This window comes from Pungitius pungitius, chromosome 2 (genome assembly GCF_949316345.1).
Source record: "Pungitius pungitius chromosome 2, fPunPun2.1, whole genome shotgun sequence".
In the NCBI taxonomy this organism is placed as follows: domain Eukaryota; kingdom Metazoa; phylum Chordata; class Actinopteri; order Perciformes; family Gasterosteidae; genus Pungitius; species Pungitius pungitius.
This window is the reverse complement of record NC_084901.1, coordinates 32,469,812-32,613,990: the sequence shown is the minus strand read 5'-3', so window position 1 is coordinate 32,613,990 and position 144,179 is coordinate 32,469,812. Positions and strand designations below refer to the sequence as shown.

Below are 144,179 nucleotides of genomic sequence, written 5' to 3'. Positions count from 1 at the left end.
AAATGATTAAACTGTGTGTGAATATTGAATTAAAGAGGCTGCCTGCGTAAAATCAGCGAGTGTGCAGAGGTGCACTCTAAAGTCAGCCGGAATAGGAACACAGACAGGGCAGACCTTTATAAGGTTTGTGAAAAAAAGCATTAAAGGACATCAAAGGAGAAGAGTATGTCAATTATTTATCAAAGTGAGGAAAAAATCGCAAAGGCAGAAGTATAAAGAAAGGTAAGCTTCGAACAGGATGGTGCTGGAAACACTGCGTAGGTTCCAGTGTTCTTTGTGACCCCGGAAAGTCTCTGCAGCATCTGTAGCCTTGTTTATCCAATGGAAAAGGTCAGCATCTGCACATTTACAATGTTTATGGTATTTATCTCAATTTGCAAACATGTAAGCACATGTGCACAAGCGGCCTACTTTGATTGCATCTACTGTAAAGTGTTACAAACACACACACACACACAGCCTCGTGTTTGCATACCTAAAATGCAAATTTGCATGTGATTCACCTGCTGATGAGGCGCTCGTTGATGTGGTCCCATGTGAGAGACGTGATCCAGCCCGTCCAGATGTGTACGAAAAACGAGAAACAAAGTGACCGAACAATTGAACCCGGGGACTTTTAGGGTTAGGGACACATTACCGGTTCCATTTTTCACCTTCAACGCGGTGACGGTAGGACCCCCGCAGGGTCTCTGCATCAGCAGCAGACGCACAGCTCCTCCTCTCGCTGCTCCTCCTGAACGACAGAAGCCCGATTCTCCCACCTGCAAAGGCTCCATCTGCTCAACAACACAACAACAAGAAGCTTCACAACCCAATACGCCGTCAACCCAACCTTGACCGTAACACTTTGTGACGGTCTGTGTTTGACGCGGGCATATCCGCTTAATGCTTTGCAGATTTCTTCCGCGGATACAATTGTCTGCAGAATAAATGCATTCGACGGTGCTCTGAGATATATTTTTTCTGTCTTTTCGAATCATATTCTTTTTGTGTTGTTGTTTTTTTTTGTATTCTACTCTTCAAACCGGAGGTCTGCACTGTATCAGTGAGAAACCGTGCCGCACACAGAGAGATGCAGAGGAGAGATGTGGGTTTTGGTTTGGTTTTAGTTATTCATGTGTGACTCCCCGACAGAGCAAAAAAAACAAAAAATATACAACAACAATACAGATGCGTAGTAGAAAACAGCAACACGGAGCCCAATAACCTCAAAAGAGGAGTTTTATTGGACCTCCATGAAGTGAAAATTCCATATAGAAAGGTGATGGAGCAATGAGGGCCCTTTAATTCCCATAGCCATGTGATCAAACGTCAAATCTCACTCTAGATTACCCAGAGGAGGCACAGTGGGATCCTGCAAAGACAGACCTGCAATGCTGAGGGACCTGAGGGATCCGGTATTGGCGGGCAACAATGGTGAGAGCGTGAGGGGCACACATTTCTCTTCATTAAGTGGTAAATAATGCAGGGGGAATCATATGAATAATTTTCTCCCTAATGGATATTGCATGCCGAGAAAGGATTTCCAGTTCCAGTTTTTAAAAATTTAGCATGTGAAATGATGCGTCGCTATGTGACAAAGTGATTTTTCGGGGCAAGAAGAGAGCAGCGCAAATGCATCAGAAAGCTTTAGGGGGGAAAAAAAGTGAGACGGAGAAAGAAGAGATGCTGGGACTTTCCCCATCACATTTTCTTTTTTTGTTATCCTGCCAGGCATCGCCCTTGGATGTGCTGCTAAACATCAATATGTGTGATCTAACTGTTAAAAAGTTGGGATGCTATAAAGGATTTCTATACTGCTCTACTTTACTCTGGGGAATCTGGAGCTGTGCACAACTGAAACTCATTCAAACACCTTTATTCAGCCTTTAGAGCATTTCACTTATTGTAAATATTTGGGGTCTGCTTATGTTTTTTTTTTTATTTGTTCTTCATCTATGATTACATGCAAGCAGCCAACGCCTGGTGACCATTCTGAATTCTGCCAAACCATCCCGCGAATGATGCAACCAGGACCAGAATAAAATCCTGTTGTGGTCTATTTTTTGATTGTCTGCATATAGATTTTCTCATGTTGTTATTCTCTTCATCGCAACTCTTGAGACGGTCCATCACAGATTGCACATACATGGAAAACGCCGCCCGTCCTCACCTGACGGGACGGGAAGCGCGACAAAGCAAGGAAATCCTATACCGCGCTGTGGCTCCTTCATTGCGGTTGAATGGTCGGATGGATGAGTTTTAACTTCACAATGAGATGTGTCTTCTCGCTGTCAAAACGTGTCACGAGGCCTCCGTTAAGATAGGAAGGGAGCGGGAGACTCCTATGACAGTTTGCAAAGCCCGGGGATAAAGCACTTCTTTCAGACCCCTGTGATCCTACCTGCATTCAGCAGCACGACATACAATATGCACATGTTATCAAAGTCAAAAATCGGGCATGAAACTTTAATGAACAGTGCAACAGAGGGAGCAGTACGAGAGAGAAGAGGATTCGCTGAAGGCAGTGTGGGATTGTTTTAGTGAAGCGTAACGGACAAGACGCAGGGGACCTGAGAGGGGGGGGGGGGGGGGGGGGGCAGCGTCTACGGGAATCAGCATTTCACACGTGAATGTAAGAGCCACATCGGTAGTTATACATGCTACCGAGTTAGGAACATGGCTGCAATCCACAGAGCAAACGTCCGTGTTTTGAGCCCACCCGGAGGACTTGGCCGCTCAGGGGGCACTACATGGTTCATTTCCCCACTGGGGAGGGACTCGGCAGCTAAACGTTGCTTTCCCACCGCTATACTTGCTCGATCCCATTTGTTGTCCTTGGGATGTAGTCTCTTCATCTTACTTGATTTGCAAAACATTCCCTCCAGTGAGCTCCAAAAACTAAACGGGCACATTCACGCACCAAATTGGGAGAACTGTCCGAGGGCATCAGCAAAGTTTGACCCCCCGCCTACATGCAACCTATTTTGAAATCAGATTGCCCCCCGATTTACCTCCACACACCAGACAGCATTAGTCCGCAACGGCGCTGGGGTTGCTAGGCAACTGAAGACACTTGCTGCAGACTGAAATGATTCTTTGATTCAAGGAAAGATCTTATATAATGCCTTACAAGGGCAGGATTTTATTTAATTGTACAAACGTTTTCTTTGTCACTTGAATGAATGGAATATTATGTTCATTGGCGCACTGGAAAATAGTGGTCATTAAGGAACACGTCGTCACTGGAGTTTACGTAAAGTAGTTCTGCTGTTATGCATATGAATTGGCCCACACCTAGACTTCATGCATAATGATTTACTGAATAGTATTTCAAACATGAGTTATTGCATGGCAGCGATTCCATGTGTGCTTTTGTCTCGGGTCAAAAAAAACGTCAAAGCCTTACGAGGAGAAGCCACCAAAGTGCTGCAATTAAAACAGGCTTTCTGTAATCATCCCAAAACTCTCCACTAAATATTTACATTCCTATTCAGTTACAAAATGATCGGATACACTAGCCGTCAATCTCTCACAAAAATACTGCAATGCTGCACTACACCAGCTAGCACATGCGACTATTTCTGTAATATGTTAATTAGGGTTTGTCTAGTTAACATATCGTGTGTGGTCTGTACCAGCAGTAATCACCATTTTCTATACGCTTCTCCGTGCCGCGGAGACCCCTGGGAAATTACCAGGGTTAAAGGTCGAATGGTGGGAGCTCCGTGCTGTGGGTGACCTAGAGAAGCTTCCTGGAAATGAAGGCAAACGGACTGCAGGGAAATGCAGAACTTGCATGTGCTCGGATTATCTAAATCATGGGCGAGGAAGCTCATAAATATGGATATTCTTTATCCAGTGCTGCATCCTTCTTAGTGGATCCCTCATGAAGATTAACCAATATTATTTAGTCGTTCAAGACTCATTGTAAGCATCAGTTTCAAACGTGAGTAGACAGCACCCCCTATTGGCTACAAGCAGAAGTGGACAGCAGCTGCCTCCTCATTGGAAGGATGTCACATTTTACTTTAATGGCATTGCTCACTTTAATAGTTGTAAGCCCAGTTTAAGCTGCCAGTCCTTTATATTTCATCAGCTGCATATCCTCAACGTAATAAAGTCTGTTTTGATAAGAGGCTGAACGTGGCTGCATGTTAGGTTTGTCTTGGAGCACCTGCTGTAGCTTTAGGAAATAATATGTGAAAAAATAGTAAATATTCTTCTAAAAATTGTTTAAATTCAGCGCTTAGCGTCACACACTTGTGAGAATGCAAATGGGATGGCTCTTGGAAAAATCTAATCCTGTTAACTTGGCCCCAAAACATGTTATCTACAATTATGGGGTTTTATTTTTTGTTCTTTTATTGGCCAATTTCAACGTCTTTCAGGCTCTTGTCTCTCGAGACGAGAGGCAATTGTAAAATAATCTGTTTACCGGTATTTGTCAACAGCTTTAATAAGCATAACTGAATTGCTGGATGAATAAACCTAGTGTGTAATAAAGGCTCTGCTTGTATTCCTCGGATTTCCCTTGTTTTATGTATCTTAAATCCTTAATGTGTTGTTTCTGTGTAAATGTAATTCGCCAGGCTTAGCGAGTGTACTGACCTCTTTGTTTACCTATTTTCTTTCACCGTTATGCTTTCCCTTGTTTAACGGCACTACACAATGAATTCCAATAACTTCCCTTGGGCAGCGTTTGCAGAAAGGACGTGCAAGTACGCCACAGTGAGACCGTGGGACGCGTGGAACATTCTCACAGTCTTTGTAGCCTCAAAGCGGTCAAAAGGCCCCAAAAAATGACCTCCCAAGATGTTTACCTAACCACTTTTCCTTGACCTATATGGAAAATGTCATGAGGTGAGGAAAGATGTGTTTGGACAGTTTGTGAGGAGTTATTAAAATAGAAGCGTGGTGTTTAGAGAATCTGACTGCACTACACCGATGAAGTATTACAAAAAGCGCAATTGAAACACTTATACACACAAATGTACAGGTGAAACTCGAAAAATTTGAATATTGTGCAAAAGTTAATTTATTTTCCAGCAGAACTTGGCACCTGCCCACACTACAATTTAGATTTAGTATTTGGGGTTTTCATCAAATTGTATGCCACAATCATCCAAAATGATAACAAATAAATGCTTGAAATATCTTACTTTGCTTGTAATGAGTCTATATAATATATTAGTTTCACCTTTTAAGTTGAATTACTGAAATAAATTAACCTTTGCACGACATTCTAATTTTTCACATGTATATTTAGTTTTTTTTGTGAGCAGATCAACATCCTATTAGTTTAGGAAAATAATTATAAAATCCGTGTAAGGAAAACATATTTTCATGGACAGTCACTTTAAATGTTTCAGGCGCAAGGAATTTTGTGTCAAAATGCTATATTTTCTTTTCATAGGGGAATGTTAAGTGTTTACTTTGAAAGTAACTAATAAAAGGTACTTTCTTTAGCTTCCAGCGACTGGGACTCTTCTGGGTCATTTCACTCCATCAGGAACCTTCCTAAAAAGAAAGGAAGTCCGACTAATCCGCATCCTTTTGTCCATGAGCATAGACGCTGAAAACACAGTATTTATGATCAAACATGTGCAGTGAATACGGTCTAGTGCACCACCACTAGATGCCACTGCATAACCATCAGTCAGCCATGAGCAGAGCTCCGGCTGAATGTACCCCAAGGCCGACGGACGGGTGCAATCAGGGCTGGACTGGGACAAAAAAAGGGCCCTGGCATTTTTGCTCAGACCGGCCCCCCACAATCGGTCGGACACAACCACCAACCAGTACACTATCCTAGCGTTCCCTGTAGATATGCATATCTACTGTTCCGTTCCCAAAAACCCATACAAAGCTGAGAACTACTGTAAGTGCCATGGACAGTAATGTCGGTAATCAGACAGTTGATGCACCCCATTGACTTCCATAGTAGAAAAAAAAATACTATGGAAGTCAATGGGGTGCATCAACTGTCTGATTACCGACATTCTTCAAAATATATATTTTTGTTTAGCAGAATAAAGAAATTCATACAGGTTTGAAACAACTTGGGGGTGAGTAAATGATGAAACAATTTTTGGGTGAACTATCCCTTTAAAGAGCACAAAACCCTCTTTAATATGACACCAAACAACATTTACCTCTAATTGTTGAGATACTTCCCATAAAAAACCTACACAAACAAATTACTCACACAAAACGTCCTGATAATATATATATATATATATATATATATATATATATACAATTTAGAGTATTCACTTGCCGTAATATTGCATATTGATGATATTGGAAATTCAAATGAAACATTATAAAATCTCGTTGGTTGAATATACAGCTTTCAAAATGCAAAGTGGGTTTTTAACCCCCAAATAACATACGTTAGTGACCTCTTCTAACGTGTAACTCGTTGTGGGCGAGTAATAATTAAAATAATCAAATGGCATCATTTCAGAAGAAGGGCCTTCGACGTCATGAGTTTTAAATGTTTACATTAGAATATCCCAAGTTGCAATTGAATAAGTGAACTCTCAACTCTGCTAGCTACAATAACAGTGCAAAATAGCTTATGCTGTGTTATTTGACTTTAGCTAACTGAGTGGCCATTGCAGTCACTTTTAAGTGACAATTTGACAAATGACAACCTGACACTCAGACTTTATAATAGCAACAACCGACAATGATAATGTTTGTTGCCTTATTATAATATTCATTAATTGAGGTAACTGTTAAATGGTCATCATCTTGGTTGTAGCCAGGCCCACACACACTGTCCTCATGCACCCGCCCTGATTAACACCCCCTCCCTGTTCATGTAGCTACCTGCTTGCTTACCGTTTCAATGACACTCTCCTGCTCACTCTGCCCCTCCTGGACTTCACTGTCACACTGACACCTGCTGCACCTTCTCCTCTGCTGCCTGCGAGCTAGGTTTGCCAACCGTCCCGTATTACCCGGGACATCCCGAATTATGGGCAATTTTGATTTGTCCCGGCCGGGACAGCTCCAGTACCGATTTCCATTCACAGCCTGCTAAGTTAATGACGCGCGTAAAACTCCCGGTTGTTGTGACGTTGTGGCGCATCAGAGCAGTGTGCGCGCAGGGGCCGGGTGGCCAGAGCGGAGCATGTGAGGTTGTGCCAACCCGGCCGGAGACCGCTAACGTCCCCCCCAGCCCGCGAAAGTGTCCCTGATTTGGGGGTGGGAGAGTAGGCAACCCTACTGCGAGCCGCAAGCACCGCTATCGCTGTGGCTAGTCACCTCTCCTCCTCCATGTGCTGTGTTCACCTGCTGTTTCTGCAACATGTCGTCAGGTTCTGTAGTAGTTTTGGAAACTGAAGCTACAGCACTAAACACGTCGGTTATTTTTGAACATGTGGAGGCATCAACCTCTAGATTTTTTTTTGGCCCGCAATTTCTCCGCAGCCCCTTGCTCTTACGTTTTTGTTTCTCCATCTTAATCCACACATTTCTTTCTAGCTCGGAGTCACTGAATGCATCTGACTGACACACGGAGAGGGAGGGGTGGAGCCTGCTAAGAGATGATTGGGCCAGCCCAGTGTCAGTATGGAAAATGAACCAATGGGCCGCTGTCCCTGCTTTATGGGCCGGTCGAAAGCAAAACTTTTTTTTTTTAAATAAAATGTTTTTAACGGCCTATCGACCGGCCCCCAAGTGCGTCGGCCCACCGGGCATTTGCCCGGTATGCCCGATTACCAGTCCAGCCCTGGGTGCAATCATGACATTTAATGAACAACACATCAGACATATTGATAGGTGACATGTGGGAAGTCATGTCGGTCTTATTGAGCATTTGAAGGAGTCTGACGTACAATCAGCAATCACGTACATACATGAAACAAAGCACAAAACTAATTGTTGTGTTTAAATGTATTTTGATACATTTCTTCACTTCTTGTATGTATTTTCTACTTCAACATTTAGTACATCTTAAAAGGAAAACTGGTATTCGATTCGTCATAAATAGTTTGACTTCATACATTTATAAAGTGTCATTTTAACAGGTGTCAGTTTCTCCTGTAGTCAGGTCCTTGTGCTGCTGGTCAGTTTTGCAGGGAGGGTTTGTCTTCTCCATAAAGCGGTCGGTGGGTTTGCGCTGCAGCAGAACCAGACACTGGCCCCTCAGCTCCTTGTTCATGCAGAGCAGGATTATGGGGCAGGACAGTAGAGGCAGGTCCAGCAGGAAGTCTCGGACCATTTCCTGACACACAGACAGGTGGTCCATCAGTGCAAACACAGCGCCTAAAGTACAGAGTGTATAACAACAGTTACTTATCTCATCGTCGTTAAATATCTGTATTTGTGAGGAATACGCTGTTTTTTGCAACATTGTATTATCTTTTAATATTATTATTATTATTATATATTAATACCCGACCTTCCCTCATAGATTGTGGTTAATGAAGTCTGGCTATGACAAAAAAAGACTATATTGATTAATGTGTTTTAGTTTAGCTTCATCCAGCGATGGGTATAGAACATTTTTTAACTTAAAATGATGAAAACATCACGACAACCTCGAAGTAAAACAAATGTTTGTCTTATGCAAAGAGCAATTCTGACCTAAGTGGTATTAATAAAGTCTTTGTTATTCCAATGCCAAAGAAAAGCTTTTTTGTGTCTTTAACTGTTCTAGGCTTTATGTAAGAAATTGACTTTATTTTCATTACAAACTTACAATATTTAAGCTAAAGTTGAACAAATAATTTATAGAAATGTGTCTTTTGTCTTTGAGATTCTTCTCTGAAGTCACTTCAGTGTTAATGGGGGAATTACTAAAGCAAATATGAGGTTTGATCAGTGTAAGACACTCAGATTAGGACATTATCAAAGTATTACTTTAAAGTGAGTCTTTAATCTTTTAACATACAAGTGAATACTGTTTGAGTAAAGTCCAACTTTAAAATGTGTCAAAGTAGCGATTCAAACCCACATTTACTTACCGGGAACATGTGCCGTGAAGGTGATGAGCGATATGAAGCTGAACACTTTGGCCAAGTGCACGTTGACCTTCTGGCTCCTGTGCATCACTTTGGCGCTCTGGGTGATGGTGTGCAGAATGTGAATGTAGAAGTACAGGCTCAACAGCAGAAACACGACCGTGTTCAGCACCAACATGACCCTCACGACCACATCGTTGATAAAGGAGAAGCACGTGAGGTTGACCGAATCCAGGTGCTCCACCCGGCTGTCCAGGAGCCACACGGTCATCTCCTTCAGCCCACCGGGAATCAACGGGAACAGAAGCTGCAGGGCCAGGAAAGCCCTGCTGTTGACCAGGTGCCTGCAGCCGCACACCACCGTCAGGTAGAGGGAGAAGGTGATGAGGGAGACGTAGCAGAAGGACGCAGAGCTCGTCAGTTGTTTGACGCTCACCATGACCTCGCACAGGTGGGAGCCCAGCAGCCACAGGCCGTGCTCCTTCCAGTGGATGATCATGGGCCACAGGCTCAGGTTGACCAGGTTGCAGCAGGTGCTTCCCAGGATGAACATGGCCACGTTGCCTTTTATCTTGCTTTTCCGGCTGAGCAGACAGGACGCCAGGGCGACCAGGATGAAGATGTTCAGGAAGAAGCCGGGTACCAGGAGCAGGATTTTGGAAGAGGCGCAGAGGTTCAGGTAGCTCGAGATGTGGCACGCGGAGGAAGACGAGGTCTCGTTCATGGCGGGACGGCGGTGAAGGCGGCAGCGCTTGCGAAGTCAGAGGGGACGAGTGACTTCCCTCCGCACTACGAAATACTATAAAAGGTGGGGCGGTAATGCTCTTTGGTAACAGTTTGTACAACATGTGAAGTGCAGGCTCTCTCTCTCCTCTATCATGTAAACATGTTTTGTCCAATCAACATGACTTTGGCTTCCTCTGAAGCTTTTTGCTTCTAAGACTTTCCCCCAGTGGGCCCAATTACAATGGATTCAGTTCTTAATCCCCTTCCTTCATTAAAAGGCTTTCATAAAACCAAAAATGGTGACCACCAACTTGACAAATGGCTGCGACGTAATCTAATATTCCCCTTCTTGAATCCTAGCGCTGTTACACTGCTTTGTTCTGCTTGGAAGACAGCGTTTACGTTTTTTTTTCTATTAACTATTCCTCTTTTATCCATTGCCCTTTTTTTAAGACTCTTAATGTGCATTCCTGAAAACAAACAAGGGGATTTTGTTCAAATACCCCAATTAACCTGGGATGTGCATTCACACTTCAGTTACTATTATCTGTCCAGGAAATATCGCTGTCTGTTCATTTTATCTGTTGGGTTTTATTCATCACCTAGCGCTGCACACATCATTAACCAGCAGCATCCCTCCGCTCTACCAGCGCGGAAATAGTACTAATGAGAGTGGAAGCGTATTTGTTTACTTCTCTGGGGCTTTATTAATGTGACACAAATTCTGGTTGATTAAGAAGCTAACTACTCTGACTTTATCTAAAAGCAACATTAAAAAAATGACCTATATTGTCAGGGCACAGAGATGAATGTGTGATTCCGTGTTGGATTGAATGCATTTCCTCTGCATCATGTTTGATGTTCATCTCTGTGCAAGCGCTTGCTGACTCTAGCACAAGTAGAGAGGGGAACCGGTGATACAAATCGCAGCATTCTGCTCAAATTCGGTTTAAAATCTTTGTTATCTAGACAGACTAATCCAATATCAGAATGTTTTATCTGATCTATGATTTTTGTCCAGGCTAAAAAAAAAGAAAATAGTCTCTCAACTATTGGATGCTTGTTCAAAGAGACGTTCCTAGTCATCACAAGACAAATGCCACTGACTTTGCTTATTACCACCAGCACGTGAAAATTCATTTATTCCAGTACTCATTGCTAAAAAGACTTTTTATGGACCAGCCGTACAAGCCGTAATCGTAAGAACGGTAAAGTAATGCGGTGAAAATCATCACAATTGTGAGCATTGCCAGATAGGGTTAGCATTGAGCTCAGAGCATGTAAGTGTCACACACTTAAACCAGACATACTTGTGATCAGCGCAGGGTTCGAGGGCGCTGTGGGAGTGAACCAGTTGATTATCAGTTACGTGATTGGCCACCACAGCATGATGCCTTTTTTTCCACAGGTGGATTCCGTTTCACGCTTTTATTCTTCAGCATCCTCAGCGTTCTCCACTACGGCGGCCTAAACACACCACCAGCATTGAAGTGAACAGGCTCTTCTGCTGCAAAGCCTCACTCAGTGTGAATGCAGCCTTGGTCTCTTTATGATATAAAAGGTTTTGTCAAAGTGAGAAAAAAAAAAATCTAAATATAAGCTAAATTCACAAAGATCATTTCTGAGAACTGATTCTTTGTACACTTATCATTAATACATACGGGTACAATTTATGAACCTTTTTTTCTTTTCTTTTTTTTTTAATTCTGAATGCTTGTCAGGTCTCACAAGGGTTTGTTTGTTTATTCGCTTTTGGCATCGCTGCCCGAGTGACTCCAGCACCGGATTCAAGCAGGTGATCTGGTATAATTTGCTCAGCATGAACAGGCCTGTCTGATGCATCAATTTAATCAGTGCTGCAAGAGAGATGCGATCACTGAGCAGGCAGAGCTGGACACTGCTGCAAATGTATGTCACAAGCAGTGATTCATGAATACGCTTTGCTATTTACCTCCTGCTTTTTTTCCGGCCTAATTGGAAAAACAGTGCACTTAAAATAGGACTGAGGGGGAGGAAGGATGGCAGTGGTCCTGGAGGTTTGTGATTCAGATCCGTATGTAAGTGGTGAATGCTATCGGTTTGTGTCCCTGATGGATTCAACTTCCACTCCAGGGTGCTCTGAAGACTGACAGACAGGCAGACAACAGTGAGAGGCGACGTTTGCTGAAATTGATTGAAAATCAGAGATGCTTGCAGGAGTGGTTTGATCTAAACCGACTGCAGAAACAGGGGTTGGAGCGATAGAAACGGGGCAGATGGAGGAATAGAGACTGGGGGAGAGAGAGGGAGCGCTGTCAGTCAGTCAGTCGTGAGCACAGATCGGCCTCAAGGTGACAACTCCTTCCACGAGATAGCTTTCCACCGAGGGTAATGGAGCTTGGGTCTTGTCTCGCAAAAAGCAATTTATAGCTAAGCCAACTGAGCTCTGGGAGAAAAAGTGTCTCGCCCGGTGTCAAATATTTTCGGCAACAAATTGTGCTGTGTCAGGCTTGGAGATGTCTACCTTGGGCCCGTGACACTCTGCCGAGGAAGATGCTGCTTGCGGAAAGAAGTCGAGGTTCCAAGAAGCTCAGATGCTCAAAGGCTCAAAGCAGTGAATACATTCTTGGAGACAATTTGCAGCCAATATACCCACAAGCTCTATTAATCACTCCTCTCCAGGAAAATGATTTCAAAAGAGCACAAGTTAATTAATCACAAGCAGAGACGCTGCTATCGCACAGCGTTGCTTGCTGTGCTCTACAGTTGAAGTAAACTTCACAGGGATGTTTATATAACCAGAGTGCTGTTAACTAGGCATCTCTCATTGTGAATCCTCTCTCTAAATCAGCCCAAAAGACACCTTAAGGCAAGATTGACTGTAGGGGGAGAAAAAAAAGAAAAAGCGCCATGCATCTCTAATGGTGCCATCTGTGGTGGGTGGATCGATAGATCCAACTTTCCAGGAGAAGATTATCATCTTGCACCTTGGAAATGACTGGCTGTGAGCCCATAAATCCGGATTAGGGTTACAACTGGGCTCGTTCAAAACTCTCATTTGGACGCAAAATCCCCAAAATATGGCTTGCCTGGCTGAATAGGATTTAATGTTGCTTCTAGGGAAATGAAGAGACTTCTGTGGAAGTCTCTCAAGCATAGACACCCCTCCCCAAATCACAGACTTCCTTCTCTTGATCTCTCTGCCAATATTCCTGAGCTTTTGTTTTGCACAGAGAATATGATGTAGTAAAACTCGAGTGGGAGATGGTACCAAACTCCATATAAAACAAAGTTAACTGCATCACACGGATGTCTTCGGTGAGTGGACTAAATGAAAAGGCCCCCACAGTGAAGCCAAGGGGAAGACATAGCTACTGCCTTCATGGCCATGGTGGATTCCAACAACTAAGAAATATTCAAAACTTAAATATACATTGTTATAATCCAGGAGGTTTTTTCCCCACGTGCATTGGAGCCATATACACTATTCCCCCATATTTCCCGTCCTTCTGGAAATACCAACTTCCAGACTAACCAATGTGTGTTGCAAACGGTATGTTTAACTTGGTTGAAATGTTTGTAACTTTGCCGCAACTCTGCCGGGACATCAGAGTCACTGCAGCTCTGATTTGACCTTCAGTCCCTCTACTTCAGTGGCTTCATAGCCGCCTAAGCTTAGCGTGTAATTTCTCATGGATTCAAGCTCGGTTGTGTCTGTGTGGACTTTCCTGTGGAGGAAATTCAAGGACAAAGGCCGGTATAGGAAACCGAGACCTCTCACACCTTTTTATAATCATCTCTCAAGAGTGCCCGAGAGCGTTCTGGAAAATTTGTATGGCATGACAAACGGGGAGCAGCAGGCTAAACTCTCCTCTGATGAAACCATCATCTGTGATTTGTGACGGGCCCCCGAGCAGTTGTTATGGTTACAGTAGACATTGAGAGTAGAAAGCTGCGTGGTTAATGGCACTTAATGCAGCTTTAACTATCACACAGGGGTTGTCAGTGATGTTGAGCCTCCTTTCAAAGCATCAGTGGGGATCAATAGTCCGGCCGCCTCTGTATTTATACGTGCATTATGTCTTCTTCCAGTTGTGCGCCTTACAGGATATAATGAGTCAGGACTGAATTGGTTTTGAAGTAATAATTGAAGGTTGGGTCCTGTTGCCTCTATGATAGATGTCAATACCATCACAAACCTAAAGTATACAGTCTAACAAAACTCCGTGAAACAAACCATCAACACTGACCTTCTCCGTGACAGCAATTACTTCGTTAACATAAACAACAACAACAACTATGTGACAACGCGGCCTTGACGTACGTATTTAACACAAATTATACTCCAGTTAACCAAAAATCTCCCGGCCCGCATCAATCATTTCAAGCCGTGGTTTTGGTTCCAAGGCAGGCTCTGTTTAGCATTGACCCATCTGGAGCTTAAGCTCCTCTCCACTGTGTTAATCATGAGGTTAGTTTGTGTGTACGTGTGTGTGTGTGTGTGTGTGTTTGTTTGTGAACCTGAACGGGGTCTTTGGCTGCTTTTCCATTTCACTGATTAATGCTGCTTTGCAGGATGGGAGTGGCAAGGTGACATGCACTGTCTGGAGAGGTTGTCCTCGCCGGGGGCCCAGGGACGAAGACTGCATGTCAGTGATCCACAGATGCTGGTTTCTGAGTGAGGTAACTCCCCGGAAATTTACGAAATGGTGGTTTTAAGCTTTTTAATGGTGTCCTGATGACTTTGTATTTGCTGACCCTTTGTTCTCGCTGAATGGGTGTACAGGTGTACTCCGGGACCACATTACATCACTTTTGAAGATTCATGTACACAGTAGGTCTTGTTTTGCTTCCTCTTTCCTTCTTAGCTTGGGTCCTTCCGGTCAAAATGAATGAGGTACAAGGTAATGAGGTTTTAAGGTAACAGTGACCTTTGACCACCAAATTATAATCAATCGCAACCGTGTGCTAGTGGAATTCCCTCCGGGGCCTTGCTAAGATATGAACGTGTCCGTCTTTTACTTCAGAACCTCTGAGAATGTGTGGTTGGTTGGTTGGTGAAGACCACACACACACACACACACACACACACACACACACACACACACACTTTTGGCCTGGGCCAGTGTAAACATATTTCAACCGGTCTCACGTTAAGCCAAACATTGAAACTTCGGATTGTCTTTTACCACAGGGTGTGTGGCCGCTCAAGGTTGGAACGTGATGAGAATGAGATCCTTCAGAAGGGGGGGTGAATCACGCTTCCAAGATTTTCTATGTAGGTTAGCCTTAATATGTAATGATTATTATTTTTTTCATTTTATTAGTTGCAATAACAAAAGCCAAACCTTTACCACTGTGTCACTGTGCCCATCAAACAAAATAGTTATCATTTTTTCTCATTGTCAGGCCAGAGAAACAAAATTATGCAACTTGTAAATGATGAAAAATGTAAAGGATTTGCTTTGTTTTGCATTGTATTTACATTTCAATGGATATAGAAAAAATGTGCTAACACATCTGTCTCATACTCGTTTGCATCTGTGTCCATGTTGAGCTAAATCCAATTCCACCTGGCCAACGCGTACGGATGCCATGCAGTCGTCTGCCTGGACTTGTGTTCCTCACATTGGAGACGATAACGTGTGCAGAACTTATGCATTGAACTATAGCGCTGAGTGTGAGCAGAACACACACCAGACCTCCGGGTAATTCTACTCGGTAGTGATAATTGACATTTTAAATTAGTCTTGACTGCCATCTGACATATTTGTTTTTCAGTAAATATAACATGGCAATGATAAATTGTAACTATAACAAAGCAATTTTTCAAGTTGATCCAGCAGCCATGATGTGCGTCTCGTGTAAACAGCTTTGATGAATGCACTCCGCTGTGTTTGTCATCCTTTTGCTCAATCATTTTCATGCTCAAATGAAGCAATTTGTTCCTCAGCGTAATCTGTTGGAGTTGATTATCCAAGATGGTGATGTCCACCTTGATAAAAATAGAAGACGTGTCTAGCAACCCACTTGCAACGCCAAGATAACTACAGCATGGCTTCGCTTCTGTTGAGAGTCTGGAATAATTGCGAGGGAAAGTACGTGAGAAAACAGAACTTTAATTACTGTAATGAATCTTTCTAGAGAGGTATTGAAAGTGTGGCATTCGTGTGGTCTCAGCTCAAGTTTATTCTGGCTTCCAGCGCCATGGTCATTCATCATCCGCCCAACAATACAGTGGGCAGTGGAGGGTTTGATAAGAAACATGGCAAACGAGAGGGACCCGAGGACAAGGGGGCACCAGGAGTCTCTGTTCAGCGGCGGAATCTCAGTTGTTTACGACAATCGGTCGTAATCCTGTTGCTGAAATCAGTCAAACGACTACACTAAGTACTCTCTCGAGTCTCAAATATCACCGTGACTCTCCAAAAAGGTAAGGCACAGTCAGAGAGGGTGTAAAATTGGATCTTTAAACAACTTTTTGCCACTAAAAAAAAACAAACACAATTCAGTTGTTCATGTGTTCAAAAATGCTGATGATTGATTCAATTAGCACGTAATTCAATTGTGTAGCTGCGCTGCTTTGAATTCTGCCAGGCTACTTATATCTTCAAGCTTTTGTAATATATATGCAAATCTGTTTTCTGACACCTTTCTACAGGCAAATTACGGGGCTGGATTCTCATAATGGCTAATCAATTCCTCATTTAAAAGATTCATTTCAATAAGCATAAGCCCTGGAACTCTCTAGCACACTAGAAAACTCTTCCGCCGAGTGATGCTTTTGCACCTTTAATTTTTTTTTCAATAAGAGATCAAATGCGCACCAGTTTGGGTTTTAAATTCGCTGCTTCTGTTTATTAAGCTTTTTGCTGACAAATGGTTCATGTGCTATGGAGCAGATGCACTTTCCTGAGCAATGTTCAATAGTCGGAAATTAAATCATCAGATTTCGGGACAGTTTGTCGTTGAGCGCTGAAGTCTTTTTTCCACCAGTCAGTGAACCAACTCATTGCTAGTGTACCTTCTGAAGTGTCAACAGAGTAGTTAAAATTAAAAAGCAAATAACCTGTCATGTATAATTTATGAGGCATGTCTCTGCAAAGTCGTATTACTTCTAGTTCTTTTTGAGGGCCTGTGTGTGACTTTTGTGGGCAAAACAAAACACAATTACTCTGATGAACACTGGATGGCTGAGTGGTTTTCTGAGTTCACATATCTGTAGAATCCTAAGCGCACACCAAGGCCATTTATTTCCCGTGGAGTTGAGGGCAGAAGGGGTGAGATACTTGAAGCAGCTGACCCAAGGCAATATTGCTCACATGGCACTGTACGCTGCTATAACAACTATCCTGTCTTTTATCATGAAATGGTCATATCGTTGCAGTACAAAGGCATTGATCTGCAGTAGATAGGCATAACAATATTTGTTTAAGGGTTTTGGCATTGTAGTATCAAAAACACAGCATTTTAAATGACTTGCATATTACACTACTGCGCTACAATGTATATATAGTGCTATACTAATGCACAACATTGTTTTAGATCTAAATTCATAATGTGATAATGATGCATGAACTGGGTTTTATTCAATCATACCACTAGTAGGAATTTGTTTGCTCCAAATGACTCCACTAGGTGGCACTGGTCTTCTAATCTGGACTGTGTGTCGCTACTGGAGAGGGCGGATAAGCATAACCACCTACCTGCAATTCACATTTACATGTCTAATAGCGCAGGGGTGCCTTCTCTCAGAGTGAAACTGCTTGAAAGCAGAGAAGAGCTTTTCCACCCACATACTGGTGCTGGAATACCCGAGCTTGGGCCTGGTATACAGTGACAATCAAACATAATCTCTCTCTCCGAAATGATGGAATATAGGTTTAGCATTTCCAAAGCTGAAGTCTAAATGTACAATACAATGTCGTATTCCTGCACATCTGATGGAATCATTATGGTGCTTCCATATGGGAGGAATATTGGAATTTCAAATGCTGGAACCGTAAAAAGCCAAAGCTCCTGACACACAAGAAAGGTTACGAGCCGGTGGTGAAAGATATTTCTGTTTGGTTCATGTCAGCTGGCAATTCATTGTCATTTCAATGCCCATGTCCTTGATTCAGAAGGGAGCTATACTTGAATGATAATGCACTGATGGGTTTGAGCCTCAGTCTGCCATGAAACAAGCATGACAGAGTGATGGGAATGGAAACGTGCATGAAGCTGCCCCGCACCTTCTCCATTTCACACCTACCAATCTGTCCTCTTTAGACCTTAATGAAAATAACCGAGCCCTTTCTGAAATGGATGACTCTTTTGTCAGTCACTTTAGTCCCAGAGACCATTTTTACAATTTCAACATTTTTGACTTTTTCGTCTTTCATTTTCTCCTTGATAGAGTGCTTTGCTTTCATTGGATTACAAAGAAAAGTCATTGAGATTGTCACATCTCTGCATTTCTAGCGTATGCTAGTCACCCATTGTATCTTCACCGTGGGTCACACACACCCTGAAGGTCCACCGTTTGACCAGGAGCTGGAGAATAAAGATTAGAGCCTCAGTTTGTCCTTCTGCATGATCAAGAACAAAGCTATTTGACACGGTCGTCGTGACAACTGCCTTCATCACCACAGGATGTACACTGTATTAAATCAGCTGCATTAAAAGGGGTCATGTTCATTTGACCAGTGATGGTTAGTGCTGTAAAAACACGTGAGGACAGATATGTGGAGATGTGGACATAACTGAGAATTTTAGCTCACTGGGAATCTTTAAAAACATGTCTGTCACGCTTGCTCCTCTCCTCTCACCTCTGTGTTTCACCGAAGGAGGAATTTTGCACACACACACACACACACACAGACACACACACTCACTGTGTGCGCAGAGCAGCAACGGATTGTCAGACACAGGGGGCGGTCCACTAACTTTTTGATGTCACTTCAAAACAGGCGGAAAAACAAAGTGCACGCATGCTGGAGTGTGATGACTTAAACCAAGTGTGATTAGAAGAGCTTTGGGTGGAGAAGTCCAATATAGCAGCTTGGCTAATTTGTGTGGTGTAAAATCGCAAAGGCAGGAATTGACGGTCGATTACAACACCCGTATGAATCACTACAGGATGATTCATGTTTTGGTAATGGCTATGTACTGATGTGGCTGAAAAGGTGCAACTTTTTATATTACTGACTGAAAAAATAAAATGATATGACATTTTGAAGCAGTTTGCTTTGGCTTGTACGTATTATTGAAAAAGCAACCATGTGCAGTTGTATAGAGTTGCATTGAAGATGCAATAATGCGCGAGGCAACAAGAACAATGGTGCGGCCAGTCAAGATTCACCTCTAGAGGACAGTAGTGTAATGTGATCTGTGGCTCCGGAGGTCATCGTAGTGGTCATCATAGTGATGTCATCATTGATTTTGGGACCTCAGATCCAAGCTGGGGAAGCAGATTTTGAAAGATGTGGGTATTTATCAAGCAGGGAGGATCTAATGAAAAACATTCTATCATGTCTCCTTATGGAAAGTGCGGTGTTTTCGACCTCTGGTGTCACTAAAGTCCCCCCGACTTTAGCTCGATACAAACTGCTGGATTACTCATGTGACTTCACTTGACGTGAGCTGGTGTTATGTAGTGAAAGCATTGTTTCAAATCAAACCTTCCATTTTTTTGTCACCGGTTGTTTACAGCCGCTTGTTTCATGTGACAAAACCTATGAGGGCATTGATTTTTCAAACCGGTGACGTTATTGAATACAAGCTCCTTGCTTGGCTTGTTGTTGTGAATCTCAGCGGGGGGGCCTCCAATCGGCTCAGTGTGCATGTGCTGCAGATGTGTGATTGATTCACGGAACGGATTGATGAGCCGACAGGGGGCAGGACACCAGGTCTCCCCGAGGAAAGGAATACGTAGGAAGATTACAGCTTATTAATGCAACATGGCTGTTTGCGATGTGTCGTTCAGGAGCGTAGTCGAGCCCAACCGAAAGCAAGCCGGATATGACAGGCCACAGTGGCTGGGTTAAGGAGAGTCTCCAATATCCTTTGGAAAGTACTTGACCCGAGCTGTGGAATACATGAATCCAGGGAAAATGTTGTGGCAAGTCTATAATACACTAAAAGAGATTCAGATCCTATGTTTTGTAATGAATCCCAGGTTTGACGCAGTACAGTATGATAGTAATTACAATGTCCTTGAATGAAAAATGGAAACAGAGAGAGCGCCGACTGATTTACATGCAGCAACAATGAAAGCAATCACACGGACTTAATTGGACTTCAAGAAGAGCACGGCAAGGTTAGGCTTGTCATTACTGACAGATCCTCGCTGACAAATAAGTGCTAACCTTAGCCTATGCAACGATCAACTGCCAGTTGTTTTTCAATAGACTTTCTTAATTACATTTCCAGATGTATTGTGTTAATGATATTCTTCATTATTGAGTCACTAGTTTTCATCATCATGCGAACTGACCTCGCCAACGAGACATTTTCCATCGTGCTCCCTCACCTTACTGTAATCTATTATTAGTGTTAGATAATATCCACACACGTAGATGGTTCACAGAGAGGCATTCTACTACGATTGTACATCTCCCTTTCGCTTGGCTCAGCATCACGACCGACGCTGCGACTTCCATACGAAGGAATAGTTTGCCGTTAGAAAGCAGCAGTTTGGCTCCAACATAAACAACGGTGCGCCCTGTGACTCTACATGATGTCATGTGAAACACGGCCAGAATTTACTGGGCCAAACTTGGATTGGGGCAAAGGTAGTTCAAGGTCTTTAGCTGGCACAGATCCACTAAGGGGCTCTAAAGAAAAACCAAAACATTTACAAAGTAAAGAAAGTAATGTACCGCAAAATTTGGAAAAAATGTTTCAAAAATGCATAGGTACTCAAATGAGGAAAAAACACGACTGATATTTGAATATAAAAAAAGATTGTGTTTAAAATGTGAAAAACAGAAGTGAAACAGACTCCCTTTCCCTGGTTGAAAATGGAACGTAACTTTGTTTCTGGGAATAAGCACTTGGAGTGTGACGCCTAATCATCCTGACATCCAATCATCTCCGCCGTCTGTTAACAGCAGTCCGCGGGCAGCTGAGTGGACATCGGATGGCAGTGAAATGAGGAGATTCCTAATTTCAACTCATCAGTCAGCCATTACGGAGCTTCGAAAAGACAGAGAAGAATAATCAGAAACAGGGCGTCCCGGCACGCAGCGCTGCACTGCTCGTGGACAGTTAGGACACACATAGGTATAAACTATGTGTTCTTTTGAGAATCAATATTGAAATGTAATTCTTGGCCCAATTTGAGCAATGATGGAAGCCCTTGGCTCCAGCAAGCCCCCTTCATCTGGAGTTTAATGGCCCACATGGTAATTTCAACCTACTGTTGTATGGAATATATTGCCGTGTCTGATTGAAAAGTGATGTATTGTTTACTTTTATGTCAGTTCTGATGCAAACCGGCCGAAAACATTATTAACAACATGTTTTTTTTTCTAATCTTTGGCTTCACAATACGCACACCAAATAGCGCTAATCTAATGCAGCATTATGGAAATGCAGAAACCCCATATGTATGCATTTAATAAAATACAAATTCCGAATCACATTACCAATCATTTTGTGATTGAACTAGATATGCCTCATTCAACCATAACAAATCTGCAAAGAAGTTGGTCGACACTTGAATATCACTCCATGAATTATCCGTTTTATGTCCAATGATAAGCAAAAGGCCATGCGGTAATGGAAGTGACATCCAATCAATTGCTGTCTAATGAAAGAATTTCCCTACAAAGCACAACAGACATTTACACAACACACATGTTATGGTCAGTAAATAGACTTTGTAAGAAGTTGACAGAGGGTGACATTTGGTGTGTTGTTGTGCACATCCAGCAAAGACAGCGGATGATATTTGCTGCATATTAGAACTCGGTTGGGATGAAGGTTGGAAGGTTTCACTAATGTATGGTGAGACATTTGAAAGATGCTTAAAGCCTTTACATAGACTGACCTCGATGTGCTTTTGGCTAAATGTAGAGAAGTTGTGTGGGTGTTGGCAGGTGAGATGCAAACAGGGCGCTCCGATCTCAGCCTGCGTCCGGGGGCACGGGGGGAGGCGGGGGAGTTAAATCTGCTCCGTTTGAAGAAAGGCCTGCAGGGTAAAAGTGATTAATTTTTTTCCTCCTCTCTTACTTTCTGCTTTTGTCTCTCTGCCAGTTTGCAGTTATTCCCCCTGTGAATCCAATCTATGCTTTGACCAGATTTTCTTTACAATAATTAGACCACTTTTCAACAGTTGCCTGACTTCAAGAGAGTTCGGTTTAGTTTAATAGGTAAAAAGTGGATGGTGGCTCCAAAAGGGATTGGATCCAAACACTTTCAGCAGGTAATCAGTTATCCGTAAAATGAAAAGCAAACATTTATTTACCCAGTTTTTCAAGTTGGTGTTGTGGGTAAATATGTGGCCTGTAAATATTTTAATCACTTATAGCATGGCTGCATCAGTAATGTTGGAAATGCATGTGGAGCTTTGCCTTTGGCCACTTGTGGCATATAGTAACACATAACAGATGTAAGGACATTATATTCACAACACAAAACAGATGATAATCACAGGGGTGTCCGGTCAATCACTGTAGAAAAATACCAATAAACAAAAAAAAAAGAGTTCCAAATTAAAAGTGCAGACTGTAGGATCATTTAAAAACTGCATTTTGGACAAAGGCCTTGATTTCCTTAGTGGCTCCTGACACTCTTCTACCTGCCAGAGGGGATCTTTACAAACTGAGAAAAAAAGGGAATATGTCATCACTTTATTTCCTGCTTCACATCGGATGTGGAATGCAAAAAAAAAAAAATGTGTGAAGTAGGAGGTGATTAAATGGGAGGTCTTACTAGACGTTGTTGGGACATACATCTCACAACGTCCATATTCTAAGAGATACTGTACGTACCGGACCACCAGTCCCACTGATGATATTTGGGCTGCAAAATTCATGGATTTATAAAATATGCGCTAAAATTACACAGCAATATTTCTCGTAACATGTCACACTGTGTTATCCCTCCATTGTATGTATGTTGATGGTCCTCGTGTAATTCTCAAGAGAAGACGAAAGCCCTGCAGCCTGCGCTGGTGCCCCCTTCGGGTCTAAACACAGGCTTCATGGCTGAATGCCCCATTACCTTTTGCCGGCCACGTCAACCGAGTGGATGGTTGCAAATGGGCCGTAGGTTGGTGGGAGCGCTCAGGATTGGGGGGGGGTGGGGGTGGAGGATGTCCCTTGAAACTACTTATAGGTCTCTGACAAAGCACCTCGGGGAGATATCACACGCTCCGCTGGCCTCCTGCACAGGGGAGCGTCTGAGTGTCTCTCAGGAGACGGGCTCTCCCTCCTTTAGGACACACAGGAAACACAAGCCAGAGGAAGGGCATCATGTGTTGTTGGAGGAGAGTGGAGTGCGTCTGTTGTGTGTGAGAGATGACTTTGTAAAAATGCAATCCAAGCACATAGCTATCGACTGTACTAGCTGAAGAGCTGCAGTGATTTTGAGAGTTTGCATGTAGACACACAGGGCTTTTCGAGAGCAAAATGCTATCAGCATGCTAACACGTTCATATTGACGGCGCTAATATCCTGATGTTCAGGAAAAACGGTAACCGTGTTAAAGACTCCTCCTGGGGGGGAATTAGTCTCGCAGTAAGTAGGCCATGAATCTTGATTCTTTAAGTACTATTCATAGATTGATGGAGAGATGTTTCCAATGTCATTGCCACCTAATAATAAGAAATGCCAGGTCACTGTAAACCAATAATGTCACCATCATTCTTGTTTAAGAGGAAACGTCAGATGAACAATTAAGTTCTTACAATTACACATCATCAGGGGAACGTAAAAACATGTACAATTATAACCCAATTTCATGCCATTCCATCCAAACCACAGATTAACATTGGCAGACATGGAACTACACACTTAGGAAAGCAAAAAGGCTGATTACTGAGTTGAAAGTGGGAAAATGTAGAAAAAAAAAGTAGCTTTGCATTGACAAGAAAGGTACCAAACTCCTCTTAAATGACATTAGGACTGTTAACCTAACGAGATGTGAGTGAGTCAAGGACACAGTCATTAGCATTCAGATCCCCCTTCATCAATGTAGGACGTGTTGATGAGTTTGACCCGGGGCTGGTAGATGCCAATGATTTCTTTAATTTCTCAACGAAAGCTGTCTCATGTCTCTGGAGCCTGGAAAGAGAGTTGCTGTATGGCTCCTCCATTATTTATACATCTGAGAGGAAAACTCTGTTTTCAAGCAAGGTGAAGTTTGCCAAATTATGCCCACTTGAAATTCAATGAATAACTTACAGCTCCATCAAATAACAGTTATTAAAAAAATATATTATCTTTATTTAAAACATTTGATGTTTTGGTATAGAGAGGAATTGCTGTTCATATATATACTGTATATATCTATATATATATATATATATATATATATATATATACTGTACATACGCATACACACCCATACAGTATAGGCATATGCACATGCATATGTATATTAAATGGGAATGATAATGCAAAGTCAACAGAGGACTCAACCTCTGACTGCTCTTTAATGAACTGGTTTTAACTTGAACTCTGTCATGATCCCCACTTAATACAGTCATAAATTAGATTTAATTAAATCTTATTCCCATCATGACCAATTAGTGAAGTTTACAACATATGACAGGAGACCACTTAAACAGCTAACCTTGACACTATGTGTGTATATACATGTGTATGTGTAATATATATATATATATATATATATATAAAGGCTTGTGTTTGGAGTATCGATTGGAATCGGGGACTAGCTTTGCGATTTACCCGGAAACGTTCAAAAGTTTAAAATTCGATTCCTAGTTTCGATTCTCAGTCCGCCGGCGCCGACCGGAAAAAGGAACCCGCTGAACACCAACGATAAGAAGCATCCACCGGAAGTGTTGTTATAACAGAGCGATGGAACGTGGATAGCGTGCGTCGGCGGTCTAACGTGTGGTTGCACTTACCCAAACGAACCGAAAACTCGGCAAAATGCAACATCTGCAGCAAAATTGTTTCACGCATAAGAGGCTGCACGTCAAATGTGATGAAGCACCTCCGAGTGGGAGCAAGGTAACGTTTAAGTGCTCATGTGTAAATGTTTTTGTGAGGTTTCAGAAATAAAGCTCTCTTGAATACACTAGGGAGGTGCAGATGATGGATGGACACAGGTCAGACAATCACAGGACAAGGGGCGGGAGGGTGATTTGTCTGATTTCCATGGTTCTGCTCCCCTTTAGGGCCGTCCCTGGGTCCCTGGGTTAGCTTCACTTCCTGCCTTGTCCTGTGATTGTCTGATTGTTTCCACCTGTGTCCAATCACCTGCACCTCCCTAGTGCATGTAAGCCCTGTGTGCCCGTTGCCCCCTGTCGCGTCGTTGTTTCCCGTTGCGTGGTTCAGGTCGGTTCTGTTGAGAATATTAAAGAGCACTTTGTTTGAGAAGCCTGCGTTTGAGTCCTCCCTCCGCGCCAGCAGCACCCCCTGACAGGTACGCTGTTTTTACCAAATACTGGTGCAAAGAAACATTGTTTTTGTGAGTATGTCCCCATTTAGTTTCAGCCCGAAATGTAGCAATGCGTCAACTAACCCAGTGAAGAAGAGGGTGGCCGCAGAATGGTGTACAAAACAAACAAATGTGTCTGATGCCATCTTGGTGCCTGTAACAAAAAGGCTGATCAATGAAAAACTCATCAGTTTTACAAGATCATATAAGAAAATCATTTTTGATGAAGGACGGGACTTTTTATAATGTCATTCAAGCGTTTGGGACATTCATTTGATGCAACATAGACAGCTTCTAATAAATCATCAGTTTTGGTATCATTGTGCAGTGGCTGTGGACGTGGCCTTGTAAACTCTGAGTCCTAATTCGGGACCATCTGGCCCAAGTCTCCTGCCCGTCAACTCTGCAGAAACCTGGGGATAACCAGGAGTGATCAAAGGGCACAGAGCCACGGACTGCCACTGCGGCTTACACCATACATGTGACTTTTAGCTGGACAGGTGAACACAAGCTAGCAGGCAGCAGGTGGTGATCATGGAAATTGTTCACTGTGATAGTAGAGGGACGCTAATGGCCCGGATTCTACATCTTCTTCCAGTGCCATCACCAGTCACGATCTGTTACTCTGCATGATGTCCGTTGCTTCCGAGGTATCGGCAGTACTTTTTGTTGTGGCGGCATGAACATAAACATAAAGGAACATTGTGAACAAATAAGTGATGATGATGATGATGATTCGTAGAGAATCAATTGCAAACCGGGGGTTGTTGGAATCACAACAGAGGAGCATTGCAATCAGCCAGGCTCTCACATATATTTGTTTTTGCATAAACTACAGATCTTGAAGGAGAACTGCGCCTCACTTTTATTAAATCCGGTTTTCTGACAAATGCTGACATCTGTTGTTTCCTTTGATGTTTGGACCAAGTCATTTCTTTGCCCCCAAAACACTTGACATTGAACATATGCTTTGAGTGGATGGCTCGCTGCACAACAAATATATATTACAGTAAAGCTGTTTTAAGCCAAAATAAGGTCTAAGCCAAGCAAGTCATTTTAGATCAGCTGTATGGTGCATCATCACAATACAAAAATATTATTTAGGCCACCCTAATGAATAATAAAGTGAAGGGAAGTTATTTGTTCATTTTTATTTCCCATTCCCATTTTTATTAAATGCACTAGAAGACACTGACTAAAAAGGGAAGGTGGACACGCTTTCTGCTTGCATGACCTAAAGTTTAAAAATTCAAAGTAGTAGTAAAAATACAGTTGTTAGACTTGTAAACACGCCTTTTGTCAGTTTTCTACATGTATAAATGTCTCTCTTATCAAAGTGGATCCCATGGCATGTGAATGCGGCACTTATTGTTACCTACAGTAATGAAATCATGACCTTATTTTACGTGTCTCCTGAAGTTTCCGAGGTAATCGGTTCTTGGAGATGTTGTGATCTTGTAAAAAGACAAGGTCCGCTCTCTATCAGTCCGCCCCCCCCCCCACCCCCCCAAAACCAAAAGCACTCATGCTGTGCTGAGCATCTCTGGTGCCGTGAGCCAGAGCTCTCCAGACACAACATAGACAGAATGATTCAAACAAGGCCACCCTGCATGGCAGCTGCCACTCACTCTCTGAAATCCCAGTGTGTGTGTGTGAAGTCCAAACTGGTGGATTTAATAATCCCACAGGCAGGATGTCCCTGAGGAAAAGCATGCATCGAATAAGTGGCATTTCTGCTCATCTATGAATATATATTATAGACTGAGACGCAGCTCAGCAGTCAGTGTAAAGTGTTTCCAATCATGGCAAATAATGATAAATTCACTCATTCATTAAGATGCATTGTAACGGTGTATCAGGGCTTGGAACTTTAGGACTGAAGTTTACGATGGCCAGATTCAGGCTCACTCGCGTCTCTACTGCAGCAATGTTTTGAGTTGATACCATTTGTGACACAGATTAAGTGCTGAATTTGATAATAATTTACAACCAGAGGAGACATTTTTGATGAATTGAGATTTATTTCAATTGGATGTAACCACCTTTATTGTTATTATAATTAGGAATGTCACATATTCACGAATCATGAAACGAGAGCTCAATGGTCCCTTTGGAAAATCACTGAGCCGTCTCCAACTTTTGATCCTTAAATATCCTCTTTCACGACAAGCTAGCATGAAATTGTTTCATCCAATAGACTCATTAGTGAGTTTTTATGCTAGTGTCTTCTCTCTAGCTTTAATAATGAGCACACCACAGATTCTTTAAGACATTAATGTCCAATAATATTTTTAATGGTGCATAATTTCTCTAATCTGAATTTAGAGTTGATGCCAACCAGTGCAAATGCATCCCTTTATTTCCAAGACTTTCCAATGCCCATCACTTCATATGGGTTCGTTCATGCAATGCTCTTGATGGCAAACTTGCATGTGCAGCGCTTTCAGTTGACTGTTTACATTTCACAAACGTTTATTCTTTAGGTTTTAAATGAAGTCACGTCCTGAGGTAGTCAAGTCCCATCTAAATCAAGTGTTGCGCTCAACGTTCTGAGCAACCGCTAAGTCAGAGTCTCAAATATCCAGACGTCTTTACTATATCATGTGAACAAAAAACAAAACCACAGTCTATAAATCCATGAAAAGATGGAATTATAATCATGGATGCATTTCTATTCAAGTCCTGGTTCTTGCTGTCTGGCTCTTATCACAGAACTTATTCAGGGGTGTCTTACCATCGTAGGACCTGTAAGTCTTGAAGTATCATGGCAATAAAGCAATTAAAATGTAAAATAGTGAAATTCAATCATAGATGTGTGAGGCAATATTCAGCAATGTCAGAAGTAATGTGTGGAGATTAAGCTTGTGACAGTCCTCAGGTCACACATCAAAATCAGACTCCCTTTCCGTCAGCTCCTTGCCCTCCTCTCACTCCATTTTTAGTAACCGGTTGAAACATAGTGAATTGACAAGGATCTTCAAGCCAAGGGGCTCCAAAGATTATTCTTCCTTACTCCTGGTGAATACCTAGTTAATCCAGCATGAAATTATATTTTGTTCAAAATGGTAAAAAAAAAAAAAGAGCGCTTGTCATCATTTGGGATCACATGTTTGTACCATTAAAATGTAAGGCTTTATAGATGAATACTTGCTCGCAGCAGGGTTAGGTTTACTTCATTTCATACCTGTCACATGGCATTATGGACAATCCCATCACCGTTGCAGATATGCAAACATAAAGGGCTCAACACTATTATTATTATTATTATATTTTACATCATCCATTAGGTGTTTCTTTGCTGCCATGTGCATTCTATCGGCCCATGCAGTCATGAGGTCAACACACTCCAGGTAATCACATTCGCCATTACGGATGCTACCCAGTAGGTTACGCAACACCGTTAATGTAATAACTCGCGTTAACCCTGCACTAACGTTATTATTTCCAGAATATTTGATGCCGGCCAAGTAAATTAAAGCAGCGACGTTGGTCTCTTTTCCGGGTTGTTTTTAACATTTCTGCCGTTTGCTCATCCGATAAACCTCTGTAAGCAAACGTCCTTCTGTCCACCGCCACAAACACACCGAGCTAACTGGCCAGAGATAGGAGAACCAGAAGTGGCTTTCCGGTTCCCACTGTAACCCCTTTTAATAACCAACAACCAAACTCCTTCCAGTCTTCTAGCAATCTAACTGGTGACAAGGCACAGTAGTGCGGTGCCAAGTGATGAATGGCCGGACCTTGCTGAGCCCTATATGTTATTGTCATATAGCCAGCGCACCGAGTGAAGCGTCCCACCAGAAGTGCTGGAGGTTCTTTGTATGCTTCAGGGGGTTGAAATGGATGTTAATAGCCTCACCTGAGCTAAATCCTGTTTGGCATTGCAGAGATTAGGCATGCTCAGCAGGTAAAGCCTAATCCTCGGAGTTGTAATCCTTAATGTATTTCAACATATCAAACATTTTAATTTCCCACACAGTGAAAGATGCTTTAGTGCAGCCACTGAATGTGCACCGGAAATTCCATCTGCTGATGTTGGCACATTAGTCAGTAGTCTTTTTCCTCTCTAAAATCAATAGCAGCAAGATTTACAAACTCTAAAAGCTGTAATTCTATAAATGGACTAAAATCATATTACTTTTTTTTTTTAAAGGGCCAATGTAAAAACAACAAAGGCCGCATCAATAAGTAATTACGGTGAATCTTCATCTCCACTAAAGGGTCCCAAAAGCACAATGAACAAGAGGAAACATTTTCAGTAAATGGCTGTGGATATTTTAAGAAGATTTGGGCCGAAAACCATCCAACGTCCTTTCAATCAAGTGTAAGAAAACTGCACAAACTGCTGCCTGGCTTGAGAGAACGTGTTCAAACCAGAACTCACCGCACCTGCTGCGAACCACGGCGACTCCACCTCTAAGGAGCTGTGGTTGTAGTCAGTCCGCAGGGTTGTGATTTAAAAAAAAATTCCAAACGCAATGTAGCCAAATAGGCAACAAAAACGGGTGCTCCTGCTGCTTTTTGACTCCCCGTACAGCCAAAAAAACAACAAGACCAAGCGATCGCGGTTTAATGGGTCGACCTTCCCTCCTGGCTTGAACTCAAAGCTTCAGAAACAACGCTTTTACTGCCAATCACACGTTGCCGGGGCAGATGGCCCGTTCTGAAATAAAATGGCGATGCAAGAGTTCAGGAAACTGAATTAACTGAAGCTGGGGGAATATTTAGCATGACGTGACCTGCTAAAAGTCAGTAGAAAACGATTGCATCATGAGAGGTTTACATTAGACTGATTAAACTGTGCTGCTTTCAGAAAAACTTGCAAGTATTGGTACTTGTGGGGATTATTTACCGTAGGAATTTAGGCCTGCATTATTCCAAAAATCACAACCTTTCATTTAAACATCTTTGTGGGCACTTCTTCTCCCTTCCACCATTTTGGCTGCTTAGCTTGGGAAATTGCTCTGGCAAAAGCGTACTGTTTCCTCCACTGTATTGAAATGACAGCCAATTCCTGTTTTTTGTTTGTGTGTGGATGCTCCTTTGTTCCTCTCTGGTTTACTTTTGCCAAGACCAAGACCCACATGAGTTTGCACTGTATGCCCTTTGATACGCCATTTCACAGTGCCAAATTGTGCGATCTTCTTATCGGTTCTTTTTCCTACTGAGTTAAGACAATAGCTGCTATTTTTAGGAGCCTTTCGCGCTGCGTGTAACCGCAGAGAAGATGTTTTTCTGCACATCTGTTTCTAAAATGCGTCCTTTTTATTTGTCCTTTCACGGAGGAAAGTCAATCCAATAAAACAAGCCGCAACGGCTGAGCTCTCATTAATCAGTCTTGGAAATGTATTTAAAAAGTACGTGCCAACAGACATGTCAGATAATATTACCGATCTTTTTTGTCAAAGGAGATTAGTTCTAGTCACGTCCCGCGCTATCTAGGGAGGCCATCTTTCATTGTCTTTGATTCTGCAATCTGAGCTTTGAAGATAGACATCAGTAATAGACCAACAGGCAGGAATCATACACCACGCTCTTGAACTCCTATCAGACGAACAGTGCTTCATAATAAATCTGAAATTAATTTGAAGGAAATTACATCCCTCAGTATTACCTGAAATTAAGTCATGCTAAGTGAGGGTGGATATCACCAAAATGTAGCCAACCTTGGTTTAAATTTATCCTCAATTCATAGGGATGAATATTAAGTCAGAACTGACTTTTGTGTCCAGAGACCACCGGCTGCTTCAGAGAAAGGGGAAAGTAAAGCGGCTTACAGAGACACAGGGACGGATCCTTAGGGAGCAGCTCTCCACTGGCCGAAGCCAAATGAAGCATCTTCAACATCTGAACCCAGAGACGTGAGGCATACTGCAGCAGGGTCTGCAAACAACGGATTGAAATCTGCATGTTGTCGTTGTTGCGAATGGGCCAAATGTTACAGCTAAGCTGTTAACAATTGTGTCAATTTGAGATGAGGACAATGTTAAGCATTACAAATCAAAGCTATCAAAAGTATGTCGATTTTGATTGGCGGTATTGCAATGAAGGAATGAAGTTGAAACAAATAAAATCTTAAAAAACCAATGTGATGTGCAACACTTAAACCCTTATAACTTAAACATGCTAACAGTTCAATCGCATGCATTCAGAGATGTGGAACTGCTTTCATTTGATTCAAAGGACATTTTTTTGAATGTTATTTTTTTTTACAAATCATCAAGTCAAGAAAAATCTTTTATGGTATGAATAAATAAATGGTAAAAGTGTTTAATCAGCAGTGCTGGTTACAACACTGCAAAGCTGTATGTGAGGAATCCAAAACATCTACAGCAAAAAGTCCCAATCGCAAAGCATGTTAAATGAGATGGGGGGCTGTGTATATATATAAATATAATTACATATTTATACAATTATATATTAAAAACATCAGAGCCTGGGCTACAAGGATATCAAAGCGATTTGTATATGCTCCAAACACAACTCGAGCAATGAATCGATTATCACATATTTGATGCAAAAAATTACTGCCAAATTGTATATTTCATCCACCATTGATCAAAGCAACACGCTAAGAACAGAGATAGACAAAAGCAAGACAATAACTCACAGATTACAGAGATGTCTGTATCGTATCTGTAAGTCAAACCTTCCCTTGTTTTTGTATTACTTTCTCCGATGTTTGCACAGATAATGTCCACAACCTGGACTTTGACTAGGATGAGTTTTTAGCCTGGTCTCCATGTTTTATGGTAATGGATAACTTGCAAGTGATTTTTTTCAGGCAGATTCAGGAAATTAAAAAAAAACTCAATTTTAGAAAAATCAATACTCGACACCGGTGTAAAATCATCTAAACGGGGTATTTGATCTGTGCAAACAGGACAGATTGACACACACACACAAGTCATGTGCCGAGCCGACTCAAAGGTCTTCCTTCCGGAGTCACCGTTGATACTTGAGATGTGGCATCATAAACACGGGGAGGGTTTCACCTGACCATCACGAGGCGCAGAGCGCCGTCCTCGACTCCGGGAATCTCATCTCAGCTGACACGTCATCAATATCGAACAATACAGGCGTGACTCCCTTTTGATCATGACATGACATTATTTTACAGCCACCTTCATTTATTTTACAACCGGTAACATGTGCTGATTTTTCACATCCTGGAGCTCACAAGGGTTCCCCTTTAGCCTCCAGAAATCTACGGAAAAGACATTGTCCAAATAGACAAAGTAGCAGCAGAGTTATTACACTTTTTTTTTAACGGGTATGGCATTTTGGGAGCAGAAGCCCAAAACAGCCGCAAGCTGCTCTGCAGGCGGCCTCCGCCATCAGTGTGTGAATGAGAACATGCACCGTGCAGCGCTTTCAGTGCTCGGATTACTAAAGAGCCTCCATGCAAATGCAAGTCCATTTAAACTTTACAAGAAGACGGCACTGTGAGGGGGGGGGGGGACGACAAGCTGTCGTCCCTGCAGCTTTGCTCACGGATAAGTTTGTTTGTATCATCTGGCTGCTGCAGAGAAGAGAGAGTGACCGGGTCCGGCTCGTACCGCTGTGTGTGTGTGTGTGTGTGTGTGTGTGTGTGTGTGTGTGGATAGTTCAAATAAAATCATCAGTTAAGTTCACGAGTAACCAAGCTGCTTGAGTCCCTGTCTGCTCCAAAGGGGTCGTGAATAAATATAGTCTGGACCCTTGTATTCTAACGTCTTGTTTGATAATGTAGTATCAACAGCTGGTAATTGGTGTTTTTGCAGGTGATGAGATTAGCCGGGAACAAGAGAGCAGTCAAGAACCAGTGCAGCCACAGTGGGACATTTTGTCACTTTAGATGATGTGAGGGCCCGAGCCAGCTGTTGATGACGCAACAGCAACTGGGCCACCCACAGACGGTGCCCCCGCGGATTCACAACAAATTTCCGAAAGTGAAATCACATCTCAAAGTTTAGCGCTTATCCCAAATCCTTTTGTTGAGGAAGCGGCCGTTGTGATGAAGGGTGCCAAGTCTTTTAAGTAGAACGTTTCATTCAGCAAAATGCCGTTAAAATAAACCTTCCTCCATCCGGGTCCAGAGAAACACTTTCATCACCCGTCTTTATGTTTTTGATCATTATACTGTAACTCCGTCACCACCTGCCCATTTCCAGGCACGAAACAGGCACACACACACACACACACGCACACACAAACACACACACACTCTCTCAGCAAGATTGTTGCCTGTTGATTCGCAGACGGTGTGATTTCCAGCCTGTGCCCTCCACGGGTTTCTGAGATTCGGCTACCAAACCTGTGAGCTCTGCTCGTCTCCCTTAGCATGTTCATGCCTCACAACTAACATATACGGTTTTTAACTTTAGATTCAATCTAAATTTACAAAGCGTTTTCGGATTTCAAAACCAGGGAATTAGGAGTTGCTGTTGGATATTTTCCTCTGATTAATGCATTGGGCTTTTATTCGTATTAACCCCTAAAAATAAAAAAATGGACCACTGTTCCCTTATTTATTTATTTTTTTTGCAAAAGGAGCCTGCCACTGGGCGGCACGCAAGGGCTTGCGGCTGAACATTCCCCCCCCCACCCCCCCCACTGCCAGTCCTCCACCGCGCTACGGCTTAATACTCATTCTTACAGGAACACTGCGGCTCTTAGTGCCCGACCAGCCAGGCCGGAGAGGGGGGGCACTGCAGCACAGAAAGAAAGCTCCGTTCAACAATGGTGACTCGGATTATCTTTGGAGGAAGGACGACAAACTTGGTTCAGGCTTTTTCTTTGCCATTAAAATGTGTATGAAATGATGTAGCATCGAACATATTCAATTTGACAGCTGAATAAATATACATCTCTATTTAATGCATCTTGGAATATCGATTTTTTTTTATTTCTTTTTTTTTTGAATCGCTTTTTAGAATTACCCATTACGCTGCTATGTCTGTATGCTTGTGCATTTGTGCATGTCCGCTTGTATCTGTGGATTCCGGTCACTCCGTCCGCCTAGTATCAAAAACAACGTCATGCTGGGTCTCCTTGGAGACATAAAGTTTCCTAGAAGATGCCGTGCGCTGTTGAGAAAGGTCTCCCGGCCTGGAGGTTAAACTGGGATTCCAGCGGCTGCACGAATCAGCATTAAAGCCCCCCCCCCCGACATTGACACAATAGCGAGGTTGCTTTCTCGGACACGGTTCAACAGAGTAATGGAGATCTCATTGCTGATGTCCGTGAAGCCAGTCTGGTGGGGGCCAGGTTGCTGCTATCTGCCGGGGCTGCTGGAGCTGACCCCCCCCATCCGATATCACCCGGACCTGCATCTCTGTCCCTCTACCGTCACCTCATCGATGGGGAGAGGAGAGGAGCTTACCTCTCCGTAAAAGACAAATTAGAAAAATATATACCATCGATTTTTAGGTTTTAACACTAATGCCATGTTATTTTCTCAAAAGACAGACAAAAATTGTGAAGTACTTTCCCCTGTTTTTACTATCTCTATTACTGTTATGATGAAAGCACAAGAACCATGTGCTTGATCATCTGTGTATTTGGAAGAATCTCCACTTGAAATGATCGGTTGAAATTCCTTTCTTGCTGGTGGAGCTCAAACTGGAGGTGGTTCTGTGGGGTGATGCTACTGTATGTAGGCGGTGCAGCCATTTTCATTTACAGAATCCATTCAGTCAGCAGCATGGAGAGATCACGAACACGTGGACAATTATCCAGCTGAAGAAGAGTCCAATCACGGCCCTGTAATGATACTCTGTTTTCATTCTCTTTGAAAAGCGTCAAAATAAAAGCTATAATCACTCTCACGCATTTGCGGCCCAGCACTTAATTTTCCTGACTGGTTTACTGTGGAGGTTAAACTGGACCTCCACCCTCTTGTGTTTTTTTTTGTTTCATTCCTATGAATGGGAACATGGATCTTTTCTAGAAATAGAATGCATTAACAAGCTTGAATCAAACTCGGTATTCATCAGGATGCAACACACGAAAGCCTGAAAAAACAACTGGAAAGTGCAAGGAGAGAAAAAACACCACCAAAATTACCATGACAATAACGTTAGAACAATATAACAACTAAAATGAAATAGTATTTTTCAGTTGAAAAAGAAGCCGTGCCTGCATTCACATTTTTGTGAGCACATTTGGAAAATGGCCTTAGAAAAACAGTATTGATCAAACCCTTTTAAGCTTCCCTGAGGTGGTTTTTAGCATCCATCAGAAAATAATTACAACAATTACGCGACATAATTAAAAGAACACCCAGCATTGACTGGATAAATGTTACCTTATTCACTTCAGATCTGTTGCAATCACCAAAAAACCCCTCTTCCCCAAGTGTTGCATCCCGAGGAGACAGTCAATTAGAATGAATGAGAGTTGTCAAAAAAAACAAACGGAATGAGTCAATTCAGACGATTTCGTAGCAACGGTGGACATCCACTCTGAGGTTTGAGAGATTTGATAAACCGATGCCCCTAGCTTTAATTAGCTCACAACACTGGGCATGAACATTACACCAATTATCTTTCTTCAGCCATCCACAGGGAGGACACGCTACCCATGGAAGGCTCTCTATAGGGGGGCACGCTTGGGCAGCTGCACATCTAATTACACCTATGGGGAGAATCTCTTGGATAGCAGAACGCTCCAATCCATGCTCATGGTGGGCAATTAACAGCCCCTGTATGCCGATGGCAATGACCGAGCATTTAGTTTTATTTTAAAAATATACAGTGTACATGTGTCCTGCTTAGAAATGGGCTCTGTGGTGAGTGACTGACGCATATGAGCCTTAACCCTCCTCTCAACGGCACCCTATGTGTAGATTTTAATTGCGTGAATATTTAGCAGTCCTTGCACATGTTGTATCGGCAAGATTGCAGGTTTCCCATGTGCATTCGTTATTATAATAATTCTAACACACCCCTTTTGAGCATCCTCTGTTTTCGTCAGTTTGGATGTTTTCGTCAGTTTGGATGTTGGATGTCGTCAGATTGCACATTTCACCAAACAAAACAACTTGGGGAGCGAAAACACGATATTTTTTCACATTTCCATACATCACATCTAAAGTTGGAGCGGTTGCAACGTGAGCTGCGGATTAGCCCTATAACACTTATTTAAATGTTTTTTTTTTTTTTTACTTTTCAAAGTAATCAGAGATCACATTTTCAAAAGGTCAGTTGGAATAACAGAGCCCACGGCGAACCGGAGTCACACCGTTTCAGGAGGGTCCGCGTTCAATAATGTATGAACGCATGCTGTTTCATTCGCATCCGTCCCGATTCAGCCATGTCTTTGATGCATATCCCATTACTGAGATAACCCTTTTATGCAGATAAAATGCCGGTGTTTTGACCAGTTTTTGGCCAGAATTCAGAGTAAAACGGAGCCCATTTCTTTGTTCAGCGGGGAGGCTTTGAGACCGACCGCACCGCCGCAGTCTGCCTGCTCCTGGTGATGCAAGGACGGCCCTCTGCAGCTGCTTCAGCATTACGGGATTGTTCCGGGCTTCTCTCGAGCACTTGCGTTCAAGATAGGGACGGCCACTAATTCGTGATAAAGCTCATACATAATATATGTCTGTTTTTCTTTGATGTAAGATGACTTACCGCCGATACTGCAAATCAGCAACTGATCATTTTAGTGGATTGCCTGCTTTGACTTTTTCACTAGGGCGTGTTGTGTGACGCGTATGTTGCTTTAGGTCCAGCGGCGTGGCAGTTTATCCATATGGATGAGCCGAATTTTGTATTTTGCATTTCAACTGCAATGCATGGAGGAATTTGAAGAGTTCCGGTGAGAATGAAAATGAGAAGGCATCAACATATGGTGTCCCAATTAATAGCTCCTGGGGGTATCCCCATAGTCTGACCTATGGCCCTTTGCTGCATGTCGTCGCCTCTGCCCCAAACCTCCAATTTTCTGACTCTCAATTGTGAGGAACACATTTAATTTGTATATTCCCGTCACACCCTCGATTACCGACTGGCTTCTTTTTATTTTCAGATTTTGAGGAAGGGCAGGTTCAGAAGGCCTCACCTAGCAGACGTCCAGAGGGCTTCGCTTTGACAGAAGGGGTCGTGGTCTCCACTGCCTCGTCCTGCTGAAACTTGGCAGCTTGCCTCTTTCAGGCAGCTTCTTTTTTTTTTTCTTTTTTTTTAACACCTCTTGAGCACATGGCAGCTGACACCGAAGCCACCGGCCCTTACTTGTTTGTTTTGAGAGCCGTTGCCAGAGTTTACTGAACTCTAACCACTGAATAAACAGAAGTAGATGCAAATGCTGTAAATATTAGAGGCAATATGGACATAAAGCTAATGCAGTGGTTGCACTTTAAACTCAACTTTTCATAAAATACTGTCTTTACTTTCAACTTTAAAAGATTACTGCGTGTTTAATAATGAGCCACATGTGAACCAAGTGACTTTCGTGATTGGTCAACAAGCGAGTGGGAAAATGCAAGCAATACAATACACCTGATTGCACCATGGTCAATTTAGGCTTAGGGGCAAGCAGATGAAATCGATGATGTTTTTCCCGCAGGATTTAATGGAGAATTGAGAAATGTTAGGAAAACGTCCAACATCACCCACCATTAAAAACTTTAAGGCTCATGCAGGACTTTGCGTGTAAATAAAAGACGGCAATAATAAGCTCCCGAGTCCTGATAATTGCAGTCAATTTAGCCATGAGTCGATGTGAGAGTGAATGGAGCTGGTGTTATCTACATGGGGCCAGCCTGTGATAGCAACACACAGTCCCAGGGTCCTGGGAGACTAATAACACAGTAGGATTACTGAGCGCTCACTCTGCTCGCACCAAGGACATTTGCCAATAACAACTTTATCTGCCTCCTCCACGCGCCTCGGGTTCTGGCATTTGTAACTGCTGGAAATTAAGAATCGCTTTGTTTCGTCTCCAAGCTGGGGATTGTTGACTGTGGCTGTAATCAAGACAACAACAACAACAAAAAAAATAATCTTTCAAGAACCTTTTTGATAAAACCTTGAGCAATTTCCTCATGTCACTGTCATTCCGCCGTGTACTTATCAGTTGATTAATCGGGGAGAGAGTTGTCTGCTGAGGACGGGCCAATTGAGGTCCGGAAGGATTTTGCGTGTGTCGTCATCCTTGCTTCACTGCAATGTCGTTATCACACAACCTGCTAACGTGTTAGTATTAATGGGCTGAGAATGGCCTGCAAATTTTGATTTGCATAGATTTGGCAATTCAAATTGCCATTTTCAAAATCTCTCATTATAATCTATTGTATGTGGTTATAATGTGATGTCAATACGTTTTATTCTCTCGATAATCAAAATAACATCCAATTTGAGCTTGAACAATGAATTACTCTATAAAGTAATATAACTTGACGTAACAGAAACTCAGCTGCTATTAGTAAGTGGTGAATTATCATTTTCCAAACAAAGATCTCAAATATTTTGTACTTCTTGCTGTATAACAGTAAATTGATCATGCACATAATATATATTTGGGGTTATTGGAATTTGCGGCTGTTTTTCTGAAAATGAGACAAAATTATGAATTATAAAATTTAAATCAGGAATAATAAAATGAGCCGATCAAACATTTTTTCCATCATGCTGCCTTAACACTCCAAATCAATACGTCTAATAGCTACGTGTCAGCGCACAGAGAACACAACTTTAACAAACGACAAAAGCATGATCACATTTCCTGTGAAATAAATGCAACGATCCTGGCTCCCGTCGCCAAGTGTGTCTTCTTTCCACTTCCTGCTTCTCAGCATCCATAATTCATCCCAGTGCCAGATAACCAGTGCCATTGTCACTGCCTCTCATGATCAAAATGCAGATGTTCCGCCTTTTAGTTTTTTTGCCGTTTGCGCCGCACCGCTCCCTAAGACGAACGTTGCCCCCCCCCCCTTTCCCTGAAATGAGCCAGATGCTCCTGACTTGATGCACCGTGGGGGAACACCTGGCATTGACACAGCGTTCTTCCGGGCCGTGTTTAATATGTAGAGGAGCCCATTTCTCTTTCAGCAGACGGTGCGCCTTCCTTGGTGCCTCAGTCTCAGTCTCACTCGCCTGATGAGATGAATCCAAAAGCCCCCCCCCCCACCCCCCCGCGGACAGAAATGTTTTGGAAATGCTGTCCCTTGCGTGTATTCATTATGTATATCATTATGTATATGTCATCTCTCACATGTCAATTGCTGGCGTACAATTCCAGTTTTGTACTGGGTTCCTCTCAGAGTCAGCTGACTTTAACAACTTAATCATCCTTTCTTGCTGAAAGGTATCACGACCAGAGGAGTCTTTGATAATTTTGCCAGCAGATTCCAAAGTCTCTCTGTGTTATAGAGAGAGTGGGTGTTTCCCCCCCCCCCTCATCTAATCTGTGTTTGGACTCGTCAAACATGTATCAAAGAGTAAAGCAGCTCCTAGAGCATGAAAACACACACACACACACACAGAGCAGACCTCATGCTATTTCACTACTTGTATTTGGTCAAACTATTTTGCTCCCTCGGAATTCCAGCAAAACCGAATGAGTTATCCAAACGCAGTATGTATTCTACCACAATACCTTTGTCTTTGTCGTTAGAAAATATGTTGCAAGGAGATGTTTGAGTATGATTTAATTAGACTGCATCCATTAAAGTTTTCCCAGAAGACGTTTTGAGTAAAAAAAAAGAAAAAGATAGAAAGTCAAACCTGCCATAATTGATTATAAAGCTACGCTAATGTGAGCTTAAGTGTGTGTGTGTTTAGGCTTGCTTATCTGGCTGAATAAGTTCCTTCAATAATAGTGTCATAAAATGTCAGGTTCACAGTAACGTGTGAAACCTTCTTTGTCTCAGACTGAGCAGTGAAAAAACGCAGCTTTTCGTCATGCTTGGTATAAACATGGACAGATTTCATAGCATCTATTCTACCACAGACCTGAATAGAATGAAGAGTAGTACATCTACTGGGAGAACGTAATAATGGTGAATGGAGCATGCACATTAAGAATGTTTTTACCTACTTCAAACTAAATCTGTGACCTCGTGACTCAAGTCTGGTCTGCTCCACTGTCCAGAAGCTTTTACTCACCGCAACCTGCTCACCTGTTCAAACACTAGCAATTATAAACAGAAAGCATGTGGGTAGGAGAATAAATGAGGTGAGCAAAGGGAAACGGGGCTGTTTAACAGAGAGGATCTGCTGTAGCGTGCTTAGCGTTGTACAGATGTTTTCCATAACAACCGGAGAAGAGACATCGTATGATGCCGTGAGATGAAGATGACGTTTTTTGTCCAGTCTTATAGCTGATGGAGACCGGAGTGGCTGCTTCAGTGCTTGTTCTCATCGGGGAAGGGTCTCAGGAACATGCCACAGGACGTTATTTAATGCTTCCTTGAGCTGCCGTGAAGCTGATTGCAGCCAGTTCTGATCATTTTTTGGGGAGCTTTTTACAGAACCGTTTTTTTTCTCCATATTTTATTTGAGATGCTTTGTCGTCAATCCGTGTAAACCCCAGTGCACCTCTTCCAACCCTGTTGGCAAATGAATAGAAGTTTACGAACTTACATTGGAGATTCTTGTTTTTCATTTTTGGATCAGAAAAACAATTTGTAGTAAAAGCACAGCGCTTTCTAGACCAAACAAAAGAAAATGCGAATTAGCATTTGCGAGTCCTGTCATTAGAGTGTGAACGCCGTTTTATTTTAATTCCGGAAAACAATGGACCTCAAAAACCACGGCCTCAATAGAGCCACACATAAAACTATGTTGAGACCTGTATTTTATGGGTTTTAATTGTATGTTGTCGGGTCCAGTCTCCACACATCCATAGGAGTTTGCATGAAACGTGATGGGGATCTTTCGCTGTTCCAAAACACAGAATAATTACCTCGTTTTATATGCAGTGAGCTGTGTTCACTACAGTAATGTCACAGTGTTGGTTGTGTGTGTGTTCTGCTAGTGTGCAGCCATCACTGCAACCTCTCAATATGGTTGTAAAAACCAACACTGCGAAAACCCAGCGTGGGATCACACTTCAAAAATGTAGCTCCGGTTTCCTTTATTCAAACATAACCAACGTGTGGACAAGGGTCCGGACCCAAATCCGCCGCTTTCTTAACCAACGCGTGAACAATTTCTGATGATGTATTGAGATTAAGTGATACACTCATTTGTTACTTAAGACGCACATTGTGTAGATCAACTTACAGCTGTGGGTAAACTTTCTCTAATAAGAACAAGTCTCTCTTACCAATTAGCAGTGACAGAGAATATTTAGTCTGTGTAATTAATTGCAAATTCCAAATATTATTCTTTTACTTTTTCATAGTCATTTATACCGATTTGTTGTAAACAATGAAGCAATGGTATGATTTTGGCCTGAGGACTTGCATATCCCATCCTCTTTTTTTCCATGTCTACAGTGTCCCCTGTCAACAAAAGAAAAATGCTAAATCAAATGAAAACAAATGTATAAGTACCAAAGTACCAAATCCTTCCAGAGAAGAAAAGTCTTTCTCCAGAAAGCTTTCAATAAAAGGGCTCTGTGAGAAAATAATCATCACTTCTCAGACAAGTCTCTTTTTTTTCTGTTTTCAAGACCACAAAGTACATTCTAATACTTGAAAATGCTACGGTAAAGATGAGCCTTTTTTTAGACACAGCATATTTTCGAGCCGTGTTCTTGGACACGTACCAGCGCAGGCTTTGCTCCAGGTAATCAAACATTGCTTGCATGTAATTGGGTTTCATAGCAGAAACATGCAGTCAGACAAACTCCACAATAATTCATTACAAAGAGAAATAGAAGCAGCCTCTTGTGCTCTATTGTGATGCAACTATTGCCCTGTGGAACACAGTGTTTCCTTTAAACGTTAATCATGGAGCCGACATAATTAGCGGCTGGTCCGGAGCGACTCCCCCGCATCAAATGAAGTGCCGGACTTTCCGGCGGAGAGTGATTGCATTTGAAAGTCTAGAAGATTACCGAAAAACATGCATAGCCTCAGACCAAATGTCTCGCTTTGCGAACTTTATATTTTCTATCCCATTGCCTTGAAGGGTTTTGAAGATTTAGCAGAGAAAGTTATGATTGTTGGACCGAACGCCTCCCCTCACGTACCGAGGCCGTATTTGAATTCATGGCGTGCACTCAGAGCTGTGCTGTGTGCATGGCCAATGCTCTGGGGGAAAGAGTGAGTAGATGAAGTATTGATGCCGTTACTTGTTTTGTCATTTAGCGGAGCGGAGACATTGTCAGATAATGACATTAAAATAAAACAAGACTGTCCCCATACATGTCCTCGTCGTTTTCTTCACTGCAGACATTTGTTCAGACCCTTGAGCTTCCGAATCTCTCGAGGCCGTGTACATTAAATGAATTGTTAGCCTGGTCTTGTTCACGATAAAGGGAATTAGACTGTCAAATGGCAATAGCCATTTGCGGTGTCTCCCCGTATTGACTCTTTTTTTTCATGTCATGTCTTTTTTGAGTCATGTCGGGTGACTTCACCCTCCTCCAACATGGTTACCTCTGCACAGCATCTTTCTCAAAGGAAGACAGAAAGAAACAAATGATTCATTGAAACAAGGATTATGGCATCCAACCGTGATGCGATCCATGCGTTGCATTAACAGCCAGTTAACTATAAGTAAAGCAGAACCTCTCGACTCTTGGGTCCGAATAGCTGACCGGCAGAAACATCGATCAAAGAGGCTTCCTCAGAGTCCAAAAGTAGGACAGAAAAGGACAAAGAAAAGTGGACAACTATGCGGAAGAATATGCGAGTGCCCCACCGAAGCACACACACATACGCATACACACTACGCTGTGAGCCCAACAAGGTAAAAAAAAAAAAAAAAAGCACTTCAATAAGCGCTGGAAATATCGATTGCTCTGCTTTTCTTGGTGCGCCCATTACAAGAGCACCAAGTAGATGCAGTGTTGGGAAGATGGGTTGGGTTGGCAGCTCATATGTCTAAATATATCTTCAGAACAATTTGTCAGTAACAAAAAGCATGCAACTTGTTGGTTTTCACCAGAGTCATTACACAATCAAAATAATTCTCATTAATACCAAAGTGTTTGATCTTTTCATGGATCGCGGCCTTACATCGTTCGTCACAAGACTGTTTGATTCACACTTAGGAAAAAGCGTTCCGGGTTCCCTACATTTGGCTTTTTCATTGAGTATTTTAGCAACACAATCATTCATGTGACAGCGATGTTTACATGTGTCAGCTTGAATGATTGACATTTATAGGTGCTGAGCCATGAATGGTGTTGCCAGAATGGGTTCGGGGCTCAACCCTCTGACAGCTTTCCATCGCTGTCACCGGACCGGACCCGGACATGAAGGTGCTCCTCTCTCATGATCCATCTGTGAAGCCTGTCAATCACCTCTGTGTCTGCTTGACTCACACTCCAGATCACCACGCCTCCCACACAACGTAAATACAAGTGTCTTGAACTTCTCTTGTATGCACAACATTTTTTCCATTAATCAATGGGTTGATCAAAAAAATCCTTATTGGCAAAGGGCAAACTATTTGGCCAATTGATTGATCACCTATTTAAAATAACGCAAAAACAGAAAAAAAATGTTTAATATCGTAGAAGGGTGATATCATCATCTGACTGTGCATTGCACCACTTCACATCAACGTTACACATCACACGTCGGTGCGTCGATCCATCTTGAGCATGTTGGCCTCCAAAACTGTTAAGATGTCACACACACACACACACACACACACACACACGCGTTATAAACGCTTTCTTCCAACAGCAGATGACTTTTAAAAACTCCTTCTGGTGTCTCTGCACACGGATCACTCTAATAAATGAAAGTCAAATAATCACGTCACGTGGCAAAAAGCACAACACGTCTTTTGGCAATGGCAGACTTGAGAAATGTCAAGGACCAAGTGATGAGATGGTCGGAAACTAATGTTTCAAGTACACTTTTGATTTCCAGGCAAGGGACAGTATTCAAATAAGTTGCATCCAATGGCATTTTTTTTTCTCCCTTTTGTGTGCTTTTCTGGTTCCCACTGACCCTTCCCTCCCTACTCTAATCATGATACAAAATAATTAACTAGTCTCCTCATTTCTTGATCCCTTTGTACTTTTTCTCCGCTCTTCAGCTTTTGCCGCGTTCTCCCTTCTGCAGCCTCGTTGAGTAGTCAGTCAAAGCCTGTGGATTTCAGGAAATCCAGACAGATTAAGAACTAAGAAAGACTTTGGAGAACCTAACTTTTTTCCCCCTCTCCGAGGTGATAAATGTCAGCCTTGCTTTCAGCCGGGACTTTGGATTACAAAGTGGCATTCCATCAGACACATTCAACCAACCTGATTCGCGTGTAATGGGGATCACACTAGATATTTATCACAAATATGACTTTTTTTTTTCAAAACGTATTACACCCGACACAGGCCTTTCTCCAAAAAAGTGTTAACAAGCGCTATCATTTTCCCTCAACTGCAATTACGGCTCTTCTGGCGAGGATGGATGCTGGATCAGTGGCTGCAGTGACAGGCTATGCGGTGGAGCTGCATTTTGTAATGGTTCGCCATTGCTCAGTGTCCGCATGAATGAGAGAGCATGCCATTAGCACCGCGGGCCGCTCCACGCTGGTGTCTTCAATAATGGGCCAATCAATGGCAACACGGGACTAAAGCACAAAAACAAGGAACCGCACGCATTAATGATGTGTGGCCTGTATGTTTTCGCCATATAAATATGGCACGGACCCTCGGGTGCACACAATAGTGCCCGTGAGTGTGATGTTCTCGAAGATGCATGTCTTCTCCCACTAAAATATGAGCTTTTTCTAGGGGTATTATCAGGGGAAATTCTGCATTGCAGCATTAATAATTTTCAACAACATCACTGTCTTCTATTAAGAGTCCCAGATAGTAGGAGGGATCTAAAAAGATGTGTCCGTGTGCTGGTTTCGCATTAGGAATAGAAAGGCTTTTGGAGGATAGGCGTTAAAAAAACTCTCCACATCCAAGAACAGATTCCAATTATAGATCAGGGCTGTGCCCGTCTCAGCCTTCTTTCCTTCAGATCATACTCTGGAGTGAATGCATTTTCTCCCTCAGCAAAACAAACACAAAACCAATTCACATTCTAAACTGCTTGCAGTGAGGACGGCAGCAGCCAGCGAGAGCAAGAGCGAGCGGCTGTTTGGAACCATGTCGGAATGTTCTGGGTGGAAGATGGTTTTCACCCAGAGATCTCTGGCAGTGCAGGGAGCGTCTCGCTGCGAAGATGTGGCTTCAAAGTGAATAAATGTGTGCAGCTACCATCTGTTTGCTCCGACGAATGAGTGCGGCACTTTATGAAAAGACTTATTAAAGAGCACTAAGATGTAGGCTTTGGTGTCATTAACATGCTTATAACACTCTTGCCTGGATTCTGTATTGAGTTCTTTACTACGGTCAATGCAGGATAAAACACATTTCATTAACAAATCCACATTACTATATTAAAGCAGCAGGCTTATTTACATTGGAATATAGCTTATGTCTCCGGTGCAATGGATGAAATGGTTTTGTTCTCACTGGGGCATGCCTGTCTTCTTCTCTTCAATTGAACAATTAGCTGTAAACAGTGGAAATGTGTCATCTCCCACCGGTAGGACTGGAAACCAAATAGCCGGTCTTTTCACGCAACAGACAACAATATGGCCTTCATCCATCTATGAAATAGCGCTGAAAGTAACACTTATTTCGGACATAGATTTATTTAATTAATGTGACATCTTCAATCTACTTTTTTTGTGAGAAACAAATGTGAGAATGGCAGAAAATCTTTTCAATTTAATCAGCAGGAGTTTTACCAAACGATGACAGAGTATAGCATTTACTGAAAATACATTTTATTGTCAATTGAATAACCGAAAAGACGGATGGTTTCAGCAAAAGTGGCAGCTTGCTTCAGTGCACCGTGTTAACTCACCAATCTAATGAAGGAAAGGAAGTGATGCAACTGAGAGGATGCAAACGGCCTTAAAACCTTCAAGAACTAGAAGAAGAAGAACGCGAATCCAGGGGTGCTGCACATGAAACACGTACAAACACCTTTGAACAAGACATCGTGTCTGCATAGTATCCATCTGCTTGTTTTGTCTCAAAGGTTGGCTGCACCTTCTAAGACCTTTCCATTTTGTAGATGTGTGGCAATCACAAAACCTCCTGATGTCCACACATTAATATGCAGCGTTGTGTAAAGGTTACTCCAAAGCCTCTTGAACCCAATGTCATGGCCTCGCACACACGTGGCTTCCACCTTAAAGTGAAGGGGGCAGCTGTCAATGCGTTGGTTCGCCGTGGGTCTGAAGATGGGACCCGAGCGGTCTAGCAGTGGCGGCGCATGTGGTGGCTAATATTGCCAGACGATGACCCCGTCAAGTGGATTTACAGATCAGTTTGCATATCAAGCATGTCGTTTAGGGAAGAAAGAAAAAAGCAACAATTACAAATCTGAGGAAAGCTGGCTAAAGGTGAGACTTGAGATTTGTTGGTTTGTCCAGTAAACAACATTACTAAATACAGCACTTTTTTGACGGGGTTAGAGAAACTCGTGTGAAGGGCACAGTTGTCTCTCTGCACCAATAGGCATTAAATTGTGCATCTCCCCAGTGAGGCCAGCAGCTCTTTGCAACTGCAACTCCTTGGCCATGACTAATCAGTATTTTCTTGTGGCAACACCCTAAAGGCTCAAACATGCATTGGCAGTTCATAATAATAATAAATATAAATAATACACTTTATGTGTATAGTGCATCAAAGGGTACTAAAAGGCACTGTAAATGGTAAAAACAGGAACAACAAAAGCATCACCACTTTAAACAAGGCAAATCCATTACATTTGAGCAGTAGGAAACAAAACAAAGAGCATACAGTACATAACTGGCGTTACAGGTTCAAAGCAGATTGAAGTAGATGAGTTTAAAGGGCGGTTTTGGCACGTGACGGAGAATGTTTGAGGTGCAGGGGGAGAAAGGTCCAGAGGGGCTGTGCTCTGGAGAGAAAGACCCCACAGCAGCACCTTAGAGAAGGCCCTGTCCCCCCCAGGTCAGGTGTGTGGACGCAGTAGGGCGGGCAAGGAGGTCGGCGGCGGTGGATCTGAGGTCGCGGTGCAGAGGGTCTGGGCGTTTTATTGTGAAGGGCTTTGTGTGTAATGAGGAGAAGGAACTGTTGAACTGGATGTTTTGAAGATCTGGTGTGAGATATGATCTCGGGAAAGCTTGGGATTTATTGCGGTTCTGTGATGATTGATTTTGGTGAACGTGCCGCACAGAATTCCATCCAAGACGTCATGAAGTTGCGGATCGGTGTTTCCACGGGTAAGGAGGATAGAGGGGGGGGGGGGGGGGGGGGTGGCTTCAAATGGCTTCAAATGGCAAAATATATATACAACACATTCATCTCAAATGTGCTATAAAAAGTTCAGTTCAATTTACAAATAGTGACTTGCAATAACTTTGGCTACATCGGAAACCTAAATAAGTCGATCAATAGGTTAAAAATAATATGAGGCTGGAAATATTTGTAAGCCAATGAAACACATGAGTGGCGTATAACATGATTGAGATGACACTGTAGCGCCTGCCTCTGGATTATTTGAACCTGACTGCAGTTAGTTGCTCATTTAGGGACAGTAAGCACAGGTCCAGATGGCGGTAATCAAAGTACAGATGGATGAACTTTCAGTGGTTTTGTGTATCGTTCAAGGCCAAAGTTCATGTCAGTTTATAATAAATCCGGGTTAATTTAGGTGGCATATTGAGCATTTATCAGAAATGTTCACCCACATTTTTATTTCATTATTTGGACTAAATAAATCATATTCTCAAGAAGACTGTTGCTTTTAAGAGGTAAAACATTGGCTACATACATCTGTTCAGTAACGCCGCCATGCTGTTGGGTTAATGTTGTGCAATGCGAAGCCTCATCTCCTTTTAGGTCACTGCAGAGATGCAGAAAGTGAAAGTAAAAGACTGGTGTTATAGTTGTTTGTAAAGGACAGCATTTTTGATTTGGCTGCAATATTAAGTAATACCCATTTGTTGCTTTAATACGATTTGACATGCAATGTTTTAAGTGCACTTTTAAAATTCCTGGTGTGGGCTGACATTAACACATACGTGCATCGAGCCAAGCCCTATGTGAAGTAAAATTCGGCTGTGCTCAGTATGCCCATGATCTTTTCACATTCCACTAATTTGGCCTTGGGGCGAATTATGTCTGAGTCAGACCTTTTCCAGCTTTTTGTATTTCTGGCATGAGTCTTTTTAGTGTCAATTATACCTTTATTAAACCCACCTTAAAGGTCAAGGACGATAACTATTGGAGGAACATGGTGTTGGGATGGAGATGACTCACACTGTATACAGATGTAGGAGCAGAGCCTGTATAAAGCCAACAACACGTCGGCAGTAGAGACAATGGTGCCTCTAAAGCTGCGAAATTGATCATATAATAAAATGAACAATAACATGCTTTGGAGGAGTTCTGCCTTTGATTGTTTGAGGCAGGCTTCTCATACCACATCTTCCTCCTGCTATTGTACTTAGAGTAGACAAAATTGACGGGTGCCGGTTGAAATGCATTGTTTGCTGCTCTGCCCCTCATCTCTAATTATAAAATGCCAAACTTCATTCTGTCTGGTTCTCTTTCTTGTAGGTTGACAGCTAGTCTCTTCATGCTTCATGGCACTTCCCCCTCTCAGGCTATTCCCCCTTAGCTTAACCCGTATTGACTGGAATAGAAAATTCAAAGCTGCTGTAAACTTCCAATTTCACAGATACAGGGATGGGACTTATAATGGAAATCATAATGCAATCTCACTGAGCGTTTAACAGAAAAAGTCAATACCTTTTAAGTTTCCGTGCAAGGTCTTTCCATCTCGAACACCAGAGACAACATATTTTATGCTGAGAACTAAAACAAAATATCGTTGATATGCGTTTTCTCAAAAACACACCATTTTACGGTTTAAATATTCTGTCTCTACAGGAACTTTGTGGAAAATGATGGTAATTGGCATTAAAGGAGCCAATATTTACCTCTAAGGCTTATCTCCGCTGGGGTCAACCCCTTGCCTCACTAAAACTTGAGTGATTTTGTACCAGCAGGCCTTGGAAAGGTCAGAAAACTGTGTCAATGTGTCCCTCAGTTTAATTCTATTACGCACAGGTTCAAGCTGTAAATTAAAATGCAAATTACCTCGGTAATAAAAGCGAGCGAGAGTAAAGGCAAAGATAAGGTACATCCTTTCCGTTTATTGCCTAGGCTTATGAAGTACAAACCTCTCTTTAATGTAAAACTTAATTTAATTCTGAAGAACAAAGTGTCTCCAAACGCATTGTCTCAAAGCAGGTTCTGTCCAGCTCGTGTCATGTTCGAAACAAAAAGGAGTGATGCTTCAAAGCATGTTTTGTGTCTTCTCTTATTTCCTCTCTCTGTAGATGTTTTTTGAACTTCTATGACAGTTTTTTAGGCCATTGTTTTGTTAAAATCCAGTTTTACTGCATCTTTAATTCCGATTTGTAGATCAAATATGTGACTAAATTGACGCAGCAAAAGGCAGTTTGTCAATATGTAACATAAGAAGGATACACAAAAAGCTAAACTATATGATATGTGGAGGATTTAGGAAACTCTAGGTCAGAGGAGATATACTATTCTGTTGGTGTGGCAGCTGACACTCGCCTGTCACTTGCCAGACAGCAGCAGGGGAACAGAAAAGGGCTTTTGGGGGTATCTAAATATGTAATGTGACCTTAAACAAAGTTGAAACAAAGACGAGTCCAGGTAACGACAATACAACTGCTTCCTTGGCCTCTCTTGCCGCTTCAAAGCATAGACGTAATGGTCCTCATATGAAAGTGGATTTGTCCAACTCTTAAATCTGCGTCCACTTGTGACACGTCGTGTTCAGTTGTCACACTGTGATCCGCGTTTCCGCCTCCGGGGTTCCCTGCGGCTCTGCTCCTTCTGGACACATGTTACCAAGTACATGAGGTGAACGTCGGCATCAAGGAGATCCCGGCTTGGCGGCTGCAGGAGAGTCTCCTCAATCCCAGAGTTCAGGTGAGAGAGCAGCAGGAGGATGAGGCTTGAAAACTTCTAGCACCTTCAGGCACCCCCCCCCCCCCCCACCCCCCCCACCCCCCAGCACTCGCCACATGCCGATAGCGCGACTAATATTCTGCAGGCCCGACCTTTGCCTTCCCATAAGGAAAAAGAGGAGAGGAAACGGGGTCGCGAACCGAGCTCTTTAGTCATTCAAGGGCGATTTAGCAACGGCGCCGCACAAGGTGACGGCGACTCTTTGACGGCTGAGCGCATACAAATTAGAGCTTTCACCGTATTAGGGAGACACACCGTGCGCCGCAACTACAGGTCACCTCAAATCTGCTTTCTGAAAATAACAAATAAAGGCGTAGACGGAGAGGTGCACTACAGAAGATGAAGAAGGAGCTTCCCAGTCGTCCGTCTGCGTCTTTCGATGGCATCGCCTGGTTATCTCGCATGTAGAGGGCTACATTGCGTATTATTCACAGTCACAGTCACGGTAAATTCTTAAAAAAACAGATCCAGCATAATAGGTGCGAGCGGTGCGTTTAGAATAAATGTACTTTTTGTTTCACGAATCAACATGCGGTAAATGCCCACAGGCTATTCCTCACTTTTTTGCGTGGGTACATTACTTTGGCTGAGCGCTAAACAATACATAATAAATGGGTAACTCTTGTACTCTGGAGCGGTTTGGCCGTGTGCGCTCTCAGTAGTTGCACGTCAGAAACTATGCGAAATGACAGTGGATTATTTCTGCATTACTTGCCTTTTAGCCGGCGCTGTGTGTTCTCTGAACCAGTGTTGAAAATAACAGCTGTGGTGTTTTTCAAGTGCACACTTTAGTGGGGTGATGATTTGTCTTCAATCGGATATTTGGCCCGCAGCAGCTGGGCTCAAGCTGAGATGAGGTGTGGACGACAGAAGTCTAGTAACTTCATCTCTTTTAGACTCAGCGCCGCCAGATTCTTGTCTTCGTGTTCACACTCCTGGTGTTTGACGACGACAGCGCCGACTGCCTGGATGCCACTCAGGCAATTTAGCAGATTTAATGTAGCTTCCTCTGTTGCAACCGAAAAGGCATCGCAGAACAGTATCTGTATACAAGCTTGGAAGTGTAAGTGTAATAATGGGATGTTCCCGTTCCAGCGGCTTTAATAACATTACCCAAATTTCACACGTGCTGTACAGGTTTTTTTCCTGATACCAATAATGTATTATAATAAACACAATTAGTTTTCTCACATTAAAACAGTACTCTAAATATTTTAAATCTGGATTCAGGGGCAGAAGTAATTACTATGATGCCATATTTATTCCTAAATTCTTTGTCATTCTACTCTGTTTCTGTGCTGAAAGAAGACGCTTGAAATGATTCGATTGATCTAAACCACCTCACCAGCTTTTTTTCTGAATGAGATCAAGCTCTCCGCTGGCTTTCATAATGAACGGTCTCGGGGAAGTGCTTGACCACGTGGTTGTGGTATTACATAAGTGACTGTGCAGACATCGCGGGCCAGCCAAAAATTAATCGACACAATTAATTACGAGAGCCATATGGTCAGCAGTGTCTCAGTGCCATTTCCAGTTAGACTACTAGGGAGGTGCTGAGAGGCCTGCTGACATTTGCACAAAGTCCCCAAATCCACAGGCTCTCTCTGTCTCACACACACACACACACGCACAGTCACACGTACATGCACACAAATGTTGTGTTATACAGATCAGCAGAGGTCAGACACACTGGTCCTTTCCACCGCATGGCCATTGTTACTGTGTTCCATTGTTTCTCTTTTTAAGCAAATATCCTCCAACACTCATTCATCATAAGTCAAGGGACAAGTCATAAGGGACCAGATTTCACACGGTTGTTCCTCTCTTCCATCCAGCCACAGTCTGTGGAGGGGGGGGGGAGAAAAAAATGGTAATCAAAGTAACACCAGAGAAGATTCAAGCGCCTCCATAAATTAAAATGACATTTGATCGTGCACCGTTAATAACGACAAAGCAGAGGATGGCACCATCCCACTCCTCACAAATGAGATGGATATTTTCCCACCTGCCAAGGGCTGCATGAGTCACAGCAAACACTGGTTACATGGTGAGTGTACTTCGTGCACACAAGCTGTATTAATCATGCATACACTGCCACGGGGAGTGTACGGAGTTTTGAGCTGAACTCCGAATCTTCCCGCAGATAAACACTTTGCTCTGCTAGAGGTGCACCATGTAACGAATTCAGAATAAACATAAGCTGCGGAGATGTTCAGAAGTATCAAGCACGGGTTTACAAACACCTACTGAATGTGCCGTGGTGCTGCATAATGGGTAATCGGAAAGGGTATTATGTCTGCGATGGTGTTTTTCCGCACTGATTTTATGACTAACAACTATGACTTTTTTTCGCGAGCCGGAGAGACTTTGAAATAATAAAAAAAAAAAATCATGTGTTAAGGTGCAAAGTGATGGCAATAATAAAGATTTAAATTGAATGATCTAAGCCCTGGCTGTAGTCCATAATGAGAATTAAAATAAATATAGTTGTCATTATTGTTTTCATTTGCCGCTGCAGCGACCGCATCTAATTATCTTTTTAAATGTGAGAAAGGCAAAATCGAAGTCAATGTGTGAGGAAATCAGTGTTGTCTCTATTAGTCAGCTTGCAGAACGCAACATGTAAATTAATTACGCTGTCTGTTAAAGTGAACTCGAATTCTGCTAAATTCCTGCCCATACTCATACTATTCTAAAATGAAATAGTAACATAACCAGCATGCTGAGACATGAGGAACACTGTTCTGACACTGTCTTCATGTCATTTTGTGTTGCCTCTATATATTTTGCGGGAAGCATTTTTTTTTTTGGTGAACTATGACACGTCAACAAACTTGTAGCTCAGGTTTTTATTTACCCATTGGATATTTTAGACTCACGCGTTGAACAGCCTTCACCACAGCCATCATTAAACAATTGATGGAATAACTGTGAAGAAACCGGCGATCAACAGCTCCAGAAACTTGGATCATTTATGACAATGAGCACTGAAGACATGTATGAGCTTCATGTAGTGACAGCTAGCTGTGATCAGTAGATCATTTCAGCTGGTTAGCAAACCCTCTGCAAACAATGGAGGGCGGTTACTCATTTGTCAAAGACATCATCGCACTGTCATGGCACTGAGGTCGTGCTGCGTAGCTCCCGGGTGCGAGTGCTCGAGGAACTGCTGCTGAGTGTGCTAAAAAAACACAACAACAAAAAAACATCCACAAAGCAACCCCATCCAGTGCCAACATTTGCACTGATGGCATCGTGTGCAAACTCAGGTAGCGTGAGAGGCTCCGGTCTTTCATTGTAGGAAACAAACAAGTGTTTACGTGAGTTGTTTGTGAGTTGTTGGTAATCATGACATCACGCGAATGGTCCGACATCACATGATGTCTGACACAGGCAGCGCGATCTGTCCGTCTATCCCGATTTCATTAATAAAGACAGATGAAAGACAGGTGTATCTTTGAGTCATTATTTGTGTTTTTTATTAACCAGAGGCTCATCAGTATGTGTTTTACTGACACATGTGAAGGAGTTTACGTATAGTTTGATGCTTATGTACAAGACAAACAAATACATGGCCACACACCTGCATCTTTATCTGCAGTGCGGTGAAGTAAAGTTCGACCATCTGCAGTGCGATGTTGTTAGAGGGGAGGTTCTCCTACAAGGTTAAATATACCACTGAACCCGCGTTCTAAGCAGATCCCTTCTGAGAGAAATAACGGCTTATTATTACATCAATTACCAAATGCCACGCTTCAAGTTGGTCCAAGATAAAAATAAAAAAAAGAAGAAAAAATATTCTAGCAAAATGTGTGCACTGCGCTTGCAGCACTGGTGTGCTGATATTCAGTAACTACCAACCCTTGTATCTTCTTAAAGTTTAAACTGTGGAAATTGTCAAACCAGATGTGGACTTGTCAGACCAGATCCAAATATACTTACATTTTCCATGCGGTGATTGACAACAGCTCTTAATGCCCCAGGATGTTCTGTCTTCCTACACCGTTCCAAGGAGATAGGATTGAAAGACGGCTTTTCTCTCTCTTCGACAGCATTTTACTTATTAATCACATTGAGAGTATGAACCGTGAAATGAAAGCCATCCCGCTAAACTACTCCGGCCTTGACTAAATAAATGGTTCCTCCGAGGGAAACAACTTTGCATTGGATTGGTTGGGTGGCAATATTCCGAGACTATGCAAAAGAGCCCAAATATGCTGTAAATCAAACGCTGACATAAACCTTTAAAGGGAATTAAACGTGCTACTTCTTTTGCAATGGAAAAAGTTTAGATTGCTAAAGATCACTTGTACGGTAACCAAAAATCATCATGTTGTGCACATTGAGGTAAAGCTTTTCTTATGCTTCAGTTAAAAATGTTAGGAACCAAACAATTGCACTGCTACTGGCAGAAACTTGAAAGTCACAGAAGGTTACAGAAGTGGTCTTGTGGCCGGTAGGACGTCGGTTCAAACCCAAATAATACATTTCAAAGTGAAACGGGCGCTATTATTCCTCCACTAGCACCACTACGGCCCTCGAGCAGGGCCCTTTGCCTTCAACTCCTTCAGTGGCCTTTTAGAAAAGACTGCTGCACTTGACAGTTGTACTTGACATCTTCTGGGTGTGAATGTGAACAGGGTGTTCCTCAAGTAGGGTGAAACCTCACTCACACTGTAAACAGAGGTTGCAGCACATGCACAAAGTGAATATGTAAATTCATTATTGAGAACGACACATTGAGGACTAATGCCGGGCAGGGTTGGGCCTCGGCTTTGCCGTACTGTGTGAAAACCAAGCCGGTCGCATCTTTCCATTCATTTAAATGAGCTCAACCAGCTGTGAAAAAATGTTAATTTTCTTCACGGGGGCCCTTTGTGTTCCACATCCCCGAGGAGATGGCAAGAATACGCTGCAAAAGTTGGACCAACTCGAACTTGGTTTCAATTCAAAAGCAATGCCAGTCCCAGGGCACAGCGGAGAATTTCCTTATTTTTGGTGAGCTTCCCTTCACTGATTTTACAATCCTCCACAGGTCAAACATAAAGGTTGATTTTAATAAAACATACAAGCATATAACAGCATGTAATGCATTTAACAAAGACTGCATTTGTGGTGACGGCCGGAAGGAGGCAGATGTTTCAAAAACATTAATTTTCTGCCTGAAAACTGGACATTAACAGATCACATCATTAACCAGAGTGAGCATGCATAATGCTATGCTAGCATGTAACATGCTGCTTTTGCTTTTTAATGATCAGCAGGTGAAGCGGTGGTTTACTTTTACTCTGTGATCTGCAGCCTTAGCTTCTATCTCTGTCTTTTTGAAACTTTCTCTACGGAATCAGTTTTGACACCTTGGGTATAATCTTCAAAGGTATATTTTTATCTGTCGGCTTCTCTCTAAAAATCACTTTTTTTTAATGCGTTTATCTATATTGATTTGGTGGGTTTGCAGTTAGTGACAGCGCTTCGTGGTAGCAGGGTAACGGGGGAGCTCTTAGTCGAGGTCCATTGTGGTGCTTGTAGCTGAAGCTCAGGACGACCTGGCCATGAACTGTGCCCCCATATGTCATCAACAACAGTCACGGCTGCTTTCACATGTTATTCTCATCTAATAATGTGATAGGTCCATAGAATGGGGCTTTATTAACACTCCCGCTCTATACTTCTATGCATCATGGCAGATAGTTTCACAGAAGATCAAAGACTTCAAACAGAGAGCCATATTCGCCCCCTGGTATTTGTGGACGTTGCTATGCGCAAATTGTTTAAACTGTGATTATAAAGCATGCAAGTTGATGATCAACTATATATATATATATATATCTATTATCATCATTTTATAATCCATCAAAGAAAATGTGACTCTTCTCAGACCTTTCATCATTTAGTTCAAAGAAATAATGTCAGCCACATTCGATATGTCTTCCACATTATCTGATGTCTCCGTTTGTAAGAGGCTTTAAAGCTATAAACTCACTTGGGGGATAATGACACTACTTCTCACTCATAGTTCTTTTTCCCATCACAGTCCACTGTTGAAACTATTGTTTTAGATGAATGAAATCCAGTAAATAAAAGTCTATAACCTGCATCATTATTTTTTACAAGGATAGTGTAGTAATTAAAGCAACTAAAAAGCTTTAGGCCTTTGTTTTGCTAATCAATGTCAGTGAGCATTTTGTTGGTCACACTGATTGATGCTCATACGTTTCAGCTCAGACAAAGGGCTCTTAGATTTTTGCTCGGACACCTTGTGAAACACCACCATTGTGCCTTTTTCAGTCTAGATTTCCATATTCAATATATAAGTCACAAGGGGATCAAATGTCATTACTGAATGCAATAGAATAAAATAACGTAGTTTGTTTAATTTTGGAATGACAGTCTGGTATCAGGTGGCAAATTATAGCATACTTTTACATAATAAGAATTCATAATTTCCAAAGAGTTATGGGCTTAAATCTTCATTCAATCTTACATCTTACATTGTGAACGCTGTAGTGACCAAAATCAATTTGCATTTCCTCTAAATATTCTAAAAATCCCAAAACACTCTGCATCAGCACATAAATTGCACCAACACAGCTGGAAATAATTGTAAGTCATTCATTTTTTTGAGCACACTTTCCTTTAAAGGAAAAAAAAAAAAAGACAAATGGCCTAACCCCCTCTGTGAGTATATTAATTGAGATTTATACCTTCAGGTAACTTTGACTGCAGGAGTCCTGATGAACATCAGCAAGCAATTCAGAAGGGTGTTATAAGACTGTCAGGTTTGTGCTCCCGTGGCTGAAGATGAGAGGGGGATCCATGCGGCGCGGCCTTTGACGAGGCAGGCCATTGATGAAGGAAACAGCGGGGGGGGCCACACTCTCTGCGTCCCATCTCCATGGCGCAACATATTAAACTCTCATTTACTGACGAAAGACATTCATCCCTGCTGTTGGTCACACTAATGCTACGACAAGCAGCGGCAGCATGAGAGATGGCTTTTCTTTGTCTTGATCACCGTTCAACACATCAGCCCTCTACTTGAAGCCCTTTTAGCGCATTGAAACCTCAAATTTTTGATGCTTGCAGAAAAACAACAAATCACAGAATTCTTATTTCGTATTTTTCGTCATCTGCGAGTACCTGAGTGTATGTACCGAGGCAAAAGCCCACAATGAGAGTAAACATTAGATAATCAACGTCTGCACACGTCACGCCCTACTTGACATGTTGCTGCTCATGTGTTAACTAGAATTACACACATGGTTTAACAACATTGTGCATCCTTCATTTCCCAGATGGGGCTGCATTTTACTGTAAAATGTCGTTTTTGGAAAGATTAAAAATATATATGCAATGTTTTCAAGATGTTTGCAAATTTGGAGCGAGAAATAAGGCCTATTTGAATTACCAGCGCTTAAAACAACTAATGCCAAGATCATGTTTTTATCTAAGTGAATATTTAATATTCAGTTTAATGTGTGTTTTTCTATGCAAATAACCAATGTAGATATCACTAAGTAAAATGTTTGAACTACAATAACCAGCAGGATGGTAGTGCATGTTGCCAATCTAGTTATATGTAATATATATATATATTACAATTATATAATTGTAAATTTGCTGTTGTAAGATTTTCCATTTTCCACATCAATCAGGAATTGGAGGGAGAATCTTGTTAACAGAGCAGTCTAAATTCTTACAGAAAGTGGTTTAAGAAGCTGTGGACAGGGATAAAAAAAAGTGAGTGGCTGTTTAATGGCTGCATTCTGTCACAGGAACACTCTAATCTGCTGTTACTTCAGCTGTAAACAGAGGTGTTCCAGACAGTTTTGTCAAAGGAAACCCCATCATTTTACAGCGTCAATTCACCGATAAAAAGTCGTCCAGTAATAATCAAAAATGCAATTTTCCCTGTGTACATATTTCAATGGCAGAGGTTGAATATTCAAGCAGATTCATTAATTTCCTTATTGAAAGGGTCATGTCTTATTGTAAAAAGCATGTGAGCCACAAACCTTTATCCCTCCATATATTTCCAGATGCAAAACACATGCTGTGGACGGGGTGCCTGTCGAAAACCTCCATAATACAGAGGACGGCTCCAGTTCTATTGTTCCATATTTGAACACTGAGTGAATGGGTGATGAAAAAAAAAAAAACTGGAACACGATGTGGGGGAAGTTTGGTTCTTAAATCTTTGAAAAGGAATGGGCCATTGTTAAACAATGAATAGATTTCCACAATAGTATATGAATGCAAGTTTGTGGTTGTGTTTCTAATTCCCGCCGTACAATTACCTCAGCATAAGGAATAACATAAATCACACTGTGCTTTTTCAAATACTGTCTTTTCTCTACTGGAGTTTCATTCGCAAAAGGGCACTTTGTTTTTATGTGCCCTGCACTGATGTGATGGAAAAGGTACAGTGTATGTAGTGGAGGACCGCAGAGTGGACTGTGTAGAACGTTATTGCCTTCACGCTAATGTGCAAGGAGCATTTACATCACATCAGGTTCAGGTACAGTTCTTCTTAATCTCTTTACACACTGTTTGATAGTTTACCCAATCACCGTTAATCAAACTTAATGAACTGAGCACATATATAGTCATATATAACTCTAAACTGCAAAATAACCGGAGGCAGACACTTAAAGGTTAAGATTTATTTTTACTCGCTGGAAGCAGAGCAGAAGGCTTTAGAAACGGATTTGTGCAGTTGTAGATGTCAAATTACTTTTGATAAAATCCTTAAGTCATGTATTGAGGAAAAAACAAGAGGAACGAGTGGCACATGTCACGAGCCCGTCTCATTATTGATGTTTGTGTGGTTATGTAAACTGCACGTTGCAACATTACAAACAGGTGTAGTTCATCTTGTCAAATCACAGCAGAGAACGTGACCTCACTGTCCAGGCGAAGGTCGGACGTTACATCCATTGATACCTTGTGAATCTGATTAGATATTTTACTCCCAAGCGAGAAAATGTAATGTTACATCAACTCTTCAGTGTGTGCAAGTTGGCACGGAGTGGAATTTATCCGGATAATAGAGCTTAGTGGTTCTTTTCGTGGGGACAAATAGAGACACTCCCTTTAATAAAGAGGAGTGGGCGACCCTCCGGCTCTTTCTGCATCGTCTCCACGTCGGGATTTTTGAGTGGCAGATTAGCACAGAGACTAGCAGAGGAGCCTTTGTTGCAAACTGCAAATTGAAGAACTATTAACCAATAACAGACTGCCAAACGGTGGCAACGTCTGAGAGCGTTTAATTTATAATCCATCCTCCGACTCCAGCTGCTCTAACTACATAAAGATAGCAAGTTATTGCGTTTGTTTTTTTTTTTTTTTCATTAGCTCTCGCAGCAGCGCTTATCATTTAGCACTGCAATGCAGTTGAATGCATATTATGGGAAACACTGAAAATACCTCAAATGAGATGGTTTACAAAACTGGGAGTACTGCATTCAGATACTTTATTTATTATGTTTGCACGGACCGCAATAAAGCCGCCATGGCTTCGTTTTCCTTCGACCATGACGGCGTATGTAATAACAGTGAGCCTGCTGATATAACGCGACATCCACTTGTACGTTGTATATCCAGCCTGTGACTGTATGCCGAACTGTTGGGAGACAAAGTCTCCACTTGAATCAACATTAAATTCTCCACCGGGTTCCGTAAACTCAAGGAAACTCACTTTCTTTGGGAAATGTATCTTTAAAGCCCAAGTGCTGAGAGTTTTTTTTTATAATACGAGCAGCATGCGGAGACTATTTGGAAATGATTTAGTTGTATGGACCCCACGATAATGTGCAGCATAAATGCACACATTTTAAAAAAGGAACGGAAATGGAAAAAAAAAACCCAAACAAACAAGAAAATGCTCCTTCTTTGGATGTTTGTTGGGACCATTGGTTTACACCACGGAGGAAACGCCGATGGTTCAATCTTATCTCTACACATGCAGGCTTAAGGCGGCAATGTCTCTAATTCTGCGGAATGGTGCAACAGCGGTATTTTAAGATTGCCTTGATTCAACTGGGGGAAATGTGCTTTTTTGACTTGACCAGAAACTTTCACAGAAACCTTTTTTCAGAAACATTTGTTTCTGCAAGATAAACAAATAATGTAGTCAAGTTCAACAATAACCGGAAGCGTCTCTTCACTGTGCACAAATAACTTCAGCTGCCCAATCTGGATTGAAGAAAAAAATAAGTTAGTGAAAAGAATCCTGGACAAAGCTGCCAGAAAGCCAACACCATTTTAACACATATTTCTCGACTATAGACGTAAAATGTAAGAGGTAGCCCCCGGTTCCATCAGAAACTAAAAAGAATGTAAGAAAAGCAAATGCTCTAAAGTACACAAACTGTCGCTTTCCTCTCTAAGACTTTTATATAACATTGCATATTACAATGGAAGAGCAGCAGAAACAGGGATGAGGCTGTCTTCAATGTGATTTCAACATTTCCTTGACTCAAAGCCCAGTGCGCTCTGTGTTGCAGGCTGGAATGCCTCCCTGCTATTGCCTTGTCTTTGCTCACTCACTTTGCTCATTATTTACAGCAGCTTTCGGGTGACGGACCCAAACAGAGCACAACACACGGCGGGGGTGTTGCAGGATGGAGGGATTGTTGCCCGGGGAATGAATGCTGTTCACTTCAGACATGTCAATGAACTGTGATATCACCGAGGCCCCAACTGGACACAGGGCGAACAGTTTGTGAAACCTCAGGGGGGGGTGGGGGGGGGGGGGAAGTCGAGCCTAATGATGAGTGTGTGCTGTGCTGCCAGCCCTCATTCATAGGTTCATGTGAAATGCATGGACGTTGATATCTCATAGTTGAATGAACCCACACATCAGGTCAGCCTGTGCATACATGAACGTACACGCCGCCATGTTACCAGATAATTCCTTTGCACCTGTTTGCCAAATAAAGGCCGAAGCTCGGTTAGTCATCAGCTTTCACTGAGGTTAGGATTCACAACTCATGTGTGCTTGTTGTCTGTGTAGGAAGGAGCTCCGGGTGGATGGATGGAACCACGATACACATTTAAAAACCGCCAAGCAACGTTGTTGTTTTGCTGTTTTTATTTTTTGAAGTATGACCCCATAACATTTACCACAATGTTCAGAGTGGTTCACATTTCACAATGTACGAGGGGCGGGGCTATTGGCACAAAGAACACGAGAATATGATCAACCTTCCCTAAATATAAAAACAACGGAACATTATTCATCAGTCGTTTGTCAAATAAGATGCAACATTGTTTGAGGAACTTGTTTTCACCACGTTGCACTATTTCAATATCGTATTAATCCACATGTTTATCCCTCTGTGGACCTTTTTCCTGCGATCATCCAGACACAATGTGCATTTTGAGTTTGTGGGGATTACACTTTGTGCATATTATAGTTGTTGGATGGTATTAGATTTATTTCTTAGCTTTGGGCGACAAAGCCAAACATGATTTAAGAGTTCATTTAAAAAGACTACAATTAGTCTGTTTGCTTTCATGATCATAAATAACTAGTTCTGCACCTATTGATCTAATGGCCTTAAAGTTGGTCAATTAGAATCATATATCATTTTAGAGGCTAGCTTGGGGGGGGGGGGGTTTCATACAGGTTAAAATGAGATAATTCTTTGGAATAACAAAAATGTTGCGTTGGCGGCCCCTGTAGAAATAAATCATTTAATGGTGGATACAGTAGGTGTTTGGACTCTGCCTTCAGAGTCCAGGGAAAATCCCATTAACAATCATTGTAACTGCCACACAGGTTACCACAAGGGATTAGAGCTTTTATTAGAATGCTGGTTCATTTTTTAAACTAAACGTTCCGTAGCCACAGGTAGGGGGCAAAGGCGACTATTTATACAAATGATACCAATAGCTTTACTAAAGCACATAAACGACAGCAACCTTTCAGCAACAAAAAGACACTCATCAGTGATACTGGTTGGATTCGTAGCGCTGACGCAGACTCTCAGCCCCTGACAGCTCTGAAGTAGCTTTTTGTCTAAAGGGCCAAATAAAACATAATGTACTGGGCTCAAGTACGTGTTTGAGGTACTTCACGTGCCAATTTCCACTCTTCTTCCATTAGAGACTTTGTGGAAGAAAAGTAGGTACTTTCTACTTTCTACTCTGTATTTGTAGCCAAAACGTATGATCATAGAAAATAGTAAAAAGGGTTTCCACCTCCATGCACTCAGCATGCCATCAATCATTTATTGCCTTTGAGAAATGTTTAGTCTTAGAAAACAGTAAAATAATAGCATCACAAGACCCTAGAGCACAAGTTTTCATTCATTAAATGTGTCCAACAGTTCATAATAAACAATATTTCATTACAATATAGAGAAAATACCTTCATACAAGGCAAAACTGTGACACCGTTTATGATGGTTTTTTAACTTCCTTTCAGACTTGAGTTTTACAATTCACCAAACTGTAAATGCTGTCCACATGTTGTGGTTCATCTCTGGAAAGTGTTTAGAAAGTCCGTGACTGAGAGGCTGTCACCTGTACGGCTATTCCGCTTTACCTGTTCCAGATGTCATCTAGACAGACAGATGTTCCATGGTATGTTGTGTATTTATAGCAAAAGAGACAAATAAAAGCTTAGTCAGGACTCCAAAGCAGCAGCATAAACAAAAATATCCACATATTTCACAGTCCTTGCCCACAAAGGCAGACGTTTGGTATATCTGTGTGGCCTTGACTGACGACAGTGATAGTGATTCATTCTGGACAGGTAGGACAAGCCGGTGATTCAGTGGTCTGTGAAATGAAGCGGATGCTTCATAACAGCGCTTTGGTTACCGCGCGTGAATCTTTACCTCACGATTCCCTTTGAATATGACTCACCTGTCAATTTTTTTTGAATGCACTACGACTCTTCACGCATTTGAATCGCATTTTAAATTTTCTATATTACTAATTTTACATTACATGCAGTCGGATTAATCTGTACCTTGTTTTTATTTGGAAAGCATTTGAAAAAAAATAATAATCTAATATAAATGCTGCATCTTTTCTAAACCAGAATCTGTGAAAGCCGCCTCCACAGGCATCCTGACAGCCTGTCCTGATGTCATCTTACACTGCATGAATTAGCCTGGCGGCTAGTAGACGCTGCTTACTTAGCTGCTTTATTTGTGTTGCTTACAGCTCTATTAAGGCAGATTTGACACTTTCACAACAGAAATTTGGAGTTGTCATGGTATAACGCCTTTTCTTGTGGGGCTTTCTGCTCTGCTGAAGGGACACACGCTGCGATACACCAGCCATCTTGCATGCACTTTTATTGTGTGGTTTTAGTCCTTTTATTTGCTGATTTTCATTTTTATTGATCAGTGGTTTTCACTGACCTCCCGGATGGTGCCGTTTAGTTCCACATGGTCGATTTTCTTTGTTTAATTTGTTTGATTTAAATATTATGTGGACAGTAAAACCCTTTTTATTGAGACTTGCTTGTGGAATTTATTCATGCAGTTCATTCAATAAACAGTTTTTGTAATAGTAGTCTCCAGTTTATTCTAGCTCTTTTGTGTCACACAGCACAGGAACTATGTTAGGGAGCAGGGCTTTCATTACTGTTGTAGTTTGTTCCTTTGTAACTCCAGAAATCTTGTTAAGAAATGACTGTTAGTGTCGATTTACTTCAGGCTTGGCATTGCCATCCTAATGCATTTTACTTATATCTGTCGGGAAAAAAGAGGCTCTGTCACATCTGAGTAGATTCCATATTGTTTTATGACAGCAGTGATCTGCTCAAGTGCTTCCAACAGAGCGGCGCTACACAGAAAACCCATCTCCTGATGGAAGTTACGTGTCAATGAAGAGCAATATGGAAATACTGTGGAGGAAAAACCACACAAGGAAAATATTCTTGCGTTAATTCCTCCAGAAAAAGTTTCTAAGACACATAAACACAAACGTCCTCACTGCGCCCGCAGGCACCGGGAGGCTGAGCTGAGCAAAGACTGTTTGCCCCCAGATTGAGGACATTTTCCACAGGCAGGTAACCTCTGTGAAGAAGCAACAGCAGCCTGGATGGTGCTCAGGGCCACCGGATGGGGCACGTTACATAACGTCTTAATACCAGCACAGCGAGGCGGATGAAGTCTCTCAGCGATGGTGTCTGTTTATCCTCTTTGACGCAGATACAGCGTGATAACCAGGAAAAGGCAAGACACACAAAAGCAACCAAAAGTCCAAAAGAAGGACAACGCCGTGCAGTGTGTGCAGTACAATCACGGTAAACACATGATTCTCTTCAACTAGCGACTGAATTTATCGAATGGGAAAAGAGGCGGACAATCTCACGCCTCTAATAGTCGGCTGCAGCTCAGGGCCACTGCTAATAGCATCCGATTCTTTATTTCCATCCGCTGAGTGCTCCTGCAGAGTAGAGCTTTTGTTCGAAGCAGCCCGTTCGCGAGCACTTTTCCCGGGAAACGCACATGAAACACACACTGGCAGCCGCACATAACCCCCCCTACTCTATTGTTGTGCTCTCAAAAGTCAAACTCCAGCAGTCTGCAAGGTGACAAATGAACACTGTGACTCGGTTAAACACCGACTGGCACTTTTACAGTTATCTACTGTTTTTCACTTTTTTTGGGGGGGGGGGGGGGGGTTTCTGTGTGTGTGTGTGTGTGTGTGAAATGCTCTGAGTTTTTCCTTTCCTAACCTTCCTGCAGAGTCTTGCACACACCAAAAGGACAAGATAAGAATACAAAACTTTGCCTTTGGCTACATGGACAGTTTTGAATGATAGAAGGAACTTTTATCCCTGGGATCTGAATGCGAACACCAGAATAATAGGACACATCAGAGTAGATAGGGAAGTGGTTGAATGAACCCGTAACCCTGTGTCCTTCACACCACCCAGTTTTCACCGGCCTATCTGAGGGCCATTAGGGGAGCCGCTGAGCGAGCGATTGTCACTCTGTATTAGTCCGCCCGTCTCGTCCGTCCACTCCATTCCGTCTGATGAGGCACAGTCTTACTTCGTAACCCGCTGTGTCAAATCGGGCATTTTCACCGCTGCACGGATCCTAATCACGCTGACGCGTTATTCTATGCAAAAGGGGGAAAGAACGCAACGTCTCGGCGAAAACGTCAACACGCCGTCTGCACACGAGGATCCTGGGAAATCACCATAGCTGCAGCTTGTCAGTGTTACTCACGTCCAGACGGCATCGCGAGCTTGTGGAAATCATACAGCTTGTTTAGAACTAAGCAGACGTCGCACAAGCAAAAGAGGTTGTATGATTTTGACCAAGGGAGGAATAACATGAAAATATTTGCTGTAATAATTCTGCTTGCGTGCCAGTTAGAAGGGGAGACGCTGCTGTGGCCTGAGGCTCGCAGGTCATGGGTGGTGGAGGTTATCTGTGTCCGCGTGGAGGACACAAGGGAACATTGTTACATTGTTTTGTCAAGAACTAATGTTTAATATGAGAGCAATCAGATGATCGCACCTCTTGTCACTTCACCGCATTGTGGGGGCGATTTATCAGTGATGTAATTATTATGTAAGATCCTACCACTCCGATTAGATCCTCTGGAGCTGTAGGAGTATTGTGCAGTATCTTGGAGGCTGGGAAAAAAATTAGGAATTCCTGAGATTCTTTTTTCAACAGCACAGCTATTTCATTCCAAAATGAATATTCTATTGTTCAAAAAATAAAAAAACACTATGCTGTGGCTGTCTGGCTCGGATGCACCACAAGACGGTGTTTAATGATGTCAAGAAAATTAAATAAAACGTCATCCAAAAATGTTTCACTCTCACTACTACCGCCTGCACACCGCTTCACTTTGTGCAATTCAAGCTTGGTTGGCCTGGCTGTGCCCTGTTATGGTTTTGAACGGCCATTTCGGTTTTTCAGTGAGGGCTTTGGTCATTTTTTGAGACGTAAACTGAAGTCAAGTAAGGAAAAGGTTTCATCAGAGGATGGTTAAATTGTAAAATACATGATGATGATGATGATGATGATGATGATGATAGTATTTCCCCCCCTCTGTTATTTCCAACGTGACATTCTGCTACTGCTTCAACAAAAGAGCTGATGATCTAATATTTGTGAGACCTCTTTCTACAGTATTTAGATGGGATTCTCTTTGAGAAGAAGTCCTTTCATTACCTCGGCCTTTTCAGGGAGCTCAACCTTTTAAATGTCATGTGAAAAGGTTTTAAAATAAGTGTGCAAAATTCTTAGAAAATCCCTGTTTTAGGGGCTCATGATGACCTATAAGAACGACAAAAAAGAAGGTCTGACAGTGATGAATCTTACAGCTCAAAGCAATTTGTTATAGTTCAGATATGTTTCTGGAAGGTCCCTCCCCAGAAAGAACCCACTGGGATGGACTGAGCTGCGTGTGGACCACCTCTCCAAACTCCTCAATAACTCAGGGGATGTGTCAAATTAGCTCTGTGCTGCTAAGGGGTTTTATTTTCTACATAACATTAGACAGTAATCGGGGTTTACTAGATGGGAAATAGGGGATGAGGTATAACCATTCCCCTCTGTGACAGGGCCATTTGTCGCCTCTCAGGCAGATCAATCCAACTCCATCTTCTCTGGATTTCCTCTGCCTTTGTTGTCACCACTCGAGCTGTCTTTAGTAATAGTCAGCTTTCACGTCAAATAAATGGGCTGTTTTATTGCCACCGTTGCCGCAACTCCACCACTGTTCAAAGTAAATGGAAAAGAATTAGGTTTATTTTGCAAGGACATGGGCGCGTGCAAAATGAATGCGGACGAGCAATAAAGTCTTCTGTGAGAGTGATGACACATTTGGTGCCCTTTCCCTCTAAAAGAAAAAGAGCAAATATGTAAAAAATTAATGACTCTAAGAGGAATGTGGTGTTCAGGAGTGACATGAAAAATGTGATAAACTGCAGGTTGTCAAAGAAATGCCAAGTTATTTTTATTTTTTTTTAAACTAGAGACTGTGGCCGAAAAAAAAGGCTTGCTTTGGCACGGTAAGCGATGAGAGTAGGATCTCAATTTCTTCATCGTTATTTGTTTTGTCAGTACATGATCTTTGTAAAAAAAAAAAAAAAAACACAGCATGCATCGCAGGGGGCCACCTCAGCTCTGTGCGGCATCTTTAATCTCCAGAAGCGACCTGGTGTTGTGTTATAGACACACGGAAGGGCATCTGCGTCTCCTCTGCTGACATCAGTAAATAATGCACTCCTGTGCATCTACAGCGCCACATAATGTATAATTCACACAACGTAGGCAGCCCTCGTGCCATTCACACTGCCCTGCTGAAACCCACTGCAATATTTTGCCGCTGACTTTTATTTGCTCCTTGAAAGGCTTTGTGGCCACTTTGGTTTTTGTTTTGTCAATAGGACCATTATCCTCACCTTTGCCACTTACCCAGATTACCCATGGCTGAACGGTGTTGACATAAAATGTTAATACAAAGAATACTTTGTTCCGCACAACATTGAAATGGAGACCATTGCACGTTGTGCATGTTTTTCTCTTTGGTTTGCACCATGACATCACCTATTGATAGAAACCTCTCTGAGGCATCTTTTGCTGGAATATTTTTACCCACGTGCAGATATGGCTTTGGAGGACTGAGGCTGATTTTTCCTGGCGGGCTTGCATGTGCCCCAAAACGATCACAGCAATGGTTTTCTTCCGGACTGTCCGAACACCGAAAGCATCTCTGCGCTCCGAACGCCACCCGCTGCTGCCACCGACAGCACGCGACATGAGAATATGCAAATGTGCAACAAAAGGGGGGGGGGGGGGGGCGGGACATTTCCATTAAGGTCTTCCAAGGTGAGGTTTCCAGGGTGATTTGTATTTGAAAAATGATTCATTCTCATTCACGTGCAGGCAAGCGGCCTGGTCTCGGCCTTGTCAAGCACTCGTCACTGTTGTACTTGAGAAATGCTGCAGTCCAGACTCGTCGGGTTCTGTGCAGCCGGGAAAATGGGGGAAAAAGAAGTGGCTTCGTTTCAACTTGCACTGCTAAACTGTTGTGTTGGGAGCATTGCATTAGCTAGATTACAGTTTTATCTGTCAAATGAATGTGCAGAAATAGCTGACATAACATTGTGTTTGCAAATCCAATTTCGTATTGATTGACAGTGCGAGATTCACCAAGCCCACTATACGGCTCCCTGCACTATTAGAGCGTATTGCGGTGTGATTTTGCATTGGAAAGACGGGCTATTTGCTGGGAGTAATTAGTTAAGCTCCTGTGACTTTGGAAATGTGATTGCAGGTACAGTAGAAACGGCTAACAATGGGATAACTGAAGCATTACGGACTGTGAGGGACCAACAAACAGCACCGGGACACACATAAAGACAAACACTAAACCAGCACAGGGACACACATACGCTTTTTTTGCCGATGTGAGGGTTTCGGGACAGAGGATGTTGCATGTGTACAGACTGTAAAGCCCTCTGAGGCAAATTTGTAATTTGCGATTTTGGGCTATACAAAATAAAATGAATTGAATTGAATTGAATTGAATTTTTTTACATCGTCTCCTGACCTCTTGATTCTTTGATCCATTAATATAATGCAATATTTATACTCCCAGCTACTGAATGTTTCATTATAACTGCAGAGACGTGGAGTGCATTTTTAAGAAGTATGGCACAGACTATGTACAGAATGTTTATCATGAATCATCTGTTGTTGGCTCAGCGTGTTGCTCGACCTTCAATGCTGCTTCTATGCATCCCTTTATGTTGTAATTGAAATGCATAAGGGACTATCATTAGGTCCATAGCATGCACTGAATGCCTGAAACCACTATGTCTGTTATGTAAAGATAAATATTTTTGTAACTTTTTCTAAAATGCCTATGGTTATCATAATTTTCAAATGTAGTGCTGCTCAGCGTGTTTGCAGTTCAGCAGCCTACATGAAACCGTATTTGGGGCTATTGTTGAATCACATTAAAGTGCATCGTTTACTCACACAGAACATCTATCATTCACCATTTTTACGTAAGATTGATTTATTAGCTGGTTAATGTTAAAAGCCACAATAGCTGGCACATCAATCACAGGACCATAGGGTTAATGTTACACAGTGGACACTGTTAATTATTTAAAAGGATCACAGACTGTTAATGGTATTTCTCCTCACCTTTCCCATTATCTGTGGCAACCAGTTTGTTTTCTTCTCAATTAGGCACGCTGGCAATGATCAACACCCATCTCCTATTACTGGGATATGGCAACAGAGGCCATGGGGGAAGGGAGAATAACAGGCTGCTGCTGTTGTTATCACTGCGGCTTCTGCTGAGGGATTGTTTTTACCATTTTCTTGGCTGGATTTAGTTTCTTTCCTCTTGCCACCATACCTTGCCTCCTGCTATTAAACCTCGCTCTCTCCCTTTTGGAAGGGTGAAAGTGACCAGGTCACCGAAAGCAGCGCCATGATGTGGTCAGCTTTTTTTCTGGTACTTTGCTGTTGACATTAAGCTAAGAAAAAAGCTTTGAGGGCACCTTACACCTAGACGGTAGGCCAGGAGGATTTGACATGTTCCCGCAGCAATGATTGTGCTCAGGAAATGGAGTTCTATAAAGTTAGCCATTATATATGCATGTAACCTCCATTTTTTAAACTATAATTAATATTATTGTAATTTATTTTACCCCTGAACATTTTTTTCTTCTTTTTCTTTTCTAATTTGCTTTTTAATCAATTATCCCATTTTGCTTTCAAGTTCTTGTTTTTCTCGTAAACCCCATGTGCAAAAAAACGGGAGCATCTCCATCGCCTTCACTCTGCTCTCAGCATGGCGACGGCTGTGTCGGCGTCTATTGGCGCCAGCGCAGCCCGAGCAGCAGCAAAAGTGCTGTCAGAACAAACCGTGTTCACCTGAGGGGGGAACTGGACGCTCCGGATGCCTGTTTTCGGGCCAACAGCGCCGTCTGAGCCGGTGGAAAAAAAGAGGCGGGCCGTGAGCCGGCCAGCGGGCCACGCGTAGCCATGTCGAACAAAGCTGGGAAAAGCTCAGATAACGACGCACGCAGTTAAGCATGCGGACAAGAGGGCACTTCAACATTGCAAATGAAACTCCCTTGCACAATTATTTCTAGGTTCTTGATTCTCGCTTGAGCCGAACACTTTCCAAAAGGCGCTCTGGCCAACTCAAAGGCTCCGATGGACACTCGTCGCAAAACACGCCCTGTGGTTGCATTTGGGGCGCATGTGCGTGAACGTCTACGTCCAGCACACAACGTTTGCGTGTCCACCGTGGGATGCCCTTCTCGGGCGCAGACGGCCCGTTCCGTCGCGGCTCAGAAACCTGGCGGTGCGGTGGAGATGTCTTCCTTTGCCACGCCGCGTGGATCGGACCGTGCAACGCCAGGGGCGTGAGAGTGAAATGTGTCAGCCTGTGCAGCTGATAACGCCGCCTCCGTCACACACTCAGGGCCAAAGAGTGTTTGCCCGGGGAGCCAAAGCGCGTGATGGGTTTTGTGACGCAGCACGCAGCGGGATTCAAATTTCCAAATGTTTCCTCATCCCTTGAACTGTGTCACCAAATCTTATGAAAAATGTTCTCACAGCGATTCGTCCCAAACGTCTTTCAGGCCAGTGCCCCGTCCCTTCCTTTGAGTTTTATCTCACTATAGATTTTTAAATGAGATGTACATATTTGTTTGTACATAATGTTTTATTACACTAAATCTGCTGTTTCTTTAAATCTGTGTGACACTCTGCAATAGCAAGTGCTTTCCTTAGGCCATTGCGGTCCAGAAGTCTCTTTCATAGGAAAAGGCACTGACAGAATAAAAAAAAAAAACGCTCCTTGAGAGCAGAGTCTTTTATCAGCCTGCAACATCTGGCCAAGGCTGATAGGCCCTTGGAATAGCTCTCCAAACATCGTTTGAGATGCATAATGCTTGTTTAGCTGCATCCTTCCCACAATAATTATTCAACCCCTTCTCAATGAGTGTCTTTCACCAGAGCAACCCATTTCTATGATTACAGAATCTAGTTTCTCAGCAGGGTCGTAATAATGCCAGACAATGTACTAAATAGGAGGAAAAATACAATTTTAAAGTTGAGTCAAGTCACAGGAACTGATTTTGTTAACTGTTTAAACGTTTTACATAAAAAGCAATTTCCTTGAGTTTGAGAGGTAATCTCTTTAATCATGAACGATTAAATTTGAGGGCTGGGATGCAAAAATGTAACGACTATTGATTCCTCTTGATGCATCTGAAGTTTCATTTGTTTTAAAACACTGTGTATTTGTAATGATTCATAATTTAGAAAAGGAGGGTTACATTTTCCAAGAATTGCAAAGTAAACCGACAAGAAAGTAAATCAAATCGGGCCTGTAGCAGCATCCTTGGAAATGAAAACACAGAGTTCAGTGTGTTCTGAATCTTTTGATACTAAAAGCTGCCCTTCTTCACAAATAAATGATGTACAACAGGGAGAAAAATGCTTCTGTTGTAGTCAAAGACCTTTCTGCTGCCGTACAAACATGAAGCCAATTAAAATGTGTTGGTAAAAATGTAGAGATGAATGTTGTACCTCGGTCTCAAAGTGTGCAAGTTTCAGTCTACTTGGCCATTCGCTCTGTCCTTTTTGGGTTTGGCAGAAGAAGGAGCTAAATGCTTTCATGCGTAAGCTTTAAAGCAAGGGGGTGCCGGTCGGATTGTATCCAAAATGGATGAAAACTCCCGTAAAAATAAAAGATGTTTAGTTTACAACAAGAACAAGACTGTGGGTTGCGTTCAAGGCCAGTGGGAAAGGACGGCCCGGTGTAACAGAATTCTTACAGCCGATCCAAGCGTTTAGAACTGTACTTGGAATTTTGGGTCATTTAGCTTCCTGCTTCAAGTCATAATCTTTCAAGAGAGCATCTAAGAATCTATTCACCCCCCCCCCCCCCCCCCCATCTCACCCCTAATGCACAGTTTTAATTGCAGGAAAATGAGCCTTGTTAAAGGTAGTCATCACTCTAGATTTAAAACGTATGCTCTTGCTGCACTGCACCACATTAGATTAAAGCTCTGAGGCAATCTGCAGCTGATATAGGAATTTATCCCAACACCTGGTTCTGTACTTGAGCCTCTGAGCAGATGTGTGATACTGAGCCTCTGCCAGCACAGAAAGGATAGACCCGTCTACTGCCCTCATTTGTTCTTCTGCGTCAAAAGTGGTTTTTCTCTCTACACAAAACGTTACGTTTTCTTGTGATCAAAAAATGGTAATTTCATAACATGAAATCTCCATGCGGCGTACCTGTTGTGGTACCTGTAGCACCCACTGCTCTACTTGGGAGGGAGGACCCAGCCTCCGGTGCGCATTGAAGACCCTCTGTTTCCATTCACCTTACAGCGAGGCGGATGCAGCACAGGCTGCAGGTTGAAAGAACCTCCCCGCAGATCTTAATCCAACTGCACACAGCTGTCCCGACCAACCAGTAGGAGTCACCACTGCGGCTAAAAGCAACGCTGCCAGTTGGGCTTTATGCAGCTGGAGAGACTGGGGCCGCAGGTTAAGGCCTGATGCAGCAGTGGTGGAGGATCGATTTCACCCTGCGGCTTCAAGGTTCCCCCTCTAGTTGCATTCGGGCAATAACATTGGCTTTTTCCGTTCTCCTCATGTCACAGCACCTTGTCGCTCAATCGGTATTCGAGGAAATAAATGCACTTTTTCTGAATTAGATAAAGTCAGCGTTTGAGAAGGAAGTATTCTACTTTTTCGGGGTTTCTGTTTGAATGAGGAACTAATCAGCCATTCGAGTCAAGAAATGAGTCACTACACAATCTATTTATTTAAATACCAGATACCTACACCTCCTTAGGCTACAAAGGGTTCTTATTTTCCATTTCTTTCCCTTTATTTGATTGTTGTTGTTATGCAACAATCAAATATCGCTTCATTCTCAAGACCCCAAACCATTACTTGGTTTTTCCACCAGAGAGAAAAGACCAGTTCAATTTTCAACTATAAATCGTCCCAACCAGCCCAGTCACAAATCTAAAATACAAATTTATATATTGGCCGTAAAGTTTTGTCATTTTGCTGACTATAGATGATTACTTTTTGTTGTTTTTATTGCATGACCAGAAGAAGACTGTTTGTGGTAAATCATGATTCTGTGCTCACAAGAAAACTCAAGCTTGTAGTGTGAAGATGACAGCATGATTATACAGTGATCATGAGAAAATCAACCCTAAAGATAATCACACCACTGGCCGCGGGGCTCTGATTTAGACAATAGTTGTTTCTAATAAAAGTTTTTTGTTTTGAACTTCTTTGCTTGTGCGTCCTCAAAGAGTAAAATATAAAGATTTCACCCTGTTGTATATTATTTTGGCTTGTCGAGCCTTGCAGTGCTCAGAGCTATAGCCCTTAAATCATCATCATCATCATCATCATGAGATAAAAGGCAACATCTTTTCATCTATTTTTCAGTCTTTCTCAGAGTAAAACTCCTGGGAGAGTTTTACAATCCAGAAAGGTATAACCTAAAATTATTTGTTTTCATGTGGATAATATTCAAGAATTTCCATATAAAATTGAATTTCTTGCAGAGGTTGAGCTTCGAGGATAATGCAGCATGGCCAAAATGTCCTAATTGCAAATATAGCTGTGCAATCATCACCATTTAATTTCAATTACATCTAGACCTTATCTCAAATGCTCGGGCTCCCCTCATAGGGATTTTTTTCTTTTTCTTTCCGGGTTTTGTTTGAAAGGCTGCATGATTAACTCAAGTCACACTGAGTACCGGCATGCAACGTGAATGACCAATTAAATAGCTTCTTTGGTATTCTGTCAACTAAACAGCGCTTTAAGAGAACAACGTCACAGGTGGGACCAAGGTGTTATGAAAATGATCCAACTCACCATTCTAATCTCTCAGCTTTCAGGTATTTCATGTTCCTTTGAACCACAACACGTGGATATATATATGCCCCAGTAGTTGTCACTGACACGCGATCAGTTGATACGTTGCCGCAGGCAAATCACCTCTGGCTCGTTTCTGTACAGATTTTTTTTTTTTTAAGTTGAAAACCCGACCCAGTCTGTCATCCCTTAAAAGACGCCGCAGTGTCAATGGCTGAAGCCTTTGCCATTTCCGATGCAATTAAAAACTCAATTTTCAAAGCGCTCTCCCAAGGACAATAAATGGGATAATCATCCCTTTGATTGTTCCCTCTTAGGTAGAATGGCAAAAATGATAGACATGTAATTGTTGACGGGGAAAATCGACAAGTAAATAAAATAGGGTGTATAGATATAGACTAGTAGGCTATGTAAGGGACCTGAGCAGAAGGCTGAAAAACAAACGTAGAGAGCCGGAATGTTTTCAGGACCACAGACAGTTCCTTACCTCTTTCTGTACAACAACTGCAAAAGACACAAACTTTCTCGTTGAGACATGGCCCCATCCCCCCCCCCCCCCTCCCATCACCCCCCCCCCCCCCCCCCCACCCCTCTGGAGATCGGACGCTAGGCCACAGCCGGGATCATCGTCTCCCCGCAGACTGCAGCGTTTCCCTGGATCCGGCCGGCGGAAGGCTGCGGCGCGCTGACTCCAAGCCCCGTAAGCCGGCAGCAGGTTGAGGCTCCCCCCCCCCCCCCCCCCCCCCTAAATTCAACGTCAGATCAAGTTTTTACAAATACCGGACCGCCGCGAAGAGTCCAATCGGAGGACAGATCACCCTCCCCTCCCCCTCCCCATCTCTCACGCGCTAGCCCTCCCCTTCTCTAAACCTCCCCCCTCTCTCTCCCTCTCTCTCTCTCTCTCTTCCTCCCTGAGTTGCAAAAAAAAAAGAAAAGCTCTGCAGCTGGACTGCACCTCGATGAACCTAATTGGTACACTGTGAGCGACCATCATCCCTCCACCGGATTTCCCTCGCGCCCGACTTCCACCCAGAACATATGCATTTGCTCAGACAGACCCTTTTGAGGAGTTGAACAGATCGGTTCGGAGAAAATGGCACAACGAGTGGTTTTGTTGCTACTGTGGCTCTGCGACAGGTCATTCGCAGGGTTTCCCAATCAGATCAATATCGGTAAGTGTCTTTGTGTGTGTTATTAAAAAAAAAAAATGGGATGCGGACTGTGATTTGTATGGACAAAGGTTGCAGTTTTATTGCGGAGAGATGTGCACGGAGCGCGCGGCTCTGCGCACGGATAGATAGGAACTTGATAATACGCATGCTGCGATCTTAAAAGCGCTGATTCCGGTGAACTGTAGATTAAAGCCTCCCACGTTGATGTGTGCGCCATTGTAATGGTTGGCTGAAAGATGCAATGATGATACTAATAAGGAGGAGGACGGGAGACGATTAGTTGCTCGATGTGGGGACTTTCAGACAGGCGCAGTGGTCAAAGAAAATGCCTTCTTTCAGATACCATTTAACCTTCTTTTTCTCCCAACTGAAATGAAGTGCATCACTTACGACGGTACAGAAGCGAGTGCCTGATCTTGTTTTTTTTCATCTTTTTAATGAAGGGGGACTGTTCATGCGTTCCACGGTGCAGGAGCACAGCGCGTTCAGGTTCGCCGTCCAACTCTACAACACCAACCAAAACACCACGGAGAAGCCTTTCCACCTCAACTACAATGTCGACAACCTGGAGTCCTCCAACAGCTTTTCAGTCACCCATGCGTGTAAGTGTGCTTCTATTTCAGTCATGTCCAGATCCCCCCCCCCCCCCCCCTCTCACTTATGTCTACAGCGCAACGAGCGGAATCATTTATGTCTAACTCATCCATATGGAGCTTATAGAGGCTCTGATCTCAATCCAGGGAGAGCACTGAAGTTTGCCTCATTTGACTCTCTCTCATAAAGTCCCAGTGGGAATTTACAAATACAGATTTGTCAAATGGACTTGGAGAGTTCTTGTCATATGTATCCTTGGTTTTGGTTTCATCATAAAATGAAGACATTTTTTTTAAATGTTAAATGGTGTGCTTTTTAAAGGTTTTATAGACAGAACATGTGGTTGGCAACCAGATTCACCGCGTTTATGGCTGCCTAAGACTCCCACAATTGATATATTACAAATACATAAAATAAGTAATATCAACATACACACGCTGTATATAAAGTAGAAAGCTGGATGTTTATTTCATAACGTGTTTTATGGATATCTTTATTATTTAAATAATCCACCACTCAAAAGGAAAGGACATAAACTAATAAAGTATCCATACGGTCTATGACACGAGATGCTTTTGTATGTTCCTATTGTCCAGCCCACAATGCAACTGGTGCAGTGGCGGATTCCAACAAATCACTTCTTCCCCCCCCCCCCCCCCCCTCCACCCCCCATTGGCCTCAGTTTCTGGAAACGAAATCCGCAGAAACAAAGTGGACATAAAGGGGAAAAGATAGAGCCGGGAAGGCCATTTTGTGGTGTCATTTTAAATGATGCGTTCAGCTTGGCTGAAGACGCGCTCTGTCTCACTGGTGCGTCTGAGTCCCTCCAAAGACCCGTGTGGCACGTTCATAATGGCCCCTCTGACATCCCCTCCTGCGCCGTCCTCCGACTCCCCCTGTGTTACAGAGCATCTACTCCAGCATTGCAGAGTCAGCTCATTAGCACCCAGACCTCATAGCACCTCACCATGCTGTCATTGGGTAGGGCGAGGAGGGGGAGGGGGGGGGGGGCGGTTTTCGACTGCTCCCCACCAACATCCAGCAAATGAGTTGGGCTCAGACCTGCAGAGGAGGTGGGTCTGAGCAGCAAGGGAGATAACGCAGAGCGTCATATCACAGGCAGCAGAGCTGCGGGGGCCCTAACGAAGGCATCCGTGAGAAACAATAAGCAAATGAGAGTGAATAAATAACAGATAGGGCCGTGCAATTTCACGCATGTTGAAGAGGAATGGAAGCTTAGTAGAAAAAGGATTGATATCAGAATCCAATTAAATTCAGGGGCAGACAGGGCTTTAGTGAGAGGGAAGGGGCTCCTGTGGGAGCCGTGGCCCCGTTTCTTGTTTCTTGGCGCCACGTCTTAGTGTTTCCATCAGGAGCTCTGTCTCTGGACTACGTTGCACTTCTGATTGGAGAAATGAGCTTTTAATCACTCAAAGCAACCAATGCTGAAAAGGAAAATGTAGCCGTCAGTGCTGCGGAAAAATGAGAGCGATCGTCAAATGTCATTTAAAAGTTCTTTTGCTTTGATGTGTATATAAACCTGCGCAGGTGCAAATGTCTCGTCGCTCAGTCTGCAACATTATACGATGAGACAATTTATTTTGGAGAAACCAAAATCCCTATTTATTCTATTTGTAAAATAATATCCAAACTCAAGCAGAGACGGGCCTTAAAACTGTTTGATCTGTGTTTTTCCCTCTCGAATCTGATCCATTTAATGTATGATCAGAGACCTTTTTTTAAGATAGTGCCCTGAGACTCTTGTCAAACTGAGCTCTCAAACCGCAGACAGCTCACGCTGAGCTCACAACAGTGCGTAAGCACCTCGGATTGTCTCTACCGATGTAGTGAACAAAATAGAGATGACGCTTATTAGATATCACTTATCTGCTGACTTCCAGGTCTTTCAGGCTTCGCCTCTGGTGGGTTCTGTGTTTTATGTTTGTCAGCGCACGTGTTTGTTCTGCAAGCCGTCACAGTTATTCAGTGGACATTTACATTTCCTTCATCATGCCCCCCTCGTGGCTAACTCAGACCTTTGTCAGCAGTACATCTGGTTTATGAACTATCTCAACTGGTCTTTTTTTTTTCCTTTACACACATGGCATTTAGGGTGTTTTGGTAAATAAATGTATTTTGAAGCAAGTTTCATTGCTTTGATAAAGAGAAGTTCTAGCTGCTTGAGGCCCTCGCAGAGTGATTTGGAAAAAGAGCTCTTTTTGTGGTGTCGTGTCTGGATTCCCCCGTTTTCCTGGAACTGACGTTCTGCTTCAGTGTGAACTCCCTCTTCACAGGAGGACAGATACTGCCGTAGCCCTCTGCTCTGACTGATTTCATGTAGATCACGCCTCCTCGTGTGCTCAGCATCCTTTTAAAGTGCTATAACAGAGGCAGAGGAACAAGAGGACATGCGTGCAGCAAATCACATGAAACTTGCTGGACTTTCCTTTTCTTTTTAGAAACAAAACACGGGACATCTTAGACCTGATGAAGGCACAGACTTGGTGGCGCAGCCACTCCTTTCAAGTTGCTTTAAAACGTTATGCTATTAATTGAATTAGTGGCTGGCAGAAATACAATGTGTGGCTTCAGTAATCCTTAAGGCTCAGCTTTGTACTGCGGAGGCATGGTGTGTGCTTTGGTGACAACAATGTTGTTGCTTTGAAGTGACATCAGAAATGGTGAAATGTGTAATTACCGGTGCTGGGTCCACAGTAGCGATGGAAACTAGGAGTCAGGTCCGTGCACAGAGAAGACAGAGGTAGTTCAAAGCAAACCGTACCGGTTTGAAGAAAGCAGAGTCGACAGCATTAATGTTCCTGATGGTCACGGCTAGCCAACTTAATGACACCCCCATTCTTTTCCCCACTGTTTACCCCTCTTCTTCTTCTTCTTCTTCTTCTACCCTTTTTACCTGAAGCACAGAAAACACGACATCCTCTCCACGCGATGTCTTGAAATGATTTGCCTTGATTTGTGTAAAAGGCACATTTTGCGATGCTTGGCTTTTGAATCTCATCTCACCATTCCTCGTTCCTCATTCTGTCATTAAGCTAATGGTCTGTGTCCCTTTTCTGCCAGCCCTTTTACATGTGCCCACCACCATTTTTTATTGAATCCTCCCGGTCCTTAAAGCCGGCCAGTAGCAGATGCTTCTTTGGCAGCACAGTTCCGCCACTGTCTCCCATCCCCGTTAGCTACTGTGGGCAAAACCACTTTGCTCGAAGACTACGGGGAAAATAACATTTCAATAGCAGTCACTGTGCGTTTAATAATTTCTTAAGCTGAGAAAGAGGAGGGGCAAGAGAGGAAGCAGAGTGACTGCAAGGTGTGATGCGTCTTATTGTGATTAGCGACAAGATGCAATTTAAAGAATGGAATTATATTTTGGAAGATAGGCATATTCCATTTTTTTACCAAGAGTTGGACTTGTGTGATCTATTGCATTTCACTTAACACAGAGAAAGAAAACTAATGCAGATGTTTCTATGTCAATGTGGGGTATCAAGGTCATTGAATAGGGTTATTTTTTATATTTTGTCTGGAGACAACTTTTTCTTAAAAATATCTTTTTTACTGACCTTTGCGCCCACCCAGAGAGTGCTATCTCCGTGCATGTGGTCCAGAAACACCAACGGTCTCTTTACACCAGCGGAGCCACACTTTGACTGAACACATGTGGCAAATGGCATATGTTGTGAAGCACAGACACAAGGGCCCGCACCAAATCTTTTTGCCCGTTTTGTTCTGCGTATAGCTTTTGGGACAGCGGTTGCACAGATACATCAAAATCTATTTTGATACATAATGCCCCTCAAATGATTGTATTAAAATAAGAAATAAAAAATACAATACATGTGTTCTGTATTTGAAATATGAGAAATACTTTTTTCTGGATTTTCCGTTTCGGTATAGCAGAGCAGTCGGGTTTGGGCCATAGAAAGAGTACACCAAGCTGTTTGGTTAACCGCACAAAAAGGAAGGATAGTCACTATGTGTAAATGTATGCAAAGCTGTTGAAGAAAACAACTTGATTGAATTTATATATATATATATATTAAACTGTGAACTGTATTATCTACTAGTGTTTATGTGGCATTATGACGCTAAGTTAAGCACTAGCCTAGACAGCATAGCATTTTAGCATCGATTGCTAGCTTGATATTATAACTTTCACTATGTATATAAGGCTTTGTTGCTAGACCCAGACATAAATTATACATTAAGCTAACATCTGTCACACTCAAATAAAATATTTATCTTGACAGCCAATCCGTTAAAGAGCTGAGACTGAACTTGTGAACTATTTTTCAATTCGTGGAGAAAGTATTTTTTAGTATTTTAAATACAAAATCGCTCTAAAGTATTTCGTTTCAAATTACGTTAGATTACAAATCACAAAGTCCTAAAAGGAAATGAAACACGTATTTCATTTGCAAGCACTAGAAATACTTCTCTTGGTGACGGTGGCGCCTGTAGGCGACGCTGTGTGAACGGATGGTAAACAAAGCGACAAGCAAAGGCATATTTTTGCTGCGGGATGGCCTGACAGATACGGGCGACGGTCCACAGAAGCTCCTCAGGTGATCGCAGTAGTGCTATACTGCTTGTCCTTGCGGGATTGTAGCGCAGCTTGAAAGGTGTGACTGCGGAAAACATGGCAGGAGAAAGTGAGTAAGAGTTGCTGAAGGGAAGGAGAGTAGCGAGAGAAAGCAAGATGAAGGAAAAAAAAAAAAAAAATCTTTTGGATAAAGCATGTTTTTAGATGCTGGCTTTTACCGAGGAGGTTTGTGCACACACTAATGCCTGTGTGCGTGTGTGAGCGAGCGAGTAGGAGAGTTCTTCAGGCTATGGGGGGGTTGTGCCGGGACACGCCATCACAGTCCAGCTGTGTTGGAGGCACAGATGGAGGTTTGTTTATGGACGCACAGGCTTGTGCATATGCATTGGTGTGTGCACACATACGCACAAAGAGACCGGAGGAGGATGCAGTCACACATGCGTGGACAGACGCATCCAGTCTCCCGTCTTCACATCTCTTGCGGTAAAATTCCACCGTTTTGTGCCATAGCTCCCTTGACACTCTTCATCATTCATTTCAAAGTAAAGGTCACAGTAAAAAATATTGCCCGGCTCCCTTTGTGCTAACACAATTTTAGGAGGCACACTGTTTTGAAGGGCTAGGATTTGTGACTAGACGAGCATATTTGATGTAGCACCGTGACGGTGCAAAAAAAAAGCTTCTAAGAGAAACACGAGCCAACCGCAGCGTAATGTGATGGTGTGATTTAGAGGCCGGGCAGTCACAGAGGCAGCTGGATCATGGGTCAGATGAGTCCTACTGTAACGGCCCCGGCTGAGGTTGCACGCTGGGGGGGGGGGGGGGACAGCAGGGCCTCTGAGAGGGGGAGCAGGACGTCAGCCGACAGGGATGACTGACAGTGTAGTTAAAAGGTAAAAGAAAAAATAAATGGAGGAGGCAGAGGAGGGGAGGAGTTTCTGTCAGAAGCAGTCACATCTTACTGTCTGACTAAAGCTTAAAATTGTCTGGCAGGGTTACAATCATTTTTTTTTTCTTTTAGGAACATTATGTCAAAAAAATCAAAATAGAATTTTACTTGTTAATACAAGTGCTGCAGTAATTGCCTCTATATTCAAGAAAAAACTTTTCATGTCTTTTTGAAATTCAGCACCGATGAAATAGCAATAACTGATCTTACATTTGCTTGAAGTCTGACTGGCAGAACTGCAAACCCTGCTAGCGTTTTGATGCGGTCGCATGAGGTCACATCTTTCTTTTCCATCCAACAAACACACCAAATCCTGGAAGAAATCAAGAGACCAAAAATGAAACATTATTTTGACCTAATTTTCCGGCCATGAGATGCCATCCTCTGTATTTGCTATTTATTTATTCTAAAGTCAGGCACACAGCAACAGCTGTAATGAGATTCAGACTGAAAAACATAGAACACTCTCCAAGGCAGATTCAACACAATGAATTTTTAATCAGAATATCAAAAGATCCTCTTAAACCCAACCTGAGGAGAAGTGTTGCTGTCAGAGTGCATTTTGTCTTGCAATCAATGACGCTGGCAGATGTTGTTTGATAAAACAACAGCTTTCCTCCCTCACTGCTGCGGTGGCCTCGGATCTACATATATCTTTAACAAACACCAGCTATGGAATATAAAAAAAAAAAGGAATCTGGTGCAGAGACAGATTTTCTGATTTAAAAGATATGCAAATCTCAGATAAGCGCAGATATACACATATATATATATATATTGATAGATTTAGTTAGCCTTGACGGTTATCAATCATACTGTTACATACTGTGTAGCATTAAGACCCACTGTGAGGAGGTTGGTTTCCAAGGATGTATTTTTGTTTTTCTTTCAAGATAAGGGTTAGCGGCAAATGGGAGAATTTCAAAGTGACAAGAGGAATAGAGGGGAAATTATCTTTTTAAGATAAAACACTAAAACGTCGACAACAACAATTCCACAGCCATGAAAACGGCTGACAAATACAAACCTGGATGTTACCATCAACCAACCAAGCAAGAATGTAAAAGAATCATTTGTGCACCGCCGACCCATATGTGAGCTTTGTGGCAGGCGCACAAAGGCGTCCACCAAGACCCCCCCCACCCCCTTTTTTTTTCTTCCCGCGGCTTGAGACGTGATGCAACACGACGGCACGTCCATGCCGCCGCACATCTTTTCCCCACTGTTCAAATAATAGGAATGCTGTTAGAAACTGTAAGTCAACAGCGACAGGCCGAGCCCCGTGTTCCCTTTATTGAAGATGATATCAGCGGCACGTCGTGACGAACAGGAGGAGCTGGCTGACCGTACAAAAGGCGAAACGATGAACACACCACGAGGGACCGCGCACGGTGCCAGCGGTGCATGAGATGAAAAGCTGCTGTGCTCCGTAGGAGGAACAAAACAAAGGGGTTGATAAGAAAAAATAGCCTGCACTTGTGGTGCATTTTAAGTCAAATGAACAGGGGGGCGGGGGGGGCAAGCTGCCATTGTGACCTATTCATCTCAGGTGCATCGGGGATACGTCGGCCCTGCAGCTCAGCTCCATCATGCCATGGCTGTTTTCCATTTTGTTTCCTCGGCGAGCAGAACCTCTCAAAGAGAGTGGAGCGTGTTGTTTGGGGCACGGATTACTTTTCATTTGAGAATGTAATTTACCCCGTTACGCGCACGTTCTGAAAGGACAAGTGGTGAAGAAGAATAAAACAAGACCATTTGAAAAATGTGTCTCCTTCAAAGATCTCTTCCGTTGCAGCCTCTGTCTTTCTCATTTCTCCATCCCTCCTTTTATATGTGCGAAGGCCGTTACAGCGATGTCCCCGCAGTCCTTGCAGTCACACTCAGCCATTCACCAGACTCCCCTACAATTCCCCTAATCACTGAATCAGTAATCCCCCTACTTGAGCTGGAATAGCACATCCGCATCGCGCCTCATCGGAAGTTGCTGCATTGGCCCGGCTTCACTGGGTCCGAAAGAAACTCTGAAGTCGTGTTCAGTAGGAGAGGCTGACTGCATTGTCCTGTCCAAGGTCAGGCAGCTTATGAAACAAAATACTTTTGAGCCTTTTCACTATTTCGGAGAAGCTCAGAGAAAAAGCGTTAATTGGCACCTATTTGCTGTCCAATCTTGTCGGTCCTCTTGGACTGCGTTATCAGCTGTTTGTTGTTCGCTTCCCCTCCGGGTGTGTGTGCGTGTGTGTGTGTGCGTGTGTGTCTCTGTGTCTGTGTGTCTTCCCCAGGATGATTTTGCGCTAAAGATGGTCAAAAAAATCACACAAGACAACCCGGGCAGCGTTGCGATGAATACCAAACATCAACAGGGAGTATCACGACGTACTCTCCCAACTAGTAAATATTGGATCACAGTGCGAAGGGGCTTCCAGCATCCAGCTCGCCGTCTGCCGACTGAGCAGATTGATCCGCACGTTTTTTTGGCCCGCTTCAAAAGAGACAGTCGCTATCAGGGCTCTGCCAGGGCTGCATGTCTGTGCAGAAACAAGGGCTCCATCATGACTGATTGCTTGTGACAGTTCACAGTCGCCGGGCCACTGGAGCATCATAACCTTGTGAAACTAGTGTATGGGCACTCTAGCATTCAAGCTGAAGAAGAAGAAGAAGAGGAGGAGGGAGAAAGGGGGGAGGATATTAGCATATTCCTCGCCGTGATGCCACCGCCGCGGTTAGCCTCCGTGTTTAACATCAAACGCATCTTACGCAACGACTGGGATGATGCAGAGCCACACACGGGGCACCCGAGCAGGGTTTATGGACGGCTACTGCAACTCTGATGGCGGTTGCAGGTCGAAGGACCATCAGAGCGGGAACGGTTGATGTGATAGAATAAACTGCTGATGAGACAGAGGCCCGAGGAGCGAACCCAGACCACTCGGGTCATCCTATCTGCGTCGTCACCATGACAAGCGCCAGTGAATTTGGGACTGTTCACTGATTCACATCCCCGGGTTTAATCGAATCTGCATGAAGTGCCGCGAAGAGAATGAGCGACAAATGGCCATGAGTAACAGGCGTGGAATTATTGGGTTGCCGTCGGGGGGGGCGAGGTGCAATGACCCATCCGCCCCTCGGCCATCGAGGTGGGTGGGAGCTGTCGCTTTTTTTCCAACTTGGGGCCGAGAAGACGTTTCAGTGGGTGCGCGGGAGCCAAAAGAGTAGATTGTGACGCAGAGGGGGTTGTTTTACTTTACATGCTTCTTATCGCGGTTCTCCTGTCTTTAGTGCTCACTATCCCCATGAGTGAGAATTAAGTGAACATGATGGGCTCGCTCAACCGTGACCCTCCTCTGTCCCCCTTCCCCCCCCCCCCCCCCCCAATGGTTAATTCGGAGAGTACTGTTGTGTGGCTCCTGCCATTTCACACATGGATACATAAAACCTGTGGGCGGTTGCTCCCGGGCCTCCGTCCGTGTTTGTGTTTCCATGCATGGCCGTGTGATGAAATATTGAAGTGTTGTATCATCGACCATTGGGTAGCCGCCGGAGCGATTTCCGTCCCTTCATTTTTGTTTTTCCTCCAGTCTTTATCTCGGTGGCGTGGATTTATTTTCTCCGGGCGCGTGGTGGCGTGCCGATCGAGAAGGCAAACCCCGCCTGGACCCAAGACGGAGCTAATCCATTGCAGCTGCTGAATGAAAAGGCCGTTTGGAATGGATTCACTCCAAACGGCCTCAATGGAAAGCTGCTCTCAGATGCCGGTGCCCTTTTGCAGCTCTGACAGTGCAAAAAAAGAAAAGAAAGAGAAAGAAAGAGAAAGCGATGAAAGGGGACTCGGGAGAGCTCAGTGGCTTAGCTGTGTTCATGGGAGGACGGGACAGCGGCGGATAGAGGCACGGTGCTGAAGTTGGAGAGAAGAAGTGACCAACCCTCGCGTTTGCGAATGTGTGATGTGAACCGCGTCGTGAGAACGCGGCGCGTGCGTCTTCCTCCCTCCCTCCCGACCTGCCTGCCCTCCAGCTGGATGTCCAGAGCACGCTGTCTGCTATTCGGAACGCCGCGTCAGTAGATGAGCTGTGCGGATTGAATAGCACAATGAACGTACTAGTAAGCACACTAATGTGTGAGATAGCACCGTGCTCTGTCTTGTGCAAGTGGGAAGGAAGACTTTTCTCAACCTACTTTTTTTTTAAGTATGCCGAGAGGCCACTGAGAGTTCTCACTGCTTTGTTTCTCTTTAGCAGAATGCACATTGTAGTGCTGCCGCCTTCCCAAGTCCCGTCCCCGAGCTGTAAGGGGATAGACTTTAGGTCTTTACGCATAAAGAAGCTTAAGTTTGAAAATTGCTCTCAAGTGGCCGAAGTTTATGAAACGTCGGTGAACATTTCACCCCCAATTTCAGGGGTTTGTCTCCGAGTTAAGCTTTTCTGCCCTACGACTCCCTGTGACTGGATGGAATATTTAGTTGTTACTGTTATGGGAAAGACTGGGATTGAATTTAATATAAATAAAAACTTGTATAACACTGCTACCTCCTCCCGCCTCCACCCAGATACGATGGATATGATTGGAATATTTATTATAATCCGTCAAGAAGGTTTAAAGTGAAGCTTGTGGATTACCCGGACTAATAAACACATTGTAATATGGGAATTTTGTTAAATGAAAAATCAATATTTTCTGGCAACTTTATGACCCTAGTTTGAAAGTTAATTTTGCTTTTGATGTTTGGAACCATTTCAGTGTGTCTTTATCAAGCTATCATGAGACGGACAACGTTAAACCCGAGACTTATCAGACATATCAGAAAGACAATGAAAGGTCCACAGAGATTCCATCTTTCCATCCATTCATCTAATATAAGAAAACCTTTTGCTCTCCTCTCTTTCCAAGCGGCTTTGTGAAATGGCTCTAAATCCGCTGGCTAAGAATCATTTTTTTGCGGGAAAAGTGAGGTTAGTGACGTACATTCAAGGGTTTAAATGCCAGGGCCTCGGCACATGTAGGATTGCAGCTCGCTCAATGTCATCGCTCTTTGTTTTCCCATCTGTCACTCTTTCTCTCCCCCCCTTCCACCTCCAGCACTATCATTCAGGGACGAAGCGTCATCTCAGCAAGGGCACTGATACAATGAAAAGTGGTGCTGGACTCTACCTACTTAACCCAGCCTGGATAGAGGCTAAAAAAAAATGAGAACGTCTGAGACGTGATGTCTTCAAGGGTTAATAACTGGTGCCTTCTTATTCTATAATCCCCCTACAGAAAGGCAACGATATGGAAGAGGTAATAATCAGACTTTCCCCATGCAAATGCCTCGATGGCGCGGCTCGTTGTGTTTCAGTGACATGGGGATATGAAAGGCGATATGTAATTTGATTAGCGACACCGGGGGCAAAGGCTTAGTTTGCATGCGCTGGAAATGGAACTCGTGAGAGCGGCAGACTGTCATCCCATCTCGTTGGACCTGTGCGAAACACACTTGGCGAGAAATTACGGATCCAAACCCGCCCCCGAAGGACTGAATCTACCAGTCAGGAAGCATTACACTCAGACGGTTTTGCACTCTCACTGGAATATAGACATTTCAAGACTAGACGTCTTCCAGATTAGGAAAAGAGAGGAGGACAAACAGAAACTGGTTCATACTGCGGAACAGATAGAATTGATGTTCGGCACAGAAAACAATCCAGCGTTTTGACAGTGATGGAAAAATATAAGCGCCTGCCAGACATTTACAAAGTTTCCTCTGCTTGTTTTCTTTCTTTCCTTTCTCAATCATCTGAAACAAGGAGCCCGAGAGGATTTCAACTGCATGTTATTCATCCCGCTGTGTACAATTGGATTCAAAACAAGCCAGTCGAGTGTACGCCCCCGAAATAACGCCACGCATCTTCACCCAGGCGAAGCCGAGCTCCGCCCAAGTCAGGTCCAATCAGTTAGAGGCGTCGGCCTTAAACAACCCCTTTAATCTCCTTGATATGGCTGAGGGTGTCCTCTGTGTGTCCCCCTTCCCTCGCGGGGGCGTCTGTCACGGAGCCCCAAAGTGAGCCGTTTCCTGTGATTCGGCGGAGCTAATCTCCCCCCCCCCCCCCTGTTTGCCGGCGAAGGCAGAACCCCTGACCGCTTCTGACGGCGACGGTTCCGACGTTTGCCGCGTTGGACTCTCCTCTAACCAGCCTGGCGAAATGTGTAACGCGGAGATGCTGATTAAACACGTCGGCATGCCTTTCGGAGGTGTCCCCCCCCGGCGGTCCTCGGGGTTCGCGCTCCTTCCTCCGTCCTCCATCCTCTTCCCGGTCCCTTCCTTCCCTTCGCATTGCATCTGCGAAGAAGGGCCCGCTTTAGGCCCCGCAGTGCTGATCGGGAGGATTAGTGGTGTGTGAGGGACTTTGTCACCAGACGCTTTCTCGGAAATCCAATTACAGAATATCATAAGCCGTACATGTTTCATACTCTGCTGAATCCTCTCAAATAAATAAAAAATGCACACGCTCAAAGGGTCGGCGTTCAGCCGCTGTCCTCGCGGTGTGGACCTTTCGTCCTGAAGGTGAGAGGAGTGATCATCTTTGAGCGGATAAGTAAAGTCCCGTAGCGCTCCTCTCGCCTCTGCATTGCAGCAAATGTGTGGAGCGCGAGAGAAGAAGAAGAAGACGAAGAGAGAGGGATTCTTATTTCTCCGAGTCCAGAGAACGTCTCTCGAGGCAAAGCGAGGGCCAAGGGTTTATGTCCGTTATCTCCTCGCATAGATAGTCCTTGATTGCATGCCTCGAGGAAATAAAATGCAGCGGATGCGGGCAAAGTGAGACGCCTGCATGTAAACGTGGACTCCCATCCTCCTGAGTTTGAACATGTGGAGCTGTTGCTATGCGAGCTGCCCAGTGGCAGGCAGGTGTGTTTAAAACCCCGCGGAGTGCTTGAAGCCATGTTTTCTTGCTCCGGGTTCAAACAAAAAGCATCAGGTCAAGACCTTGAAGGTGAAAATGTCCGTCTGAAAGGAGATGAGGAGTTGAGAGTCATCGACTCCCTTGAGGATTGCTCACTGGCCACTCTCACAAGCACAGGACGGTATCGTCAAGATGGCAGGTGGAGAGGAGGAGGAGGAGGAGATGCTGGCTGAGGGCTGTAGAGAAAAGCATGAGAGGAAGGAGAAAAGCTGATGTACCACAGCGATGGGGAAGTACACGCTCACAGGCCACACCGTGACCCGACAAATCTATACAAACCTTCTGTGAGAATCAAGTGTAGAAAGCCTTCTATACATATACTTGAAAAGTGTTGCAATGTGAGGATTGCACTGAGCAATGAGTACAGTGTGGTGATCTGCACTACGTTACTATAACAACGCATAACATGTAAGTATTTTATAATGACTCTGCTCCATCCATTTCCTGAGCCATAGTGTATTACTATTCCTATAATTGTAACATAATACAACACGTTTACGACGCATTACATCACTGTTACAGTCCATTATAATGTGATTATAAGTTGCTCCAAGAGCTCATTGCTCGCTTGAAGTAAAGTAAAAATAAATTGTTCTGTCTTGCACAGATTTAATGAATTTATTTCCACTTTACTGCAAGCAAACAATGACTAATTAAACATTATTAGTATATTATATGTCATCATAGAATGCTTTATTATCTATAATCTACTATTGCTAAAATTGCTTTATCAGTATAATGCATAATAGACATGTGTGTGTTACCAACATGCACATTGCCCAGGTGAGTTACATTAGGTTAAACAGGAATTCAAGGTACAGAGCAATGCTGATTTTAACTTTATAACAATATCTTTGTTGTAAGGAAACATGTCTTGAAAGTTTCAATGCAGTGTTTAACATTGAATATTCTAGAATTAAACTGCTGAAAATGACAAGTACGTTGATAAATAAATATGTTAGTTATTAATACAATAGTTGAGACCTAATTGCTTTTATTAGTATTTCTTTTTAGGAATTCTATTAAGACACATTTCAAAATTGTATTTGTAATTATCAACAATAAGGTTGAATGGGAATATTCTGTTCATGACAAAGCAGCGAGTTCAAGTTGTCACGAGTAGTGTCTCCTCGGCTTACTGATTTGATGGACACAATAATAACCCATAATTCATTTCTGCTGTCTCAGTCTTTCTTGCTAACAGAAGTCCACTCACATCTCATTTGGACTGACTGGGTTTGCACTTGAGCCTTCAAGGTGCAGCATGGTATGGGATGCTTTTTTCCCCCTATGGATGCCTTTTCAGCCCAATTCTTGAAGCTTCAAAGAGAATGTAAATTATGCTAACCAGAGTTAGAATGTTACGCCTTCACACAGATTTCCATAATGTCCTTGTCAGTTGGGTTCCCCGCTCAATCAGCTCAGAGAGGATTAAAAGCAAAACCCAATCGTAAATTTAAATGTTATACTTTCATAAAGATTTCCATGAATTGCTTCTCAGAGGGTATTCTACTAGTTATCTGCACTATACACTCTGTGGACAATGTTTTCTTTTGGAATATACTGTGATCAGTTTCACACAAACCAAAAGGAAATATTCAAACTTCAGCTAAATTTAATATCAATCACTGTGCTAATAAATCCTTAATTCATGCAGTTTCGCTCAGTGTATAAAATGTGAGTTAGTATTAAAAATAATCCTGTCAATATTGTCCAACACCTCCACTATAAAACCTTTTCCATTTAAATATTTCTTTAAATATTCTTGATATTTATAAGAATGGTAACTGTGAGCGAGAAACTCCACAGAAATCTGTATGACTCCCTTCCTCTTCTAGTTGGCCTTTTTCCACACAACACAACATTTATATGTGTCTCCTTTGTGTCGAGTCTGCCAGAATTACAGCCAGCCCCCTCTTTCACACAGACACACTCATTTGAGCCATTCAAGTTATTGGCCAGTAACCTTTTTTTGTGACTTTTACTAATGTACCTCGCATGGAAGGAAGTGTCAAGCTGCAGACCTCTCTGTGTGGAGATGCTCATCTCTTAGTGGGTGAGCTTCATGCCAACCCTCCCATCAAGTGATAGAGCGTCTCCAGCACAGGCTCCCTACCCCCCCTGTCGTCCATCTTACACTCAGGAACACGCACGAGGAAGCGCATGAAGACACACACACACACACACACACACACAGCCAGGGGATTGCTTGTATTTTATGTTTTTCAAAGCCAAACAACAGATGAGCTCTATAGCGCAGTGATTCTCAACTGGTAGTGGGTCGCGGGCCTTTGCATGGGAAAATAAAAATTAGAAAGAAAAAAAATATATATATATTCATCCTGTGATTTTATTTTGAAGGGACTTTTTTAATGCAGCGGAGTGTCGTTTTTTTTGCCGGCTCGTCCGTCCATGTTTTCAGCAGCGTGTGCCAGGTCGGGTCAAACCGTTCTGATATGGTGGGAGACGTTGGGTTTTTAGGATAATTAGACATCCTGAATATGAAATTCAGCTTATGAACTTGATATAACTTGAATAAATTTGAGATGTTGAGAATGTTCCTCGATTTGGGTCGCGGCTTGTCATTAACGGGTGATGGTCCCGGAGCCAGAACCAGTTGAGAACCACTGCTCTGGCGGGACCGCGAGCGCTAGTGCCTCCTTGTTTGGTGTCCTCTCCCCTGCAGTCTGCACAAGCATTACTGGGTTTCTCGGCCCACTACTGCCACCAGGAAGCACTGCTGCTCCATAGTCTCCATTGTCTTCTTTTGTAAATTTAATGAAAGGGTGCTGTGATTGATGGAAATATTTTTTGTCTGCCTACAACAGTACGTGTTGTGACACTGCTGTTACAGTCATACAGGACCCTCCGTGGCTGGGCTTGAAGCTGAGGTGGAAGAAGCTGACCATGATCTGCATCTCCCATGATTTAAGTCCAGTAAGAGGACTTTGTTGTTTTCCCCTTTGCTTCCTTAAAATAATATCAATATCTTAATGAGGCACAAAATGCTCCACAATTGTATGAAGAGAAAACGTGAAAATATGACACATTTTGGGATTCGGTTATGCATTACATTTGAAAAATACTATATATGAAATAATACATGAAAACTATCCAATATTCGCTGTGGCCCTGCTAGAATCCATTCCCTGTATGCAGGGAGAGAGTATTTGTGTTTGCTCTCTTTTCCACAATGCGCCAGTCGCTGTCGTTCAGCCCAGCAGGTGATTTAAAGAAGACGTTGATGGAGAAGGACTCGTAACAGCTTCCTTTTAACGTCTCGCGGCACCATTGCGGTTGAGTCGTTGGTGAATCTAGGTCTGCCATTTGAGCTAACAGTTAGAAGCTCTTCACATCTCTATATGACAAGAGCCCATGCAATCCCCCTGGGGCACTTATGAGCTATCTCCCAGTGACAGCATCCCTACTTTAGAGCAGGACAGCCTGGTCCTGATGCAGGCTGGTGAAACAGGGAAGGGGGGGGGGGGGGCGGGAGGCGACCGGCGAGAGAAGCTACAAGGACCAGGAGGAGGGGATGGAGCCCGAGACTCAGGGGGGGGGTTGGGGGATGAAGGACACGTACCTAAGAGGAGAAACAACGGAGCCAAAAGGAGAATGTGGGTTTTTGCGGGAAAAGACAAGGCAAACAGCTCAAGAAATACAATCATCGTTGACATTTACTGTTCCCGGCATCCTTCCCAAGGCTGTGCAAAGCCACGGCTCATGGACCCCCAAAGAGCATGGCTTTCCAGCGCACTTTGAGTAAAAAGGTTTCTTTTAATATCATTTTTTTTTTTTAAATATATTTGTAGCTCAGAATGCCCGCCGGACACCACATACCCCTCTGAACTAGCATTCCAGGCCAGCCATCTCAAGTGATGCATCAGAAACGTAACATCCCCGTAGCACTGCCGAGTGTCCTGATTATAGAAGGGAATGAGGGCGGCACACTGTGTGTGTTTGACCAGTGAACTGGAGATGGGATGCATGGTCCCCTGCAGCAGCAAGGGGGAGGAGGGGGAGGAGGCTGGAGGAGGAGGAGGAGGAGGAGGAGGAGCAGGAGGAACGCGGTTAGCTGCAGAGGAAGAGAAAAAAATGAGTCGGAGAAGAGGCAGATGAGAGGGGAATTTCCGTCGCGTTGTTCATCACTCAGTCCCCAGGCAAGCCCCTCTAAGCTCCGTGTGGATGCACATGGCTTCCTGGGGACTTGTGGGTGAATTAGCATTTCTTAAATTCAAGGTGACACGTGCGGAATCATTGAATCACAATAACGCATGTGTTATTCGGTCAGAGTTGGAGACCGGTCATCTTATTTCCACCTACAGAAGATTTATTTCAATTTGATTTAATTACCGGGAGGGGAAGACGACGACGCATTTCTCCACGGCAACTCCCCTACTGGACTGTGCTGCGCTGTGCTTTTTTTTTGTCTTATTTGGCGTTGTTTTTGAAACAAAAGTCCATCTTCAATGTGTGCTCCGCTGATGGAGCGGAACGATATTACTGGGAGACAATGTGAGAGGGGAAAGAGAGAGGCAGTCGGGTGGAGGAATACACTGCCAGGCTCCAAGAGGATGTACGCTTTGGGGGATGACCAGATGGCTGAGGCAAAAGGAGAGGTCAAATAGAGTGATGAGGAAAGTTGTGGGAGACGGTGAAGCGTTGAAGGAAGAGTGGGGATCAGAACTGCATGGGGACACATTGTTGGCTGAGGGAAGTGAAGGAATACATACATACATACGCAGCTCTTTCCAAGCAGTCTGAGGAATGGTTCAAAAAACAGTTGGAGTTTGAACTTTTGCTTTTAAGAATCGCAAATAATAGGGAACTCAATATGAAACACTTCAGAAATGAAGCTGCAACCAGCCCTTTGTATTAAAACTATGTGCATTTGTTTGTTTTGTATAACTTATTTTGCTGAAATCTGGTGCAATTAACTCTCCTTATCAAAGAAATGTTGAATTCCTTTAGGTCAATGTTGCTAGTGAATTCTCTTCTTTCTTTTTTACGGTCGCTATTTCCTATTAATAATCTTCAGAGTGTTTATGTTCTACTTGTTCTTTCTGCTTTCTTGCTAGTCACCCCCGACTGAAAGAATATGGTTCACTACAATTTATAAGAGTAAGAAATATAAATGCGGCAGAAAATAACACAGTAGCAAATTGGTTCAGCTTCTTATGTAAATGCAGATCAATTAGAAAGTGATGCTGAAGAAGGTGATTTACAAGGCAGGGTCACAAGAAACGCATGTTCATTTCTGTGAGGAATAAACAAGCTTTTTTGTGTTTAGCTGTTTGTGATAAAACGCCAACACACTTTTTTTTTTTATTCTTCCAGCATCACTGAGTGAAATTGAAAATAGTTTTTGTTTATCCACAGCATTTTGTGAAAGTGATGGTTGTGGCCTTTGTAGTGGAAGGAACATTTTTACTCTCGTTGGGGCAACATTTGCTTGATTAACCACGATGGACAGTTCTGCTGGTTTCACCCTAAGGTTCCTGGACGTTCAGGTTCACCCACATGCCACAAACACCTTCTGGACGCACGCCGTCTCACCACGCGCCGTGGTTCGGTTGCCTCTGACCCTGCATATGTGGTACAGATTAACAGTGAGAATAACTCTCTGGTTTCTCAAACATTCTCCATTGATTGTGTGTGGCGTTACGGGAACTGGCTGGATCTCCTCACAGCAATGTGTGCACGTGCATTTGACTTCCACCCCCGTAGAGCCACAGATGCTCGTGAGGACGGAATCAGCCGAAGCTGGAGGCGCCCCGATAGTGTGGCGTTCTTGTTTCTGATGAGCAGAGGCGAGGGATGCCGGCGGATCTTGTTCAGCGAGCCTGGCAAAGTGTGTGCATCAGGTCACCCTTAGTCAAGAACATCCTTGGAGGCCTCAGCGCCGTCATACCTGGACCTCAGATCGCACTAGTTGACACGACTCGTGAGATCCCTGCAAAGCGCTAACACTCCCCCCCACCCCCATACAACAAGGCGGAAGAGTGCAGCCTCGAGTCATCTAATGGGGGCAGGAGGGAGGTGACGGGGATATATCTGTTTCCAAAGCTTGGGTTCGCTCAAAGCTCAACCTAATAAGCAGAGGACAGCTGAGCAGGAAGAAAGAGGCCGCCAGTTTTGGTCCCCCGGGACAGGTTCTGTGTCAGTAGTGGCCCAAATTAAGAGAGAGTGTAGAGAAAACTGGGCCTCAACGAGGACTGCAGCTCCTTCTGCCTCCCATTCAGCGCGGGAGATTGCACCACTCGCCCTGCAGCACTTGCCCACAATGCCGCTGTCCATCTGTTGATTCACTTATCAAGCAGCAGAGTTTCTGTGTGTGTGTGTGTGTGTGTGTGTGTGTGTGTGAGTTGCTGCGAATGGATCCCTATACCCTGGGAAAGGGGTCTGTACCGGGACAGATAGGGAGAGAATGCAATTGAAAAGGATGAGGCGAATCCCGCCGTTCTCACGCCGTCTGTGCCGGGGACACGCGAGCACCGACGCCGTGTCCTCTGGAGTGTTTCCACCAGCTGTAGCACTGTTCCTCACAAAGACAAACAGCAGACATAACAAAGGGGTGTTGCATGCGTACACGTCTGGTTCCAGGTTGACAGCCCGACGTCTCCAGCACGGATCACCTTGAGGTCTAGAGTTTGATATTTAGAGACGTTGTTGGTGTTTGAACAAGGGCTGTGTAAGTTGTGTCTGACGCAATTGCATCATTAACAATCTGAAAACCTGTGAGCCAATCAGAAACAACTATTTAAGACAGCAATTACGTTAGGTTAAGATTACCCGATTAGCCATTGTGAGCACTCGATTCTTTTTCCTCCCATTAGAAGGTTTTTTTTTTTATTTCTCCTCTTTCGTAAGAGGGTTTTGGGACGGACGATAAATTGTTATTTTGGATTTAGGGCTATAAAAAATAATATTTATTTAAATAGCATAAAGCACCTGTAGCATTGATAGCATGTGACTGACTGGAAGCCAGTCGTGCCTGACGAGTTGCGCCCTCCCACTAGAGCGCACGATAAATGCCCAAGTAAATGGAATCGTTTTTGCCTCTCAAGAAATGTCATCAGATGCACACAATAAAGGAAAGGAAAAAAAGAACATTGAATTCGTTCATTCCCTAAAGTGGTTGTTATAGATTTGTTCAAGCAAAAACATTCAAGTGATGGTGTAACTGTTTCTTTTCTTCTACCTTGCTGGTCGCCCCAGACGCTCATTTTCAACGAGAAGTCTAAAGTTTGTTGACATTGACATTTTCTTTGTTCCTTCCTTCCTCAAAAGCGCAGTCGACCTCAACCCTAAAAATGTGACATCTATCCGTATACCTTGTATTCATGCAACGCTACCGCTCGCGGTCTGTGGCCGCATCAAACAAACAAAGGACGCTGTGGGTTGAAGGTTGCGGGAAGCGAGGCGGCGTTCCCTGGTAGGAGGCGAGAGGAGCGGCTGAGACGGAGACCTTGGCCGATCGGCGCCACTCTTCCCACCCGTTCGGCTGCCACTGTCCTACCAAAACAAACGAGCACACTCTGTTCCACGTGCATTTACTGCGGCGGGATTATTTGCTGACACCCTGTCAAAGTGCAGATCTGCTTTTCTTCTGATGCAACGCACGCTGTCTTTTAGTGCCATGTCAAATGGATTTTCTCGCCAGGGATGGGTTTCATTCCGGGCTGCACCCACAAAAATCTTTCCAATATCGATGACCCCATTCATTATTCTCTGAATCTAAGCGCCATTCCGGTGGTTTGATGATAATAATAAAAAAAAGGAGCACAAAGAAAAAGCAAATGGAGATTTCCTGCTTAGGTATTTTTATTGGACACTCTTTTACACAGGATTTATGACCCTGATGTCATCATGAGCCGAGTAGTAGCTAATCACAATTCATATAAATCAGGAACTCTCTGATCAAAGAATAATAGAAATAATATATTCATTTCTAACAATTTAGTAAAGTTTATTTTGTATTTCATTTCAACATTTCAAGTTGTTATTATCAAAATTCGTATAAAAAGTATTCCTATGTTTGCAGGACTTTGTCAAATGTAGGTTGTTTAGAGTTACACATACAATAAATGTTCTATTAGCGAATGGATCAAACAACCCAATTGATCTGTGACTCCCTGAAGTATTGAGGCACACACTTGTGAATGTCCGTTTTGTGCCGAGCGACACCCTAACACTCGTGTCCTCTTGACCTCTCTTTGACCCCCGCAGTCTGCTCCCAGTTCTCCCGCGGCGTGTACGCCATCTTCGGATTCTACGACAAGAAGTCCATGAACACCTTGACCTCGTTCTGCGGCGCCCTGCACACCTCCTTCGTCACGCCGAGCTACCCCACCGACAACGAGGTGCAGTTTGTCATCCAGATGCGGCCCGCCCTCCGCGGCGCGGTCCTCAGCCTCCTCTCTCACTACAAGTGGCAGAAGTTTGTCTATCTGTACGACACGGACCGAGGTAAGCGGCAGCGCGGGCCTCCAGCTCGAGTTTACAGAGCGGAAACCCACGGGGAGCCTTACAGAGGCTCAGAATAGCAGCAGGGTTAGCAGAGGATAGATTTGACTTGTAATCATTCACGGGATCCCTGTGAAAGCTTGAACTGTTAACACTGCACTATTTCATACAGTAGTTTGGTTTTATGCAAATGTTAAACATGCTGTATTCGCTAGCAGCTCTTAACTCTTGTAATAACACATCCCACTTAAAGAAGCAGCGCATCCTAAGAGCTACAAGGGATTTTCTTTTGGTGTCATCTAATCTTCTGTTTAATTAACGTTGCAGCCATTGGCTTGTGTTTCACCTGAGATTGGGCGTGGCTGTAACTGAAGTGTCTCTGACAGCGGGTGCTGCTTATTGCGACGCGTCAGTGAGGGATGACAAGTTGACAATAGACGCCGGCTTCATGCAGCAAGACCGCCATGGAGGAGTGTTCATTTTATTTATTTTTTATGTCAAATGACAAATTTAGCTCATTATCTCTCAATGGAATAGTGGTCCCCTGCTCTTACAGAAACCAGCATGTGGTCTAGAGGCATGTATATATATTTATATATATATATATATATACATGCCTCTAGACCACTTGCCAAAGGGTGGCTGCGTATTCCTCCCGTACCGCGGCTTGCAGTTTGGACGCCCGTGTTTATTTGCTCATTACGGAAAGGTCCAGATTAGCTCCGAGCTATCTGCTCTGTCTGTGTTTTTTTTCCGGGCCGAGCAGCGCGCCCCCTCCTCTCTGTGTCTTGCTTTGAGGCAGTGAGTATGAAGTGTGCTTTAGCGCGCAGCCCTCACTCGTCGGGGCTGCGGGGCCTTTGGGGTCTAGAGCCGAGGGCCTTAATCCTCCACACAGCCTGCAGATAATATGTGGTTAATTAGGGTCACTCTGACTAGAACACTCATTGGATCTTTCCCTGCGGATGCAAGCAACCCACACGTCCTTCAGCAGAGCCAATACTACCCAGTCCCTCTACTTCTCCTCTTCTTAGCGGCAAGTGAGACTGTCTGGGGCAGAGCTGCATACAAAGCGGAGGTGGTGAAACGACGCCGAAAGACCAAAACAGAACAGAAGCGTTTCGAAAAGAGCGATGACAAATAGCCGTGTACTTTGAAGAGGTCATAGAAGGACAGAGGGCATAAGAGGCAGAGAACGTGAGGAGGAGGAGGAACCAAAAACTCTGTTAGAATCCAGCAATTAAGCCAACAGCAGGCGCGTGTGATTTACAGGCTGTTACCTGTGTACAGACAATTCCCTGCGTACTAGACATACTCGTGCTGAGGCCCATGCCAAGCCACTTTTACCTCTCTCCTCTCTGCCAGCGGTGTAAGACGATCCCTTATTAGTAGGAGGACATTGGCCCCAGGAGGGGATTAAAGTCGTTTATTGATGCACTCCATCCCGCACTTTGGGGGGGCTTTGACACTTGGCTCATCAAGCAGACAGATGTGTCAGGGAGCCTCTACCTTCGCTTATCAGGTATTGCAGCTCCCAAGGCAATATGGACACTGACTGCTGGCTAAACCAGGGGGAGTGACAGGGGAAAACAGTCTACAAGGGTGTATGTTTTTTCTACCAGACGACCCGGAGGGGAAATGTAAAATTGTCAAGACAACTGCTTTTCGTCTGTATCATTTTCTAGATTATCTGAGCTATTTATATTTATTCATTGTATTTGTTTTAAACCTCTTCAATTGACCAAATCTGCCACGCATGTGTTGTCTCTTAAAGTGTATGTTACACCATGTAACAGTTTATATTGTTGCGAAAGGTATCATTTTGAGATGTATTTCTGACAACTAACAATTTCAACTTCTTATCGGTTAAAGTTAGCTGTTGATCCGTTACTTTAAACACGTAATTTGCTGAATCTCGTTGTTGGGAGCAGATACCAAACAGTAGCTGGTAGGTTGCTGGTTATTGTGACAATACATTTAAGAATAATTGAACTCACTTTTAATCATTTTGGATTGTATGTTCCTCCTTAAAACAGCTAATCATTTATTTTCCAATACTACATGACCCCCCACTATAATTTTTTTGTAATATCTAAGTAACGCTGCTTTGTGTCACTTAATTGGGAGTTATTGAAATAGAATTGCCTGGGTAGCCGTTGTGTTATTGCATTATAAAAAGGCCTAAAATGTAGAAAAAAGCCATTAAGTGAACTCTGACCTCAACAATACAACATCATAATCTATTGTTTGAATAGAATACCCATTTTGCTGAATAAACTTTGCTCATGATGCTCGGCACAAATGACCTGTTCCAATACAGTACAGTGCAATTATCTTGAGTGCTTTTTGGTCTACTCATTTGTGTTTGATAAAAGCATTGATCATCCGCAATAGTGGAAGCAACTTTTCAATTATTCTCCAAACTCTGCTCTTCAGGAGAGAAAATGCAGTGTTTCATAGCTGAGTTCCACCAAGAGATTTCAGTCAATAGAAAAGATTAATTACAGCCACACTATTCATTTGGATCTTATATTGGGCTTGCAAAAAATGCTTTTAGTCCTTAGTATAGTGCTTCCAGTCAGAGAATGATGGTCCAGATGCTTCAGGCTCAGATGTATTGGAGGGAAATTAAGGTAAATTTGTACCCTAAATGCCATTATGAGACAGCTGCGTGAAGGCAGATGTTATGATGAAGGAAGCAAATGGAGCTTCCGCAGGCAGTGATTTTAATGACTGACTCCTCTTCTTTTATAGGATGTACTTTATTGACAGAGAACTCTATGTGTGTGTTTGTGTGTGTGTGTGTGTGGGGGGGGGTGTTTCAACATATCTATGGGTAGACAGAGATGAGAGGTCCAGACGGATATGACCACCGGTGGTTTTTGAATCACTCCCAAACATCACACATGACTCAGCTGGAAGAACTGACTGTCCCTGCAGCACTCCTTCATACAAACACCTTCTTTTACCGAGTTCTCGGCTCTCCAAGAGTGAATGTGGTTTATTATGTCCTCCCAGTTTGCATCGGCAGACAAATATCCCCATAAAAATCTCGAGCCGGATAGGGTGAAGGTAGATGGACCTTGCCCTCTCTGTTCTGGCGGTCAGGTATGGGCAGATAATTGCCAGGTCGGTGCAGCAGAGACAGATGATTATAGGCTTTATTATCTCTCCCAGGCACAATCAACCCTGATTCAGCAAGCTCACCTCTGCTTGATTTATGAGTCACTGTCCCCCTCTCTCTCTCTCTCCCTCTTGGTCTCTGCACTGTGTCTTTTTAAGCTTTGTCTTGTATCCCTCCTCCTTCTTGAGAGTCGTGTGAGAGTCAGCCAGCTGTGGCTGCGGCAGCACAAGAGTCAAAACCTCTCCTCGTCTAAAGTGCTGCAAAGTGGTCAGGAAAAGACATAAAACAAATCTCAAGTGCTCTGTGTTTAGTTCAAAATGATAAAAGTGGGAAGATTTAACACCAACAATTCATGCTCTTTTAAAAAAAAAAGAAGCTCAGAAGAAGGTAGACAAAAGTGTGCTTGTCATTTCTTCCTTTTTTTGCACAACGTTGCATAGCTGTCAGTGGCAGATTTGATCAGAAAACCAAGTTGGCTGAAACTTTGTTCTTCAAGCCGACCCTATTTTAAATGAGAAACCTGTTGCATCCTGCTGCATACGCAACATTTTGCTCAAAGACTGAGGCCGAGCTCAAGTGTCCCAATGAAGGCAGTATGGGAGTGAGAACAGACACTTCATTACTTACTCTTTGCTCTTTTGGTGCTGGTTTCAGAAAGGCTATCGAGGGACACAACCACTTTAACACTTGAAATCTTTATTAAATGAGTCATTTTCCGAACCTAAAGCTGGACCAGCCCTCTGTGCCCAGTTGTAGTTGCTTAGTCACTATTGGATCCTCGCTATATGGGTCGAGGGGGTTGATAAAAGGTCCAATTGCATGCGTGTCCTTCCCTCGTGGCTGCAGGTTCACTCTTCTCCATCAGGGTCCCCCCCCCCGCCATATATGACATATAAATATCTGCAGGGCACTTCTTTCATTCACTCCGTTGGTATTTACAATGACCCCCAAATGCCGACCGGTCAATTCAGCAAACTTCTGCGGAACAATGAGGATAGATGCACAGTATTGATCATTAGAGGTTGCTCTAATAAAAAATGGAACAGCTTATTATAAAACATGCAAATATGTGCATGTTCTGACCCACACTATGTGGTCTCTAAAGTGGGTGCATGCATTTATACAGTATTTATTGGAGTCACTTGTCTGCCCCGTGTATTGTTAAAGGTCTTAGAAATGTCAATATTGACTGATAATGTTGCCTCTTATAGCAGAACACAAGCAAGCCCCCACAGTGCAGAGAGAAGCTGAACGACTCCAAGTCCGTCCTGCAGGGAGTAATAACGTTTGAACCCAAACCTTTACATGACATTATGATTTGGTTTTTAAACACATCATGTTGTCACTGGATACCAAAGTCAGACTGATGGTTAGGGCTGAATCACTTGGATGGAGGTAGGCATTCTGTTTGTAAAAATGTCCCCCACATTTTTAGCAACATGAATAAATAGCAGAGTTTTTCTGGCCACGATGAGGCACGGCGCAGACATCGCGCACCTGTGCTAAATGTGCCCGAGAATCCATTGTATTCATAGTTTCTGTTTAGTGGTTGTATTTCAGTCACGTTTCTTACATTAGATATCATTTCAATTCCAATGTGACATTATTCATAAAATTGTTAACTGAAGGCCTGTACTAGCATTATTATGTTTTCATTATCTTGATATCTGTGGGATAAAATGGTATTAAAATGACAACAGTATCACAACCACAATTGCTTCTGGGACAGTATATTGTCCGACGAACTGATAATATCCTGTCACAACGCCACCTTTTACACTGAACAGCTTTTGTTTTTAATTGCCAAATCATTTTTTTGTCTGATAATTAGCAATAATTGACACAATGCAATATCAAAGAAAAAGCCACTCACTGACTGTACCGTTTGGAAAAAGGATGGTTGTTAAACCTGATCGTGTTTTGAGGGTCACAGGACTTTGACTGCAGCGTGTGACAAAAATGACTGAGTGGCATCAGTGTGACATTGTCAGCTGACATGCACGCACTACTGAGCTGCTCCTTGAGTGATATGGCTTGTGTAGCATTCATGTCACATGTAGTTGCAGTGGCCAATGAAACATCAAAGCATGCAAAAGATACAGCAGACTTTACTACTATTATACAAGGTCCCATTTAATACCTATCGCTATTATTGCTAAACAGCATTGGAGCTTGCACACACCAAGTGTTTAATAAACTAGATTAAAGAGAAGATGTGAATCATGGGATTGTTGTCCTTGAAGTATGGGTAGAAAGGAGGTTGAGGGACATGGGATCGCCTCTCTAATGAGTAATTATTATAACGCAATTATTTACAAATGTGCTAAAACGCAAAAAAAAAAAAAAACTCTGATTGATGAGTCTCTAGCTGCACCAATCAGGACCACTTGGCTGTGAATGAAACCTTGATAACTCACCACAGACCCTGTTGATCAGCTGTTTAACGAGCAGACACGATAACTCCAGCCTGGCACAATTGGCAGAGTGATGCGCCAAGAGGATTTTGGATGTGAGGCTTGGATGGCCGCACAGAGTTAGCCTCATTTCTTCCAGTTCTTGCCAAGCTACTGTCGATAGAAAGAAAGAACGACTGATTTGACGGGGGCGGGGGGTGGGGGGGGGGGGGGGGGGCAATCAGGCAGATACACTTTAACCAAAGCAAATTGGGCTGCCTATTCTTCTCCAACCCTCTCTAATTGGCTATCCGGAGAGAGTTTCCTTTGTTCCCTAAAAGAGTCAAATAATTATGGTCTCCCCTTGCTCTCCTGGATGCCTCTGATGACAAACCGAATCGAGTCTGCTCTTTAATTTGACTGTGGTCGTTTGGCCTTGCTCTTAAGGTTGCAAACAACATAACAAATCAAGCAGTGGGCCAGAATACCAAAAGGAAAGTTCAGTGCTTAAACACAGGAAGACCCTTTTTTTAAAGTCAACACTTCACATTTCACACAAATAATGTCTACTGGAGTGCAATGTTTTTCACCTGCATTTGTTGATTGTATTCACCGCTCACAATGTGAGATAATGAGTGTGAATGCCAGATCCATACGAGCAACCATGCGTGTATCACAGACCAGAGCTTGTTTCTTTAAGCTCCGTGCTCTCGTCACAGCCACCACAACGGCACATCGGGTGCAGCCAGCCGAGACTTTACGCACACACACAAATGCCTCTTGTGCTTTGGTGGCCTTCTCCTTCTCGCCGGCTTCATAACAGCTAAATTATGCATGCATCAGGTGAATAAATCAGCCCGGACATGCTGACAAGAAAGGGCACCCCAGAGAAGCCGTGAAATGCAAAGAAAAAAAAATAATGTAAAGAAATGACTGACATTTTTTCTCTTTGCAGATTTAAACAGGTGTCACTGCCAAAGTGACATCCGAATATACAGATAGTCCAACTTACTGTGGAAACCTCCGTAATTCAGTAACCCCGTGAAAAATGGAAATTCAAGAGCCGTGGCCTGTCAAAATAAGCACACAATAAACCTCTATGATTTCTCTGTGTCCCTTTTTTTAACTGAACCTGGAATAAAGCCATTTTACCACCTACCCTCCGCTGGCTCCAGCAGCCATGAAATTACTGCTGGGAGCTTCTTTCTTTTTTACATTATAACAAAAAGGTCCTGGCCTTTTCTTCACGCCACCATAGTAGAGGTTGATTTCTTTGATACAATATTTTTGATGCAATATTTATAGCGCTAATTTGTCTGTAAGAGCAACAAATAAAGATGTAATATATATATATATATATATATATATATATATATATATATATATATATTCTCAAGACTAAACACAAGAGAAATCATTTTTTTTGTCCTTCATTAACAAAAGCTGGTTAGCAAAAGCTGACCAAACACACACACACACACGACTCAATCTTGCGTGCTAGTCCTCATGCTCATCAGTGATTGTGTGCTGATACGTCTCAGTGTGCCGTGTTAGTGAAAGAGAGAGAGAGAGAGAGAGAGTGAGAGAGAGACACCAGGGAACAAAGACAGCAAGAGATGGAGAAGCTCTGTGGGTGGATTTTCACAGTGTGGAAGCGCCACTCTCCTCCCTCCCAACACGTATGCATTCCTAAAGATACAGACATCATGCTGCTTCTGTTTGATTTGACATGTGCTTTCTTTTTGATTAGGACAACACTTGGCAGGGAAACTGTTTTTTGGTTACAGGCCTACTGTAAACTCCACATTAAAGCCTTGTGGCCGCACACTTTTGGGCTACTCTGCCATTCACATCAAGGCGATTGCTACGTTTCCGCTATGGAGATAAAGCTTTTTTTTGTCCCGCAGGCGGGGAGAAGTGGAAGAGCTCACTGTAGCTCTGGCTTTAATGTTATTCTCCCCCACTAAATTACATAAGTTGAATGGACCTAGTATTTAAACACTTTCCTTGAATGCACTTCAATTTACGCTTACGGCTACCCCAAGATTTCATCTCATCCTTCTCACCCATAGGAATGGTGATTGATGATTTGTTGCTTGTGAATACCATTTGCCAGACAAGTCGAGAGCAGGAATATTCCCAGTTAAAATACAGCTTGTTTTATTTAAATTTTGGGCCCGTGCCAGATGACTAATGAGAGGAAATATAAAGCCGTCTTTCTCTCCCAACCGAGCATTTTGATCTCCACTGCGCAAATACTGGAGGGATCCTCAGAGGCCTGTGAGCATACTTAGCCCAGAGGCAAATACTCACCAGGCCCTAAATAGTGTAAGTATTTATTTTGGCTCCCGCAAAAGACAACAAAGATGAGGCAACTGTGGGAATATTTATAAAATAAATCGCACGTATCAGTGTAGGTAATGAAGAGTGAGAGCGTGACAGCTGACTGTGGATGAAGGCTGCAAGTTTCAAGTTTCAAGAACAACAGTACCGTTACTTAAGTCCATAATAAGGCCGTGTATTAGCAAGAGTATAGCAAAATGATACCTATTAGCATTGCAATTCAATATAATATGATGCACAAAAGTGCAAAATCATTCATAAAAGAGTTTATTTTTCATACAATGATACCATCTGCAATATTGATACATTTTCTTTGAGAACCAATACGCTATAACAAAATATAGTTTAGCCAATGTTGTCTCATACCCCAATCTCACACATTTATTGAAAATGCTGTACATTGATATGCTTTTTTACTTCGGTTGATTTATTGACCATTCACAGAAATATCTGCAATAGGTAAATTGCTATTGGTGGTATTAGTTTGCTCTTCATATTATCCATATATCATATTAAGGTGTTCAGTCCTGATCATTGAGCCAAACTCAACCGTTATGAGGCAAAGCCAAGGCATTTTTTGGTTTGATTTCAGTTGTTTTTGGAAGCCGAGCCGCAGACCCACATTTACCAAGAGATCACCAGCAGTTAGAAGTGAGCGCAGCGACATTCACTATTGGCCAAACGCTTCTTTTTCACGGCTGCGCTTCAGGTTTAGTCAACGCTCTCCGCGTGTTGCCAGTGGTTCCCCTTTTTATTGAGTAGTGTAGTTGATTGCAATTTCTTACTTGGATTCCATCATTAAATTTGATTATTAGATACCATTTTTGATCGATGTGGATTAGTGTAATACCAACATTGCCAAAGTGAGCTGATGCACAGTATGTTGAAGCTAATGCCATGTTAGATGCTTAGGAGAATTGCAATATGTATTTTCTGATTTGCCTAGTTAGCCTGGATCAGCTGTGAGATATGAGAGGAGAGGCGAGAGAGGGAGAGAGAGAGAGAGAGAGGCCTCCGACACTCGGCTCTATACTTTAATGAGAGGCAGGAAAACGAAAGGCGCTGGGCAATGAGATTAGATGCAACTCAATTCAATTACCGCTGAGCCGCCACGGGTGACGCTTCAGAACTCATCCTGTTAGGATCCGGTTCACAGACGAAGAAGCGGACTGCAGCTCTCACTCAGCTGCTGTGTGCTACACTGCCACAACTCTCATTTGCAACAGCTCTGATTTATAAGCACACGGGGCGTCGTTAGGTTCTGTCGGGATTTGCCAGCCGACGCTGCAATGTTCTGATGTAGATTTAAAGGGGGAAATGCTGGAATAATTGAGTTTTCACTCATCACAGATGTTCGTATGCTTCTTCTAACAACAAGAGGGTTCTTTTCAAGAAGTGTATTTCAGACTATAGAGAAATTGAATACCCTGTTTGAGTATCCACTAAAAAAGTAACTAAAAAGTATTAAGATCCAAACAGTAGCATATTACTACAATACCAAGGCACGGCCTACCCAGCCCTGCCACTTATGGGCTAACCCCGAGTCTTATTTTTAACAGTAATCCATACCAATCCTCATGTTACAGCGGAAGTGACGACGAAGGCATCGTGTACTAATCAACCACAGGCAGAAGACGGCGGGTCCTTTAATTGCTGTGGCAGGATTTGTTATTTAACCCCCCCGAATGCCGGGTCTTTGCCATCACGCCATCAACAAAGTCTCCTTTTAAGCCCTTTTAAGGAGGCTGGAATTTTCGCAATTATGTCAAGATACATGTCAACTTCTCTTTAGACCGAACGCAGAGAAAGCTTTTATGGGTCACCACAGGTCGCAAGGTTCCAAAAGAAAACAAAGATACACAAACACACTCGCAGTCTGGGAGTCTGGAAGGATGGAATGAACTCTTGATGTATCCAAATGACCTTTGTGCTCATCCGCCTGCAGTACGGACATCGCCGGCATATTCCAGGCCTCACAGATTAAAGCAAGCATTTTCTGTTTCGGTGCCTTCTTCAGTCCATCAGACTGAGTTTGCCTTTTGTCCAACGTAGATCTGCATCCAAGTGGGCAGAGCATGCACGTATTTTTTTTTTCAAGCAATATATACAAAGAGACACTAAGAACTGCAGCATTGCTGTCATGCATTGTTTAAATGAGTTGGATATTTCCTTGTACTGGTTTGGTTTACAGTGCAGCATTATTTGGTTTTGTTTGGAAAAGAATACAAATACATTTACAATGAAGAAAATAGCCTGGGATACATGTCAATTAAAAAAATATATGTACATATTACTTCCTCCAAATTCTCTGTATCCATGGTATGATTAGCTCTGAGGAGCATGATCGGCAGAAACCGCTGCAAGCTGCTGCAACATCTGTACAGCGGGGATTTATAGCCAGTGATAAGGAAAACTTGTAGTTGTCTTCCATTATTTATGTAGTTGACTGTTTTACATTTTTGGATGAGACACACGGCTGTGGGGCTCCTGAGGGCGTGATTTGAAGAGGATTCATAGCTTTTCTTTATTGTTAGAAATAAATATCATTAAAAAAAAGCATCTATCAGGAGTGTGCAATGCTGTTAGATGGATGATGATAATAAATCCCATTGATAAGCTGAAGCTGAAATGGACTCTGGCTGACACAAAGGTGACTGCAGTTGTACATTTAAGTGGATAATAATAAACAGATTAAAAAGGAGCTGTCAGTCCTGTTGCTGCTATCACACTAAGTTGCACTCAAACGATTTTGTTGAAATTTGATTTTTGAAGTCTAAACCACTAAACGTAAACTTTTCTGCTGACTGTCGGAAAAAAATGGAGCAAAATTAATCCATTTCTGGACAGACTATTTACTACTCTGGAGATTCAATCTTTTAATTTCCATATAAATGTAAAACTAGACAGGCATGGAATCTTGAATCTTAAATGAATCCAATTGTTTTGATACAGTCCAGGGTTTGCTGGAGGCAAGGGAAGATGAGCTCAGCACTTTCAAAATAAAAGCCCTCTGTGATTGTAATCTGACTGAGAGTACATTATTATTCTCATAATAGTTAACATTATTAATGTTATCCTGCCACCAGATTTTATGTCCACAGAACACTACAGATACTGAACCTGGATCAAGTATATGAAGCACAAACCCCGTAGGGCAATCCCCAGTAGGCATTTGTATCTTCTTTTGACGTGTTATTGCCTCTTTCCAGCTGCACAGAAATGAGTGATTGGACTGATATTTGCAGCCCTGAAACAAATATCTACCCATCATTTTAACCCATATAGATGGCATGTCGTACACCCAACATGATTACATTTTGCTAAACGGTTCATTGGCATTTTTACCTTTTGCAGCCCTAATCTTGTCAGGTTCCAAACCAAAAGAGACGATTTTGACCCAGTTAATCTGCATGACATCTCTTAATGTGAGAGGCTTTTATTGCTGGGAAAACTGCCATGCTATCCAGCTGGCTTGTGGTTGGTGAGGTTCTGAGCATATGCCTGAGGAAAATGAATAATGCATCCATGTTATTCAAACCTTCATTCTTTAACTTTAGCTTTAGGTGGGGGAGATGAGAGGAGGTATGCTAAACCAGAGACTGCCGCTGCACACAACCAACATCTGTGTTTTGCTACTAGGTACATTCATTAACTATAGGTGGAACTCCTTGGACATGTGACCCGATGACCTGTTTGCGAGATAACCTGGAAGGCCTAAGAGGCTGATGTCCCTGGGCGCTATGCCATCGCTCGTCTGGACTGACGACACACAGTGCGCCATCGTCTGCAGCTCGCTGTGTCACACGCCAAAGGATCATCTGATGGAGATGTGGCCGTGTGCTGCAGAGGCGGGCCGCACACCAGGGCGGCAGACTGAAGCGGCGGGGCACTCGCAGGGCATTAAAGAAAGTGGAAGGGTGTGCTGCTGCAACCATTCAGAGGGACTAGACAGGGTTTTAAAAGCAGGGAAATGAAGAGGGTTACAAAGTGGACTTCTTATGTAGTTGTTGTGTCTTCGGGTCCCTCTGTCGGCTTTGTTGACCCTTTGCTCATAGACATAAAAACTTTGCACATGTTGCTCAAGCAATTTGCATAATACCCAATCACATGACATTAATATTAATTGTCTCGTGATCTGTGTGTGTCTGAATGCACACCATGATACGGTTTCTGCAGGCTTCTTTGAAACGACTAACCACATGATGTCAGATAGTGATAGATAGATAATGAATAGAGAGATTGAACATCATTGTACAACCCATTGGCCAATTCTTGATGAAATACCAGCGTGCTTGATTTCCATTAATAACCTTCATGTTCATTCTCACCTCTTCAATGTTGAGGAAGATTTAAGCCTATTTATTTAATATTGGCTGTGTGCAATCAATGCCTCTAGAAATAGAACTTCATTATTCATTTTGTGTGATATGATTGGACCATGATGTTTCTGGGCGCTCTGTTAAATGAAAATATTTAACATGAATTCATCATTGTAGGGGGTCATTCTACAGTATTCTGGTAGCATAATGATCTCTTTCTACCAATGGCCTTGATGAATTTTTCATTGTCTTTATCTTTAAATGAGTTGGCACAATTCTCAGAGGAGACACGGGCCGGGATGTGTTTCACCACATTGTCAAAGTTAACATGCAGCTGAGCTAAGTGCCATGATTTAATTGATGCCAAGCGCAATAACATCACCCGCTGATCTTTTAATAATATGGAAATACAATTTCTGTCCCTTTACTTCATAATGATATTGCCTTCCCATTATGCAGAGGTAAATCCATGATGGCACCCACACAAAGTCTAGACTCCAGACGATATTTTCAAGGGCCTGTAGAGTTTAAAATGCTGTTTTAGATTGTAATGAGATGGCCTTTAACCTTTGGATTCAAGCGAAAAGCCTCTCTAGAATAAATTAGTCATATTCCTCTTCGATGTCTAACCCTTCTGGGTTTCTCTCTCTGTCTCCCTCTGTCTCCCTCCAGGCTTCTCCATACTGCAGGCCATAATGGAGGCAGCAGTAGCCAACAACTGGCAGGTAACCGCCCGCTCCGTTAGCGGCACAACAGATGCTGCGGAGTTCAAGCGCATCATTGAGGAGATGGATCGGAGGCAGGAGAAGAGCTTCGTGATTGACTGCGAGGTGGACAGGATCAACAACATATTAGAACAGGTGAGCCTCAGACTCACGGCACATGTGGCAACAGCTGTAACTAACACCTAATCCAGCCCCTTTGTTGCTTCCTGCTGTCACATTATTTCCCGAGCAAAAATGATGTAAGAAATATGAATGGGCCACTGGGAGATGACAGAAACAGGATGCGCATGAAATAGGGAGTTGCAAAAATATCAATACAGCTTATTATATTGATATGTCTGTGACTAGTATGAATACATTTTTATAAATGAAAAAAAGCATGTTTGAAACAGATTTATAGGGTCCTTGAAATGTGTAAAAAAAACCTCAAAAAACGCAAATTTTCGGTGGCTATTTGCCTTCTAAGCTGAACCCGGTGACCCCCCCAGCCTGTCACGTGATCAGGCCAATAGCATAACATTGCTATGTTACCCCTGATTGTGTGTGTCTTGGCGACAGACAACTGTAGTTTGTGTTCTGAAGTGACTGGGAGCCAACATGCACAACACTGGGACCACGGAATCAAAGATTTATTTTTATGTTCACCTGTGCTTTTTTTTTTACTGTCACATGATAAAAAAATCTGAATTTTAGATGCGAGATATAAGACTCGCCAAGTCTCTCCAAGATCATTTCGGTTCTGCTGCTTGTTTTGCATGTGAGTTTCTCCAAATAGCTGATGTGTGTCGTTACCTTATAAAGCATGTGTTGAGTCAGTGTCGGACACAGCAATAGGTGTGAGGAGCTGCTTTTGGTCCTCAGGGGCCCCGCTCGGTGCTGTTTGGTTGCTGAGTTAGAGGCTGCCTCGTTTGCCACTGAGCGTGGTAAAAGCTGCCTGGGAGCCCGAGGTTGAGAGGTCCGAACTTGAGCAGCCGTTTGGATGAGGCATCCTTTTTAATCCTCCTCTGACAACCCCCGAACCCCCTCCTTCCCTCTATCACGGCCATTGCCTGAGGAGGAAATTAAAGGCCCACCAGTCCTTGTAGTAGGAGAAACACAATTACCATGAATAGATGAGTGGCTATTATGCCGCGCATCGCCTCTGCTCGACCGCCCCGCTCCACCCGGCTCTCCTCCGCTTGCTGCTGCTGCTGCTGCTGCTTAGGAGGCAATCGGCTCCCGCTTTGGATTCTGCTCGTTAACATTCATTTAGATATTGGCTTCCCTCTGCCTCACAATATCCCCTTAACCAGGGTTGGTTCCCCCTTTTTTCTTAGGAATCAAATTAAGTCATAGTTTAAAGCCAAATGGTTGTAAGTAATATATTTTTGCGTCTAATTCAATTATTGTGCTTTACATTTCCTTCCTTTACCCTTTTGTGCCGAGACCATGAATCGTCGAAAAGCGTTACAAATCACATGTTAGGCATATTAATGGTTTTGTCTTGGATTGCCCCTGCCCTATCCTGCTAACAACAATAAGGATGCAGAGCACTAATCTGTTTGATGTTCTTGTGTTTCTGGGGTTTTTTTCTCCCAATTAATATTATTTTTTTTTCATCTAGAGGGAGCTCTTTCCCTTCTTCCACCTCCAACTGTCACTGTGCAACATTTCTCTCTACCTTAACTTTCTTTTAGCCCGAGAAAAGGAAAATGAAGCCTTTAAAACAACTAACCTTCAAAGCAGCAGTGTACTTAATTTTGCCCCTTTTTTCAGTGACAACCTCAGCGTGTTTTTTTTTTTTTTTTTGTCTGTGAAGCTAATTGAAATAATCTGTCTTGCTCTGCCAATATGGATGAGTCACAAGCATTCAGGAAAGCTGCTGGACTTCACTCTACAACCACCACCTATTGGGCCATACCCTTATACATTGGAAAAGGGATGGGCTGTCCCCCATGAGGGCAATCATGGCAAAAAATGGTACCCACTGTCAGCTATTTGGAAACCCGCTGCTTCTACCTGTGGTTGTAGTTCTATTAGCCAATGATTGGCAGATAGACATTCATCTCCGGACAGGAGTGCGCGTGTTGCTTCAATCCGTCAAGGTCACTGCAGTTGAGGGAGGAATCGTAGGTGTAGAACCGATTCAGCACAGCTGATTACTGAGGAGAATGGGAATCAGCTCAGTGGTTTAGCTTCATGATTTCTGTTGGAGTGATTCCAGCACAGAACCGCCGTCTTTATGCCCTGCAAAGAAATGCATGGTGTATTGAATGGGCAAGTGTCGAGCTTCCATAGTTTTGGTCCGATTGTTGCACAGGAAGAAAACCCTTTGTGCTGCTCATCATTAGCACCACTTGTGATCCTGTGGCTGCTAAAGCTACGGTCCGGCTGGGCCTTTGTTGCCCAGTAGTGCACTGACCGAGGTTTCCAAGATATGTCCATTGTGTTTAATAATGAAATGACTCAATATTAGTACTTATTCTTTGTAGATTAACACTGAATTCAGCCCCACGCAAACAAACCATGATATTAAAATAGTAAGTAATTATATTATTATATAAATTCCACTATATAAATACCATGTGCAGTGCTTTTATTTAAGCATCCCTTATTTCAAATTGTATATATTGCATATACTAATAAAACATTTTTTTTTTAACTTTGATTAATGCCAACCTATTCTGTAATCAATTTAGTTTAAAAAAAAGTATATACATACATATGTTCCCTGGGGCTTTAAAGCTGCTAAACAAGAAACTTTCCAGGAAGCTGGTACGATCAAATTGCTCACGTTTTTAATATCTTTTAGAGTTTTCATCTTATGTTGACTAATATATTAATAGACTTTTTGTTTCAGCTCCAGTCACAACCTGTGCTTAGATGTTGGGAAGCAATTGCTTTAAATTGTCATTGAATCACTACACTGTTTACATGTGAACAAACTGGAAGCACCTCATCTTCAGTCGTAAGCACACTCAGCTGAATGTCACTTTTATTAGCTTCATTTATCAGTTAACATGATGTAGAAATGATGCACTAAGGAGAGTATTTGCATAGTGCTGCATCAGGCGTACTTTTGTTTGCTCCAGTAAGAGCAGAGCGAGTCTCCCTACAGATTTGTTTTGGGATGCTGAGGAGACTGCCACACCCGGGCTGTTATCATTTTATGCAATAACAACCGTTCAGGATTTATCGCTCATAGGACTTTTCCATCAATACACTGCACTGCAGATAAATTAACCCAACGGCTTCCATTCCCTTCCCGTTTGACAAAGACGGGGGGGGGGTGGGGGTGGGGAGCCTCTGCCAGCTCGGCTCGCTGAATCAGATACAACAAACGTGTTTCATTGAGCCATCTAGGTTTATCATTTGATGCGCTGAGGAAAATGGAGAATGAACAAGAAATATGATTGAATAAAATCACCTTTGTATTACTACCACTCTTCGCAACGGTGGTTTTTCAGAGCCAGTGCCTGCACGTGTGTGCGGCTTTACATGTGCTCGCGCCTAATCGGGTCCATCTATGAGATTACACATAGAGCGTCATATCTGCCTCCCGGCTGCTTCCTGGCCCTCTTTCCTCCAGGGATTTCTTTGCTGGAGTCTGCTCAAAGGCAACAACCTGCTCATCACTAGTGTAAAGAAAGGCAGGCAAAAAAAAAGAAGGAAGAACGGCGCCTGGGACAGGCCCAGGGCAAGCAAGCTGTTCGAAGACAGACAGGCAGTGAGCCCTCTGCCAGCCGCAAAGCTGCATTTCCATGCAGGGGAAGAAAGAAAAAAAAAAACAATAAGAAGTGAAAAGGATTCACAGAATGAGGAGGAAAAAAAGTGCGCTACATTTGGGGGATTTGTTTGGACATCATTCTGCCGCCTGCAGAAGCATAACGGGTGGCCACATTGCATCTCCATGCGTAATTACAGATCGTCCACATCCATCTCTCTGCTCTTCAATGAAGCACTGGAAGGAAAATATGGAGAAAAAGATATTGCTGTATCAAATCCAGGAAACGGAAAGAAATCGGATCGTAGGTGATAAGGAGTTAGTGGTAGATTGCCAGCAGCTGATAGAAAAATGTCATGAGATGCTGAATCGGCGCTGTGAATGAAACAATGAAAAAAAAGGGAGCAGTATTTGCAAAGCAGGGGATGACGTGTTAACGCTCGTGTATCACACATCGGCAAACACACGTTTGACTACTTGTTACAAAGTGAAACAAACACGACGTTCAAACCTCCCTGATTACCTTTATTGTGTTTTCTTGTGACACTTCCCGGCAGGTCACTGCTTTTGCTCTAAAAGAAAGCGGCTGAGAGAGACAAGGAAGTCAGCTGGTTTCTCCACTGGTGTGAAAGGTGCGCTTGTTCTCAACATGGAACAATCGTCCACGGGGAACTCAGGGAAGGCCTGAGAGAAATGGAGCTCCACGGGATACGTAGGGTTTGTAAATCCCTACTGATTGAGGTCCATTTGCAAACTGTGATTATAGAATTAAATTGGGATTATAGTGTTCTCATCAAACAGAATGTGACCTGTGGCTGAGACGAGTGCGCTTTGATTCTGACAATTTGCATGATTAGTTAGAACTATGTTAAGAAACTTATAACAGTACTGTACATCAGAGAATCTTTTTTTTTTTTTTTTTTTTAAATCATCAATCAACCCAAGTTGCCCTGATTATTTTCAGTGAAAACAGAGAAAGGACACCTTGCTGTTTCGCAGCCAAGTTTTTTTTGCAAGGGCGTCGCATCACGGTGTCAGATTCCATCCTCCCGAGCTATCGCGTCTCACATTGTCAGCCACGTCACATCAATGATACAAACCATCATCTGAACACAAGTCGGGGGGGGGGGTGGGTTGCTAAAATGTCGCGCATTTGGTCAAAGGCCAACACTTTATGCCCCTGTTATCTTTGGCCCGATATAACGTGGCTGCCAAGAAAAGCATCTCAGCCTCAGCCGCCACTGGCTGTTAATTAGAGAGTGCACCACGAAGAGCACTTCTACCAAGAGCCTTGAAGCACAACTGGAGACGCAAGAAGACAAAAGTCCTTTTGTGTCAAAGCATATAGCCGTAAATCACCCTTCTGCCCATGGTGAGTTACGTGTGAAGTGGACCACTTTGATTTCTTTGCAGCCACAAATGATATGCTGTGTGTTATTTACGCTCTAATTAAAAATGCAAATTTGAATCATAGTGATTTAAGATTAGTGCCAGGAACATAATATGTCCTGTCACGACAACCTCGACCCTGCATCCAGTTGTTCTCCTGTAAAATTTAAAATGGAATCAGTGTTGTTCGAAGGATTTTTATTACTTATTTTATTTAAGCTGATCAAGATTTGTTCAGCTAGTTGCAGTTGTCTAAAGTTTGGTTTGTAAGAGAAAAACTTTTTTCAACCTTCAAAGATCCATTTTTCCCAATAAAACCCAGCGACATATAATGCTTGCATGGGTTTAGATCCCCGGTGTGTGAATGCTGTCATTTAGATGATATTTGATATCTTCAGAATGAGTTATCAGATGTGACATCAACAGCATCAATACCATCAGTAGAAAAAATTGCATTGCAACAAATAACCATTTCACTTTTGAAAGCAATTATTAAGATAATATAAGATCATTTTAATTTTACATTTTAATTTGTGGTGAATAATGACTGTAGTGGCCAATTAATGTTGCTAGAACATTTTGACAGGGGAGTCTGGTCTTTAAGTTTCCCAGCTCTGGAAGACGCTAAAAGAAATTCCCTCATTATTTGCTCCTTTTGCCTAAGCCTCAATGATTGGAATCATATCGAGGAACTGATGGCGGCTGACCTACGGTTTCCAGTCTGCTCGTTCCCGTGTTGTGGCGGCGGACTCTGCGGTGGAAAGGTCACACTCGGAGGAAAACGGTTCGAGTGTTTCACCGAGACTACGCAGCTTGAGGTTTTACATTCAGAGGCTCTATATCTCTCTCTCTCTCTCTGGCTCTGCCGAGGCAGACCGAGTCTGGTCTGGGGTGAAGTCAAGGTCGCCCTGGTTGTCCGTCTCCATCAGGCTTAAAAGAAAACTCCAGTCTGCAAAATGCTGGCTTTCTATCAGCAGCAGAACAAAAGGTGGTGGAGCCGGTTTTGGGATCGATGTGAAATAGGGTGCACTGTATGAAAAAGAGGAAAAGGTGTTATTGAAGCACCCTAAACACATTTCTTCTTGTCAGTGTCAATGGGAAACAGAATAATTGTTTAGTAGCCGTGTGTTTGTAAGTTAGGAGACTAATAGCATTAGAAATCGATTGAGTGCGAAGGGGAGACAAAAATAGTCTATAAATAGAAAAAAAGACTGGGGTAAAAATCGAGCTAAAAGAGCAAGAAAAACATCAGCTTCCAAAACTAATTGAGCCCATTAATTAACCCATTAAATGTAATTTGTGTTTGGAGATTTTCCTTATTTTGCTAGCTGTCTCCTCCTGAAGTCTTCGTGCTAAAGTTATCTCGTGTCAGACTAGATCACACGTTGACTTTAAACACACCACGTGTTAATTAGCGTCCTCTTCGTCTTGACTCTAACTCCATGGGGATGAGATTATTATCCGTGTTCTCATCTCACTGTTATCCGAATGAATATCGTTGTTCTTAATAGACTGTTAATGCTCAAATAATAAAGGAAAATTCCATTGAATCACATCTTATCGAGACAATCAAAATACAGTTATCACTGCTCCGGGAATCAGCGACAGGGCAGTCAGCCGTGCGTCACGACAGGTGACAGTGAAATCCGTCCATCTCGAGGGGAGAGGTCGGTGTGGTCGGTGTATCTGTGCACCGCTTCATCCCAAGGTTGCGCCTTGTAGCCGTTGCCAGGCTGGCTGTGAGCCGTGGGCAGCAGGTGAGGGGTGAGGAAGGGAGGGGGGTGTCGGAGCGGGGGAGGCGAGGACTTTCTGTGCCTATATCTGCAGGAGAGGTGTGAGGAGGCTCAGGGACCTGAGTGAAGGTTAGCAGCACACGGCGAAAGGGGGGCGTGGGGCCGTGTTGTTGGTCCAGGGAATTGCAGCGGGACTAAAAATCTGACAGTAAGTAAGAGTTTTGAGCGATTGCCGTGGGATGCATTTCGTCCTGATAACACACTGCAGGAGAAGATTTATTTTCACGGAGCTGCCCGTCATTTGCTCATTAGAGACAGATTGATGGATTCTAAAAGCCGACTCTGGCTTTTTCTGCATTGGAATCAGCTCATTTCCCCCTTGTTTCTATTTCTCTTTCCTGATTTGTTCTCCTCTGTCTGACATCCTGCTGTGTTGGAGGTTTAAAGCCCTAATGATGGGAAGGCTGTCATAGAATACTGACCCACCCGAGCAGCTTGATAGCATGAGTGAAGGGCTTTGTGTGTTTGTACTCCCTCGCGCGGCGCTCTTTGTGGGAAATAAAACACCAATTTCCCTTCATGTTTTGTGAGCAACCTTCAGATTTCCACTTGAGGGACAGAAGTGATTTATTTTATCCGAGAGGGTGCTCAGTCCAAGCAGCACTAGTGCACCCAGGTCAGTTTAAGTTCACCCATGCTAAGTCGTAAGCAGAAATTGTAGTTATACAGGGGTGGGGGGGAACTAAAAACTATTTTTTTTGCAGCATTGGACGTGAAGACACACGTTTGCATTTCCTCACTCGGCGTGAAGCCTGTGAAAGGGAGCCACAGTAGAACATATCCGACGTCTCCGGCCTGACACGCAGACACACAAACAGATGATAAACTGACGGTTTGTTTTTCGGGGGCCGAGTCAGAACTTGTGGAAACACGCTGATTTGGATGTAAACTTGTGTTGCGGTGTTTGTAGAACGCGGGTGAAAAGGGAGACATGCTTGTCAGGTTTCCGCATGGCAGCCATCCACAGTAGACTGCATGCTCATGTATAACAGACCTCCTGAGGCCCAGTTGAAAACCCTGTCTGGTATGTAATGAGGAAAAAAGACACGAGGCAAGAGTTGGAGTCTCACTGTTGGATTTATCCATAGGTCCGGAACAAAGGGAAGGAGAAAATCTAGAATGAAAGGCAGCATATGGTTGGTTCATATGCTTGTTATTTTCAGACAGGCTACGTGGGTTGAAACATGCTGTTGTGCTCCAAAGTTGTGATATTTTTCAAAGCCGAGCCGATCTTCCCATCTCATCCGTTTCACTGTAAATTCCTTTGAAATGTGTGTGTGTTCTTTTTTTTTTCTTCCTGTTTCTACCTTCTGTCCAACAGTCGCTAAGGCCTCATATCTCTGCACCTTGAATGGCTTCAAAGCGAGGAGAATGTTTAAGGGCATTGCGCGGTGTTTCGCTCTCATCATCGGCTCCTCCTTAATTACCACTTCCTCTCGCTGCACCCTTTTCCCTCTTGATGTTTTTTTTTTTCCCCATCAACACCGCTTTGTTTCAACTTCAGCGGCATCCCGCGTGACAGCGGGGCGCCGCTTCGTTTGCAGAGAATGTTGAGGCCACTTGTTCAAGGCTCTTAGCTCTAATCTCATGGGTGGTTTACTGTATCAATGTTTTTCTCCCATAGTTTGTGACCCTGGGGAAGAACAGCCGTGGTTACCACTACATTCTGGCCAATCTGGTGAGTAATAGCCGAGCCGTTCCCCTGGGATGGAGTGGAACTATCTTTTTTATTTTTTGCTGCATATGATGGGACTGAGTCTCGTCTTGAGCCTTCAGCACAAACGTGTGTAATAAATGCATTATAGGCTTGTATTCAATATCAGTAAACTTCAGGGAACATTTGATTATATATATTTTTTTCTCCCATCTGAATATATATTATATATTTATTTATAGTGTGTTTGTTGTTCACGTCTAATCAATCACAATCTGACTACATAGCTTATCGACTAAATTAACATATTCATATTGAAGTGTAGTTGCATGTCTGGAGCAATAAATGATCAGCATTAAACCATTTTTGGAGGGCAGCCATGTTTTCCTTCCACTCTGGTTTCTTCTAGTACTGCTATTAGAATGAGCGTTTTAAAGTGGAGGCCCTCCCCCCACTCTCTCACTGGCTGATCCGCTGCTGCTTTTTTCACGTCTTCAGAAGATACGATTATGCAGCAGCCGAACACTTGTCCTTGCACACCATGACACTGTGCTGCTCTTTAAAAAACAGCATGTTCATAACTACAAGGCAAAGAAAGAAACGCACACGCTCCTTCAGGAGCAGTTTTCAAAATGCATTAGAAAATGTTTTTTGGGGGGAAAAGTGATGTGAATAAAAGTAGGTCATCTGTAAAATATTCAGACCATTACGTGATCTGAAACAAAATTGTAGAGGCAGGTTTCTGTAAATAAATGCAGATTAGCCTACACCACAACTCATGAAGATGACAATATAAAGGCACACACGTCTCAGCAACTCCTGCAAGTTAATGATGAAACCATGGCAGCGTTGAGCCTGGCCAGCTCATATTTTGTGGTGCTTCTCACCTGGTTAGACCTCAAAACTCTCAAAGAAAAAAACATGTGACGCCGTTCCTCTCCTCCCCCGTGTCCCCTTTGTCTCGTCTCAGGGATTTACTAATGTGAGCTTGGACAAAGTCTTCGCCGGTGGAGCCAACATTTCAGGCTTTCAGATCGTCAACCCTGAGAACCCGATTGTGCAGCAGTTTATGCAGCGCTGGGAGCGGCTGGATGAAAGAGAATTCCCAGAAGCCCGAAACGCTCCTCTGAAGGTACTTTGCTTGCAAGGCCTTTCATTGCGCATTCCGAGCACAACGATCATCCCCTCTGAAGTGCTCTCTATCGGGTCTTCTCCTCCTCTCATCCTCTGTTTGCCTTTGTCGTTCTGTCTCTCGCCCACCCCTGGCCTCCTCCTCCTCCTCCTCCTCCTCCTCCTCCTCCTCCTCTTTGCTTTGCATCCTCCCCAGCAATCAATACATCGATAGGCGGTGCAAGGCAAGGTTATATCGCAGCCTCAATTTACATCTAATTAAACAATGATCAAGGAAGAAATGGATTTTGAATGGCATTTAATTAGATTTTCTTATGGTGCAATGGTCAACAAACAAGTGGCTCAAACCGTCAGCGGTGGAAAGGTCAGGCAAAAGTTAGAGGGAAGTGCGTGGGAGATAAAAATCACGTATTAGCGCTCGGCTCACTTCCCAACTCTGCACTAAAAGTTTTGATCTGACCGTCTGACGAGGCTTTTTTTTAATCACATCTGTCTAATCAAGGCGTCCGAGCTTGCACACACACACACACACAGACCCGAGCATAGATTAACTCCAACGGGGAGGTGACTGACAGGCGAGGGCCAAATGCAATCCATGGGCTGCCCCACTTTATACCGGGATTCCTTTTACTGCAACATGCAGTCAAAACAGATATTTGAAAATATTGTTGAATAAAAGATCCAACTCAACTATGTTTTTTTACTCTAAGGAGATATATAGGACACCCTTTGCACATTATAACGTATATAAACAGCATATATATGCATACATGAGCCTGTAAATGGCTTTACAACAATTAACGCTGATCCCTTCTGGTCTTCTTCCTTTCACCTTGAGTTCCTGTCTCACAGCATTCGCTGGGTTCTCTCTCTGATTTTGTGCAGTACACTTCAGCTCTGACCCATGACGCCATCCTGGTGATAGCGGAGGCTTTCAGGTACTTGCGGCGCCAACGCGTGGACGTCTCTCGCAGGGGCAGCGCTGGAGACTGCCTGGCCAATCCCGCTGTACCTTGGAGCCAGGGCATCGACATCGAGAGAGCTCTCAAAACGGTAGGGGCTCGCAAGAGGGGAAAAGAGAGAGAGAGAGAGAGAGAGTGGCGAGCTGATAACTAAGGAAGAGTGAGAGGGTGATGCAGATGGAAAGTGACAGAGAGAAGAGAAGAGAGCACAGAGCTGTTCTCCTCCCTCTGCCCCCAGATGTCTCTGCACAGAGCTCAAAAATCCAGGCGCTCATTACCATAAAACTACATCTTTTATTAAAGCGTATCCAGTTTATCATTTGATTAACAGAGTGCGAGCTCCATAGTAGGTCCACCAACACGATCACCTTAATGCAAGCGAGATATCCAAAGTGACGGCCATTAAACATGCCCCGTCTGTCTGTCTGTCTGTCTGTCTGTCTGTCTGTCTGCCCCCTCGTGGTAGGTTCAAGTACACGGCATGACTGGGAACATCCAGTTTGACAACTACGGCCGCAGGACCAACTACACCATTGATGTTTATGAGATGAAAACAGGTGGTCCGCGGAAGGTGAGTCGGAGGGCTGACCCCTGTCAACTCTCATCCATCAACCGTCAAATCCACGCCTGAATAAAAAACCCTGTAGCTAACACACGGCCAACAGCTTTCACCCGGTGCATTGATCACCTGTGCAGAAGAACTAGAAGAGGGAATGTGTTGGCCATGTGTCAAAACGTTGCCCCAAACTATTTTGAGAATAACTGATTGAGCAAGTTTGTGCGAAAGAAGACATAAAAAAAAAGAGAAAAAAAGAATCACACAAGCCTCCGTTCAGTAAAGGGCCGAGGGCTTTTCCAGTCATGTGGGACCAGCAGGCCTGACGGGACAGTACAGAGTAATGCTAATTGCCTTTCTCTACCTCTGTAAAGGTAGCGGCAGCGATGCGTCATTCCAAAGCCTCACAAGCCACACAAATCGCTCACAGCCCGCGATCGGGTGGCTCAAACCGCACCGTGGAGAAGATGACGAAAAAGACTCTTTTCGGTGCCGCGCGATAGCGCAGATGTATGATTTTTGCTCTCTCTCGTGACATTAATTACCATTCAGATAAGCAGGTATTAGAAAAGCCGTTCAAGGATCCCTCCGGCTCTGCTTCAAAAAAACGTGCACTCACATCGTAAACGGGCACCATGTGATGACCTCGCTCGAGTTTCAAGCGACAGCCGTGAATGTCTCGTTTGCCGGATGAGCGTGGCCCCGCGCTGACCACGCCGCCTGCGTCACCCGGGCCCCCCCCCCCCCCCCCCGAAGCCCACACTTTAGTTAGCATCCTCACACACACACACACACACAGCCAGCCAGAGCCGACAGAAGCAGTGTGAGAGAAAGGAGGTCAAGGGGAGAGCGTTAGGGAAGATGAGGTCGAGTGGCGCCGACGTTTGTCGGGACCTGCGAGCCTCAGTCACCCCGCTGACACTTGGAGGATGAGGCTTCTTAACTGGGACTGTCAACGAAGTGATGCATGGGGGCCGGTATCCGTCCGAGCTTGCATGCTCAGGGTGGAGCAGCGCGGTCTCACAGTGCCCCCAATCCCTCCCCAATCGGCACTTCTCAAATATCACTGTGTTTAGAGCTTTCTTTTTTTTTTTCCAGCCTTGCACTAACAACATCCATAACTGTAACCACAGTTTAAAACTGACATCCGAGGAATGAGCTGCTTTTTAGCGCCTCCACTTGGCGTTTAAAAAAAAAAAAAAACTCTCCACTGCCGTACACCTGTCTGGCCTGAACATTTAAAGATCTGAGGCAACCCCAAAAAAAAAAAAGAAAAGAAAATGCGGACCAGATGTGTCGAGGAAAGTCCCAGCCAGCAACAGTTAGAATATTGGCAGCAACATATGCAACACGTTTCATCGTGAGCCAGGGCAGCCATTATTTCAGATGGGCAAACAAACAGTTGACATTGGTTTGACTTAAGCATCTGTAGAGCAGAGTACCGAGAAACTGCAACGGCAGATTGTGCAGAAAAGAAACTGTGGAGCCACTGGAATATTATGCTAAATTATTAAACGTGTATGCAGTTCACAGGCCTGAATCTCAATTATTCACTATGAAACCTGGGAAGCTGAAGGTCGGGGAGGGTTTGAAGCTGTCTGCTGTGTGCACATGCAACTCGGCTCCTTCTCGTTTGGCTATTTGAACGCACCCACTGCATGTTAAATGCATTAATATCAACTGTCCTTTTAGCATTCTGCTCATTCCGCTGCTGTTTTGGTAAAACTTCGCCTCTTTGTGTAACACTGTGTTTTTTTTGTTTTTTTAATGGATCACTAACCGCTGTTTTCTCTTTGCAGATTGGGTACTGGAACGAGTACGCACGATTTGTAAATATTATGGACCCGCAGGTCTCCAACGACTCCTCAGTGGAAAACCGAACGATTGTTGTCACTACTATCATGGTACACTTTCCGTGCAGTTTTAAATGTTTCACGTATTCTGCCACTCAAGGTCATGGTGTTGATTCCAATGAGCGATACATTCTGTCCTGGGCGGGTAGAACCACATCTCTTTTGTGTTGCTTTCCATCCACTCACTACATGTTGAAACAGTCGGCGCCGACGCAGAGTGTTTCAACTGTATCCGTGTGGGTGTCAAAGCATTTTGATTTTCCATACTTCAGTGGCCTGTCGTAGCAGTGACATCACAATAATGGTATAAATGATAATGGTCTGACTCCATCAATTACCAAAAGCATACAAACGCATACGTAAGTAGACCTGTCTGTCCTCATCAAGTAAATGTCCAATGACACATGGGATAGACCGGCCCAACGATGACTAGAGGATTTTACTTAAACGGTTTCTCGAGCCGGGGGGGGCGAGGCAAAATAAGCAGTATTGGAGGAGGGATAAGCAGATGTGGTATTTGTTTTCCTTGTTATCGCCTCTCCAATCTATTTTGTATTGCTCCTCCGTGTGTTCTGTGTTGAGGTATAACTTCCATGCAGTGATTACAGAGGAATTATTTTTGGGGGGGAATTTTCCCATTTCAAAGGGTGATAAAAAAAAAAAAAACATATCTTAGATATATAGTTATTTTCAACTAAATCCTTCAGGCTCACCGGATAGCTGGATAGCCATGGCCATTCATGGACGGGTCGTACTTCATTTACTGCAAACAAAGACTTTAAAGGGAAGAAGACAGATATTCTGCTATGTGAAGAACACGTTTAGGATCTGTAGATGAGGAATACGGCGGGGAGTAAACATGTGTTAACTGGGGGGGGGGAGAAGACTCACTAGATCCAAGGTGAGGGGGGTACGTTCAGCACAGAACAAACAAACCATTGCTCTCCTACTTGCACTCTAATTGCGTGTGACTGTAATGGCAATGCCTGCTCTCCTGAGCGTTCCTACGTTTTTGAAAATGATGATCTGCTCAGTAAGAGAGAAAAAAAAAAAACAAGCTGCACCAGCGTTTTGGAGAGGAAAACTAGCACGATCCTACTCTCCTGATGTAACTATTTCATTTACGGAGCATTTATTTTTGCATATTTCTTTTGGAAAGCAAACAACGGCTCGATTTCTTTTTTTTCTTCTTCTTTTTTTTTGGAATGAAACGGCCCATCGCTGCGCATTGGTGCAAAGTGCTTGAATATGTTGAGATACTACAGGCACTCAGATCCCTTTCCTGTCACTGGCATTTACTTATGAAACCCATCCCCATTCCCATTCCCACCCACCTCTGAGCTGACCCACACCTTGCCTACCAATGACTCCCAGCCCTATTAAAAATCATTCTGGCCTTCTCTCTTCTCCGACAATAATTGAAAAAAAAAAAAAAAAAAAAAAAAAAAAAAAAAACTCCTTCTCTTAACCCTTCTTCATTATACCAGGGTTGCACCCTTGGGCTCAGATGGGTTTGGTGCATTGGGCTTGGTGTCTGCTGGCTGCCACGACTTGATGAAAGCAGAGTGACCACATGTTCATGCTGCTGTTATCAGAGTGTAGTATAGTGCATTTGTGGGGCATCATCTGTATATGCATGACTGCATGGATGTGGATATAGAAGCTGCTGATATTTTGAATCTCTGTGTATGAGTGCGTGTGTGTGAGTGAGTGACTGCGTCTGTTTGTGTGTGGGCGTGAGTGCGCACGGGCACATGTGAGTGCATGTATGCATATTTCTGTTGAACTGAATGTGTGTGCCAGGGCATGGGAGTGAATAAACCGGCGTATGTTTGAATCAACAGGAAGCTCCTTATGTGATGTACAAGAAAAATTATATGCATCTGGATGGGAATGACAGATATGAAGGCTACTGCGTCGATTTAGCATCTGAGATCGCCAAACATGTTGGAATTAAGTACAAACTGTCTATAGTAATGGATGGGAAGTACGGAGCCCGAGACCCCGAGACCAAGACGTGGAACGGGATGGTGGGCGAACTGGTCTATGGGGTGAGTACTGGGAGCCTTAATTTCGCTGATTACATGACAGTTTGCAAGGAACTTCAACATGAGAGGAGATCTCATTTTTCTGTCTTAAGGTCATCACCAACCCGTTGTGAACTCATCAGCTCTTGCCCAGTTCAAAGTCTAAGGCTGTCTCAGCTGTGAGTGAATTTGTCAAATGCAGCCTCAAGCATTCGGGGGGTTGGTGATCATCTTGAGACGGAGAAAATGAAATCGTTTCTCAGGGCTGTTCACTGCCATTAATCCTACATGCTTAGTCTAGAAAGCTCTCTCTCCCTTACAGTCACAAACAGAGGTAGGTACATGAAAACAATGAGTCCATATGGCAAACACACTGTACTCACTTTGATGAATGAAAGATTGTATGCCTTTGAAGTGATTGTGTAATTACGTTCAATGTTTGATGTGTATGATGAATATGCCACGTTGTAAATTCACAGCTGAGAAAATGGGCTTCAGAATCAACAGCTAAACGGTGGTTAGCGGTCTGAAAAACAAGATCCATATGTGCTGCGCTTCATAAAGGTTGAACCTCTCGCATTAAGGAAAGGGGTCACGCCGTGTTTTACATCTGACAGAGTGCTCAGGCTCTCGCAACACCTCGGGCATTCCTGAACTACGCCCCTCCCTCTCCTCGCCTTTCTCCGAGGCCGCAGCAGTTGAGCGGGGGGCCAAAATCCAAAATGCATGAGGGCGAGGCTTCCTCATCTGTTCAATTTCCCAACTATCAGCCTGAGAGATTGCTTGGTTTGATGTGCTATCGCCACCAAATTATCTTTCAAATGGGAAAAGTCCACTCCCTGCAGATGGATGGGGGGGGGGGGGGGGGGGGAAACATCCCACTCACGTTGCTGTCAAGTCCTTCATGCTCTATAATTTCGAAGCAGGTGGGCCGGGACTAATAGTTCTGTACATTTTGACCTTTTGACCAGTAAATTAATTTGATTTTAGTTGTCTTTTAAAGGTTAGGCCCGAGGCTGCTCTTTATTGCTTTGTTTCCCGCAACATTGATTGAGTGTTGCTTACGCCTGCACGAGGATTAAATGGTTATAGCCCCTTCGCCATGCTGTGTTGACAGGGTAAAGAAAACAGCCATGTTTATTGGGCCTATTTGCGCTGCTCCCAGTTTGACCTTGTAGGAAACATGTCCTGCATGGCGCTGCTTCAATCCAATGTTTTCTCTCAATTCTCATTTCGAAAAGACAATATAGACAATACAAAAGAACGGTCCTGCTTTGAAGAGGAGCAGTTATTTAATTACCTACATCCACTTTAGCTGCGGTAACATTGTCTAATGTGATTAATTAATTTGCTCCTTTTATCCCGCTTTTTTAAAAAGAAACCCATTGTGATTTCTAAAAAGGCAGCAGCACCTCTGTGGATGTGTTTTAATAACATAATGTGTTTGAAGCTGCGGCGCAAAGGAGGCAGTTAAAGAGAAACAGCTTGGAAAAGTAAAGAATAAATAAAGCTGATGCCAGAATAAGCCGTGTTTGTTGAATCCGGCCCGCTGAGTGAAGGTTTCCTAGAATATTCTTCTATACACACGCTGCACCCGTGACACCCGTTGTGAAGTCGTCACCGAATTTGAACGTAACAGGCAATTTGAAAGAAAAAAAGTGCTTATTTGATTGTACAGTTGAAAAGTTTGTCCCCCCTAGTATCTCCTAGGGTCCTGATTAAGGAGACATTAGTTCAAACATGACTCAAAGTCCCATCTGCCGGGGCGGATTCTTTCCAAGCTGTCTCTCTGAAAGTCTAGCAGCGCTCTCGTGAGCTTTTTCTCGTCATTTTTCGAATGTAGCAAATATGCAGGAAAAGATCTGATATATACATACATATACAGTATATATACAGTTTGAGTGTCAGATGTATAAGCTAAAGGTCACAACCCTGTGCAAATGCTATTATGCTTTTCCTGTGTTTTCGCCGGCCGGTGGTTCATTTCTCATTGTGTGTAAAATGTGCCTAACACCGTTGTTTTGTTTTTCTCCCCCAGCTCCAGTCAATCATAACCTGTATTTAAAATGACACGTTTCCACATGCAGGTCTTGACTAATGCTTGCTGTGCATGTCCCTGTTTCCAGAGAGCAGATATAGCTGTTGCACCTCTCACCATTACACTGGTTCGAGAGGAGGTGATAGACTTTTCCAAGCCCTTTATGAGCTTGGGCATCTCCATTATGATAAAGAAGCCACAAAAGTCCAAGCCTGGCGTTTTCTCCTTCCTGGACCCGCTGGCCTATGAGATCTGGATGTGTATTGTGTTTGCCTACATTGGGGTGAGCGTGGTCCTGTTCCTGGTCAGTCGGTTCAGTCCTTACGAGTGGAACCTCGAGGAACAGGACGAGACTAAAGACCCCCAGACGCCCCCCGATCCTCCCAATGACTTTGGCATCTTCAATTCCCTCTGGTTCTCACTGGGCGCCTTCATGCAGCAGGGCTGTGACATCTCCCCCAGGTGGGTCAGCTTCACAAACAGTGGACAACAGACAACAACACAAAACAAAATGTGCCTGAAATCTAATGTTGCGATGCATTCTCAGTGAGTACACGGAGGAACTCAAGCGTCTTTGTTTCCATTCCTCTGTTCATTATTTCGAGCTAAGCTCATTTCCCATTTATTTAGGCTATAATGCGTATAATATGGGCGTTTCATCAGTTTGTATACTGAGCGAAGTGGTTGCCACAATACTTTCTTCAGGCTAGGAAAGGCCCCGGCAATTAAAGGCTTCGATTAGAGTACATATTAAACAGTGCATGCTACTTTCCTTGGAAATGTGCTGTATTGGAGTGGTGATGCAGCACCAGCTTGATTTACAAGGACATTGTGATTGCTGGTGAAATTGGGTACATTAAACACAATTGTCAGCATCTTCGCGCGCTTGATGCGCACAACACGTACCTGTGTAATTACATTCTTTGTTTACCCTCTCGCAGGTCTCTTTCAGGCCGAATCGTTGGTGGTGTGTGGTGGTTCTTCACCCTCATCATCATATCCTCCTACACAGCCAATCTGGCTGCCTTCTTGACAGTGGAGAGGATGGTCTCTCCTATAGAAAGTGCCGAAGATCTAGCCAAGCAGACAGAGATAGCATACGGCACTCTGGACTCAGGCTCCACCAAGGAGTTTTTCAGGGTAAGTACGAGATGACTGCTTCGCACACAAAGCTGGTGGCTGAAATGTCCAAAACACGCGAGGACGTAAACGTGCTGCGCTTGAGGCATGGTGCATCACAAGCATAACTTTGTGCGATGTCCTCCATCAACTCCTCCCCGATCCGATGTTCCATTTTGTTCCTTTTGGTGTAGCCCTTTTTGACCCCGCACAAGATTGCTCCAAATGAAGCATGCTGACAGAGAAGCAGTTCTTGAACTCTTACGACATCAACGTGAAATTTATGCGGCAGAGCTGCAGTGTGCAACCTTGAGGCACCGGGGCTGTCAGCGGAAAGTGTGATAACAACGTGGAAGACTCCGAGGTGATAAAAAAACAGGAGGCTAATCAAAGCATCCGCATCAGACTCAAACTCAGAAGGGTCAGCTCATGAAATATAATTAGCTAGCTGGCCATGGCCGGCAAATAGGACCTGATGAAGAATAGCCCCGCAGGTCAAACAGAGCAGCCCCAAAGACGGTTCAGATGGAGTAAGTAATATGCCCGTCAGCATGGGGGACTGGCCTGGCAATTAAGTCATAAATTAAGTAAAATCGGAGGCAAAAGTACATATCGTAGGTTCTGAAAAGCAACCGCATGCTCGCCGTGCAGTGTTTAAACGGCGCTGCAGATCTTTAAGGCGATCCTTAAACCTTCTGCCGAGAAATCCGTAGATTTCAAAGCCGCATCAGCAGTGCAGCCTTTTTTGCGTTTGCGGAGCGCCGCGCTGAAAACAAATTAATGGAACAGCAATCTGCCTGTGATGACAAAAAGGCAATATGACAGTCTTTTTAACCGTGGCTGCCTCATTACTCATCGGCAGGAGAGAAACGATTCGTACGTTTCACAGCTGCAGACTGTTGGCAGAAAGAGCCATTCATTCATTTGTGTTTCCCCCCCCCGGGTTGAATTGCTGAGAACAACGAAACGCAAAATCAAATTCATGTTGGTGCTGGGGTTTTTTTTTTTCGGACAAAAGGAGGACAAGATAGCGTCTGTGGGGTTCGGTTTCGTGGAAAGAGGGGTTTGTTTCTCCGGCGCTTGTTTTTTAACAGGCTGCCCGAGTGTGAAGATAACAGTGTTGGTTCTGTGAAAATGACAGATGCACCCTCACGAAGCCCGTCCTCAACTTCATGCCCAGCGGAGACGCTGCACAGGTGTATACTATATACGGTGTATGTCTTTGAGCCACCAACACGATGGGTGCCAATTACGGGCCGTGGAGCCGTCCCGGGGTCTGCCATCCGAGAGGCGGTCGAGGAGTCGCGGTTTCCTGCAGTTCCTGTAACGAGTGTCCTAGTTACGTCCCCGTGTCTTCAAATAGGAAATGACACGTGTGAACTGCTACTCCGATTTAATTAAAGCTGTAGAAAGGCTGACAAGGGGAAAAACACACCGACTAATAGGAGTGAAAGTTCTATTTCAAATCTGGATCTCGTGAAGTACATTCAGGCTTAATTAGACCCGCACGGCCTCAGCCAGCTGGAAATTTTAAATTAAATCCAAAATTTAAAACACAACATGTGTCATCATCTCTGAACCCCCTCCCACCACCCGGCTTCAATTTTCTATGATTTCACCTGGTTTATGTTATACAAATGCTCGACAGGTAGAACAAACGCTTATGTTTGACCATGAATCGTTCTGCTTTCTTTGGAAGATGCACAAACATGGCTTTAAATAATGAGCTCTAAAACCTTTCAACTCCTCTTACGATAGTTTATGCTTTTTTCATGTCAGTCATTGTCTTCAGTGAATTTGAGAATTGGTCTCATTCCCAATATTTACGTCACTGTGTGTGTGTGTGACGGAGGAGAAGCTGCAGAGGAGGTTTCGAGGAGAGGTGTGTTCGAGTAGAACCCAAAGAAAGCACCTGCTTCGGCCGCTCACAACCGACTAGGACAGATGGTCCGGGAATGCGCTGACGGGCCCAGTGGAAGCCCGAATGACTCCCCTGGCGCTCGGCGGATGGGCTCCGCCCCCGCGCTCGGCTCCTCTTCCCCAGACTGCCCCTCTTCTCCTTCTCCTCTGTCTGTTGCTTTACCCTGAGACGATGCCGCATGGCTTGTGAGCCTCGCGCTTGCGCTCCCTCCGCATAACAGCTGTCATGCGCCGCTGCACCACTTTGACTTGTATCATTATTTGTAATTCCCGTCAAGGATCTTCTCATGCAGTCAGATGAATATTTGTGTTCTGGATGATGATGAGGAAATGATGAATTGTATCAACAAGGCCGTGTTTATCCCCTTGATGAGGGTGTTAGGCCCATCTGAAGGTTTTGACTCGGTTACATTCTCAATGGTTTGAAGGAGAAGCTGGATCATAATAGGGCTGGCATAATAAAAAAACGGTTGATGTGGCTGTTTAATTACGTGCAGAGACCAGGGTGAGACCATCAAAGTCAACCACACTGCTGTCCCATCGTGCACCTCATTTAACAGCCTAACAATGAAATAATGATAATTGCACTGAAAAATGAGAGCAGCGTTGTTTTCTGTTCCCCTCAAAAGATTATACATCATCCAAAGCCTCGGCAGCAAACACGATGCATCTTACTGATCTGCAGGTGTAGTGGAGATGGGAACAACAGCTCGAGTGCAGCCACCAATGCATTTTACTAAGCATGAAAATCAATTTCACGTCTCAGCACCTGTGCCACAGACACTGCAGCTTCTGCATGGTTCAATACGATGTTTAATAAGATGTTTTTTTTATTTATTTTCATGCAGAGCAGACCTGCATTCGGCTAGGGTTGAATGAAGAGACGCCAGCAAGGAGATTTACGCAATAAATCCTAAGGTTACCCCGCAATCGCATGCAGCCCAGTTCCCAGAGCTCTTGTCACTTTGTGTTCTCAACACAGTGCGGAGTGAAGGGGGGGGGCCGCGATAAAAGATTAGAGCCCGTTTGCATAAAAGCGAAAGCCGACAAAAGCGATGATGGACTAGTGAGAGATCGGCGTAACCTCGGAGGAAACGCGCTGTCCTCAGCGGGCCTATTCAAACCTCCTCAGATGAGCGGCAAGAGCGGGCAGCAGAAGATCTATTGGAGTCCAGCAACAAGCATCAAAGAGGGGCGATTGGTATTCAGGGCGTAGCGTGTGGCACTTCAGTGACAAAGTACACCCCCCCCCACCCCCCAAGAGCCTCAACTTTCATTTCTGCATACTTGAGATACAGGTAGTCCTAACATGCAGGATATAAGGGGGGGGGTTGTTGTCCACAAACCAAAATGTAAAGGAAGTACAGCAGAAGGAAATGGAGTTGTGGTTGTTTGGAGACGGGCTTTAGATGCCACACATTTGGTGGAGCCAGGCGGCCATAAATGAAAGCAGCCTGCAACGCCAAAGGAAGGATAAAAAGAAGGCTGCAGTTCGAAGGGTAGTAGACGGAGGGCTGGGATTGCTCCATATCGGAGATCAATACATATTAAGTGGTTGTTTAGAATGGAAAGGGCAATGGCTTTGACTTTGGATTTTAATCTCTTGTTTTAGATGCTTTAATCCCATTTTCGGGAATCTGTGGAAATACGAAATCTCTAATCGAGATTTGCAAATGATGTTTTATATAATACAGGAAACCATCTCAATCTCACTTGTCTTTCTATTTTCTTTTGGTTTTAACTGAATAATGGAAGAGTTTAAATTATTTAGTTTACACTTTGAAGAAATACAGTAGTCTGTTTGTATCTTCTAAGGCCGTTCTGGGATGATAGAGGCCCGGAACAGATTTAGCACTGCAACAAAATACATGCTTCAGCTTGTGCTGCAACTCAAGTACAATTCTCAGGTAAATCTGTGTAGTAGTCATTTTGAAATGAGTACTTTTGAATATAAACATAGTATGATCTGGTAGTCTAAAATGGTGGATAATTACACACACAACAGTACCTTTGTTGAAGTGCAACTGAACGTTTTTGTTGTGTAGCTTGGTTCTCCTGCCCTTACGTGGCCAACGAATCCTTTATTGAAGAAAAAAAAGGAAATTTGGATCCTTCCCCCGTTTGCCCCCATTGAAAAATGCTAATGCTTGTACCTAATTGCCAACCAATGCTCTGAAGAAACCTTCATTTGTGTGTGCATGCAGTAGAGTGGTTCTGCATATTTAAATGTGACTTAGACTTGGTGATTCGTAAAAGACTTCTCACCATAACAATAACAATAAGCACCCTCCAGTTAATCCTTTTGTTTACCTCTAACCTTGTCTCGCAATGTCCTGTTCAGTGTTATTCCTCGTCTTAACCTCACCAGGCTGCGATAAAAGGCCTCACTTTGTCTTTATTACTATTTTGAGATAACAGGCAACGCACAGCCTCCGGCAGATTTGCAGGTGGAACACCTACGCACATGATGTAACTGTATCGCCTGGGTAGGAGTGTTGGCTGAGATCGACTATTTAGGCCCTTCATTACGAACCGAGTAACACCGTGATTGCTTATATAATTTGAAGATATTTTGAAGGTTCGATTGGTGACTTTCACAGTCACATTAATGTAGCAGCAAGCCACTATGTAAAGATATAGTAGGTTAAGGTCTACAGCTACTACGCTCTGCACTGCTCTCATGCGGCGGCAACAGCTCACAACCAACAACACGCAGCACCAAGATGTTGGTTTTTACTCCCGGGTTTACACTTCTAACTCTGTCAAAGTTACTTATTCACAAAGATGACTCCCTTTTAATTGTGTGGATGCTTATTTAGGATGCAGCAGTGTTTCGGGCAACTGCATTGTGGGAAAGAGAGTCATATGTATAAAGCTGTATTTATGGGACTATAATTGCTTAACAAAGTGTCTGATGGTGGATTTTTGCAGTCATTATTCCTTAATTGAATTTCAAATGACCACCTTCGACCGGAGTGTGAATGATTACATTTCAAAAGAGATGAGAGTAGCTTTGCAATTAATTGCATTCAGTGTGTACCGTGCGCATGTGTTTGGGTGCTTCTGTCAGAATGCATGTTTGTTCCACATTAAGCATTCAATAATCAAATATCTCTCCCCCCCCCCCCCCCCCCCTGGGCTTTCTCACTGTATCTTTGTTTCACTTTTTTCTGTGTAGCAGAAACTGCTTTAAGCATCTCAGCGGTGACTTGACTCGCAATGGAATCGGCCTATTTAGGTTTTGGTCGCACTTGGTCCCGCCTCTGAAATTGATGAATTGACTTCATGAAGCACTGAGGCAGCACACTCTGTCGTCAGTAATCAATGCCCACATCCATTCTTTTCTCTTCATTTGAGGAGGCGTCTGCAGCTTTCCCCAACCGCAGAGCAGATGAGTCTGGGAAATTGCCCTCCAAACTAGTGTCCTTCCCACGATGTCTGACACATGCAAATTGAACACATTTAACAAGATTGTCAACAAAAACATCACGTGTAACTCCAACTGCCTCCCATCAGTTGCATTCAAAGCAGCAAGGCTATCAAGGCTTTTTCCTCTGAGCAGAGGGCATTCATATTTTTGGTTCCGTGGCTCACCCTTTGGTCTGATGCTCTGTGACGGCTGCCGTCAAACACGTTGTACATGATTACACAAAGTCAGTAAAGCACTTCAGTTAGGTCAAGGCTAATGCTTTTGTTTATTAATAAAAGTGCATCAGGGATCGAAATGCTCCTGTGGACTGTTACTGATTAGTTTCAGTCAACGAATGATACCCCTGACTGATTATTTCACATTTTATAATCACTGCAGGCTGACTTTGATGGCGTTGTGAGGTAAAATTGAAGAAAAAAAAAAAAAAAAAAGCACACACGGGGAAAGTATTTTCGACAGATGCTGGTATTATTAACAGCTTGTCCAAATTACACAAAGGCTTCGGTTGAAGGTAGATCTTTTGATTCAGCTGGTTGTTGAAAAGCATCCAAACCCCCCCTTGGTTTCTCTCTGGCCTTTACTAAAAGAAAGTCTATTTTTCATGTGGGATCCAGTCTGCTGTTCACACGGTGCCACTCGGGAACTGGCTGCTCGTCGCTGCTTGGACCCGGATCTGTTCAAAGTGTGAAATGCCTATGCCAAAATAAATCCAGCGGCATTGAATAATTCAATTGATGCTTATTATAGATAGCGTTCAACTCGCATAGATTTTTACAGGCTGGCTAAGCCTTACCCCGGGCGCTGGGAGGAGGCTCGTCTGTGTCACTTTGTCACTTTCTCTTAAATCGCATGCGCGCTGCCTCTGAGTCACAATTGAGATTTTTACACAAAGGACGGAGTTGTTGAAAATGAAGGAGTGTAATAAGTTCTACGAGTTGAATTAAAACAATCAACCAAGGCTCGGAAGTTCGCCAAGACATTGGTCCAAAAAGGTTTTTCCTATAAATCATCATTATCCGCGCTTCACTGACACAAAAGTTTAATAACTAAAGATATGTTTGCATAAAGTCCAAAAATGCCAGTGTTTTCTACAATAACCCAATTTGCATGACATTATTTACTGAACAGGTGATGTGTGGTTCTCATTCACGCTCGGTGAATCCGAGCCTCGAGCTGCAACAATAAATCTACATCTCTGCTGATGAGAAGAGATGGATTTTTTTTTTATTTTTGTACTTCATGATCTTGTAAAGTCGACCAGCTATATTTTCTAGGAGTATTTAAAGATATCACACTACCTTTTTGCCAAGATGTCTATAAATACTTCAGGATGTTTAAACAAAGTGATCATTAAGCACAAAAATCCTATAAAATCCATTAAATGCCTTACGTTTGTTTTTACTTTTCTAACCTACTTCTCCCTTTTCTCCCCCCCCCCCCCCCCTGCACAGCGATCCAAAATAGCCGTGTATGAGAAGATGTGGTCATACATGAAATCCGCTGAGCCCTCGGTGTTTGTTAAGACCACACCCGATGGCGTGGCCCGGGTACGAAAGTCAAAGGGCAAGTTCGCCTTCCTCCTCGAGTCCACCATGAACGAGTACATCGAGCAGCGGAAGCCCTGCGACACCATGAAAGTGGGCGGGAACCTCGACTCGAAAGGATACGGTGTGGCGACGCCCAAAGGCTCAGCATTAAGGTGGGTGGAATAATATAACAATATCCTCCATGTTGTTATAGTACTCCACCTACCCTGATGTCCCCCTGTTGTCATTCTCTTCTCTTCCTCTTCTTGTATTAGTTTTATGGACACAGAGGTAACGGTAGTATGCCTTTAAATGCACTTGGATACGAAGGTTATATGACAATCAAAGTTGACTTTTCATGTGTGTATATGTGTGACAAAAGCTGTTAACCTCCAGTAGAAGAGTCCAATCCAGATGAGAAGGCTGAAGCTAACAATCATTTCACATTTATGTCTCTCTTACTGTTGCTTTTCTTTCTCCTTCGATCTCTCCCTCCGTCCCGTGTGTTGTCCTACCTGACTGTTGTGTTGTCACTTTTAATTTAACAGTTCAATGGTTTTTCAATTTAGCCTTTAAAAGCCGCGCTGTCACTCGTGACGAATGTTAATTGCATGATGTTTTGTTGTTTGTACTTTTCTTCTGAAAGACAAGTGTCCCCATCCCGCACACTTCAGTTCTAAACTACGTAACCCTTCAGGCCACCTTTTCCAAGATTTAACATTATCTAGTCTTTTCGTATCTCTCCACATTCCTTAAATTCTCAAACAATTTGTCCTTTCCTAGACCATTCTGATTAACAGATCCTGTGCATAAGCCCCCGCTTAGAAAGCGGTGGTCTCACTACCGTAACCGATCATTACGATGCTTAGTACAATTATGACTTTGCATTAGATTTCTCACGGACCTGTGCATTTTCTTACAAGTTATGTTTTATCGTTTCAAGAAATGCTGTTAACCTGGCAGTTTTAAAACTGAATGAGCAAGGCCTCTTGGACAAATTGAAAAACAAATGGTGGTACGACAAGGGAGAGTGCGGCAGCGGGGGAGGTGACTCCAAGGTCAGCCTCGATGTCACCACAATCGGGTACCATAGTGCAGAGTAATCGGCAGAGCTGTTACACCAACCCAACCAAAACCAGGCCAAACGTCCGCCCCCGACCAACCTGCTACAGCCCCCACGGCAGATCACCCAATTAACCCCTCGTCTGACCAGACGCTTTAACAGCTCAGAGCGACCAAGGAGCCTTTGTGTAGCCAACAGAAGAAAAAAAAAAAAAAGATATTTGTGGTTAGTGAAAGAGAAATAAAACAGGACTTGTCTTTGAGATTAATCCTCCTAAAAAGATGGAGACTTTAGGTGAATGTGGCTGCCTTGCAGTTGTGAAAGGTTGAGCTTTACTTATTCACCCTTACACATGTGCAGGGTAGATCACCAGGTTGCAGACGTTAGGGCTTCGTCTAGGTAGCTTCGACGGTGTGAGTAAAACCAGTTGATGAAGTCACACGCGGGTGATTGGTCTCTAGGTATTCCAGGGATTCGATATTTCACATTGAAAAAGAAGAGCCAAAGCCTCCAGCCTTCCACCCTGAAGTTAAAGCTCTCCCAGTCTATCCAGTACTCCGCCGCACAGCTGCTTCGCATCCACGACCCCGGGCCCACAACCTGTGAGCTTTTAACGCCTCAAAATGGCTGCTCCGCTGCGGCTGACAGGGAAGCAAGGGGAACAGCTGCGTCTTGATGGGACTAAGCATTGCAGGCAAACGTGAGAATTCTAATTAAACAAAAGACAAGCGATTTCTGTTCAGTGAGTGACGTGATAAACCACCTCTGCTTTGATTCCACTACTCGCCGTTCCTTCCCCAACCCAGCGACGGCACGGCTGGGACCCTTTTTGACCATCAGATCCCTTCTGCTATGGTTAAATGAAGAACGATTTTTTATTTATTTTTTCCTCATTGGGGAAGCTAATGGTGCCAAGTGTGTAAACTCACTCGACCATGAACACATAATGCTACTCAGACCGCGTCCCATTCCAACGTGTGCTATTTTCTCTCAATCACATAATGCCCACCAGCAATACTCTTTACACTCCAGGTCAATCTGCTAACAAATGAAGCTGTCAGCACATGAATGTGATGATATGGATCTGGTAATTGGAGAGATTACGGGCGAGCTGCAAAGGTCCCGTGGACGGCAGATTGTGTCATTACACACTTAATGCCATTTTTCACGGATCGGGCCGGGCTCAAAGTGAACAGTTAAGCTGCTGCCAGTCATTTTTAAAATAGCAAAGCACAAGAGGCCGCATGGGGCACGGGGTCAAATGACGTCAACGCCAAAAGGCGGTGGTTGATTTCTGAGATTTTTTTTAATTTTTTTAAAATGTTTCCCTTGCTAACATTGTTATATTCTGTAGTCACTGAGCTCAAGAGGCCCCCTCTTGCTCAGGAGCCATTTGAAGGTATGTACTGTACTGCTTCCTGGCTTGTTGTGGCTCCCCAGGACTCAGTGGAAAGGCCCCCGGTTAGCTGGAATGGAGCCGCGCTGCGCTCCAAACAGGGCATCGCTCGGGCCCTGTCCCAGTCACAGCTCCTCGTTCCAACACACATTGGGAGATGCACATAATCCTGCACACAGCTGCATGTGCGCCCCCCCCCACACACACACACACACACAGACAGTTAGCACAGCTCTTTCATGCCCTCAGGCACAACAGAGTGCAGCCTAGATTGAGTTTCAGACACAGAGCATGATACAGGGTAATTGCATTGTTAATCAATGTCTCTCCGAGCCAAGACAATAGTCGGGGTCTTCACAGTCCGTTTCTCCGGATGGGCTATGAGAGACATACAGTGGTGTAATCTTCTCTCAGTGCATTATGCATTGCAGGAGTCCCTTTGGGGGACTTTGTTCCCGAGGAGCAGCAGGGTGGCTCATTTTTTTTTTCTTGGCTTTTCACTTTTACAACAGTTAGAGATTAATGTGAACCACAAATGATCCACTGCAAGCAGGGATTTTTCTTTTTGTTCAAATATTTTCGTGCTTTTAAAACATTGTGATAATGTTTAGTTGCATACAGTAGTTTGACATTTTGTAGATGTGAAACAGCAAAAAAAAAAATGCTGTGTCAGACATTAGATTATGCAGCCACAGGGAAATATGAGATAAATTATTCCACTGATACTCTTGAGCTTAGTCTTCTAGCTCTGTGCCGTTTGGTTCAGGCATCTGACACTAATCTGCATAATTGGGAGATAAAGTTTTCTTAGCGATATAAAACACGTAAGAATTAATTAAGCTTTCACTTTTGGGCAGAGTTGCTCGGATATGACATTGGTTGTAATACCTGATTGTTGTCGTGCTGGTGCTATTAGCCATTTGCAGGATTAAGCTGATATTGGGCATCACCCATCATCCTTCTGTTGGTTAAGACAAAGCTCCCGTTGAACTGAACTTGTCAAACGCTGTCCAGGTTGTGCCCCCCCCCCCCCCCCCCCCCGTGATTCGTCCCCTACCTCCAAAGTAACATGCTTTTTGAAACCCATAGACTTGCAGATTTGTACTTTGCGTACCTGCTGGTCGCCCCTGTCAACAGCGTCTGCCGATTACTCAAAGCGATATGGGTAGGTCCTGGCTTTAGACTAGGGGTCATGAAGGTAATAGGTAGAATGCCTGCTCTCTGTGATGTTGACATAGCCAGGAGCCCTGCTTTATCGCTTTGTAAAGTATGTAGTAGTTTAAAAGTTGAATAACATAAAATAACATAATATAATGTTATTTATGTTATTTCCCACGTGAAGAACTCCTGTAAACCTTGCAGTATTGAAACTCAGTGAACAAGGCATCTTAGACAAGCTGAAAAACAAATGGTGGTACGATAAGGGTGAATGTGGAACCAAGGACTCTGGAAGTAAGGTCAGTCGCTGCAGGTCTTTTGTACTGATTCCAAATTGCATTTTGACGTACTGTTCATATGCAAGACAAGACTCTATATTATACATTTTGCTTATTTGCTACACATAATTTTTATTCTTTCTTTTGTTAGTGCTTTTTCTGCCACAAGCTGTAACACAGTTTGTACGTGGCTTCAACACAAGGCACTCCTTCCCCAAATTGATTTTTTTCTTTTATTGCAATAGAGATAAAATCTAGAAACACCCTTTTTTTATTTAACTGTAGTGATAATAACGTGGGGATACTCCCAAAGTGCCTTTTAGATACACTATTTCAATTGAATCACAACAGTTGTTGATGAATGCTATTTTTGCTCATTTTCACTCTCGACATTCATGATACTTTGACCATTATGCTGCTGTTCCTATTTACCAAACTGTTAATGAAAATTTGATTTATTTGTCTTATTACTAGTTTGCATTGCAATGTGTATATTGCGTTCTTTGGCCTCCTGTGGTGTGATGAACAAGCAAAGCCTCTCATTGTGACGACTTGCTCAAATCCCACCGCCGGGTCTCCAAACCGTGTGGCTGCTCGGAGCTGAGGTTTGAGGCTCTGTTTGCACATGACAAGAAATTGGGGAATGTAATAAACTCATGATTTAACCCTCTGAGTCGAAGCCTCGGATCGTAGGTGAGGGGTTGCTGGGTAGCTTTCTGATATTTCCTTGCTCACAGGGTTAAACTGCAAATAGTAAAACTCTAATGAACAAATTTTGAATGAATTTGTTTGGTAGGTAAGCAGCAGCAAAATGGTTTGATTTTTAGTGTTTTGTTTTTTTTTAAACTTTAATGGAATTATCATTCATCTATTATGAATTTGACTGTACTGTATGACAATGTTGCCAAGAGAGTTATACGTACACGTCGCCAAGAGGATGAATCCTTTTTTCATTTTTTTTTTTTTTTTTTTTTTTTTAAAGATAGGGATTTTCAGAGCTGTCGACCTATGCGATACTGACCAGCTTCCTTACATGGTCAAGAGCAGAAGCATTTTACATTCTGTCCATGTAGAGTAGGGAAGGGAAAGCTCTACATTCACCAGCAGACAGAGCCTCCGGGCTTCGTTCTCCTCAGTGGAGAACGGCTCGACTCGGGCAGTCTTTACGCAGGAAGTCAACACACTAGCCCTTACATCTTCACATTTTTGGTTTGCCTGTAGCTGTTAGTGTCCATAATCTGCCATACAAGTGAGGTAGAGCATGACGACGTGGTAGAGCAGTTTAAGCCGATGGCTACGCGAGGCTCAGTTTGAAGCAGGATGTGTGTTGTTCTTCTGCCCTTGCAAAACTCTTAACTACGTTATTCCCTTTCCTCCAGGACAAGACAAGTGCTCTCAGCCTAAGCAATGTGGCTGGTGTCTTCTATATTCTGGTTGGAGGGCTGGGGCTGGCCATGATGGTGGCTCTGATAGAGTTCTGTTATAAATCGAGGCAAGAAACCAAACGGCTGAAATTGGCCAAGAATGCCCAGAACTTTAAGCCGGCTCCCCCGACCAACACCCAGAACTTTGCCACATACAGAGAAGGCTACAACGTGTACGGAACCGAGAGCGTTAAGATCTAGAGGTACGTCGCCGCTGCTCACCGTCCACACACCGTCCACACACCGTCCACACACCGTCCACACACCGTCCCCACACCGTCCACACACCGTCCACACACCGTCCACACACCGTCCACACACCGTCCCCACACCGTCCACACACCGTCCACACACCGTCCCCGGGCCCAGTGGCAGATGAATCATTTAGCGTCCTGTCACACCAGCCAGAGTGAGAAATTCATTTGTATGTGTTGCTGTGGGGCTGCTGCTCGTGAAACTGTTTACGGTTGTCGTGTCGGGACACAACAGGACACATGTGTCCCCTCAAGTGCAGCACGCCAGAGACACGCCGGGTTGGCCCTGTAAACTTGGGTGGTGCCTCGGGCTACGTGCAGAAATTCACAGCGCACTTACATAACAACTGTTATTATATATACAGTATATATATATATTATATTATATACTGTTGTTGAGTTATGAACAAGAAAATATGTGTTTTATTCTGTGACTAATTGGATTTAGTAAGAAGGGTTAGTTCTCCCAAATTGCCAATAACACTCACTCACTTACCTTTAATGGTCTCTCATACAGATGTTTTGGGTTTTATGTGCCAAAGTTTGGATATTTCCTTCATCTTAACTATGTTCAGCAATTAGTTTTTTAATTTGATGTCATTTTGTGCCTGGCAGGTGTGCAACAATTTATTCAAACTTGAAAATAACTGGCTGATACGTCTGAAAACATTTAGTGAGGCGGGAGGTGGATCAAAACAGTAAAGGTGTGAGGATGATGTGATGCGACTCTGTGGGGTTTGGCGCCATAAAGTAACGCACAATAAATCGTTTTCAGCAGTATTCGCTTTTGGGAGCACACCTATTCCTGTGCACGGTCCACAGAGCCCACTGCGAACTGCTTTCACAAGGACTACTTCTTCTGTAGGAACGCGTTGGGTAGTTCCACTAAAAGCTCACCAGGGGGTAGGCGGGAATGAAAACCATGGCTCCGTACAGCAGGTTCTACGGCACTGAACCAAACCGAGGGGAGTCCCAGGAGTGCACAGGTTAAAAGGACTTTTACAGGACTGCAGAGCAGCGTCATTTAAGGGCCTTGAAAACATGTTGAGATTCAGAAAGCTGTGGGTTAGTTGGTGCATGTATTTTTATGTTGCTTGGGCTGGCAAGTTGTTTTCAGTGTTAAACTGAGTGGAAAAAGTAAACGTGAAATCAAAATGTCCAAGGGCTTTAAAAGATATATTATTTCAGATAATGATAGAATTTCCAGACATGTGGTGATTGAGGTGCTACTTACTACCCGTGCAGATGTCTTTTTTCTTCAATGCCATCGACATTGTACCTCAAGTCTCGCCGCGTTTGCTTCTGCCCTGTGTGTCGGCACAGGTTTTTAGGAAACACACCCATTGTCCCTTACAACTGTGACTGAACATCTGGAGGAACGGAACAGGATCACGAGGATTGAGCTCCAGGCCGAATCTTCTCGGGGCGGACAAGGCACGATAATCTGCAGCGACGACACGACTGGACGGGTCACGGGAAGAGCCGCCGCGGTTCCCTCCTCTCAGTGCCTTACGGAACTCTGAGTCCAATCAATGCAACGCATTCACAATGATATTGCTTTTTGCTTGAAACTCATACAAAACAGAAGAATGGTGCAGCGATTGAAATATATAGATCTATGTATTTCATATATATGTAGATCTATATAAATATATATATAATACATTTGACATGTTTAAAATGAATGAGAGAACTAAAGCCATCATTTGCAACCCGAAGCACACTTTGAAGTGCCAGAAAGACGACGAATCTTGTATAACAATTGTCTAATTGGTTTTCTTGTAATCCATATGATCAGATTACTCTTCATCCTTCTGCTACCAGATTTTCACTGGTTATATCTGTTCAAGTCGTTTTATTAGATCTATTCAGTGCACTGTAAGACACTGGTTAGTTGACTATAGCTTTTATACTGCTGTGAGTCACTTATAGTGACCTTGTACCTGTTTTAAAAAGACAGATTGATCTTATTGGAGCGAGATGCCATTCAGCCCCGAAACAATTATAGGTGTGTTGTTTGTACTCTAAACTCTGGTGCTGCTGCCACTGTCTTCTGATCGTCTAATTGGACTGGTGAAGGTGAGACAAGGGTCTGGTTTGGCTTTTAGGCACTACAGAACCAGGTGATAATTCGCACTTCCAATACTGCCAAGAGTGGGTTTTGTATGACAAAGAGGGTTTAAAGCAAAGTATTTATGCTTCGGTCAAATAAGAAATTCTGTTTGTGATCTGTGAGTTTGTAAAATATCAAAAGGGGCCCTGACTCACCGAGGCTCGTCTCTTCTCAAACAAAGTTTAGAGTCAATCTCCTGTACGTGAAAGTTAAACCAAACAAAAACGGTAATTCAATGGTAGAATAACTGCAATCCAATTAAAGGAAAACAGTAATGGCTTTTAAACTGTAGTATTTTGGATTACCTCACCATTTTCTTTGACAATTGCACATTTTACAGCAAGTGGTCTGCTTTAAAATTTGATTTCCTCTAATGAGCATTACAGTGTTTGGTAACTTCACCTTAGTAAATGAAAATGAAAAATGTACGAATACAATGGAAAATAGATTTATACAAGATTAAACCAGGGAGCGCCCTGAAGCTTAGCACATTTTCATATTGCTGTAATCATTTCTTTTCTTTCAAAAAGACTGTGATTCCATAGGATTTACGAAGATAACTAATCACCTGAAACTATGGACAGATACTTTTATACATATATAGATATATACATACATCTATATATATATATGAACTAAAAAAAATAAACTGATAATGTGAAGAAAAGCAAAGAAAGAGCTGAGAAAGATGTGTACATTTAGATACATTAGAATTATTTATATTACATGATGAAAGACTGGTTTCCCCTTTTTAGTTCTTTTTTTTTTTTTTCTAAAAAAAATGCATGTGAATTCAGTGATGCTTGACGAGCTACTCACAAAGCGACCGTAGGTCGATGCCCAGCCCCGGTTTTATTCTTTTCTCAATCCGTTTCACCTCGTTTCTTTTTTGTATACGCCTCACCTTCTGCAACAACAACAACAACAAAAACGTGAACTTGCCGGGCGTAGTAGTGGGTGCAAAAAGCGCGAGAGATGCATGCTTAATTTGCTGAACCTCGTTAGTGAGGCGCTGTACAGAGAATTTTAATACATTTTGTAAATAAAATGTACAGAAAGGATTCAGTGTCTCTGTTGTCGTCATTTACCAACACCTTCGCTGCGAATAATAATGCTTACAATTTTGCGACCTGCTGCGGCTCAGGTTTAACTCCAGTGTGGCGGATTGTCTGTAGCCCCCCTGCAGACAAATATACAAAGTAATAGGTCCCACATTGAGCCGTCTGTGGAAGTGTGTGTGTGTGTGTGTGCGTGTTTTGGATCAATAGTAAGCACCATCTGCTTCACTCGTGCTCCCCTGCATTGCATCCACTGATTGAGGGCTCCATTGACAGCTTCATATCTCTCTCTCTCTCTCTCTCTCTCTGTCTATATATATAAAATGTGACACAATCAATACGGTATTATTTCATAACTTGTGCTGGAATTATAAGCAACACAGCTTTCATGTGCAGTATGTTGGTGGTTAAGCTTCAAAAAAGTATTTTTTTTTAGGGAGGATGTTTTGGTCAGGAT

The 144,179-nt window shown here is 43.3% G+C and overlaps 1 protein-coding gene across 4 annotated transcripts; it reads left to right on the top strand.

Moving 5' to 3' along the window:
• The first annotated feature begins 75,226 nt into the window (after window positions 1-75,226).
• On the top strand, window positions 75,227-143,725 carry LOC119211261 (glutamate receptor 3). Of its 4 annotated transcripts, none has more exons than XR_005119754.2 (16): window positions 75,227-75,471; window positions 75,915-76,073; window positions 96,740-96,979; window positions 109,825-110,012; window positions 118,387-118,440; window positions 119,387-119,548; window positions 120,433-120,600; window positions 120,976-121,080; window positions 122,865-122,969; window positions 124,763-124,969; window positions 127,072-127,445; window positions 127,925-128,123; window positions 134,904-135,151; window positions 135,922-136,036; window positions 138,780-138,894; window positions 140,253-140,392. XR_005119754.2 is itself a non-coding variant. In XM_037462039.2 (16 exons), the coding sequence occupies exons 1-15, from the start codon at window positions 75,393-75,395 to the stop codon at window positions 140,496-140,498; spliced, it is 2,649 nt and encodes an 882-aa protein (XP_037317936.1). In that variant the 5' UTR covers window positions 75,227-75,392; the 3' UTR covers window positions 140,499-140,500; window positions 141,875-143,725. The 4 variants fall into 4 exon arrangements, 3 of the variants coding, with proteins under 3 accessions (XP_037317936.1, XP_037317937.1, XP_037317938.1); XM_037462039.2 differs by lacking the exon at window positions 135,922-136,036 and adding an exon at window positions 141,875-143,725 and having other exon boundaries at window positions 140,253-140,500; XM_037462040.2 differs by lacking the exon at window positions 138,780-138,894 and adding an exon at window positions 141,875-143,725 and having other exon boundaries at window positions 140,253-140,500.
• The last annotated feature ends 454 nt before the right edge of the window (window positions 143,726-144,179 follow it).

Coding starts and splice junctions, on each gene's coding strand:
- LOC119211261 (XM_037462039.2), top strand. CDS start 75,393: ATGGCACAACGAGTGGTTTTGTTGCTACTGTGGCTCTGCGACAGGTCA. Junction 119,549..120,432: donor CCCGAAACGCTCCTCTGAAG/GTACTTTGCTTG, acceptor GATTTTGTGCAG/TACACTTCAGCTCTGACCCA. Junction 121,081..122,864: donor AAACAGGTGGTCCGCGGAAG/GTGAGTCGGAGG, acceptor TTCTCTTTGCAG/ATTGGGTACTGGAACGAGTA.